The sequence below is a fragment of the Chaetodon auriga genome, chromosome 3 (genome assembly GCF_051107435.1).
Source record: "Chaetodon auriga isolate fChaAug3 chromosome 3, fChaAug3.hap1, whole genome shotgun sequence".
Lineage (NCBI taxonomy): Eukaryota > Metazoa > Chordata > Actinopteri > Chaetodontiformes > Chaetodontidae > Chaetodon > Chaetodon auriga.
In genome coordinates, this window is record NC_135076.1 from 24,025,270 (window position 1) to 24,142,999 (window position 117,730).

The 117,730-nt window shown below is 44.1% G+C and overlaps 10 protein-coding genes across 12 annotated transcripts; 8 read left to right on the forward strand and 2 right to left on the reverse strand.

Moving 5' to 3' along the window:
* Window positions 1-15,814: 15,814 nt before the first annotated feature.
* On the reverse strand, window positions 15,815-21,334 carry prdx6 (peroxiredoxin 6). The gene is made up of 5 exons (XM_076726342.1): window positions 21,151-21,334; window positions 19,091-19,247; window positions 17,296-17,439; window positions 16,864-17,010; window positions 15,815-16,148 (listed from the first exon to the last, which is right to left on the reverse strand). Exons 1-5 carry the CDS (start codon window positions 21,240-21,242, stop codon window positions 16,023-16,025), a joined length of 666 nt encoding a protein of 221 aa, XP_076582457.1. The 5' UTR covers window positions 21,243-21,334; the 3' UTR covers window positions 15,815-16,022.
* Window positions 21,335-22,252: 918 nt separating this feature from the next.
* plpp6 (phospholipid phosphatase 6) lies at window positions 22,253-30,153 on the forward strand. The gene is made up of 2 exons (XM_076726341.1): window positions 22,253-23,098; window positions 25,505-30,153. Exons 1-2 carry the CDS (start codon window positions 22,606-22,608, stop codon window positions 25,870-25,872), a joined length of 861 nt encoding a protein of 286 aa, XP_076582456.1. The 5' UTR covers window positions 22,253-22,605; the 3' UTR covers window positions 25,873-30,153.
* Window positions 30,154-31,931: 1,778 nt separating this feature from the next.
* Window positions 31,932-34,724, forward strand: LOC143318238 (flavin-containing monooxygenase 5-like). Its single transcript, XM_076726340.1, has 10 exons — window positions 31,932-32,063; window positions 32,211-32,399; window positions 32,508-32,673; window positions 32,796-32,938; window positions 33,029-33,228; window positions 33,352-33,487; window positions 33,575-33,794; window positions 33,888-33,960; window positions 34,130-34,382; window positions 34,522-34,724. Exons 1-10 carry the CDS (start codon window positions 31,932-31,934, stop codon window positions 34,669-34,671), a joined length of 1,662 nt encoding a protein of 553 aa, XP_076582455.1. The 3' UTR covers window positions 34,672-34,724.
* Window positions 34,725-36,995: 2,271 nt separating this feature from the next.
* Window positions 36,996-44,260, forward strand: LOC143318079 (flavin-containing monooxygenase 5-like). Its single transcript, XM_076726037.1, has 11 exons — window positions 36,996-37,035; window positions 38,441-38,583; window positions 38,755-38,943; window positions 39,057-39,222; window positions 39,357-39,499; window positions 39,659-39,858; window positions 40,766-40,999; window positions 41,693-41,814; window positions 41,905-41,977; window positions 42,083-42,152; window positions 42,226-44,260. Exons 2-11 carry the CDS (start codon window positions 38,452-38,454, stop codon window positions 42,565-42,567), a joined length of 1,671 nt encoding a protein of 556 aa, XP_076582152.1. The 5' UTR covers window positions 36,996-37,035; window positions 38,441-38,451; the 3' UTR covers window positions 42,568-44,260.
* A 1,189-nt stretch (window positions 44,261-45,449) lies between these two features.
* On the forward strand, window positions 45,450-54,378 carry LOC143318191 (flavin-containing monooxygenase 5-like). Its single transcript, XM_076726258.1, has 10 exons — window positions 45,450-45,494; window positions 49,698-49,870; window positions 50,178-50,366; window positions 51,107-51,272; window positions 51,642-51,784; window positions 51,916-52,112; window positions 52,278-52,413; window positions 53,084-53,303; window positions 53,625-53,697; window positions 53,991-54,378. Exons 2-10 carry the CDS (start codon window positions 49,739-49,741, stop codon window positions 54,376-54,378), a joined length of 1,644 nt encoding a protein of 547 aa, XP_076582373.1. The 5' UTR covers window positions 45,450-45,494; window positions 49,698-49,738.
* Window positions 54,379-60,511: 6,133 nt separating this feature from the next.
* LOC143318200 (flavin-containing monooxygenase 5-like) lies at window positions 60,512-64,695 on the forward strand. Its single transcript, XM_076726267.1, has 9 exons — window positions 60,512-60,649; window positions 61,005-61,193; window positions 61,540-61,705; window positions 61,886-62,028; window positions 62,564-62,760; window positions 63,350-63,485; window positions 63,628-63,847; window positions 64,086-64,158; window positions 64,296-64,695. Exons 1-9 carry the CDS (start codon window positions 60,518-60,520, stop codon window positions 64,693-64,695), a joined length of 1,656 nt encoding a protein of 551 aa, XP_076582382.1. The 5' UTR covers window positions 60,512-60,517.
* A 1,611-nt stretch (window positions 64,696-66,306) lies between these two features.
* Window positions 66,307-75,138, forward strand: LOC143318622 (flavin-containing monooxygenase 5-like). 2 transcript variants are annotated; one of them, XM_076727056.1, is made up of 11 exons: window positions 66,369-66,406; window positions 67,277-67,302; window positions 67,462-67,602; window positions 67,696-67,884; window positions 68,181-68,346; window positions 70,163-70,305; window positions 72,266-72,462; window positions 73,285-73,432; window positions 73,547-73,754; window positions 73,859-73,931; window positions 74,040-75,138. In XM_076727056.1, exons 3-11 carry the CDS (start codon window positions 67,471-67,473, stop codon window positions 74,452-74,454), a joined length of 1,671 nt encoding a protein of 556 aa, XP_076583171.1. In that variant the 5' UTR covers window positions 66,369-66,406; window positions 67,277-67,302; window positions 67,462-67,470; the 3' UTR covers window positions 74,455-75,138. The 2 variants fall into 2 exon arrangements, with proteins under 2 accessions (XP_076583170.1, XP_076583171.1); XM_076727055.1 differs by lacking the exon at window positions 67,277-67,302 and having other exon boundaries at window positions 66,307-66,406.
* A 2,590-nt stretch (window positions 75,139-77,728) lies between these two features.
* LOC143318623 (flavin-containing monooxygenase 5-like) lies at window positions 77,729-81,240 on the forward strand. The gene is made up of 9 exons (XM_076727057.1): window positions 77,729-77,863; window positions 77,957-78,145; window positions 78,301-78,466; window positions 79,129-79,271; window positions 79,377-79,573; window positions 79,711-79,858; window positions 79,973-80,180; window positions 80,285-80,357; window positions 80,451-81,240. Exons 1-9 carry the CDS (start codon window positions 77,732-77,734, stop codon window positions 80,857-80,859), a joined length of 1,665 nt encoding a protein of 554 aa, XP_076583172.1. The 5' UTR covers window positions 77,729-77,731; the 3' UTR covers window positions 80,860-81,240.
* A 1,608-nt stretch (window positions 81,241-82,848) lies between these two features.
* prrc2c (proline-rich coiled-coil 2C) lies at window positions 82,849-105,549 on the forward strand. 2 transcript variants are annotated; one of them, XM_076726297.1, is made up of 34 exons: window positions 82,849-83,217; window positions 88,976-89,145; window positions 89,335-89,509; window positions 89,665-89,774; window positions 90,016-90,141; window positions 90,282-90,580; window positions 90,698-90,777; window positions 91,706-91,842; window positions 91,953-92,040; window positions 92,699-92,882; window positions 92,983-93,628; window positions 93,724-93,896; window positions 94,252-94,507; window positions 94,624-94,834; window positions 94,927-97,374; window positions 97,971-98,134; window positions 98,375-98,529; window positions 98,678-99,110; window positions 99,239-99,324; window positions 99,433-99,627; window positions 99,720-99,977; window positions 100,099-100,191; window positions 100,317-100,418; window positions 100,514-100,685; window positions 100,841-101,059; window positions 101,267-101,388; window positions 101,479-101,633; window positions 101,744-101,975; window positions 102,091-102,201; window positions 102,368-102,562; window positions 102,667-102,821; window positions 102,946-103,072; window positions 103,166-103,408; window positions 103,504-105,549. In XM_076726297.1, exons 2-34 carry the CDS (start codon window positions 89,031-89,033, stop codon window positions 103,780-103,782), a joined length of 8,544 nt encoding a protein of 2,847 aa, XP_076582412.1. In that variant the 5' UTR covers window positions 82,849-83,217; window positions 88,976-89,030; the 3' UTR covers window positions 103,783-105,549. The 2 variants fall into 2 exon arrangements, with proteins under 2 accessions (XP_076582412.1, XP_076582413.1); XM_076726298.1 differs by having other exon boundaries at window positions 102,667-102,767.
* A 718-nt stretch (window positions 105,550-106,267) lies between these two features.
* Window positions 106,268-113,709, reverse strand: myoc (myocilin). The gene is made up of 5 exons (XM_076727314.1): window positions 113,000-113,709; window positions 109,764-109,829; window positions 109,597-109,689; window positions 107,499-107,710; window positions 106,268-107,404 (listed from the first exon to the last, which is right to left on the reverse strand). Exons 1-5 carry the CDS (start codon window positions 113,484-113,486, stop codon window positions 106,823-106,825), a joined length of 1,440 nt encoding a protein of 479 aa, XP_076583429.1. The 5' UTR covers window positions 113,487-113,709; the 3' UTR covers window positions 106,268-106,822.
* Between the last annotated feature and the right edge of the window lie 4,021 nt (window positions 113,710-117,730).

Genomic DNA, 117,730 nt, shown 5'->3' on the forward strand with positions numbered 1-117,730 from the left:
GGTCACAGAGAAGCTAAGGGTTAATTGTAGTCCCTCTTAGAAGTAATCGCCAACATCACCCACGCCCCCCGAGCCCCCGCACTGCCTCCCAGCTCACACACACACAAACACAGTCCAGCTCTCCATCCTCTGCAGTGTCCCTTCATATCCTGGCCTGCAGGCAAATAGTCCCCCTTTTTATGTAGACAGATAGATGTTCAGCTTGTTTCCTGCTGCATATGTAGCATACCACAGAGCGCTAGAAGGTCAGGTCTTGCCCAAGCCTCTTCCCCAAGGGACTGGATGGGGACTGTACCCACGGGTCGCCCAAACACACAACCAGACCATAGTCTCAGACATCTAGACGTCCTCGTGGGACTGAATTCAGCAGGGACCCAGCGCCGTCCACTTTGGCTCAAGACACACATGAATGACGCCTGCTATTGGGAGGGTATCTGTGGGACGAGGAATGTTAATTGGAGAGGAATTCTCTTCTTTTTTTTTTTTTATCAGGCTCGACTTATTTTCCTGAACAGTTGCAGTTTGTCATCCTATTTGAGCTTTTCATTTCAAGGACAGTGTGCGACTGTGTGTGCATGTGTGAGGAGTGACATGTATGTGTGTGTGTGTGCGTGTGTATGTGCATGTGAGTGTGAGTGTGCACTCATGTGAGGCAGAATAGATGCGATTAGAGGACTGGATTGAGCGGAGCAGGGTAAGAGGGTGAGATGGAGAGACAGAGGAAAGCCGGGTTGGAATGGGAGGGTAATTGGCTGAGATGAAAAATGAGAGTCCTTGACCTTTTGTTACCTCCAGGGATGGCTGATAGCATGAGAGCCCATCCAATCGCCCGTCCCTGTGCCACTCCCTCACCCATAAAGATCTTTAACTACAGGGAGGGAGGACATAAGGGATGAAGGTAAAGACAGGCGGTAGAGCTCAGGGGGGAGTCACTTGGTTGCTTTTGGGCGTGGTGGTCTTTTACTGTGTGGGTGGGTGTGTGTGTGTGTGTGTGTGTGTGTCAGGGTCTCAGCTGTCTCAGCCTCCATTAGTCTGTAATAGGGCTGTCACTCAGGGCTTTTAACTCTGCTTGTTAGCATGGCAGACAACCAACAAACCTGCTGCCCCTCGCTTTCTGCGCACCCAGTCCCAATCCCACAGATGTTACCATTAGCATTGTCCCCCACCCACCCAGGTTTCTGCTCTTCGTGTGCAGACACACACAAGCGTGCTGGATGAGACGAATCCTGCCGCAAACCGCAACACCTGTGGGGGAAAGACTGTCGACAGCGCTGTTTTTCTGAAGCAGATCGACAACTACATGCAGGCTCAGTCACCTGATGGACGTACAGGTTTAGAGGGAATTCCCCAGCGTCCCCAGTATGACCTGCTGTGTCTGTGTGCAGCGTGGTGACAGGTGTGTCCGTTAATTAAAGCTCAGAGCTAATGACAGGGCAGCAGACCTGAAGCCCGGCTGAAAAGATAAAGGGGCCCAAGGGATGGAGAACTGCCAGCACGAGTGCACTTGTAGACTGAAATCCTCATTGCTGACAAATGACTAATACGTTAAAGAAAAGGGAGCACTTGATGGTTTTTCTTCATCTTAAATTCAGTTTTATGTTTCCAATTAACTAAAACAAAACAAAGTGAAGTTAATGTTTGATTGTCGTCACCGAAACTGCCGGTCAGGGTATTCCTCAAGTCTGAGTAAGAGAGCGAAGGAGCAGAAAGACACAGCCGCCAGAGGTGAAATGAATAAAAGGAAGGAATTCAAAAAAGGCTTAAATTAGCATGACTTGCTCAATATGGCCCCAATAACCTCAACAAATTCCAACCTTTTTTTAAAAAAGAAAACATCTGAACCTTTTTGGTTTAGACTGTCGCAGGAACGTAGCAGCACATGATAAACTGGAACTCTTTGTCCTGCTGCACAGCGGTCAGGTCTTTACCAGGAGCTCTGCAGAGACAATGCACACAGAGAAAAAATGACTGGTAAAGTAGATTCTGTGGACTCGTCAGGAAAGGGGACAAAGAGCTCAGATACATGGGAAGTGAATTAAAGCCGAAAAAGGCAAAAACGGGGAAGGATTGAACCCGAGAGAGCAGGCAGCTGTGAGGAGGTGCAGTTTGTCCTTGTTAAACTCGCAGCCATATGGCCGGCATCTGAGCTGGTTCTGGAGGTGATTTTTATAGCTGCTTTTATAGCTTGGCAAGCTCGACCTGCTCCAATGAGAGAGTGCCTGCCTACCTGCCAGTGCACGGCCATTCAGCTGATGGAGAGGAATAAACATGAATAATGTCCTGAACTTTATTCTGCATTTGGAATATTAAAAAGCACCAAGACCCTGCGCCTTGGAAAGAGATTAGTTGGGATATACGGTTGGTTCTGCTCCGCTGTCCTTCCCCTTTTGTCTTTTCTTTGCTGCATTCTTTGTCCCCTGCTCTACCCATCATCCATTTCTCCAGGCCCTTTTCAACTATTCGAGGGTCATGGTGAAATATGTCCATTTGAAATGAAAACATTGTTGATTTCACATCCATCCCCACCCTGATGGATAATAGTATATGTTATAATAGGTGCAGTGAAGGCCTGTGCAGTACTCACTGTCAAATGGGAACAAATCACAGTTTAGCTTTCAACAACAAACAAGTAGTAAATAGCTCAGTATACAGTGGCTTTACATCACATGTACCCCATTACTTGGCCATTATAATCAATGATGAATGGCTGCATTTTTAAGATAAGCACATGCTTTACTTGATCGTTGTGCACATTTTCTTCCTCTTTAAGTAGTCATAGACGCACAGTTCCTTCTAAGTAAAACCACACGATGGGAACCTGTCCTCACTCATACTCACACACATACATTATATCTGCCATGCAGCTAATTTCTTTTCATCTTTTCCCACAAAGTTCATTAGGTTTTGCTGCCGCTGTTGCTTGAGTTGCCAAGCCCCTCCACCAAACTGCATTTCTCAGACATTTCTCTCAGTGTTTGAACTGGAAATATGAAGAAGATCAGGTTTCCACTGAGGGGAATTGGTGAGTGTGTGTGTGTGTGTGTGTGTGTGTGTGTGTGTGTGTGTGTGTGTGTGTGTGTGTGTGTGTGTGTGTGTGTCTTTGTGCATGTGTGTGTGGCTAAATGGAGGCTCCTTGTCCTTTGTGAGACTCCTTTGTGGACAGACGGTTGCTCCACACACATATGGCGAGGCCTGGAGTGGACAGGTGGAGAATTTGCTGTCAGAGTTTGACTCCACTTTTTGCTCTTGTTAGTTTTGTTAACTTCATCAGCAAGAAAGAATATAATGAATATTATAACAGTAGACATGAAACAAAATAGGAAATAATGTTGAGGAAAGAGGAAAATCTAACTGAACAACAAAAAATAATGCAAAGGAAGCAATGATTTCATCTGATGTCAGTCAATGTTAAACAATCTGTTGTCGCAAATTCTTACCACTGGACTGAGTGTGCAGTCTGTGTTTATTCTCCCCAAACAGCTGATGGAGAGATGTTAGCTGCAAGCTAGTTAGCAACTTAATTTTCAACACATGTAGATGCATCCTCACCGCAGTTTGTTCTGCTTGATGCAAACTGTTATGGAAACAGACTCAGTGAATAAATCATCACGTACTTAACGTCACTTGTCACTGAAGAGATGAAAAATAGAAGCAGACGAAATCATCAGACCTGTGTGGACCAATGAGGAGACTGTAACATCGCCTGAATTAACACATTTCCACTGCATTTTCTACTTTCTGGCTTTCCATCATTTGAGGTTTGAGTGGCACTCTTTTAATTACCTCACCTCGTTGCAGTCGTTTAACGGAGACTGGAGAATTAACACCAACAACTGTTTGTTAATCACTTTGTATCTATAATTGGCCTCGTGCTCTATCTGAACTCACTTTTAAAACCAGAAGCATTTTGAAAGTGACTCAAGTTTGAAGCTACAATCACAGAAACTAGTGCAGAAAGAGCGCAATCTTAGATAAAGTGATCCGTTCTCAAGGCCGCTCTCTTCAAAGCTACATTCACCCGTTGGCTGGACTGAGACGTGCGTTTGAGTTAAAAGTGAAACACACACTGACGCACATGTTGGCCGCAGACATGACTGAGAAAAGTGATCGTTTATCTCTGTGCCAGGTGACCACATCTGTGGGGCCTGTGTTCATGTTTACATCATGATAATAGAGTCTCAACTCACCACACTGCTTCATTCCAACTCCCCCCCCCCCCCCCCCTTCTCTTTTTCATCGTGACGTTGCGTTGTGGAGGACTCGTGGATCATGGCCAGCTTAAACAGTTCCCCCTCTCTTCCCACCAACCCCCCTCCCACTTGCTGTCACATCAAACCTGACCTTCAGAAACTGACTGCAGGCTCGCTTTAAGTGTGTGTTGTGGTTTTGGCAAACGGCAAACAGGGGATATGTAGGAGGGAGATGGAGAAAGAAAGGCACGAATTCAACGGAGAGAAAAGGTGGTTAAAAACGCTTGATTCGACAGCATTCACGCAGATGTGGGCAGGCAGAGAAAAGGCACAGCGGAGAGGGAAGGAGAGGAGCTGAAAAGAAGGGTGGTACAAAGCTGAAATCTGAACTCCTGCCAAACTATTGTAAGAGTAGCCGCTCCGCCTGCAGCTGTCCTGGTAATCTTTCCCACTGCTCGTTCCCCCTCCACATCTGTCCTCATTCCTCCTGTGATGCCGATCTGATCACCAAAACAGAGAGGCTTTCTTAGCGCTAAGAAATCTGGCCACACACTAACATAAGGGTACCTCTATGGCTGAACACACTGCTGTATGATAGATTGATATGTCGTGAAATCTCAAAGTGTGCATTCCAAAGGAAGAGAGAAGCAAGGTGGAAATAAGTCCGGGCTGATGCACACTAGGGTGAAATGGAGGAGAAAGGAGGGGACGTTAAATGGAAAATGGCCGTTTGCCAAGTGGCAAAGTGCCCTTTCAGCTGTCTGCTTGTTTTATACACACTGCTCCATCACAAACATCTCATCGCTGAGGACAAGCTTCAGTGTGTGTGTGTGTGTGTGTGTGTGTGTGTGTGTGTGTGTGTGTGTGTGTGCCTGCAATAACTTGTTCCTTTGACCATAAAATGTTGAAGGCTTTGTTTTGCAGAGGGACTGTTAAGAAGCAACTATTCTGTTCAGCAGACAGGATTGGGGACACAGAGACGTGTAATTTAGAGCCTTACTTCCTGTCAGAGACTCATAAAGCGAGATGATAACACACTCATGGAGATGTGCCTGTCACAAGCTTCTCGACAAGCCTGCCAATGTGTGTGTGCGTGCCTGTAAGCGTGCTCATCAGTCAAACTCCTCTCCTCCCTGACTGCGTTCAAAGACGCGTATTGTCTGCTCTTATCTGTGCATCTGTGCAGAGGGAGGAGAGGGGGAGCTGCAAGGTTGTAGTTAAACCTCCTGTTGCCCCGTCGCTTTTAAGCAGTGATTTATATTCACCTCTCAACCTTTACAAAACAGACAGACTGCATATTACTGAGTGATGAATGTTGCTATTGATGGGAGAAGCTGGGGTTATCTCAGACTTTTAAGACAACTCCACTTCTCTCAAGTCAGCCATGAGCCACAGACAGGTGACAAATTAAAGGAAAACCTGAATAAATGACTGGAGAAACATGAATCACTGAAAGGTTTGATGAGTGTGAAAATGAGGTGAGTCATTTTCTATGGCCTTCACAGTCACCAGATGTCACTCCGGCTGAACACAGAGGATTTAGAGATCCCCATCATCAACACACCACATGAGGGAATATCTCATCCCTCCAGTATCAAATCAACCTATTCATTTAGAGCGCTTCCCGCCGCACCACCTACCAGTCCTCAGTCCACTGATGCTCTCCAAAGTCACACAAAAATTACCTTTTGAAAATAAGTTTTAAACCAGCAATAACTGATTATATTTTTGTTTTTGGGGACTCCTTTCACCTCCAAGTTGTCGATACACAAACATTGATCATAGCAGCTTTAAATGGATTATCCTCCACTGAAACATGGCAGTTTGGTATGCAGTAGTTCATCAAACATCTACTTGAGTGTAAGTATAATAGAACAGATGTCACAATGTCACAAAGTACAAAACAGGCTGCTCAATCACAGTAATGAGGGTACTTGTGATTAGATTGTTACTTTCTGTCCATGTTAAAATGTTAAGCTGCCAAACATGAGCCTCTCAGCACAGTGTGGTAGCACTGGTATATAACACTATTCAAGTTGTACAGTATAAGTATTGTTTCTTGCTGTATTTAGAGCTCCCAGCTGAGTAGTAACCACAGTGAATGCAATAAAACAAAGACCTCCATTTAAAAAGGGCTCTGTTTGCTGTTAAAATGCTGGAGCAGTGATCTGTAGCTTTTGCCCAGTGTGTTCTGTAAAGGGTATCAAGTAGATTTTAGTTGCTATTTTGGAAAGTAAAAAAAAAAAAAAAAAAAAAAAACATGCTCAAAATTCCCCCGCATCCACTATGCCACACCGTGCCTGATTGTCAGTGCCCCGACATGAGAAAACCTGGCTGGGCTCGGGCCAGCTGGAGCGGCCCTGAGCTCCTCTGAGAACCAGAGTTACAAAGGCTCACTGTGCTGGAGTGGCACTGAGAGCTGCACCCTGGCAGCAGCTCTGAGACTTAACCAACGCTGGGCAACACTTGAAAAGACCTGAGATTTTTCTGTCTGCCATTCACCTCCATCCACCTCGTTCTATTTCCTGCTGGCGTCGCCCTGTCTTAGCTTTGCTGTCTGTCTCTGTCTGTCCTCCAGTGTCCCTATTTGTCTATAAAACACATTTTCGTGGGTGGATTTGGACTGGCTGGATGACTCAACCTGTCTCCCTCTCTCTGTTATCTTTCACCATCTTTCCCTTTTCATTTCTCTCTCCCTCACTCAGAATCAGATCAGATTGTCAGTTTCCAAAATAGCTTGCCCTTTCACACAGTAAACCATTGGCAGCATTGTTTTTCAAAAGCGAGAGTGACAGAGAGAGAGAGTCTTAGAGACTTCCCTGTTTGCACAAGTTTTTGCATCAAATCCCTCGACAACATGGCTCTGATGTCATCAGCGCGAGACGGCTGGGCTAAGATCAGGTGCAGTGAGGTGGAAACATGGTACTAATCCCACTGTAAGAGGCCTAAATGGCACCCACTAACTAGCAGCAGGGCGGAGGGATAAAGCATTGGGTGCAGCTGATAAGAGGGCATACAGAGAGAGTCAGGCAGTGGGGAAATCCCTGCTGAGGTGACACAACTATTCTGAGGCCTGCCCCCCCCCCCCCCCCCCCCCCAAACTGGGCCCAACTAAAGCTGTTCAATAAAAAATCCTCCCAAAAAAATGTCAGAGGGCAAATACCCTGATGCAACCTGCTTCAATAGTGGATGTGAATGAACACAGGAATCATAGCTGCATTATTTGTAATCTGTTTGTTAAATCACGTTTTCTTTTGTGTGAAAAAACATGTGTAACCCTGTGGGATATATGTGACATTAAGCAGGATTTGTGATACTCTATTTCAGTTCAGTAAATCAGGAGCAAAGACAGACAGCCAAAGAATGTCTTGGACTGAGCTTCGGGTCTAATCGCTTTATCCCTGCGTGTGACCACAACACTACTGTCCCAAACACCATTATACAAATACTGTACCGCAACGAGCATTAATATGACTGAGGCCTTTGTGAGAGCTATAAATAACCAGGGTTACTCAAACAAGTCACATTTTTGGACCATTCTTGCACCCGCTGCCACTGAATCAGGTAGGTTTGTCCATAATCCAAGAACAAACAGCAAATATTTGACTTTCCATTTGTTATTCTGTGTCACAGAAAAGCTCAGATGCCACAAGTCAGAGGTGACTCACACCTTTCAAGCTGCAGCCCTGAAGCACTGGTGTTAAAAATGTTTTTGTCCCTGTGCCACCACTTTGAGAGGCAGATGTGGTTCATGAGCTTTTCTGTTATGAGGGTTGTGTGTTTAGATTTTAAAGCGCTACTCAGCATTTGGGGAAACACAGTTGTTTGCTGTCTTACTGCAAGTTAGAGGAGAGGGTCGCTCCCATGCTCTTAGCAGCTTGAATTGCGTAGCTTAGCTTAAAGACTGGAAACAGGGGCGAACAGCTAGCCTTGCTCTTTTTAAAGGTAAACAAAACTCTATTAGAATGAGCAAATAAGTCATGCAGCATCACCTCCGTCACTTCTCGCTCATCACGGTGGGCGGGTCAATGCTCCCGAGCTAGCAAATAGCTTGCTCATTGGCTAACATTGAGGAAATAAGCAACCTGCACTTTCTCCCACAATTTACGTGACATTGTGCCAAGTAGCATTTTGTTTTTGTCTGTATCTGTAATCATGGTGGCGAGGGACATAGAGGAGGGATCCCAGAAAATACAATAATGTACCTCTCCATGGCAGCTAAAGACTAAACTTGCTAATCCACGATTGCATTGCTTTTTTGTTGTAAGTTTCTCTGCAAAATGTATTATTTTCACCATCAGCAAAAACCAAAGTGTAAAAACAATAACTATTAATAGCCATTTCACAAAGGTTACGTGCCAGACCATTTCAAATCTTTATGCTATGCTAAGCTAAGCTAACTGTGTGCTGGCTCCAGCGTCACATTTAGCATACCAACATGAGAGTGGTTCTTCTCATCTAACTCTCAGCAAGCAAGTAAATAAGCGTACTTCTCAAAGTGATGTACTATTAGTTTAAAAGATGAAAACTGTTTTGTGTGGCTTATAGTTTGTCTCAGATCTGATAAAGAAAAGTTAGCAGCCATAGTTTTTGCTATTCTCGTGTAAGAATCGAGTCTTTTAGCCAAATGTGAAGTGAAACAATGAGGATGGTGAACTTTTTGAGTGTTTGCATGTGTGTGTTAGTTTCCAAAGTGTGTTTGCTGACAGCAGTTTGGTCATGTAACATCGCTTGTGCCCAGCTGCACCCTCAGGTGGGATGCACCCTCACCTATGCAGGCACCGGTAAAGGGCAGCTCCTGACCCATGATCCCCTAAAGTTTCGGCTCAGACTGGGGGCGATGAGCATCCGCCCTCAGCAGCTTCGTGTTCAGCATGCGAGCGACGGCGTTGAGCTCAGCATCATGGCCACTGGGTCAGTCCAAGGTGTGAAGCCACTGACCCGACGTCTAAGCTGTTGTCCCTTTGCCTTTTTGTTCCCAGCAGAAAAATGTGGCTGTTTGTTGGAACCCAAACACGAATATCAAAGTCACACCAGCCCATTCTCGCCCCCCTATTTCCTCCCCAAATCCTTTGCCCTACCTATGTATAAATAAACATGTGTACAGGCGGTCGACTCACCTTTCCTCCCCACCGTCCCCTACTTAAATAAACATGCAGGGGGAAGCGAGGGGTTAATAGGGCCAAGTTTAGGGAAAAGGAGGAGAAGGGAGGGAGCAAGTGAGGCACTGGAAGGAGGGGGTGAAGGTGAGGGAGGCCCAGGGGAGCTCATTATACTCAGACAGAGGAGACATTAACTCCCATACACACACTTTGACACACACCTCCAAACTTCTTTAACACACACACAGAGACTTATTACTCTCCATGTGTAACATGTGCTGGCTTAAAGCCCCATTAACACACAAAGTTTTATAAGCGTACTTATTGAAAGCAGTAACCCAGAAAACTCACTGGTTCCTGGTGAGTTGAAGCCCGCGAGCTACATTATAACATGAGACAGGAATATATGTCTACGCTCCAGGACATTAAACTGTGTGTAGCAAAGACTTGGTGTCTTCTGTCTGTCTGTCGTTTTAAGGTTTGGACTTTGTTATGGAAGCTCGTCTTTATGAAGGAACTTTTTTCAGGAACAGACAGGTATATGTGTGTTATTATAATAATATTACAGTGTTCCTTTTGTCTTTCCCGGCCTCTCTTTATGTTAGCCTGGCAGTGTTTATTTACAAGTGCTTGTTTTATGATCATCGCTTTAATTGATAGTTAACCATGGCTCTGCTCTCCCACTGCTGGATGAACATAAACAAGTACTAAAGCAAAACATGTGTTACTCTCTCAGCTTTGTGTGTGTGTGAGTGTTTGTGTGTGTGTGTGTGTGTATGTGTGTGTGTGTGCATGTGCGCACATGACCCGGGGTGTGAGAGCCAGGAAAGCCAGACTGGTTTCATTATGCTCCAAACTAGCCCATTATGGTTAAGGAAAATCATCCAAACCCTAAACAGTTGCTATGGCATCGCCCTGTCACCTCTCTCTCTTTTTCAGCCTCCCTCGCTCTCCTCATTTGCTCTCTCCCAGTTTCTCCTCGTCCCTCACCTCCGCGGCCTCCACCCATTCTTTGCCGCCCTCCTCCTCTCCTCTCTCCACCACATCACACTCAACACACACACACACACACACAAACGTGGCACCTCCCCACAGCGACCGGGCTTCACGGCCACCTTCCCCCTGCCCTCTCACACTGACTGCCCTCTGCTTAAAGGAAAATAAACCAGTGGAAAAGAACACAGAGGATAAAAAGCAGCAACAGGGTTTTGGACTTTCAGGGTCTGTATTGTTCTTAGTTTTTGGCCCATCCATTTCCTTTTCTGAAAAGTCCAACTCAGGTTTCTGTGCGGGGGATAACAGCATGAGGAGTACTTGTATCAAATCCTGTTGTTGGTCATTTTCAACCAGGCCAACATGATTGTTATCAGCCTGCTGGGAGACTGAACACTGGTTCTGTATTCGCCTTGAAATTGGAAATATTTTTCCCTTGATTATAACACAAATGGAACTTTTGAGTCCATAATTTTCAGTCTACCTTTCCTATATTAAATTCTTGCTGTAAGTCCATTACAGTTATTGACCCACTGGTGCTAACTCGTGATCTGTAGCCAAACTTTGCTCCAACCTGCAGAGCATTATTTTAAATCCTAAAGTTTCAAATGATAGAAAGTATGACTGAATTCTGGAAAAATGCATGCAAAATGATGCTCAAGACAACTAGAATATTTCTGTTTGATTGAATAATGCAGCCTAATCACTCAGTGTTAGCATCATGTAGCTTCAGTGGAGAGCTTTACCAAGCAGATACAGTATACATAAATAAAATAAAGTAATAGTAAGACATCTGGAAAATACACTTGTTCACTTTCTTGCTGCAAATTAGTGAGAAAATTGGTACCACAATCTCGTTTGAATGTTAAATATGAAGTTACAGTCAGCAGTTGGTTAGCTTATCTTAGCATAAAGACTGGAAAGAGGAAAACAGCTAGCCTGGGTGCCAACAGCTAACAAGCAGCTAACACCTGCCAGCACCTCTAAAGTTCTCTAATTAACAGGTTGTATCACATTTGTTTAATCTGTACAGTGACTTCCTTTAGTAAAAACAAAGAAGATAAAATGTGTGAGCTCTATCCTTGGAGTTATTTCCTCATTTGCGGTTGTTATGCTAAGCTAAGCTATTGTCCACAGACTGTAGCTAATCTAGCTAGCTGTATAACACATAGGCATAAGAGCGGCATCAGTGCCACTTTTCTTTCAAAGTTACCAAAGAGAAAAAAAATGAGAGAAACTGTAAGTTAAAGGGTTAAAGTATAAATATCCTTGAAGAATACTGAGAGTGTGGCTCGAGGAATCTAAAAGCCTCACGCACACATGTTGAAAACATTATTAATGACTTAAAGTGGTCTAGTGGTGCAGCGCTTTGTGGCAGGTCTGGTGGTCTGTGATCCTTATTGGCTTGTGTTTGATGTCTCCTCTTAATGGCAAAGTCCCCCGCGTTATGATCACACACACACACACACACACACACACATACACACATACACACAGAGACATACAGAAGCACACTTTATTATGAGAGCAGCCATTTGCCTTGTCGCCGTGATAAAGCTCCTGGCGCTCTACTGAGGTTGTTTTAAAGCCCAGACACCCTTAGCCATTACTCAGGTGATATGCCAGCGACTGGTGATCAATGTGTCTCTAATAGAGAGAACGGGGGGAGCAAAAAGCGAGAGAAAGACAGCGATATTGATAGAGAGAGATAAAGATAAGCACAGAGAGTGATTGCACTTTTACCTTCTCATTCATCACCCTGTTGGTGGAGCACTAACTGGCCCTAACCTGCTCTGCAGTAATAGCCTGTCTGGATGCTGTATTTACGAGGTGCCATCAAAACAATGGCATTTATCTAGGCACTCGGATCATACACTATCATCGCTTTTATCATTATGTCTTCGCCTCTGTGTGCAGGTGTGTGTGTGTGAGTCTGTTGAAAGGCCCATTGACCCATGCTTTAGCAGGAGTGGGGAAAGCTCGGGGTGTCGAATGCGAGGCGGTCAATGCTCCTTAAAGTTCAGCCAAATCCTGAGGTCAGCACGCATGTTTCGGTCTGTCTGACCTTCAGTGGGCTCATCTGTCTTACTGTCCATCAGTGCTTCTGTCTTGCTTGCCAAGTTATTACACGGAAATGCCTGCAGGTTTTGCGGGAGTTTCAGATTGCAGCCACCGTTGGAGGAGGATTAATAGCACCATGAGTGGGGAAGAAACAAAGAGGAGAACTTGACTGCGCAGTGTTTGGTCTATGCATGGGAAAGGGAAGCTGAAGAAGCAAAAACTTTGATAAGAGGGGTTGAGTGAGATGGGGGAGGTGCTAGTGTGTGTGTGTGTGTGTGTGTGTGGGAGATGTGGAGAGTAGGGAGGGCGAGAGTGCCAGGCGATGTAGGAGGGAGCGAAAGAGAGGGCGCGTCTGGAAAGCATCAAGCCATAGCTCGGCATATGTGCGAGTACGTGCGCATGTGTGTGTTTTGCTGCTCCTCTGGTCTCTGGCTTGTTAACCTGCAGGTCACGGGCAGCTTCAATGCCTGGCACACAGCATGGGAATAATGACTTCTTCCATTGCAAAGCACATGCTCATGAATAAACACGCATACATAGAAACATACATCCTGAGCGTGTTCATGGCATTTTTATGCCGCTACCTCTGTACGTCAAACGTCTGCTACACCTCTGAAGGAATAGTTTGACATTTTGGGAAATATACTTACTGACTTTCTGGCTGAGAGTTGCATGAGATGATTGATACCGCTCTCAAAATTGTCTGTTCAGCTACAGCCATTAGCCGTTAGCTTTTAGCATGTTTTGTTAATTTTGGGCAGAGCCTGGTAAACTGTCTTAATGCTAAGTTAAGCTATCTGGCTGCTGGCTGTAGCTTTATATTTAACATACAGGTATGAGAAAAGTACCAATCTTTTCATCTAAATCTTGGCAACACAGCGAATAAATGAGTTTCCCGAAATGTCAAACTATTCTTATAAACCCGTAATCTTCAAAGTAAGATTAATGTTAGTGTAGGAGTTACTAGCATAAAGTTACTAGCATAGAGCTACTAGCATAGAGCCACTAGCTTGTTTGGCCGGTCTGGATCCTCTCATTTTTGTCACTTCTCTTGTCTGAGGTTGGTGGGAGGCCATTCCTTTCAGAGCAGCCTTTATGTGTTTGATCAGGAGTGTGTGTGTGTGTGTGTGTGTGTGTGTGTTACATAGAGTGGTAGAAGGAGAGAGAGAGGGAGCAGCAGCTGCTGAGTTGTGCTTTGCCCTGTGAGACCTGGCCCGGCCTGGTGTTGTATTACATGTAGTGTTGCTGAGGCGAGGTAGGGTGCCAGCGTCTGACACCCAAAGCACTTCTCGTGCTCTGGCAGAGGCTATTGTAGTTTGGAATTTGAGAAATGCATTTGATCGGTTCGGTGTGTCTGTGTGGGTGTTATTTTGGACGACTCCTGGGGACAAAACAGCCACCAGAGAAGGGAAAGAGAAGAGGCAGAGGAGGTTAAGGGCAAGGGTTACCTGATGAATACATGTACATTCATCGCACATTTGAGAAGCCAGCACCCAGCGTTTTTGTCTCCACACAGAAGCTCTGCGCTCTAATGAGGAGAAAGAAAATAACAGAAACAATATAGACACACATTATCACTGTTTGTTTAACTTTCATGAGGTGATTCTGTAAAGTGACTAAAAGGGGGGAAAAGAAGAATAACATTCCAGTTCATATTGTGTGGATGACAGGAGTGAAAAGGAGGAGGGCCCACAGATATTTTATCTGGCTCTGCTCACTCCACTTCCCTCCTCACTCCCAGGGAATCCCATCTTTTCTCTTTGACCTCAGCATTCCTCTGACTCACACTCAATGCAAGGCTGCATGTGTGCGTGAGATCGGTGTTCACCTTCAGACGGCTCAAAGTAATTAATACGAGCCTCGGCCGTGCAGGTTTGAGGGCTGAATCACTCAAAGGGGAAACCTACACCTGGCTCTTGGCTTCAGTGTCTCGTCTACAGTTGAGGCTGAACCGCTGAGAAGAGTTTACTGCAGCTGAAAAAGTCTTTCATCTGTGTTTGTATTACGGTGATGTGATGCTGTATGGCTTTATACACACATGATTCTGTGTATTGTGATTAAGGTAATTACTCTGTTTGTCTGAAATTAAATAAAGATGGGTTTCTTATTCTCAAAGAAACATGCATGGCATAATGAAACCTCCGTGAATTAATCCAGCAAGATCACACAGAACTTCAGTAACTTACTGTATCTTCAGTGGTGGAAGAAAATACCAATGAAAAATACTCAACTACAGTAAATCCACTGCATTTAAATTTCAAAACCAGAGGTGTCCAGACTTTTTTACTTAAAGGTGAACCAGGGGCCAAAAGCACACACCTGTTGTACTGTACTGTTAATCCCAGGGTGCCTGAATTGACTTGACTTCCTGCACAAAGCGTCACTCTGCCTGTTCAGAGTAAGAAAAATAATGAATAACTAGGGATCCTATATATTTAAATAGCACTTTTATTTTATTTTATTCGCTAGAAACACCTGGTGGACCAAATCAAACCGTATGACGGGCCAACTTCAACCCACTGGCCCCCCTGAGCAGTCCTGTTCTGGAAGGTATGGAAGCATTATCAGTATAATTGAATTGAATTTATATATTATTAATACTATATCAATGTGTATAATTTTACTATTGTAGCTGGTCAGTATAGAGCTAGTTTTACCTACTTCATATACAGTTAGGTATAGTTTAGTCCAGTGGTTCTCAGTTTAGGGGTCAGGTTGATAAATCTGAGGGGTCATGAGATGATTGATGGGAGAGAAAAGAAGAAAAAAAAAGTTCTGCTAAGCAGATTTGTGTTTTACCTTTCTCTCATTTCCCTCTGAAATGTGGTGCAGTAGACGTATAAAGTAACATAAAATGGATATACTCAAAGTAGTACTTTAAAATTGTACTTAAGCAGCTCAGTAAAAGCACTTTGTTCCTTTCCACCGCTGCATCCTCTCAGGCTGCACAGCTGGTAAGTTCCCTCTGATAATGGCATTTAAAAGGCCTCGAAGCACAGAACAAACAGAACTATCAATTTAAAAGACTAATCAATGGTACATTAAGACATTTAGACCGCTCAGACATTAGCCTGTGATGCTGAGCTGGCAAAATAAGTAAGAATGCAGAGTAAAAGTTTTCTAAGTCTCTCTGTGTACTTGAAAAATGTGCCTGAAGAAGAAGTAGGTATGAACTTCATGTTGCCAGTCCTCTTTTGAATGAATGGAAATGTAAATAAACTAGTTGTTTCAGTCCATGTGGTACCACTCCCTATCGCTGCTATTGTTAAGACTAGTTTGGTGCTCCATAGTGTGTATACTGCCACTCTATGATATAAAGAGAGTACTGCAGCAAAAGCGCCATGGTAGTATTTATATTTCCAGTTGTAGAAGGACACCTAGTGGTACAGAAAGGCATGGCAGAGGAAGCTGTTAAACTTCCTCTGTTGTCCCAGTAGTGCGTGAAGAGACTCAAACATTCAACAGACATGTGTGAAAACTGCGTTTATTGAAGGAAAGTAAACAAGGCACTGTACACTGACACTATATATACTCCTGATTCATTGCTGGACACGCTGGAGGACTGAAAGAAATCAGTCACAAAACCAGAGAAGTGCATCTATGTTTTTTGGTCATCTTTATAATTTTCGTGTGATAGAGCAGGAAAGTAGAGCAGGATGTAGTCTTTAGTGTCTCCTCAGGGCTGGGTGTAGCGCAGGTATTTCTTCCCAGAAGGCAGCTCTTTAGTGGTCACGCCGTTGGGGAAGAGAGTGGCAGCCTCAGCGTCAGAGAGCGAGGGAATGACCATGACTTTGTCACCAGGCTGAAAGAGACGCAAGACCAGACAAATGTGCTTTAGACGCAGGGTCTATGTTCCACTCCGGTCTTAGAGGAAGCCCTCACTGTGGTGGTTTTCTTCAGCGTTCCCATTAAAAGTGAGGTCACATGGACACTTCAATTGTTTGTTTGGAAGGACCACACCTAAAATTTTTGTCTGACATCCAGCTGTTGTTCCTATCAAGATTCAGTGCACCTGTTGTAAGTCATTACACAAAGAAGGAAGGAGATATAAAAAGAAAGGCAGAAACATAAAGGAATAGTTTAAGTACATTTTGGGAAATACGCTTTTTTCGCTTTGTTAAGATGTAGATGAGAGGAAACTAAATTTAGCATGTTAATTAGAGAGTTTTACAGGTGTTCAATGCAAGCCTGTTAGCTCTAAGCTAAGCTAACAGGCTGCAGCTTCAAGAAGACGAATACAACAAAGAAGATGAAGAAGAGGAAGAAGGCAAAGCATAAGATGACTAAGAAGAACACAAAGATGAAAAAGATGAAGAAGACTCAGAGACACAGCATCAAATCGCAGCATGTATCTTCAATCTACAAAGGCTCAACGACACTAAAGGCTCAGATGTGTGCATGTGTGAGTGCGCAGTTAATGTCACTGTGATGACATCATCTATTTGTAAAGATGATTTGCATTCATATTTCCTTTGCTTTGATCAGCCAGACTTTGAACACATAGTTTCACTGTTTACCTTCCAGTCCACGGGGGTGGCAACCTTCTTCTGTGCAGTGAGCTGCAGGGAGTCGATGACTCGGAGCAACTCGTCGAAGTTCCTTCCTGTGGTGGCAGGGTAGAGGATGGACAGCTTCAGCTTCTTGTCGGGGCCAATCACAAACACCTGGAGGGGGTTAAGATGACAGAGGATCAACATGACACACGCAGCACATCCATCGATTTTACTCTAAATAAGAAAACAGGTAATGTGGGAGGGATTCAGTCTGCTGTGTGTGTACATGAAGATTAAGCTGAACTGAGGCTCCTCAATGCTAACACTGAGTGCACTGCCAGCCAATCAACAGTCTCTTCAGCGCAAAGCCATAATTTAGCTCTGAGCTGACTGGTCTTGTTGGCCTTTGGCATCTGTTAACTTTGGATGGTGATCTGTGGAGGACAGGGTTCTTACACAGCGGGCAGTGAGGGGCAGCCCATCCTTGTCTCTCTCATCGGGGTCCAGCATGCCCAGCTGGACGGACAGCTCTCTCTTGTCATCAGCGATGATGGGGAAGGGCAGAGTGCTTTCAGCCCCGCTGTTAAATGCCATCACATCCTACACAGAGGGAAGGGACACACTCAGCTTCAATCACGTATCACAACCCCAGCGAACATAAAAACAGAAAGCAATCATTCACAAGCAAACTGTGTTTACCCATAACAGTGTAAAGTGTTCCTGAGCTCATGTAGGAATATATTTCATAAAATCATGTGTTCACAAAGCTTGTGAACGACTCAGCCTTTCCAGGATGCCCCTTTCATACCCGATCATGATCCTATCACCTGTTACCAATCAACCTGTTTACCTGTGGAATGTTCCAAACAGGTGTTTTTGGAGCGTTCCACATCTTTCCCAGTGTTTAGCTGCTCCTGTCCCAACGTGTTTGAAACATGTTGCTGCATCAGATTCAGAGTAAGCAGATATTTACAAAAATCAATCAAGCTGATGAGCTCAAACTTGGGCTTTGTGCTGTTTTCAGTTGAGTATATGTCAAAAAGGATTGTTCATGTTTCACACAGCGGCTGAACCCTAAACCTGGGTTGTATGTCATTATAAGTAAATAATTCCCTCTGTGCTGACAGACACGTCCAGGTTTGATCAGTGATCAGAGACCTTTAATCTTTAACTCTTATATGAGCAACAACAGCAATTCAACATGTCAGTACATGACCTGAGCGGTGAGGCTTTATGACTGTGTGTCAGTATTGTTTCCTCACAGACGATCTGTGAGGGCGAACAGAGAAAACTGTAGTTTTTACTCTTTTGGCAGGGACTCAGGCCGTGTTACTGTTGTAAAATCAAAACCACACAGTCCACCTAACTGACACTTGTCCAGCAAACAGTCCCTCATGGACCAATCACTGGCCTTTCTGAGGAGGCGTTGTTGTAATGTGGTAACCCAGTTAAAAGCCAATCACAGCGAATCCACGTCTGTGTCGAGGGATTAACCCTTGAATGTCTGACTCCTGAGTTTCCACTACAATCCCACAGGGCACATGTACAAATACACTATTCAGAGCGAGAGGTTTTATCTTGACTGAGAGATAAAGTTTAATCACATAGATCTACAGTCAAAATTCAACAACAAAGTAATTAAAAAAGGAATAAATTAAATAAAAAGTTAAATTAGAATCAAGTAAACTACATTAAATTATATTTTAATATAGATTACACTTAGTAAAATACAAAATACTGATTCATTCTAAATTTTTAACTAAATAAAAATAAATTCAATGTAGTACAATTTCAATAAATAAAGATTCATTAAATAAAAAAATGAATTAAGTTAAAGATGGACAGATGAGCAGGATGGTGAATATTTAACGCAGATATAATGAATTGTCAAAAGCGGATCTGTAGGCTCACAAACGGTCGTCTGCTGTGTCTCTGGATTGGCTGTGATCAGAATGGGACTGAATTCAGATTACAGGACATGATTCAAGGACTCTGTCCACTAGAGATTAAAAGGTGAAGCTGGAAGATAACAGCCATGTGATCTGAGTGACTTATGACACCGCTGACAGTGTGTCCAGATCGGAGGGAGGCTGAAAAGTCCACGTTATGCAAGACAAATATGTTACCCTGATCAAATGTCACTTCGCACCCCGTTGCCTGACCTGTTCAATAAAGTTTTCTTTTCACCTCCTACACGCCGCAGTTAAACCGGGATTGAGCTATGCAGTCAACGTGTGTGCGCGTCCCCAACCTTGCTCCAGCTGCGGTGATCCTCGACGCTGTCGATGGACAGGGCAATCATCTTCACACCTCGTTTGTTGAACTCATTGCTGATCCTAGCAGCGCAGGCCAGCTCGGTGGTGCAGACAGGGGTGAAGTCCCTCGGGTGGGAGAACAGGATCCCCCATCTGCAGAGCAAAACACGCATATAGCAATGAGCTCTTTGTTCTGCACATCCTTTTCTAACACTCGTGCAACTATTTAAAGACTGACCTCGCATAAAGTTTATGGACAGGCCATGTTGCACAAGTAACCGAAGGTCAAACCTGCACGTTAATATGAGATTTTCTTCCAAAAAACAAAGCATGTAACGCAGACTGAATGGCTAATCTAAGGGGTTTTCATTGGTACGTTTATTCTGTTTCTTGTCCTTATGCGCCCATGTTTCCCATCGCTTAAGAAGAGGCCAAGAAGACTGACGCGAGTAAGAGCACAAGCAGTGGGAGTCGAGACAGAGGAGGAAGAAATGGTGATGTGAAAAGGGGAAGAGAGAGAACATCAAGTCCCAGTGGAGGAAATTCCAGCCACAGAGTGAAGCAACAGGTGTCTGTGGATCAGATTCGGGCTGAGGACATTACCCAGCTGTGCTGTGCCGTGCTGGATATTTACAGTGTGTTTGACGAGGAGGAGATGAAGAGTACGATACAGTAGAAACATCACAGGGCAGGCGTGTAAAAGTCTCCGTGGAATCACATGAGTTCTGCCTCCCGTGCTTTGTGTGGATTTATTCTTCTGTGCATAACGGCGAACCATCACATGAGGCGGAGGCAGCGAGAAACAGAGCCTCGCTGCTCGCAGGCATTGTGATCGGCTGATTATGGGACAGTCCCAGTTCGTCCAGGCAGAACAAACCCGGGTCACTGACGCAGTTTCTGGAACGTCCTCAGAGGCTGCTGCTCATTTAAACACTGACAGGAAGTAAAACATTAATTGTTTGATTTTTGGCTGCAGAACCTTCAGCTATTAATTTGGATTACACAACTTAGTTCACGCACAGGCTCTTGGAAGACAGATGAGTCTTCACCAAACATGCACCGAATACATTTTGCATTTGAAGTGAGCACCTTTGGGCTTTTTTTTTTTTTTGTTGCTCTGCTGGGATGGCTAGCTTGCAACTTTTCCACTCGGCTACCACAGGCACAAAAAGAGCTCAGTCACCCATTGCTGAAAAAACAGTGGGCTTTCAAACAAGGACGCAGCTGCAAACAGTTGATGGCCTCTCACAGTCTATTCCCACTCCAAAGAAAGAACGACGTTACTGTGCAACTACTGTGACTGTTTGAATACTTCTGTTGATAAGCACAGTTTCAGCAGGTGGTGTCTGTTTGGGCAGCAGGACCGGTTACACAAACTCCAGGATGAGGAAATAAGGGCAAATTTTAGAAGAAAAAAGAGGACGCACTGTCAAACAAGAACAATTAGATTATTAGATTAAGTGTTGAGGAAAGGCCGTTATTCTGATGTTGTGCAACCCACGAGATCAAAGCAGGTAAATGCATGAAATATTCTGGCTAGGTTCAACCCAGGCTGCGTGCATCAGTAATAAGTTTCCTCTCTCTCTCTCTGCAGATACACAAAAGACAGCCGAGCTTCACAGGGATGGACATGAGTGGACACAGTCCACCCACACACACACACACACACACACACACACACACACACACTCATAAGAGACGGGCTTACACCTCACTGATGAAATGAAAAACACAACTCTGCATTGTGCCACCTTTGTGGTGCACTAACAGAGTCTAATTCCACCGAGTCATGCTTGTGTAACCGTGATCGTGTCTTCCAGCAGGTGTCGCTTGACGCTCAGACGGAGATCAGCGCAGATCTCACGGTGAGCGTAAAAATCACGCGCCTCGGCTTTTCATCCACACGGGAACGGATTCCTGATTAGATCCGGGACGTGCAAGCGCCTGCAGGCCCGCGCACGACCACGGATCAATCAAACGATGCACAGTTACAAGCACGGTGATAAACTCTGGGGAAGACACATGTGGGTACGATGGGGTGCGTGTGCGCACTTACGAGTCGCCCAGGAAGTCGTGGAACTTGATCCGGCCGGTGGTGGTGTCGGCCTCGAAGTTTGGGAACACGTCTCCGAGCAGAAGTCCAGGCATGGTGGGCTCTTCTCTGCAGCTCAGGCACGAAAGGGGTCCAGTCTGCCTGCTCGGCCTCCTGTGATCAGGACTACATGAATGGACCCGGATAGAGGCGGGGTTAACTGCAGCTGTCAGTGCTTTTTTTGTGATCTTTCAAACTTTATTAAACGGACACACAAACACATTGCAAGAAGACAAGATATGCATACACGCACGTATTCACACAGGTGTATGGATGATAAATAATCCTGTCCGGAATGTCTTTAAAGCTTTTTTTTTTTTGTTTGTTTTTGCAGTCAGAATTATGTTAAAGCTGAATATGAAAGATGATTTGAAGACGGTTGATCGAATGTTTTTTCTGTTGTTGTGGGATAATTTTCTTTCCTTCTTAATTGAATTTCCTCGGATGTTTGATTGCTCGTGTAGAATAGAAGGATTCCTGGGGGGGGGGGTCTCACCTCACTGTTTTCAGGAGGTGCAGCTAGGGAGGATTTCTCCAAGGGTACATTCAAACATCTCTCAGTCCACCCTCCTGAGTGTCTGATGTCACACAGTAACAGCTCGAAATCTAAACATTTTAGTGTTCAGGAAAACACACAGACATTGATTCTGAACAGGAGTTAAAGGAAAAACTACAGTGAAGGTGAAAAGCAACAGTTAAGTAATAAGATAAGACTTTATTAATCCCCCACAGGGGTAGTATTGTTTATCCAAAGTCTGACATATCTTATTCCTTTACTCCGGTTTGACTGATGCTTACTAACCGATACAGTGCCCAGCTTTTTAAGAACATTGCAGAGCCTTTAAAAAACATATAAATAAACATTCGTGACCAGTTTTTGATGATTTATGTCTTCAGGAAGATTGATTGGGGCCTAGTGAAAGGTCAGTAAGTACTGAGAGATGGGTGTTGATTAACTGACAGTGAAGGCATGAAATAATACCGCCATTGTTATTTCAAATATCTCTGATATGAAAATTATTACACCATCGATCAAAGAGACCCTACTAAATGTCTACTTCAGTAATAAATCATAAAATCATCAATGAGAAAGCGCCTCCAACTCCTTTATTTTATTTCATTTTATCTTATCTGTATTTTAATGCCAAAGAATTGCGCTGCGATATCGATTTGTCCTCACACGCGCAGTCAGAGGAATCAGTCACGTGTAATTTTTATGTAAAAACACACTTTCCCAGAATGCTTTGCGAACAGGACAACAAAGATGGCGATTGAGCTCAGCGACGCTGGACGTGATATGAATTGGGAAACGTACAACAAATGAGCTAAAGGAGCGACAACCCGCACGGCACTGCAGAAAACTGACTCCTGCGGTGCAGCTACATCCCACCGAACTGTCCGCGTCGGTTCTCAGACAACATGCCCTCTCCCAAAGCTAAAAACCCCGGTCGCAGCGGAGGAAGCCCGGTGCTCGGCAGCTCCAACGGCCGCTACGACTTCATGTCGCTGACGAAGCCGCTGAATCGCTCCTCGCCGCCGCACCTCCTCCAGCGGCAGGGCTCCGACCCGACCACCGCCCGCCTCCGAGCCTCGGAGAGCCCCACTCGGCGCCGGGGCTCCAGCTCCTCCACGGGCTCGGCGAGCGGTCAGGGGCCGTCAGAAGAGGACGGCATACGGCTCAACCCCTCCCTCGTCCGCGTAGCGCTCAGCTCGCTGCTCGCCATCGACCTGTGGCTGTCCAAGCGGCTGGGGGTGTGCGCCTGCGAGGACTCGACCTGGGGCAGCGTGCGCCCGCTGATGAAGCTCATAGAGATATCGGGCCATGGCATCCCTTGGCTGGCTGGCACCGCGTACTGTCTGTACAAGAGCGACAGTGCTGCAGGACAAGAAGTCATGCTCAACCTCCTCACGGGTAAACACCCCCTTTGTCTTCCTCCATGTGTCTCCACCCGCTCCCCTCCTTCACACATAGAAATCTGTGCTTGTGCAAATGGCACACTTGCTTCCAGGCACCACACAGCCTGGATCAGGTGCGGTATTTGTGTCACGCCCCCCCTGGTCCTCCCTTGTTCTCATCTGCCATGCGCAGCTCTTCTGTCAGCTCGCGGGTGGTCCCACCTCCCATCCTCATTCATGTTGTTCTGTTTCTGACCCACTTCTGCTTTCCTCCATGGATGCTGGCAGAGTCTCACCTGTAGAAGCCATCTGTTGTTCATTCTGGCCTTGATCCATCTCAGTCCTCCCTCCTCAGTTATGACCTACATGTTGTCTCTTAGGATGTGAATGAGCTGATTTAGTGAAATATTGCCTGAAGGTGCAGATTGTGCTGCAGCTCAGACAGCTTTCTCAAAATGATCCCAAAGTCTGTCTGACTGGCACTTTGTGGAAGGCGATGGTGAAGGTGGAGGAGAGCGAGGTGCACACAGCTCTTCTCCAGCAGGCCGTGCTTCATTCACTGGAAGTTTTCCTCGATCCTGTCTTCATGAGGACGGTCCCACCCTGATAAAAAAGCACGGTGGGCTCAGGAAGAGATGCAATCAGAGACATTACAAACGCGTGTTGTTTGGCTTTAGATTGATTTTATTCACAGTAATGCAGCTTTTACTTGCACTGCAGCACTTACCATCCAGTAAAACCCCATAAAGAGTCCGAACTATATGTGCTTGCCAACAGGCTTTTAACTTTCTCTGTTGAAACCCATCATAGAAGACCAAGTTAATCCAGTTTGTACATGCAGAATTGCTTCATGTTAGTGGTTTGTGTGTCTCCTCCGTCACAGTATTTGAGAGAGATCAAATTATGTGCCCACACAAATATGCTGGTTGTTCTGTAACACAAGCCCATAATTAGACTTCTCTGTCTGTGCTTCATGTTTGGTTTTGTCTCGTGAACCTTTGATTAGTTTTTTCATTCCTGTGCCTGTGATTGAGTGATTCTCTGGTAGGTAGCTGGTAGGTGCATGTTTTAAAGCAGGTAAAGGCAAGTCTGTCTCTGTACAGTGTGTGCTTGTTTCTCAGGCTAGCTGAGAAGAACAGTCTGTGCTTTGCTGACACTGATGCAATGTGGGGCAGTAACAGCAAGTGCTTAAACTTTCATTCATCAGTTTGTCTATAACAGCAGCTCTGATAGTCGATGAATCTAGTGTTCTTTGTTTAAGAGTCACTGGTTTCAGCTTCTCAAAAGTGAGGATTTGCTGCTTTTCTTTCATTCTTAATTGAATATCCTCGGATGTTGGATTGATGTTTGTACAAAGCAGTTTGAAGAAGCAGCCGTGGGCTCCAGCAAACGGTTCTGAACATATTTCACTGTTTTCTGACGTTTTCTGTTTTGCAGTGGTCAGAAATGTGCAAGCTGTCAGAAATGTGATGTGGGGACAGACATGGTGACAAAGCAGTTTGTTGTTTGTGGTGTCAAATCCTGAGTGTATTGATTGATTGATCTGAGTTGCTTTTCATGAAAGCTGATGAGATGGATGCAACAAAAGCCGTATTTTGAAAGGCATTATGTTTTGATTGCCAGTGTAGAATATGAGGTTTCCTGTTTTCAGGAGGTGCAGCTGCGGTAGGGAGGACAGGGAGGACCCTAACCCTCCCATCAAACATCTCTCAGTGGTCATTTAATATTTACCAGTCCACACATCCTCTGCACAGACTTTCTCCATCTGCATGAAGACTGGCTGTTTCTGAGGGGCATTTGATGGTGTGAGTGTGCATGTAAACCGGATAAGTATAAAGAAGGTCACATTTAAGTGTCTGGAGAAAGAAAAGTCACTGTTTCTTCTCTAACATGGATAAATGCACCTTAAAGCGGAGACATCAGGCTGCGCTTACATGTCCGAGCCAGTTTCTCTCTGTAGTTACAGCAGCAGTTCTTTGACTATTGACATCAATAATGAATAAAATGTACTGTTGCTTATGTTGCTGAAATCCTTTCAGTGAATCCCCAGCAGCGATGGCTCAATGCCACCTGAGTGTTGCATTAACTTTTCAGCACTGCAGCCCCGAAAGCAACTGTTCAAAAAAAGTCTTTGTATATGCTCAATGTAATGATGCAGAAAGTCCACTAGGCCCAAATGAGGTGCAGCAATCGCTGTTCTTAGTCATAAGCTGCAGATATAAACTGCAGTTTTCCTCGAGATGTGATCAGCAACTCTGTACTGTTTGCAGTGGCACACCTAAATGGAATGTAGCCACTATCAGTGTTATGAATGACAAGTGTCTGTCGTCTGTTTGTTATGTTTTTTCGGGTTAATGTGATTATATTGTTCCTTCATGCAGTGTAACACATCTCTTCTCATCTCCCCCTTCAATCCCTCCAGGCCTGCTGTTGGACCTGGTCCTGGTTGGCATTGTCAAGGCAGTGGTGCGTCGGCGTCGGCCAGCGCACAACCGTATGGACATGTTCGCCACCTTTTCCGTGGACCGCTACTCCTTCCCTTCGGGCCACGCCACCCGTGCCGCTTTGTGTGGGCGGTTCCTGCTGGCTCACCTCGTGCTGGCTGCCCCGCTGAGGGTCCTCGTCCTGCTGTGGGCCGCCCTGGTGGGGCTGAGCCGTGTGCTGCTGGGCAGACACAACGTGACTGATGTGCTGTTTGGGTTCTGGATGGGCTACTGCCAGTATAACCTGGTGGAGATGCTGTGGCTCTCCCCTCAAACCCTGCAAGGGCTGCTGGGACAGTTAGTTTAATATTAAGCACTGTGAGAGGAGGAGACGGGGCGGGTTAAATGTTGATTGTAAGAGCGCCTGCACACCTTTTGACTTTTAAAGAGATGTGTAAGAGAAGTTGTCTTTGACTAGAGAAGAGAGTCCTGTCAAATGCAGTTCTGTTCTGCTGTTATGTGACATTTCAGCCTCACTTTAAGCTTGCAAAGAGTAGCATGCCTGTGATACACGGTACAGGATTTTAATGAAAACAGGTTTGTCCAGATTTTGCCTCCTGAAGCCACTTCCTTCCCCTCATGGGCCTGAATCAAGGACAATATTAACTCAACAGTTAGTTCAGTATACTTTTGTTGCTTAGGGAGCGTTAACCTCCCAGTCTGAGCCACTTCCCACTTGAGCATTTGACTTAGATCTAGTCTATTATTTTACAACACAGAGGAGAGGTTAAATAATTAATGCAAATTTCTTTCCTTTGGAAAAAGAATACAGATATCCTCTTCAGCTAAGCTTTAGTTAAGTAATGCAGAAACAAACAGCAATAAGTAACAAAACTGATTAAACACTTTAATATGAAAGTATGTAATAAATCAAGTGTCCTGTAGCGACTGCAGTTAACAAACTGCTCACGGCCTCTAATTTCTAAACCTGGTCATATGTTCCACAGACAGTCTGCCCCTCCTGTTGTTGCTGTAGTTGAGGCCGGGGTTAACCGGGGTGCCCTGCCCACCTGTCTTCACCTGTCCTCTCTCTTTAGGATGACTCTCCTCTTGAGGAGCTGATCTTGATGTCAGCCGTACGTTATCCCCGCTCGGCAGCTCCCGTTCACCTCCAGCGCTCGAAGCTCTCTCCTCTGTCACAGAGCAAACACAGCCTTCATTTCCGCTTCACATGACCTCATCTGATAGGATCAGACATTACACACAGACCCCCATAAACATGGATTTCACCACTTTATTTGACCACGCCATTCTCATTTCGCTTGATAGCGTCGCTGTTTCGTTACTCATCAACCAGCACGTATCGCATATTGCTGATTTTTAATTAACTGTGATGACAGATTGACCGTATTGTTATCAGGTGATACTCATAAAGGCCAATCACTCACAGACTGTTATCATGGAGTGTATAGTTGTGATGTCAGATCTGTGCAATGCACGCTTTAGTAATTCAACACCAAATTACTCTTGTAATCATTAATATGTTTCCTCTTCGACACGGAAAACAGTCTTGACCTGATTTTTGGGTCTAAGGATTGAAATGTCGTGTGGGATCCTCTTCTCTGGACGCTGACAGTTTCAGATGTTGTAATGAGGCTGAAGACTGACATGCAGTGCAATACATTTGTCAGTAAGAGGAAGGAAAGCTGCATATTGAAGAGGCCTAAGGGTTAGCCCTGACCCTGAGATAGTAGAGTGCCACATACTGTATCTTTACATCAGAAAGTAGAAAAGTAAAGGACCATCAGTTCACTATGAATACGCATCTACACTGAAAAACCACAGTTTGGCTCGGTTCATGGTAAAAGAGTCATCGGTTTGCTGTTTGACTGTAAATTTCCAGTGAGGGCAACAGGTGGAGTCATTGTGACAGAGGACAGGGCCTCCTTTATCTGACAAACCGTTTTAGTGTACATATCATAAAAAGCTAAAGGACACGATGAGCTGTGGCTTTACTGACCGCGCAGTGGCCGCAGTCTGGAGTTCAGTACGACAGGACCAAATTTGAAACTAGCTGTGACTCCATTTTCAATCAAGATCTTGCCTCTGATTTCAGAAAACTTGCATTATTCCAGCCTTTTTGATGAGTTTGGAGCTGCGTGCCACGGATGTGTGGAGACGAGATGTGACTGAGGTGAAACTGCACCTCAGGGAAGCAGCGCATGTGTAAATACCCCAAGTGTGTTCAGTTAAACCACAGGCTCATACTGGCACTGGCTGAGGATAATATTAGCTTAATTCATGATCTTAAAATGTGTTATTTCTTTGCAGTAGATTATCATTTATGACTTGATATAACTTGGTCATCTATCACATGAAATCCTGTTCATAAAAATGGCCGCTTGCTAGAATTCTGCACTGTGAAAATATTCCTACAGGCGCTGGCATTGTACTTTTTTTGTGCTCCAAACATACTCGCAAGCTCACAGCCTCACAGACACACAGGTTTATTCATTGGTAGACAGTTAAAATGAGTTGTACCAGAATGTGTAACTACGGACGTCATTTCCCGTCAGCGCCATGGCAGCACTCAGTTGTATATTGACACGGAGGTTGGATGAGGACGTGGGTTGTGGTGGGTTGTGATGGCCTGATGGGCTGCGTGTGTTCATGGATCATTGGTCAGAGTTTGAAGACAAGTCATGTAACTGCATGACGAGAGCAAATGAAGATACAGTAAATACAGTACAGGGTGCCTTATATCAATGTTGAGGCCCTTTGGCATGTGTCAGTGCGAGCTCTGGACAGTTTTGTGAAAGCCGACGTGAATAAATAGAAAATCGTCGCCCTAATTTCCCTCACAGCTCTAATGAGGTATCACATATGTCAAGTAATGGACTTCTCGTGACTTAAATCTTTCGTTTTCATGTTAAATTTCCCACATTTTCAGTTGAAGATTCACAGAGGCAATAATGTGTAAAGGGACTCACGGCCAGGTGTTGAACTGCTGCAGGTCTTCCAGCGGGTCATATTTGATGACACGGTGACACTTTAACCCACTGAACTGGTTCTGAATCGTAATGTTTAGACTGACGTGAGCTTGCATGGTCTGGTGTATGTGTATATATGTCTGGGGGTTTGTTTAGGTGCACATGCTCTTTCTCAGAAGCAGCGTGGTTGATGATTAATCCATATCCATGCACTAACCCACTGATTTAAGGTTGTACGGTGGGCTTAGACCCAGCATTCATATTGAACTTCCAATGGCGCCAGTGGTGTTTATGTTCTAACACAGATGGCTGTTGCCCTTACGAGTGTTGGCTGTCACACATCTGTACCAAATCTGAAGAGCAAATGTGACATTTTCGAGGTGCGTCATGTCATTTAAGCAATAATTCTGCTTATTTTGCAGCTAACAGTGAATCAGAGGATTAGCCTGCATTTTTCAGTTCAAGCCAAGTGAAAACTGAAGAGCATCTTCCCGTCTTCAATCCCACTTTTATTGTTCGATACTTGACAGAAAATGTGACAATTGCTTATATTTTTTTCCAAAAAAAAAGTGATGTTGAGCTGGGACTTGAAGCACTGTGCATGTGTTACTGCACCTGATCCGTTCGCTCACTTGACACACACACACACATTTTGGCACTGCCAGAAAAAAAAAAAAAAACACTTGTTAATTTAAGTGTATCCTTATTTTTACGTCTGTTTTAAGTTGTGTATTGATTAGGAATGGGATCAGGTATGTGGACGTGTGATGTATCAACTCTTGTTGAAGCTTTTTATTTGACAGAGAGAATGTTAAGTTTTTGCGTATTTGTAGTTTTTACAAATATCATGCTTTTTGACTGTGAGTCACCTTATGTGGCTTGTGCCAGTTGGTCCAAAGCAGATCCAGATAGATTCACTGCAGACTGACCTCTGACACGCTGTGCCCTCTCTGCAATAACTTCCCATCGATCTTCCCAGTGTGAGCAATGAGACGAGCAGCAAGTGAGGTGGTGGCTTCCTTCCTTTTTACTCCATCACCTTCTTGTTGCAAATCTAAATATGCTGGACCCGGAACTTTGTGACAGTGACAGGTGAAGAGGCAGAGAGGAGAGGGATAGATATAACATGCAGCGAAGGTCGCCGTTTAGAACCAAGCCAGCGAAGGTTGTGACGTGCTGGAGACCATTCGGCGACCGAGGCGCTCCGACCAAATGATTCTTAAGATTGATTTTTGTGTTCTTTTAAGTGTTGATATTGAGATCGCGCAAAAGCTCAAGACAAATATTTATCATGGTGATGGCAGATTAGATTTTGCACATTCCACTCGTCACCTGTTTACCTCCAGGTCGAGAAGCACCGCCGCGAAGAAAGACGCGACTCGTTTGCTTGCTCTCAAAGACTGTCAGCAAACGTCGCCCCTGTTCTTGCACATTGTCAAACATGAAGTCAGCTTCAATATATTTCACTGCACTAAGTTTTCGCCTGCTAATTACTCTAAATTGTTGTGTGTTTCCTGTATAGACGTTATTCTAAATGTACACATATGCCTGTATGGTCATGTGATTACACTGTTTCATGTAAAGTGGATTTGACTGTGCTGTTCAATGATTTGATTGTAATGATTTTTAATTAAATGGGTGTCATTACCCGATCCACACCGCCTACCTGATTGGTACTGTGTGCACCCCCGAACTTCTCCCCAACTAATTAGGGGCCACATTTTTGCACTCACATACAACAAATGGGTTTCTGGTGGCGATCAGGCAGCGATGACGGAGAATAGATGTGAAACTGTCTCATGTCATCGTAGACAGGCACTCTGAGAGAGTGTAAAGTCACTGTTACTTAAAATCAGCACCAAAGTTCATCCCCTTGACTTAACTGTGGGGACACAAATTGAACTTTAGTCAAAGTCAAACACAATTTAACTTGATGGTCGTCTTTTTGGGCAGGATTAGAGAGGAGAAAAAAAAGAAAAGAATGCAGCTCTTTGGTCACTGCCTCAGTATAAAAGTCAGCATAGGTGATACTCGTCCCACTTGACAGGCACAGGAAAACAATACGCAGGGATCAAGGTAAGGAGAGCTGGCACACCTGAAGTTTCAGAATCAGAATCAGAAATACTTAGGGGAAAATGATTTTGTTACTGGTGCTCCTAATAAGAATAGAAGAGATAATTGGAAGAGAAATATATATTATCAATATGTACATATATATAGAAAAAGTCCAAGGGCCAAGTTTGCCAATTTTACCGCAGTGGTGCACATGCGCTGTGTCACCTTTTCATGTGCATCTGATTAAACATGGCTCAATAAAAGAAGTGAAACATTGTGAAGGGTTATTTGCAGACTGGCTGATTACCTCTGTTTGCAGAAACATCGCATGGATTTGTTTGGCAGACCACTGACGTACATTTTCTCTTTAAAGCCAATCGCCACATTTTGTTTTTTGAGTGACTGTGCATGTACTGCCTAGTGTTGGACTCCTCATGAATGAACTGAATTCTTAAAAATTGTTAAAATGAATTTTAAGGTCAGAGTCCATCCAAAGATGCCCTGCAAAGCTCCTTAATCAAAACACATCTCATTCATGCACTCGTGGTTAAAGATCAACTTGCAGGTTAAATTTTTATGACAGATTACTGAAAAAGATCAGCTGAGAAGTTAATGTAGGTTTGATATATTTTACAAGACACAAGAGCAGAAATTCAGAGTACCTGTTTTCCCCAATGCTCTTTTTCCACACAGTCCTATTAAGTAATATGACAAGTATCTTTTCTAGGATGGTTACAGAAAGTCAGATCTGTTCATCCGATCATATGGATGATCATGGATGATTCCCAGCTATCCTAGAAACATTTAGTTTTCACATTACATTTAAGCATTCCTTAAAGAGTCCACAGCCAGCTTTCATGTCCAGGTGCACGTGTTCCAACCTCTGCCAATGACAGTGGAATCATGTTGATGAAAACGTGAACTGTGCACCGTAAGTCATGGTTTGCCATAGTTGCTACCTCCCAAATTAGTCAGTATAACAGTTTAGATGGCTAGCTTGAAATCCATTTGATAATACTAATGTTAGTACACCCTGAAAATACCACGCTGAAGTCGAGTTGCAAAGCTTGGTGACTTTGTTTGCGCAGCTCATACATTTGTAATGTACTCTCATGTGGTGTCATGGTGTGCATTATGGTTTTGGGAGACACTGCAAAATTAGTCAGTTGAAGATTGATCATAATACTGGTTCTCAACTGTCAGTTAAAACTGAAGAAGCCCCGTGACAGGTGAAACGTTTTCATGTATCTACAACCAAGTCTGGCTGCCCGGTGGCTCGGACTGAAAGTTACACATTTGGAATTCTATATTTAAATCTGATGGCAGCGATGAGTTACAAAATTTATTTATTTTTTTTCCCTTTTGCTCATGCAGCTCCATCATGGTACAAAGAGTAGCAGTGATAGGGTCAGGCCCCTGTGGTCTGGCCAGCGTAAAGGCTTGTCTGGATGAGGGCATGGTGCCGACCTGTTTTGAAAGCAGCGATGACATGGGCGGACTGTGGAAGTTCAAGGCAAGTCACGACTCCAGAAACAACGATGGCGACCATTTTGCATTTGTTCCACAAGCTATTCAAGTGAAATTGGATGAGAATGATTAAGTTGCTACCAATTTTAAACCACCGTTTTCTTTTCTGCTATTTGAAACGTCTTCTTTGCAGGAGGTGTCAGAGCCCAACAGGGCCAGTATCTACCGTTCACTCACCATCAACGTCTCCAAGGAGATGATGTGTTACAGCGACTTCCCCATCCCCGCCGATTTTCCCAACTACATGCATCACTCTAAAATCCTGAAATACTTCAAGATGTATGCAGAACACTTCAAACTGCTGCAACACATTCGCTTCCAGGTACCAAAATCCACATGAGCAGAAAGGAGTACGTAGTTCATTCAATGTATCGCTGAAGTTTAAAACTATATCTACAAACTGATTTACTGTATTTTTTATATATTTCAGACCTTAGTGAAGAGTGTCAGACAGAGGCCAGACTACGCACGCACTGGTAAATGGGAAGTGGTTACTGAGAATAGAGAGGGACGGGAGGAGAAGCATGTCTTTGATGCAGTAATCTGCTGCTCTGGTCACTACACCTACCCCAACCTGCCGCTCAAAGACTTCCCAGGTAAAGACACCTTTACATGCATCTTGCAAAGGCTTACATTCTGCATTGAACAACACTCCACACTGAACAAGGCACAGGAGTAACATGGCATACTATGAAGACCTCATTCTGCTGTGTTACAGGAATTGAGACATTTGAAGGGAAATACTTCCACAGCTGGGACTACAAGGGGCCCGAAGACATGCATGGGAAGAGGGTAGTGGTTATAGGCATCGGTAACTCAGGAGGTGACATTGCTGTGGAGAGCAGCAGAGTGGCTGAGCAGGTTGGGAACTCTCATCTGATTGCCTTCCTTTGACATAAGGCATACATGCAAGATAATTCGTGCGTGTTGAGCCTTGCTCTCGTTCTGCAGGTGTATCTGAGCACTCGCCGTGGTGCCTGGGTCATCCGTCAGGTTTCTGACAACGGCCTTCCAGTGGACATGAAGTACAACACGCGCTTTGTCTCCATCTTGCTCCAGCTGTTACCAATCAACTTCCTCAACTGGCTTACTGAGAAGAAACTCAATGGCATGTATGACCACTCCATGTATGCCCTCAAACCGGCGCACAGGTAGATGCTGCTAGGACCACAGAGAATATGTCTCTGCATAAAGTCAGACCTCCTCATATTGTTGCTGAAGTGAAGAATTGCTATAATTACCATCATCATCTGTACCTTCTGCTGCCTCATCAGATTCCTCAGTCAGATCCCAGTGATCAACGATGATCTGCCTTTAAAGATTCTGTCTGGGTCGGTCATTGTCAAACCAAATGTGAAGGAGATCCGTGGCTCCACCGTGGTGTTTGATGATGGCAGCATGTTGGAGAAGGTTAGAGGACTTTCCAAGGATACCCTCAAGAATATTTCTTTCTTTCTGGCACAAATTAAGCTCTGATTTGTCCTTTCCCGGTTACAGGTGGATACGATTGTGTTCGCCACAGGTTACAACTATGATTTTCCGTACTTGCCGAACAATACTATGTACAAGACTGGGTACCGTGTGGGTCTCTACAAGCATGTTTTTCCTCCCAACCTGGAGCATCCCACGCTGGCCATCGTGGGTTTCATCCACGCCTTTGGAGCCATCATGCCCCAGGGTGAGATGCAGGCCCGCTGGGTCACACGTGTCTTCAAAGGTGAGGCTGCATGTCCACCCCCCATGAGTCCTGATACTTTACAATCACATCACTGTATTTACCTGTGTCTTTCTTCTGTCTTTTGCTCTTCAGGACACAAAAAATTGCCTTCAAACCAGGCCATGATAAAGGCTGTTGAGAAGGACACCAGGGACATAGAGAAAAGGTAAAGCTACCAATATTCCAACACAAAGACACAAAGCAACGTTAGCTTTCATTTGGAGCCGTCAGCTGTGATTTAGTCAAGCTGCTAAATGCTTCACTATGTCCACCAGCCTGTTTAAGCACTCTTTTGAGGGATTCCTACATTCATTGCTGCTTTATCTTTTCCACAGCTTCATCGTGTCAAAGTTGACCCCCCTGCAAGTGGGCTTTGTTAACTACATGGATGACTTAGCAGGAGAGATTGGGGCACGGCCAAGTCTCCTATGGCTCTTCTTCACAGACTACCCACTGTTTAAGAGGCTTCTGTGGGGGCCAGTCACAGCTTACCAGTACCGGTTGGCGGGACCAGGGAAATGGGAGGGAGCCCGCAAAGCAATCTTCACCCAGTTTGACCGCATGTATCAGCCCCTGAAAACCAGACAGGTCTGAAATGAACAGTGTGCTACATTATGTAAGCCTTGCATGAAATGCTAAATGTGTGCTTCAAGGTGAAGAATGAATGTATTAAACATATATCATAAAACATGATTAAACATAACCTTTTCCCTGCTGTCTCCTCCAGGTGAAGGAACAAGAGACCTCCATCGCTGGCCGCCTGATCAAGCTGAGCCTGATCGCCACAGCTGGAGCAGCTTCCGTTTATTACATCCATTTGCGCAACCCAACCACCATCCCCACCCTCCTGTCCAAGCTCCATCCACAAATAATTTAAACAGGCTTCATCAATTAAATTGCGTGAAAAAGAAAAACTGCCATATCTGTTGTTACTAGATGCCTTGACAAATCTGTTTCAGTATACTCCTGTTTGGGTTGTGTTGATTAAAGTCAGAGGTGTTACTGTATCTACTGCTTAAACTAAAATGTTCTTATGCAAGAGTTTCTACAAAATATGTTTTAGAAGAAACATATCTGATATTGAGTGGACTCAAGCACAATTAAACTTGTATTTACATCATATTTAACTTTAAGTCACCATGAATGTGAAGTCCTTTTTCTGTGTGAATAAACCGATATATTAGACGTCTGAATGTCATCTTGTGTCTAATAGAATAGAAGGCTTACAAGTGACCATACATGAAATAAGGAATAGGAATTAATCAAGATGAAGTCTTGTAAAATATTGTACCTGCACATAATTATGTGAAACCTGAGTTAAAAGGCCTGCACACAGATGGCCCATCCACATTGGCATTATAACTTATTTGACTAATTACATCTTCTCAGTGCCATGTGGGCATGTACAGTGTGATTGACAGCCCCCCACTCTGCAGTTCATTTTGTTGCATATGTTTGGGCAATTGCCCCTTTGTTCTATGTGTTAGCACATTACTACTGGCTGAAAACACCTGTGAAGAATGAGTAGGACCTTTAAAGAGACAAACTCACCATAGTGCTTTTTATCCATCTAGTTTTGATGTGAGTTGCCGAGTGCAGGAGATATTAGCTGCAGAGGCGTCTGCCCTCTCTCGAATATAAAGAAATTAGATTGCACTCAGCTGGTGTTTCATAACTTAATCATTTTAATGGCGTCCTTCTGGGCTGAGCTGTCACGTTAGCTAGCAGTGTTGTTAGCAATGAAGTAATCTCCACAAAGTAGCAAAGTCAGACTAGTGTTAGGGGAGTAGATGCATGCTGTTGCTGTTTTCTCATGGTGCTAATGCACTACAGATTGAAAGAATTTGGTTGGTGAGGATAAACTTGCTCCTCACTTTTTAAAGCTTGCTGCATATTTTTTATTTATTTATTTTTTTTTAGTTTTAACTGGTTGGCCCTAAGGTCTGAAAGACTGCTTAAGTAATGAGACAAAGGGGCTGGAGCAGAGCAGACAGGACTGGGTTAGAGAGCAGAAACAGGATTAGTCATGGTGAAGAGGCAAAAAGCAAATACAAAGTGGGAAGGCTGGAAACAGTCGTGATTACAGGATAGGATGCAGCTGAAGAGGCTCAGGTCAGGGCTCTGCCACAGCTGTATCCACTAAGGCAATCACACAACAGACACACACACACACACACAGAGAGAGAGAGAGAGAGAGAGAGGCTCAGAGAGACACAGGAGGTTACTGCAGATCAGATAGAGGCAGATGTAACAAAGTGTTAGATCTGAATTTGTGCAAGTTGTAAAAGTTCCACAAGGCTCAATCCTGGGGTCTGTTCTCTTCAGTGCTTGATATTGTACTGTGATCATTACCACTCTGCTGTTAAGTCACTTTAACACTAATCATAAATTAGGTTTTAATGCAGATAAAACCTGCAGGTCACAGGCACATGCATACATGCACACTTCAGCTGGATCTATGAAGCCCATGGATGCTATTTATGCTGTTTGCACTAAGATTTTCTACTGGCTATGATGATAATACTCATCATTGTGAGCTGTATGCTGAGGATGGGTGGCTCTCTGTAAGACCCCAGGTTTAATTATCAATTAGGTCCTTACCGTTTCTTATCCGCTTACATTACTTTTTATCTGTCTTTTAATGTTGGCCCTTATCAGACACACTCAATGCATACATAGTATGTATGTATAGTGATTACTACGTATGTGATTGACTATAATGACCTGATATAGAAAACCTTAAATTATCAGTGCAATGTTTCCTCCTCGGAACCAGAACATGCTGTATAGTATTTTGTTTTAATCCCAATTCTCACTTTCTCACTGCTTTCTCTTGTCCTGTTGCAGCTCCATTATAATGCACAGAGTAGAAGTGACTGGTGCAGGCAGTCATGTAGAGGTGGAGCGGTGCACACAGCAGTAGCATGACTGAACTAAGGCAGAGAAATAGATTTGTGTTTAAAAAGACAGCAGCGAGATGAAAGGCTAACAGTTAAGGTGTGTTGCTCTGCTATGAGGAGATTTGACAATATGATGTTTTAATTGACAGCCGCAGACAATGACAGCCAATGCCAGCCTCCCTGGCTAACTTTCTCTGGAAACAAGTTCAAACTGGTTCAAAGTCCCTCCCCTAATGTTTAACTGCCAAGGTGATAAGCAAAAGCTCAGTTCATGTGAGCTTAGAGGCTGTTTAACATCTGATCGCAGCTGCAGAGGATTTGCAATCAGCTTACTGGAGAAGGTGAGAGCAGTCTTTCAGACCTCAGCAATAAGAACAACAAAGAGACCTATTTTTGTGATGGTGGTGGTCTGCTGATTGTCCCCCCGGGATACACATTCTGCAAGCTGATTAACTTTTAGAAATATTCTTATGTTACCTGTTCTAAGTTATGAATGCTTAAAACTTGTCTCTGTGCTAGAGTGTAGAAGTGAAGGGACACTGTGTTCACTCCATTCATTGAATTTGTCCATCTAGTCTATTAAAGTAGTCTAACACTTAAATGCTGCAGTATGCTGTAGTGTTGGTCTGAATATACATAAAATGTTCCTACCAACAAGTTGTGCTGCATGAAACGGGGTAGATAATAAAGAGAAATTCTACTTTTGTATTCATTTTACAATTAGAGCTTTGTTTGACAGGCCTTTAAAGTGCCAAGTCATAAAGTATGGAGGCACTGCTGGAGGGACTGTCATAAATTAGTAGTGTTTAGACTATTGTGGTAACATTTACAGAGCTTATAACTTCAGACATTGTAATTTTAAGAATATATAACAAATTTGCTTTTTGAAAATGGAAATAATGCTGCTGTCAGGAAAAGGCCAAAACTGTAGTTCACTTACAGTAACAGCTAGCAGTGTCATTGAAAACAAAGACTTTTCTCATTGTACCTTTGAGGTCCATAGTGGGTATGCTAATGACTTTGGAGATTCTCTGACACTTCTTGTCTTGAAGTGTTGAGTTTGCAATTACAGCGTAATGCAATAAATTTCATAGGGTAAAAGGGAGCTGATCAGAATGAGGCTCACCAAAACATGACCAATTATGCTTCAGATCAAACAGAGATAAATAGAAATAAAGGCCTGCCTCTAATACAAGTGTGCGTCAATAAAGCCCCGTTACCTTAGGAAAACAAAGGCCCCAGTCACTATTAGAGGCAATACAGTATGCAGGAAAATACCTTGACATAAACTGGATGGAGTGGCTCAGAATTTTACACAGCATTCATGGTTCACAGATCATTATCCTAGTAGCTATAGCACCACCATAAGGTTGACGTATTTGGTCATGAGTGAACTATCTGGACAACTAATGGATGGATTGCTGTAGATATCTAAAGATATTCAAGGTCTCTGGAGAACCAATTCTAATTAATTTAGTGATGCGGTTATGTGATGCACCATAATCGTGTGCACTTCGTGTTTCATGCTAATTAGCAAACATTAGCATGCAAACAGGCTAAGGTAATATGGTGACCATTACCTGCTAAACATTACCATGTTAGCATTGTGACTGTCACTGCTAGCATTTAGCTCAACGACTGCTGTCAGCTAAGTACAACCTCACAGAGTCACCAGCAGGTATGCAGACACTCAGCCTTGTTTTCAGACATGACACATTTCTGATTCTTCGTGTTCCTCCCTACCAGAGTGCTCAGCAATGGTTCGACGTGTGGCAGTGGTTGGAGCAGGCAGTTCTGGTCTGGCATGTATCAAGATCTGTGTTGAGGAGGGCCTGGAGCCTGTCTGCTTTGAAAGCGGAGATGATATTGGCGGTCTGTGGAAATTCAAGGTGAGTAGGGCCACTGGTTGAAAGAGTATCCACATACTAATGTTGTTCCTAGTTCAGGATTTGTCTTTTGATGCTGCATGGCCAAAGTGACTTCCTCCTCAACTACAATAAGCTATGATGAATGAACAATGATGTACCAGCCCTGTTTCCTGTTTTCCTTTTCATCCACAGGAGTCACCTGAGCCAGAGCGATCCAGCATCTATCGCTCCTTGGTGGTCAACACGTCCAAAGAGATGATGTGTTTCAGTGATTTTCCCATGCCCGCTGACTATCCAAACTATATGCACAACTCCCAGCTGCTGCAATACTTCAGGCTCTACGCTAAGCACTTTGACCTGCTCCGATACATCAATTTCCAGGTTATTCCAGTTTCATCATGACAGGAGCATCACTGTTTTTTCATAAGTTTCCACAACATGCTAACATAATTTATGAATGTGTGTGTGTTTGTGTGAATGTGGACATGCTTCAGACCACAGTAAGGAGTGTCACGCAAAGGCCAGATTTCTCTCTGTCCGGTCAGTGGGACGTAGTGACCACTAACAGGGATGGAGAAGAAGAGAGACACATCTTTGATGCAGTTCTAGTGTGTTCAGGCCACTACACCCGTCTGGCCTTACCCCTGTCAGACTTCCCAGGTCTGGGAACAATTACACATATTTTTCAGACATTAATTAATGAAGTCAAGTGGGTTGATTTGCTTTACGTCTGTACATTCTTGAGAGAAACTCTTATTTTCCTTTGACCTGTGGTGTCATCTGTTTCTGTGCAGGACATGAGACATTTTCTGGCAAGCTCTCTCACAGCTGGGAATATAAAGATGCAGACGCCTACAGAGGAAAGAGGGTGGTGGTAGTTGGCATTGGCAATTCTGGTGGAGATATTGCAGTAGAGATCAGTAGATCTGCAGAGAAGGTAAGACAGAAGAATGGAAAAAATCACAGGACCTAAGAGAAACCAATTAATTCATGCATGCATCAGTTTGTTATTTGTTAACATATTCGACATTTAATGTGCTTTAAAAAAGTTGTGAGCTTCTTATTTTACTGCTACTGCTTGTACTCTCTCTGACAGACATTTCTCAGCACACGCCAGGGAGCCTGGGTGATCAGCAGGATGTCCACCAATGGTCTTCCTGTGGACATGACAGCTATCACCAGGTTCAACGACGTCCTCACACTGCTTCTACCCAGCACGCTGGTCAACTGGGCAGTAGAGAGAACGCTGAACCAAAGATATGACCACAGATTATATGGCCTGCAGCCCAAACACAGGTGACTCAATATGACCTGGGTGACATATGCTCTTGTCCGAGCGTCACTGTCTTCAGTGTTTACAGTACATTGTGTTTTCTGCATGGGTTTGTCCAGTGCTTCTCTGCCAAAAGACACGTGGGTTACAGCTGAGCAGAGTCTACAGTCATGATAACAGCTCTGTGAAAAAGTGCTGCTTTGAGCTAAATGGTAATGTCAGCATGCTAACATGCTCACAGTGAGAATGCTAACATGCTGAATGTTTAGCATGTATATGTCTGTGAAGATTCTTATTCATCCAGGTCAATGGTTCTTCTGGACTTGTTTGTGGTTCTAGAAGACGTTTAGCCTCTTATCCAAAAGGCTTCTTCTTTGTTGAAAATCCTTGTGAGTTTTTCAGATACTCCTGCCATGTAAGATACTCTTGGTTGTAGTTTATGCAGTGCACAGACAACATTATGCAGTAAATAATGACATTTAGGCTGCAATGTTCATAATTTAGTACTTCATGCGGTTTTGATGGTTGTAAATGTGCTGCACAGCTTCCACCACCAGGTGGTACTTTTGAGCAAGTCTAGCAAGTTTTGAAGCAGAGCTAGTGAGGAAGAATGATTCCTTCTTAGTGGTTATCACCTGCAGCTTGTGACAACCAGTGAGCGAACATATGCTGCTTTGTTTTTGCTAAAATGAAATCACTGCAAGTTAAACCACAACCCAGCTTGAGTGTCCAGCTACAATATACACGTAGTAAATACAATTATCAAATTCAACAGCTTTTGCTCATTTAAGACCTGTATAATTATTATTCCCACTGTCTTATTTTCTATGAATTATCAAGAAACCATAGCATGTTTAGGAAGGTACATTCAACAACAATAATCACACATTATTAAGATAGGTTTGGTTGTTCATTTCCTCTCTTTCCCAGACTTCTGGACAGGAAGCCTTTGCTCAATGATGACCTTCCTCGTCAAATACTTCAGGGAGCGCTAATAATGAAACCCAATCTGAAAGGCTTCGAGGGCTCTGGAGTTGTATTTGAAGATGGCACTGTGGAGGAGAACATTGACGCTGTGGTCTTCTGTACAGGTTACAATAGAAACTTCTCATTTCTGCCTCCAGCTCTCTCTGAGGAGCCTCACGGAGAGCTGACATTGTACAAGTAAGTACAGTATGTGGTGGTTAGAGTTTTCTCATTTAGATATGTGGTACAAAAATAAGAGCATTTGAGACTTTCACTGGCGAGATTCAAGCATTTTAGTTACTGACTTGCCACTTTCACAAGTGCTCAGCCGTTTCAGTCCGATAACACCTTAATAAAGTTTTGTATAACTAGAACTGCTAACTTGTATTACGCAGATTGAAACTCCACATTACACAATGAGCAATTCCGGTTTATTGAGGTTGTAAACTGCATATAGCACAGTATGGTAAATGTGTAGCTAGAGGCCGGAGTATTTCTTGGCCCGGAGAAGTCACTGCTTGAAATCTTGTTTTCACGGTGAGGTTGGCAGACAACCAACGGACACTTCAGGAAGTCACTGGGCCCAGTCAGGAAATCGTCGAGCACATGACCCCCGTGAAACCACAACTTGGTTTTACACATAAACAAATAAGATAGATCATGTTAATTAGTAAGCTTTAAAGGTGCTGCTGGGTGGATTTTTCTCCAACTCCAGACAGAGCCAGGTTAGCTGTTGTTACATTCTTTATGCTAAACTAAGCTAACAGGCTACTGGCTGTATATGTGTTGCCTGTTTTGAGTCATGTCTGCCTGTATCTAATTGTGAATATCATGCGTTATATAATAAAATCTACTTTTAAAGGATCACCTAACGGTTTTTTCAAATTTCAGGAGACTGTTTCCTCCTTCTCTGTTACAACCCACACTGGCCGTCATGGGTCTTTTCCAGGCAAAAGGACCAATCATGCCAGTTGTGGAAATGCAGGCACGGTGGGCTGTTAAGGTTTTTGCTGGTAAGCAATCGTGATGCTTACATGTTCACACACAGACATACTCAGGATTAAGCAGCCAGATATGTTAGTCAGTGTGTTTTTATCCTCAAGGTCTGAGCTGTCTTCCATGTAAGGAGAAAATGCTGGAGGTCATTGAGTCTGACACAAAGGGAAACATGAAAAGGTAGATACTATCTTCACACTCATTAACTTTCCATGGACAAGCAGATCATTCCTGTTGTTCATGTAGAAAGCAGAATACTGGTTCAAATATGTCTTGTTTTCTCAGCTATCCAAACCGGCAAGAGGCTGCTCTCCAAATAAATTACATCCCATACCTGGATTTCATGGCTGGGGAGGTGAGTTTGACTTATTATTATATTTGAAGAGTATGTATAAAACACACACATCATGATAGGATTCCTCTCACAGGTAGGGGTTCGACCAAGCCTCCTGAGACTACTGCTGACTGATCCTGTGCTCTGGGCGAAGGTCTTCTTTGGTCCCTGCACTCCATTTCAGTATCGTCTCACTGGGCCTAGAAAGTGGGCCGGAGCTCGTCAGGCTATCCTCACTCAGTGGGAGCGGGTGGCTCAGCCTTTCAGAACCAGAGTGGTACCAGAACCAGAGAGGAGGCTCTATTCAGGCTGGCTGATCGTATTTGGGGGAACTGTGATAACGGCTGTGCTTCTGTCTAAAAATGAGTTTGCTCCACTGCTGCAGGGTGCGACTCAGATCCTGGACAGGTGCAAGGTTTTCCTCAAGGATCCCTGATTCAATGGTTTACCACAATAACATGGTTAAATCTGGGTCCAAAATCCCATATGTTGCATTATGATGCAACATCTAAGATGTCGCCAAAAGCAAACAGGTCTGAGAAGTCATGTGCTGTAATTTAGCCTCCCTTTTGATGCGACGTACAAATGCAGTGTGTGTAATAATATGGGATTATAAAATTGTGAAAGTAGTTTCCACTCTTCTGACAGGTGTGTCAGTTTCAAAGGTCAGATCAAACTGCACATGACCATACAGCAAGTAGAAAATCCAAAATTGAGTCTTACTGATACAGGAAAAACATTCAAGCACTAAAATCACCGTTTTACACGATGCACACAGTCATAAACTTGGGCCAGGAAAAAACATTATAAACATTCTCATAAGGAAAATAAGTTCAAGGTAATTAATAATAACTGAAGTGTGTAAACCAGAACTCCTGGGGGTGGATGGGACTTATACCAGGGACAAGAGAGATAGGTAGTATTCTGTCAGGAACGAGGTTTTCTTACAAAATAATCTAATTTATTTAGGTCTATGGTAACTTTCTTTCTTGAGGAATTGTTTGTCAAATGGGTTTCAGTTCTTAACATGGGTCTGCTTTTATATATTTAAGTTTATGTCAAAGAAATAGTTTCACATTTTGTGAAATGCACTTATACAACGATTTTCAGAGAATCAGATGAGAGGATTCATACCACTGTCATGTCTATATGAGCAATATGTAGCAGGAGCCCGCAGCTGATTAGCTTAGTTTAACAAAAAGACTGGAAACAGGGGCGAACAGCTAGCCTGGCTCTATACAAAGGCAACAAAACCAACTAAAGCTAACTAATTAACACATTATATGTTGCTTGTTTAATCCATACCAAAACCATCTGTATCTCTACACCCAGGCCTTCAGACTGGTAGGTGATGCAAATCTAGGTGCAATATACAGGTTCATAAAACTACTTTTTATCTCTTTTGTCTCAAAAATGGGATTTCTAACATGCATCAACTGGATACTGACTTTGGCAAAAACATGCATGTGTGTTTATCTCAGACTACCGTGCTCAGTGTGAGGAGGAGACCCGGTTTTACTGCAGTAGGGCGGTGGGAGATGGAGACAGAGAGGAGAGAGGGAGACTCGTGTTTTTAATGCAGAAGTGATAGTTTGTATAGGACACTTCACCCAGCTTCACCCACCACTCAGAGACTTCCCAGGTGCCAACTGTGATTTCCCACGCTCTCTGTTCTCTCACTCTGCTGCGTGAAATGTCCCCTAACTAATAACAAATAAAGTTTGAGACTGTGACACCTGGTGGCCAATAGGTGACTACATTTAAAGAGTTTACTTCTACGCAACTTTTGGCAAAACATGTTGTCATCAATCACAGACACGCACTGTTTAACAAAAGGATTGACGACAGTTTATGAAAGACTTTGAAATCAACCATGTGTTGAAATCATATTTAGAGACTGAATATGCAAGACCTCCGTTTTAGATTGAAGGGATACTTGAAACGCTGAGCAGGAGGCCATAGTTGGAAACTGAGGTGCATTACGTTTTCATTACTATACCGTAACTATCTGCTATTTTTAAATGCTGTTTTTAAAGAGTGAATGTAAAACAGTCTATCAATGATGCACTTAACACGATACCTTTGTATTCACCATTAATGTATCCTCTCCATCATTTTTATGTGTATTTAAAAAAGGATGTATTTTCTTTGTTTCTATAAAATGTATATTTAATGTGGCCGATGGTGACAGCTATCAATGTATACGTGTGTTGACATTGTATCTTTATGGATGTGTGGGTTGGTATCATAATTGTGATAAATACACTCTCAGATCTAAAAAGTACTTTGAGTCTGTTTAAGTCTGTCTTTGTGTCTGTTCTGCTGGCACATGCTGGGAAGTTTATTCTTTTTAGGACACATCAAGAAAGACAATAACCTCAAATGAAAATTAATATACATTTATTAATTAATGAGAATATAATGAAAATAAAAAAGATTTTGTTGCTTTTTGGTCAGTTGCTATGATGTCCCTTAAGCAACATTCATTATAATGCTGGAGGAACAAAAACTACTCAGACACTACAGTTAAAATGTTTGTTTTTCTCTGCCCAGTCATGTACCTTTTTTGTGATTACACACTGGAGTTAGACTTTGGAATTACAAGTTTGAAGTTTAAACATCATTTGTCAGTTTTCCAATAATCTTGTAGGACAGATTAATAATTCATCATATTCATCTAACTTTGATTTCTTTTTTAATTTCTTCAGACACCAGCTGCACTGAAGCCTTAAGGTCAACGTTTTCTTTACAGTTTGAATGAATGGTGGTTGTTAAATGACCACTTAAAATAAAAAAAAAATGTTCTTATACTTCATACTTTATGACTTGTGCAATGATTTAGCACTGTGGTTAGACTACTGCTGTCTGTTTAAAATCAGAAACGAATCTTTTCAGTGGCTTTGGGATATTTTTTTTGTTCACTTGACGAATTAATGAATGTTATTTTCTAAAAATATCAGAAATACTGGTGAGCTGAATGGGTGTAAAATGTCAGCTATACACGTCTCAAAGGTGCTGCGCTGTTAAAAATTAGTATCAATGGAAAAAAGTAAGCCCTGCGCACCAACTCCAAGACACGACACTCATTCAAAAGCACAACATTTGGATTCAAGTCAGTTCTTTGTGTGATCAATACTTACATACAGCAGGCCACTACTACACTAACAGACTGACAGGCTTTATGGTGACAGGCGTGGTCAACCATTCAACCTGCCCAGAACCTGCCCCTCCTCAGGCATTAAATCAGGGGAAGCTAAAGAGGATCACCCAGATAGATGGCATTGTCTGCTTTGTGAGTTTTGTGTTACATGCTTTAACTTTCTTTGAGGAGGATTCTGAAAGGGATACAGCTGCACTAACAAGGTAATGTGACTGATCTCAGAGAATATACTTACAGCTTTTCCTTTTCATCAAATAGACGTCCACCATCATACCAGCTAGATTATTAGTTTGCAGATGAAGAAAGTTAGTTTTGTGATTTTTAATGTTTTATTCTTTTATTTTGATGCTCAGACAGTTCTTGGGTTTTGTTTTTCCTGCATGTGTCTCATTGGATGTAATTCAATATCTGCTAAATTGTGAATAATATCAACAGTAACAGTGGTGATGTTTGATTTATAATTTGTTTGAGATTCAGCATGGCTTTGGTGCGAAATTTAGAAGCACCTTATTAAATATGTTTAATAACATGATAATATATGTTATCATGTTTAAATAAAACTGCTTGCCACTACATTTATTAAGATTATAAAGTATTGCTAGAAGGAAAACTGTCCTGTGGTCATCAGATTATAGATTCAGACCAGTTTCAAGTATTTATTTTTATTCTTTAAGCCAATCTTTCATTTCTCTGTTGTAAACATGCTGTGATCTTACACTCTTTTTTCTCTCACTTCATTTTTAAATCTAATTCAAGAGTTAGCCAAGCAAGATTCAACTTGCAGCTGGATGTTTAAGATAATGTGACGCAGCAGGTTAAAGCGCAGTTAAACCTGTGCTAAACCAAGTTCAAGAGCAGATCATTCTGCGTTGATCCCTTTTATTGTAGGTCCTGTCTTCAATCTAAATAGGTGGAGGTTGTGATAAAAGCAGATTTTGATAAAAGATACTGGCATCTCACAGTTTATTGCTCCATCAATGCTTGAAATATTCTGCCAGTCCAGAAATGTCTGACTCATGTTGTAGGATTCATTAGGTCGCTTGGTCTCGTGATTTTTTTATAGCATTATTTTATGAGAGGCATCATCTAAACACACCTACACACTCACTCCGCATGTGAGCGCTGAGTAATATTTTAACTTTCAGAGAGTAACAAGTGTTGATAACCCTTCATTAATGAGAAACAGTTACATCTGCACAGCATCATTTCCTTTATAGACAGTGTGTGTAAGTTCATCGGGAGTGGTGTAAGAGGACGTATGTGAGTGAGAACTATGCTGTAGTAAGTGTTGTAAAAGTGAAGCAAACAAAACTCCAGGGTACAGGAGATGTCAGTGGTGGATAACAGCCAGACTGAGGCAGTCCAGTGCAGTTCAGTTAAATGTTGTTTGCTCATTCAGTCTGGTTCCTTTAGGACTGTGAGATCACTCTCATTTGAATTCTGGTGAGAACTAAACAAGCTCATTGAGACAGACAAAAAAAGACAAATCCCATCTGGTTCAAGTTAACTTGTTTGTGTTGAAAAGACATAGCAGACCAAACCTACAGACTACAGTTTTATACTTTGTTTTTGTTTGTTTTTTTTTCATCACCATGCTGAAATAAAAAGACCACTGAGTTAATTTCAGTCCCGATTCTCAGGAAATGTTTGGTGAACCAAACCTCGACATTCACTCAATCAGTATTAAATGCAGGATGGGCAGGTGGTACTGGTCGACTGGAAGGCCATGGAGGTGAAATACATGGAGTAAAACCAGTTTAGCAGTCTCTATAGCTGAGGGCAGCTTGATTAGGGGCACGAGGTGAGCCATCTTACTGAAGCGATCCACCACAGTCAAGATGGTTGTGACAGTGGAAGGCTGGTGATAAAGTCCAGGGAGATGTGAGACCATGGGCAATGAGGGACCAAAGGGGATGTAGGAACCCAGCAGGGGCGCGGTGATATGGCTTGTGCTGGTTGCACATGGGACAGGCATTAACGAAACCTCTGACATCTTCGTCGAGCATGGACAACCAGAGGAGCTGATGGACAATGTTTAGGGTTCTCTGGATCCCTGGATGACGAATGAGCTTGGAGGAGTGGGCACACTGGAGGACATCAGACCATAGGGCAGGAGGAACAAACAGACAATCAGGGTGGCAGGCACTGGGACCAGGTTGACCCTCGACGGCAGATTTTACCCTCTCCTCGATCTCCCCTGTGACAGGAGCAATCAGAAAGGAAGCAGGAAGGATGGGTGTGGAGCTTGAAGTCTTCTCTTCTCTCTCCTGAAACTGATGAGACAAGGCATCTGGCTTAATGTTGCGGTATTCAGGTCGGTATGACCTGGGTGAAGAAGAGAGACCAACTGGCTTGACAGGAATTCGGTCACTGGGCTGTGCAGATGTATTCAAGGTTCTTGTGATCAGTCCATACTTGGAGGGGTGTTTTAGTTCCCTCCAGCCAGTGGCACCACTTCTCCAAGCTGGGGACAGTCATCGCAACAAGAATGCACAAGGTTGGAGCTTCTGGTCACTGGCTGAGCGCTAAGACAGGACGGCTCCTACGCTGACGGGGCCCGAGATGCGGCAGACCCTTGCTCCCTCAGACTGAAACTCTTTGGAGCTCCACTGCAAAGGACTAGAAGGACCCGCAGGCTGGCGTGCCCCCAAGTGGGACTCGGCAGTTCCCCACAGGCGAGCCCTCCCCGTCAGGTGGTTACTGGTGATAGATACTTTAGCTTGTGCAGAGGCAAAACTGTGGGGCTGTAGAGTGAATAGGATGGAACAGTTTTTTAGAAAAGAGTTGCACATCTCCAGGTCTCCAACGTAGCATTTAGAAATACCCAGTTGGGGTTCACTGACAGGAGGAGACGGAATGGCGGGTGGTGAATGGACAGGGGGTGACCTCAGAAACCCTGGTTGAGCCACCAAATCCAGGATGGGCAGGGCAACAAATGTAGTCAGGTAGAGAAGGCTGAAGTATTTACCAGAGGGCAGAAGATCAGGCAAAGTCAAAGGCAGGCAGGTCTGGTAACAAGAAATCCATCCAAAAGAGAATGCTGGAGAGTCTTGCATGATGCGAAGAGCAATCTGTTACTGAGTGAGTGTGGTATAGCATCTTAAGTATTGCAGTAATTGCTTTGAGGCTCAGATGTGTGATCAGGTGAGCGGTCAGGTGGGCATAGCAATGTGGAAAATACTGACAGCACAGGTGAGCAGATGAGAAGACACGGAGCAGGTATGGTACTGTGACTCTCTGTCATGGTTTGAAATTTATCAAAAACAAAAGTGGCACCTGAGATTTGGTTCCCACCATATTTGACCATTTTAATGCAAACTGAAGCAGTAAATCAATACAATCATCAGAATTTTCTTCTTTCCATTTTAATTTTCAATTCTATGTCATGGTAATGCTGTTGCTTGAGGCACAAAAACCACATTGTTGGGGTAAGGAAAAAATAATGTTTTGGCTTAAAATACCAAGTTTTGCTGCCACAAACACTGCTCGAACACTGGGAAATTCATCTCATATACATGTACTGGAGATCTGAACTATGTCACTTTGATAGCTATTGATAACTGTGGCTTGCAGAAAAGTATGATGCCAACACTTCATCCTGACCTGGATTTCAGGTTCAGTCATTTTATTATGGGAGCCTTGAAGAAACATTTTCAGAACAGTCAATCATTGGCTACCACACAACATGATTATGTGACTTTTTCTCTGCATTCATTATTCCAGCATAAAATTGGGTGGTTTGATTGTGCTTGCAAATAAACTGGTCCCCCCTTCTCTGCTTCCTCTACAACCTGGTTAATCTTGTTCAGTACTCATTTGTCTGAAACCCAAATTAATACAATTATCCTTGGTTTAATCAAGCAACTTAAAAAGCCTTCATTTATATGCAAATTTATTACTCAAAAACTGGTGCAGCAGTGCAGCAACGACTCAGACCTGTATCAGGAAGTCATAGCTAGTTAAAAGCTGACTACATGTTGTGACTGGCATTCAATCAGGTTCTCCAACAGCATGGGTCATACTTGTTTTGCAGTGATAGTTCAGGGGGTGTGGTGAGTGTTTGTGCCCTCTTATTTAATTTCTTGCTGGGTGTGCCTTTGCGGCAGACGACATCAAGTCCTGTTTGGAGTCTGTGTTCTCAGTCTGGCTTCAGTGTTGTGCCAGTAAGAAACATTATTGGGGAAGGCTATTTTTGAAGCTTCAGCAGCTGATCTAGTGGCTTTAGGACAGATCCAGGGCAGCATGTCAGCCAAATCTGTGCCAGGACAGCTGAAGTGTCTGTTCTGTAGCAGAGCAGGAAGTAGAAAGGTAGTTCCACCTGAAACTGCTTCAAATAACACTACAACTCAACACACTCATTTCCTCCTCCACCTTTCCTCTTACTCCAGTTTTGACCTCTCTATCAGATCAGAGACCTCGCTGCTGTCAGTCATACATCCTCTCCAGTATGGTTCAGAGGGTGGCCGTGATCGGTGCTGGGATTTCTGGTCTCACCAGCATTAAGGCCTGTTTGGATGAAGGTCTGGAGCCCACCTGCTTTGAGAGCAGCCATGACATTGGGGGTCTATGGAGATTTAAGGTGAGTATTAGCTGGACAGCAGAATTTGAGAAAGTGCATTTTAGAGCACATTTAGACTCTTCTGGGCACTTTAACATCTGTTGGAGTCATGTGCATCCAGTAGCAGTGATTTATCACATTAATGCACAGTGGTACATCTCCAGGTCTTATCAAGGGTTGTATTTAAACAACTGGTGTTGAAGTTGGGTTTTTGAGGCTCATCAACTTCCCTTATAGTCGCATATGAGGCCCAAAGTCATTAAGGTTCACTGCTAAGTTCAAAAATCATTGCATGTCCTGTTATCTGTTCATTTTTGTCTGTCTGCAGGACGATCCAGAGCCTGGACGGGCCAACATCTATTTCTCTGTGATCATCAACAGCTCCAAAGAGAGGATGGCCTTCAGTGACTTCCCTCCACCAGCTCATTTCCCCAACAACATGCACCACTCTGAGATGCTGCAATATCTGCGTCTCTATGCTCAGGCCTTCAAACTGCTGCAGCACATATGCTTTCAGGTTAGAGGTCATTATATAGAACATGACAAGGTGTTGATTTGACCTCAACTTCCCTAAATCTCAATCCAATCCAGCATCTGTGGGATGTGCTTGAACTAGTGTTATCTACAGAGGCAACTTACAGGACTTAAAGGATCCATTGCTAACGTCTTGGAGCCAGACACCACAGCACACCTTCAGAGGTCTTGTGTCCATGCCTCAATGACTCAGAGCTGTTTTGGTGGCACAAGATGATGAAACTATGATATACACCTACTACTATTATACTCATGTATAGTAGTAGGTGTGCTCCAGTTCAGAGGCTACATCATCCAATGACACTGCCCACAGAGGGCCAGAGGTTTAGGATGAACAGGCACCTCCTCCAAGAATTAGTCACTAGCCACACAGAGTTGGAGTTGTTTCTACCAGGACGTTGGCATTAATTATTTAAATCCTCCTATGGCTGTCATCATCAGCCTTTCAGTATTTACCAGCCCCTTTCCTCTCATTCACTGCCAAACTGTCTGTTGTGCTTCTGCCTTAGCGTTTTCTTCTCTCCCTCAACCTGACTCCCTTTGGATTTTTGCCTGTTTTTTGCCCATGAGAATCTTTACCTATCCTGCTTAAGTCTACTGAGCCATAATAGTGGCTTTCAGCATTGTTGTAGTTCGGCTGATATATTTACTAGACATGGTTAACAGATATTTCTTGCCAATGTTAATGGAGGATGTTCGACACTGTGTTTGTGTGTGTCTCAGACTACCGTGGTCAGTGTGAGGCAGAGGCCAGATTTTGCTGAGACAGGCCAGTGGGAGGTGGAGACAGAGAAGGCAGAGGGTCAGAGGGAGACTCGTGTTTTCGATGCAGTGCTGGTTTGCACTGGGCACTTCACCCGACCTCACCTGCCACTCGGAGACTTCCCAGGTAGTACAACATCGTCACACATACTACACCTGAAAAAAACCTGTTTTATTGTGAGGTTTATTCAGAGGGCTTGACCTCAATGAGTTCGCCATATTTAAATAACTGGTTTGTCTTGTGTTTAAAGTAATAGCCAACAAGTACCAACACAGAGATGAAACAGCTCCCACCTTTGCATCGTCCTTCTTTGAACTTTTGTTTTGGAAATGGCCATAGCTTAGGAGTTCCATTCGGGACTCTAAATAAACCGCACGTAGGATAGTAATGTTTGTGAGTGTCTCAATCTCACATCTGACAAATAATCAGTATTCATGCTTGATGCAAGCAGTGGAATTATTGACTGATTGACTGGTCTTTGATTCCCTTTTTCAGGTATTGAGAGCTTTGAAGGCAGATATTTCCACAGCTGGGATTACCGCAACTCTGAGGGTATGCAGTGGAAAAGAGTGGTGGTGATTGGGATTGGGAGCTCTGGAGGTGATATTGCTGTGGATATCAGTAGAGTTGCTGAGAAGGTAAAAAATTAAATTACACTTCTGTATTGCTGTGTGCATATTAATGAGGCTTTTAACTGAACAGATGCTGAAAATATAAAGGATAATACAAATGTGGATATTTACAATCTCTGTGATGATCGGATATGTAGGTGTACCTCGCTACCAGGAGCGGAGCCTGGGTTGTGAGCCGTGTAGGACAGGGGGGACTCCCAGTGGACATGCTAGGGACGTCCCGGATGAATATGATGCTACAGAAGCTCTGCCCCTCGTGGAGCGCCAGGATGTTGGAAAAGAAAGTGAACAAAGTATTTGATCATGGACTGTACGGGCTGAAACCAAAACATGGGTAACAAAATCATGTTTTAGTCATAAACATTTATGTTGATAATTAACCTATCTAGATGTAGCTGTATCATACAGGACAATTGGATCAGTCAACCACAACCACAGCTTCAACAGATAAGGGGGAGATTGGGGTGTCACTCATGCAGCTCTGGTGTTTTGCTGGCAGGATTTTTGCACAGAATGCTGTAGTGAGTGACGACCTGCCAGCTCGGATCATCGCAGGTCGGGTTCAGGTGAAGCCAAACGTCAAAGAGTTCTGTGGTTCCAGTGTGGTCTTTGCCGATGGGAGCATCATAGACAAGGTGCGTATGATTAGTACAGTAACATTTCTTAATCTTTGACACGTGATGGACTAGCTCTTTTGTTTCTATGATGGTAATAGAGACATTGTGGCACAGAAGAGATTTGAACCCAGAAGCATGACACAGAGGCAGCCACAGGCAAATAGACGTGTTTAGACGATTTGATGAAAAACAAGGAAAGGGTCAAAACCAGGAGATCAGTGAGAGAAGGCAAACCAGATGAGGGTCAGGTGAGTAATCACCAGACTGGGAAAAAGGCAGGCTTCACACAGACAGGACCAGGCAGTTACAACCTGGTGGAGTAAAAGTGAAAGTGAGCTATAAATTATACTACTGGGCTATTTAGAGGAAATGGGAAGCAGGTGAGTAAGTGGGCGGGGAGGTCAAGTGGTAGGTGGGAAGGGGGTTACTGTAGGACAGGAGGGAGTGCCTCAGTCTGGGATCACGTTACAGAATGAATGTAATAACCTGGCTGGAGTTGTGACGATACTTTTTTTCTTAACAATCAATAATCAATGATCGAATGGTTCAAATATACAAAAATATCAAATCCTTACATTCCTCATTTGAGAGATGTGTGTGTGTGTGTGTGTGTGTGTGTGTGTGTGTGTGTGCGTGTGTGTGTGTGTGTGTGTGTGTGTGTGTGTGTGTGCGCGCACGCGCCATTCAGGTGGATGTGGTGGTGTTTGCCACAGGGTACAACTACAGCTTCCCCTTCCTGCCCCCAGCTCTACAGGCTAAAAGTGGTTACAGGCTGCGTCTCTACATGCATGTGTTCCCTCCTGCGCTGGCCCAGCCTACACTGGCCGTGGTGGGCTTTGTCCACGGCCTTGGATCCATAACCCCACTGGCTGAGATGCAGGCCCGCTGGGCTACGAGAGTGTTTAAAGGTAAACTTAAATCTTAATTTACACCTGAAGTATTTTCTTAATCAGTTGTTCACCCTTATTCACAGAAGTTGATTCATTTTAATGTGGCATGAAATATTTATGTCCCAACGAAACAGCCAAATAATTGTGCTTTTTAACATCTGTTTTTCACTGAATTATGAAATTGAATACATATAAAGGAAATACACATAAAATACATATACATTTCTTGTTAGATATTTTATTTCTGCATTTTTAATCTTCCATAGAACTCAAGTCCGATGATGTGACTTTAATGAGATTTTTATTCATTTTTAACTCATTCAACCAAATTTTCCATAGGTTTAACAGTCTTACCCTCCCAGGAAAAAATGCAAGAGGAAATTGACAAGGACACAGAAATAATGCATGAGAGGTAAGGAATTAAAGTAATCCACCACATTCCAGTAAAACAGTGTCTACATCATATATCGCAGCATACTTAGAAAGGATGCTGCCATGAGAAAAGCATGACAGTATTACATGTAACTGCAGTAAAGCTAATAACTCTAACACTGTAGCTTTCTTCAGAAATGGAATTTTACGTTATGGCTTAGCTTTGACCACGATGGTGACTGTTTGTTTCATGACAAATACTCATGATTTTTTGCCCATGTTGCAACTTTTAAAACTCATCTGTCCGTCTCTTCTTGCTTCTCCATCTCTTAGATATGCCTGCTCTGAACGCACCCCCGTCCAGGTGGACTACGTCCCTTACCTGGACTCCGTGGCAGAGCAGGTGGGGGTTCGACCAAACATACTGTGGCTCTTGATAAAGGACCCCAGACTGGCACTGCAGGTTTTTCTGGGCCCCTGCACGTCATATCAGTACCGTCTGACTGGGCCGGGCCAGTGGGCTGGAGCCCGTGAGGCCATTCTCACTCAGTGGGAGCGGGTGCTTCAGCCTTTCAGGACCAGAGCGTTACCAGAACCTGAGACCAGATCTCCTAAACAGAGCATCGTAGTGATTTTCTCAGGTGCGGTGCTACTGTGCTGCTTTTTCTACAATAAACATTGCCACTCCTTCTCCTTTCCTCTCACATTCAGTAAATCTTAAAATGGTTTAGTGTTCAACCAGCATGGCTGAACAATATCAGTCTTGTCAAAGTCTACATGATGGTCAGTTCTCTTCTGGTGTGGTGTGTGCCGGTGCAGTTAAACATTATGGGATAACTTGACTTTAAATCCAAGAAAGCTTAAGTCCTCCTCATTCTGAATACCCTCAATACCAAGTTCTACCACCACAGTCCAGTGATCTTTACTGGATCACTGTGTTGCAAAATGGCATGCAGTTAATGAAATGCTGCTGGTTTTACCATCAGTGAGTGTGATTCAGTGATATTTAATGACGTGCCCCTATCCTCGGGGTAGGTAGAACTTTTTAGTTGTTACTTATTACCTCCATTGTGCAACAGCTTTTACTATATTTGAACTAGCACACAGCAGGCTGCAGATTTAAATGACCATTTTCTTGTAATGGCCTCTCAAGAGCCATAGCAGGTAGAGCAGGATGTTCAGTAGTTACAGGTTTGGCGGTTTGATCCCCAGCTCCACCTGAGTGGAAAATGCTTTGGATGCAAGCACCCTAAGAATGAAGCCATTTAATGCCGTTCAAGACCATCCAGTCTGCTGCAGGACATGACTGTACTGTACTATTCCTATTTTCAGTCAGTTACCCGTAAGTTTTGTTTTGGTTTGGGTTTTTTTTTGTACAGATCCCAAATTTCCAAAACAGTTTCTCATTTAGTTTGCAACCATACACAAAAGAGAGACGACGTTCAACTGGAAAGCATCTAATTAATGGTGATTCATTGCCAGAGATTCTATTCAGCACACCAGGTCATCTGAACATGCAAAAATGATAAATATAACCAGGTGACAAGAAAATTACAGTTTCTACTGTGCTAAGTGCCAAATGACATTTTTCCAAGAACCTTATGGAAACTTTTAGTAGATTGGTACATTGTTCAGTGTTATGCAGTATACATGTTCACTCACTTAAGTCACTTGATTGAGGTACAACATGACACAACACAAGCGACTGTAACTGGACTGAACTGACACCATGTTCTTGCCTGGCCTAACCTCTGACTCCTCAACGATGTCAAATATGCCTGCGAGCTGCAGGGAATAGTGCCATTACGACATGATCAATAGTACAAAAAAGTATAACAACAGGAACTCTGAAACACAGTAACTTCCACAAAGGTGGCAACAAATCAATGAATAAGCTGTAGCTGAAAAGGTTCAGTTCATTTCTATGTGGGGCAATAATTAACTTATGAAGGACGTCTGTCAATGACTATGTTTCTCTGTTTACCAACATCGATGGAGAACTTCAGGAGGCAGTGAAGACGGGTGTTTTTGAGTTGTTCTCAGTGCAATCAGACTAAACTGATCTTCTCTTTATAAAGAAGAAACGCCTCAGCGCAGGCGGGTTTACTTTGAAGAAAATGGTCCGGAAGTGGTGAATGTGGGAGAGTTCAGACACAGTGTCAATTACCTGGAACACAGCGCCATCTTTTGGCCTTTTGTGTTACTTTAACTCAGAAACCCACCCGCTCATGATCGAAAATCTGATCGAGAAGTTTATGCCAATGAGGCCATCTGAGTCTTTCTATCTGTTTTTCTTTTTCTTCTTCTTCTTCTTCTTCTTCTTCTTCTGTGGTATTCTTCGTATAACACTGAATATATCCATGTTACTAAAAAATATATTTGTTTCATTTTTGCATTTCTGTATTTGTCAGACTTTTAACTTTATTAACCAGAAATAGATTTAAATAAATGTAAAATTCAGTGGTTGCTGTGTTGTGTCTCCATATCCAGCTTTTTTTGTTATGTATAACATCATTGATGCATTCAGAACCGTCTAAATTTTCTAATTAAATTAATCAAATCTGACAGGACTGTGTGAGGTTTACATGATGTTGAAACAAGGACACATAATCTTATTTTCAATCAATGATTAATAAAACATATGAATGATAAACTGGAGAATAAATGTCAGGCCTGCACATACGACAAATTTCTATTCAAAACAGAAGGAAATACATTTTTAGACAGTCTCTTCATAGGTTACATCATACAATATTTATGCATTTTCCTCTTTTGCAAAATTATTTTTCTCAACAAGTGAGACTAACTGTCCAAACAGTCTTCAACAAGAGCAGTAAGATTTGCACAGACCTCTACAAACATTATTTTATTTGAGTTATAATATTTTTAGACAAAATACAGCATTAAAATAAATATTGTAAATTCAAGTCCAGTTTAAGTCTCATATTTTTACACTGACTTAAATCAGATTCTGCCTGAATATCTGCAGAAAAAACACCGAAATACAGCAAAGGCAGCTGTGACTAATGAGCAACACTGAAATAATCAAAACAAGAGGTCATTAATTGGATCATCCAGCTCACAGCATGGTGTTTTCCTCTCACACATGTGCAAGCATTTAAATAAAATCTGGAAAATGAATTGAATAAAACAGTTAAAGAATGGTTCTTTGAATGTTCACTTATTCCTGAAACACACAAACTGCCTGCTGACGTAATAATCTGTATCACATTTCCTCGAAGCTTTTTGAAACTTCCAGCTGTAATCGCTTGTAATTATACATTTTAATTTGACTTGCATCATTTACCATTGCCTTGCAGTATTTTATCAGTTATGTTACCTTTAAAAAATTCAATTAACAGACTAAAACGTGTAATATGCTGTCTGTTTGTGTGGTTCATCCAGTTTATGTTTATTTAAACACTATAAAGTGTATTCAGAATGAATATTACATAAAGACTTTGTAGTTTGTCCTCAGAATAGACTGGAGACACATTTTAATGTATATTGTTTAAAAAAACATTTCTATCACTGCAAAAATGTCATTTAATCTCTGCTTTAATAAAGTGACATCATTGTAAGTGTTGTCCTGCTTTGAAAGGACTTAACTTTCTATCAGTGTAGCTCCTCCTTGCAGATTTGCATTCCATGTAAGTGTATGTATGTGTTGGGAAAATCATTTTGGAAGAGTAGAGCAAAATTTTATAACCCTATAAACAAGACCCTTCTACAAACACTGGATTTACTTTAACTTAACATAAAGAACATAAAGAGCTCGGATAATTATGAATTAGACTGGCATAAAAGTGAGGAAACCAGCTAAATTACTCCAAAGATGGCCTGTGAGCAAGAGGTGGTTCGAGCTCTTTTGAAGCTGCAAGTGGCGCTTAGCAAAACTTCAGAAAGCTCTGGATAAGAAAATAATACTTGCTGAGCTAGGTTTCAAAGCTGCAATGTGCATTTAAAAACAAAATAAATTGGAAACAGGTTTAAAGATGAAAAGTATATAGAAACTGTTATCAAAGCTGCACGGTCCACCAGTACTGTATGTTGACATGATAAGACAGCAGTAAGACTGAAACAGTGCTTCAAAGCTGCAAACGCTGTTAGAACAGAAACATCATGTGACCGCTGGGAGATCATGTGCCTGGGTTGAAAGTCTGCAGAGTGTCTGTTCCTCATTGTATTTTCACCTTGTTTTAAACGTGACAGGAGAAGAGTCTTGCTGAGGCGTTGTATACGTGTAGATAAATCATATAAATTCGGTGACCCTATTTCAGATGAATCTTGTCTAACATTTTGTAAATGAAATGCTGATTATTTCAGAATGAGAGAACATATATTTTCAGTTCGTACTGAGTTTGGAGGTTGCACTTTGTCTTCTGTTTTGCCATGTTTTGCATCATCTTGGTATTTATTAAACAGGGACCACTCACCACCATAATCACCCCAGTGACACTGTGACCCCCTGTGTCAGATCCTGTGTTACTTCTGTATGTATGAACAAAACATTATTAAACATTTATTAAACATCTGATTATATTGCATTTTCTAGTCATGCCGGTATTCTTTGATCACTCCAGAAATCATGATTAGACCAATAATTCACGTCCTTGGAAAGTTTCTGTTCAACTCATTTCCTCATGTCTTCGCTTGGTTTGAGGACCCACAGTGGATCAATCATCAATCTGCCCTGTCTGTATGCTAAACTCTGAGTTTTAGTCCATTCTGCATGTCTCCCTGTGAAGAAGAGGTAAGGCCGATGCATGTTCATGTAGGTGTTGGTATAGTTTGCACTTAGCTTGGCAAGATAAGATCTTCATGCATGTGCTTCTGTGTTAATGAGAGAGGCAGTGGTGGAATGTGATCTACATGTACTGAAATATTGTGCTTCAGAACAAATTATTGTATTTATCATGCAAAAACATTTTATGGATCCAGGTGCTCCAATGGGAAGATTTGCTGCTTTGTTTGTAGAATAATTTTCATTTATTTGTAATGAAAATTAACCTCAACTAACTACAACAGTAAACTCTTGAGTAATGCATGAGTAATGATAATCTAATGATATAATATTGTGTGTGTAGTTACAGGGAACACTTCTCTACATACTTCAAGCACATTTTCCTGAGTATTCTTGCATATTTTTCTAAATAACATATCAGTGTGAACAGCACAAATCACAAATCTGATCTTTTCTGATTTCGGAAACTTTAATATGTGGTCCTAAACCAGGTAAAGGTCTGATTCTTTTGCAATGCAACATCAGTGACCTCCATGTTTACTCCTGTAGGACATCTTTGTTATTGTTGTTGTGCATGGAGTCAGTTCAGGACTGTGACCAGTTATCACAGGAACATGACACTGGCCACAATGATGTGAACAGTCAAACCAAAACATAAAAAAAAAAAAAAAGAAATATGTAAAAAATGGATCTGAGTAATGAATCCGAATGGGCCTTCAGCGTGAATGAAAGCTTGGCAGAAAAGGTACAGATGGAACTGACTAATTGCTGGTATTGTTACAGCTGTGCAGACATGTCAGGCCCATTCAAGCTGGGGGTGCATGTGTCACCCAGATTTTTTATTTCTGCATTATTTTTAATATTTTTTTTTATTATTTTATGACTATTATTTCTATAATTCGCTTTTTTGATCATTTTATATTTTAAGTCAAATATATTATTCTAATTCTGGCATAGGTCAGACCGCAACAAGTCGCAACCCCCCTTTCCCTGTGTTTTGGTTTCTTCCAAAAGTTGCAGGGTGAAGTCGGTGTCCATCAGCACATACGCACTGTGGAAAGTCCACATAGCGGTGTTCTGTTGCGCATCACTTCTGGAGGAAATAAAGGCTCCGTCTTAACGGCGTGTCCCTGAAGTGGTTAGTAGAGCATCCGTGTGTGAACGTGAAGCGCGATTAGCTTTGCACGTTTAATTGCGTTTGAGAAATACGGACATCGTTTTAGTTTTTGCAAGATTGATTAGAGCCAGATGTTAGTGTCCATCACTCAGCTCGGCTGTTCCCCTGCAGTCGTGGCAGAGAGGACACAGGAAGTAAACATGGACAGAGTTGTGGATTCCTTTTGGGGTCGTGAAGACGTTAATGTGGGCCTGAAAATTACAGGTTATTTATACTTGGGACAGTAGTGCTGATGACCAATCCTATGTCCTATTATCTATGTTCTCTACATTCATTTGCATCCCAGATTTAGTCATTTGTATGTGAATTTATGCCCCTCAGACCTTTTGGGTGGAGCAGAAAAAGGTTTAGGAGCAGTGTAGAAGCTGGTGAAACGTTTTCAGTAAACATGAAAGCATGAATAACTGATGTGAAAATGTCTGAATGAATACACAGAATTCACCCTAAAATAAAGGGGAGCAACAAAAACTGATTGAAGTCTTAAAAGAATCACCGAAAAGTCTTTGATTATACATGTCAAATTGCAGGAAGTTGTGTTTTTGTTTGTTTTTTGTTTGTTTTCTCTGAGGAAGGACCCCCACGTCCCCAGCTCTAGTTATGCCTCCGCAGAAAATCGGCTTGCATGACGGCCCTGCAGCTGTGTAAAATTTCTTCTGCATAAACATCAGTTCAACTCAGTTCTGACAAAAGGGTATCGATGGAGCCATTGTTCCTTAAAATGAGATGAAACTTAAATCCAGTTTGGTGTTAATTCGTCTCAACCCTTGATTGACTCAAGCAACTTAAAAGGCCATCAATTATAAACAATTTGATCAGAACACAATGGGTGTGAAACTGCTTCACGTCCCACCACAAAAAAACACTCATTTCTTCTTCCTCCAGTTCTGACCTCTATCAGATCAGAGACCTCGCCGCTGTCACTCGTACGTCCGCTCCGACATGGTTCAGAAGGTGGCCGTGATCGGTGCAGGGACCTCTGGTCTCACCAGCATCAAGACCTGTTTGGATGAAGGTCTGGAGCCCACCTGTTTTGAGAGCGGCCATGACATTGGGGGTCTCTGGAGATTTAAGGTGAGGGACGATGCTTTTATATAAACACTTGTACATGACAAGCTCATATTTTCTCTTTACCATGCAGTCATACTTATTTGCTATGTTAACCCGTGTAGGAATACACATGTAAATCTGTCAGTAAATTAAGTTAAACATCCACAGATCTTATGTTGAAAGATTCCTGAAAACTGCCGGTGGTAGGCACTAAGCGTCACTGAACACCAAAACAACCAGACGCTAATCAGTTTCTTCCCACAAGCGGTCAACCTGATGAACAGTTAGTAAACAGTGTCACTTACCCTCTGACACCCAAACATCCACCGAATAATGAAAAATGTCTGCCGCTATCTGCGCTCCTGTCGTCTTTCTCCAGGAGAAGCCCGAGCTCGGACGTGCCAACATCTATCAGTCAGTGGTCATTAACAGCTCCAAAGAGATGATGGCCTTCAGTGACTTCCCTCCACCGGCTGAGCTCCCAAACAACCTGCACCACTCGGAGGTGCTGCTGTATATGCGCCTCTATGTTCAGGCTTTCAAACTGCTGCAACACATACGCTTCCAGGTTAGTGGCCTAAAGGTGATAATAAGCTCAGGTAGATTTTTTACATTGAGTAAAGCTTATAAACCTGCCCAACAGGTCTTTTTTTTTCAGGTTTTTGCATGATATTTAGACAATTAAGGGCAATGTATTCATGTTTTCAGATGTTCGTGTTTTTGTCATTGGAGGATTGTTTACATGAGAAACACAGCAGTGAAATATGCTTGTTTTTTTTCTGTTATTCTTATTGCTGCACACAAATACATAACAGTATGTTGAAAACCATTTATTAAATGTTTGCATACTGCTTATAAGGGCTAAATAGGGGATTGTGTGTGTGTGTGTGTGTGTGTGTGTGTGTGTGTCTCAGACTACTGTGGTCAGTGTGAGGCAGAGGACAGATTTTGCTGAGACAGGCCAGTGGGAGGTGGAGACAGAGAAGACAGAGGGTCAGAGGGAGACTCATGTTTTTGATGCAGTGCTGGTCTGTACTGGACACTTCACCCAACCTCACCTGCCCCTCGGAGACTTCCCAGGTACCTTAAGACTTCCTTTCATTTTTATTGGCCTCTTAATAAAATGGTCAGTAGTGCTGCACATGAGAAAAATTGTCTTTTCACTTTGACTCAGGTATTTCTTGCAATAGATCTCAATGAAATCTCATAATTGAACACAAGCTACAGATTCTGATTGTTCTTTAACAATTGTTGTTTCAGGTATTGAGAGCTTTGAAGGCAGATATTTCCACAGCTGGGATTACCGCAATGCTGAGGATCTACAGGGCAGAAGAGTGGTGGTGATCGGGATTGGGAACTCAGGCGGTGATATTGCTGTGGATATCAGTAGAGTTGCTGAGAAGGTACAAAACTAAACTGCAGTTCTGTACTTTTGTGTCCTTTTCATATAGAGCAGTGTTGCTTCCAAGCAGCAACCCCGGGGGATGAAAAACGGAAAAGTGCCAAAAACTGCAGTTCCCCAAATGGCCACCTGAGGCTGACTCCAAAAGCGAGTCAATCCCCATAGAACCGCATGTTACAATGCACAACTCTGCAGCAGAAATAAGCACGTTTACAGCCTGGTACAGAAAACAGTTTTGGTCTCTGTAGCTAATTTCTCCATTCATGACGACTATATGAGGGGTGATTTTTAATATAACTCACCCATTAAAATCACATTAAGGCTTAAAGTTATGCACATTTATGGGCATGGCCTCTATGAGTGACAGCTAGCCACTAGGTTCCAGCAACCATGACATGACAGAGACTATGTTCATGTTAAATACAGTCTACGGTTGCTTCCTGTTAAATAACTGCTGCTTTTGACTGTAATCTAATAATCCAAAAATCTGTTAAAGCTGGGATAGTTAACCGTCTATGTGCTGACCTGACCTGCAGGTGTACCTCAGTACCAGGAGCGGAGCGTGGGTGGTCAGCCGTGTAGGAGAGGGCGGGCTCCCAGCTGACCTTGTCGGGACTTCTCGAATGGATATGATGATCCAGAAGCTCTTCCCCTCGTGGATCAACAGAATGTTGGAGAAGAAGCTGAACGCAGCATTTGACCACAAACTCTATGGCCTGAAACCAAAACATGGGTAACAAGATCTTAATTCAGTTGTGTGGTCGACGTTTCAGTGAAGTGATTATTTTTAAGTACACAACTAAAAAGTTGACATCCTGTACTGCAATATGAAAGTGCTGGCAGAACATTCAACATGCTGATGATTTTGCTGTTTGTGAGACTTTTCAGAGCACTCAAAACGTACAGTTTGTCCTGCAGGTGGCAGCAGAGGAAAGCTTAGTGTTCAGAGTTTTTATATTTCTTCTGCACAGTTGCAACTACAATGCCTGAACACAACATGACTAATGCAGAGCATAGGATTTTCCTTTACGCAGAGGTCACTGAGCGCAGACTTTTCAGTCATCTTATATGGATTATCCAGTTTAAAGTTTTAGCTCTCATGCACTGCAGTTAAAAAAGACTGTATTCACATATAGTTTGTGCACCAGTGAAACATTTGGCCTGATGATGGTGCTAGAAGATACTGTAGATCACCTGGGTCCCAACTGTTCATAGTGCAGGTTTAAATGCCACAATAAAAAAAAAATGCATTTGTAATAAAGGAGCGTGAACGAGATAACATAACAACATAACACAACATAGCTCTGCGGCCTTTTTGGCAGTTTTTATGCACAGATCCCTGTTGTGAATGACGACCTGCCGGCTCGGATCATCTCGGGTCGGGTTCAGGTGAAACCAAATGTGAAGGAGTTCTGTGGGTCCAGTGTGGTGTTTGTCGATGGGAGCATTATAGACAAGGTGTGTATGCATCACTTCATGTCGAGAAATGTCTTGTTGTATTCAATACTGTGATATGGCACCATCCAGTTTTGGACTCTCCTTCCTTTTTCTGCACACAGAACTTTATCTTAAGTTTCACTTTTATGTGTGAGTCATTCAGGTGGATGTGGTGGTGTTTGCCACAGGGTACAACTACTGCTTCCCCTTCCTGCCCTCAGCTCTGCAGGATAAATGTGGTTACAGGCTGCGTCTCTACAAGCATGTGTTCCCTCCTGCACTGACCCGGCCCACGCTGGCAGTGGTGGGGTTCATCCACGGCCTCGGGGCTATCAACCCTCTGGCTGAGATGCAGGGCCGCTGGGCTACGAGAGTGTTTAAAGGTAAAGTACAACACCAAACCTAAGTTTTATGCACATGTGTGCCGACATCTTGAGAAAATATCCAGTTCAAAATGTCAAATATTCATGAGCAGTTCTCATAAAATCAGTCAGAGTCATGAAGTGTCAAGCAGAGCTGAGCTGTTGAAGAGAAACAGATCATTAGCGTTAAGGAAAGTGTTAAAAATCTGTTTTTCTGTGTATTTTAAGTCGCAGATTTTTTTTTTTGGTTTTCATGCAGGCTTACTGACCCTCCCCTCAGAAGAGACCATGATGAAGGAAATAGAGAAAGACACAGTAACAATGCATCAGAGGTAGGAAATAAGATGAATTGTAGAGTCAATTATTTTCATTATCGATTAAACTGCCTGTTATTTTCTCGATTAATCCTTTGGTCTATTAAACATCAGTGAGTAGTTGATTTTTTTTTTTTTTTGTTTCTGTCTGTAAGGTTTGCCTGCTCAGAACGTAACCCCATCCAGGTGGACTATGTCCCTTACCTGGACTCTCTGGCAAAGCAGGTGGGGGTCCGTCCAAACATACTGTGGCTCTTGCTGAAAGACCCCAGACTGGCACTGCAGGTTTTTCTGGGTCCCTGCACTCCTTATCAGTACCGCCTGACTGGGCCGGGCCAGTGGGCTGGAGCCCGTCAGGCCATTCTCACTCAGTGGGAGCGGGTGTTCCAGCCTTTCAGGACCAGAGTGGTACCAGAACCAGAGACCAGAACTTCCTCCAAACGGAGCGTCATGATGATTTTCTCAGGTGCAGCGTTACTGTGCTGCGTCTACTACAATAAACACCCTCTCTCCTCTTTCTTCTCTCCTCTGTCATTCTTCTGCTCTCCTCAGTAAGCTGCATGATTGTGAGCATGAATGATAACATGATGATACATGCAGGGAACCGTGAAGCTGCACACTACAGCACATTCTCTTTGTCAAAGTGCATGTTTTTACACTGTACTAATTTGGTCATTTGAATGAGGAATAAAGCTTTTAAAATGGTCTGTGCAGTGTTCTGAACATAGTCAATGCCTTTGCCTCCTGCTCTCTCTCTCTCTCGTAGCCTTCTTGGCAGCCACTGGAAGGTTTGCACAAACCACTTTGTCATGCTTACTGCTCTACATTTGATAAAATTCTGCACAATCAGACCTTGTTGACTAATTGTTGGGCTTCATGCTTGCAGGAGCCAGGCCTGATCTTGGCCTATAGAAGACAAGAGGCTCTATTGCACCATGTGTTTGCATAACAGTTAAGATATGATTGAGAGGTGACCTTCATTTTTCAGTAATGCATTTGGTTTGTCATGCTAAACAAAGAGGTCTTACACAAACCTGTCACAAAATGAACATGTTAATTAACATTTCTCATGCAAAGATAGCACAAGGAATTATCACACTGCACCATTTTAAAGACTTAGGTGTAAATTGTTGGTGTGTGTTTAATGTAAATACAGGGAAATGGCAATTTCATACTACTACTGAGAATTATTTTGTGTTCACAATGATTTACTATGACATCATTACAGAGGATAAGGGATGTCCTCTGCGTAAACATCATCATGGATTCTTGTATTGAATGAATAAATAAGTTGAAACTGTCCACACTGCATTTTGTTTATCAGCCTGTAGTTGTTTGTTCTTTCAGAAATGCCTTTATTGGCAGAGTATGTGTGCACGTACAAGACCTGACCTTGTTAGCTAACAGTAGAGACAAATGAAGAGTAGACGGGACTATTATTTACACACATATGTGAAAAGATAAGTGTATATGAACATATATATATGTGTGTGTGTGTGTGTGTGTGTGTGTGTGTGTGTGTGTAAAGCGCCATTGGCCAAAAGCATCTTTTTGAAGTTTCTTCAAGCTTCAAGCAAGAAATAGTGGATATAAATATGCATGAAGTGGATTATGTACAGTATGGTATTTAATAACTTTTCATGCTGTCTGCAGAACTAAAGGAATCACTGCGCTGGAAGACATCACACATCTTCTCACCTGAAAACCAGCAGATTGAGACACAAGCTTAAATTCAGATCTGGCTCCCTCAGCGTGTTTGGCACAGTTTATCAGAAGTCACCAAACTTTGAACATTTGGAACCATGAACCTCTGAATAAATCATTAATTCAAGAAGTTAAATCAGTTCTCCAGAAACAACCACAGCCTTTACCTTTATCTTGATAGCCAGACCTTTGATTTATCAAAGACTTCAGAGCAGAAAGTGAGAAACTTATGGATTACTGGCTCAAGGAATGAGGAGACTTCATGTATGTGTGTATGCATAATGCCAAATCTGAACATGACCTACAGTGGGCTGTGGCTGCCAGTGGGCTCTCTGACCTGCACACAACACTCATTCTCGCATCGACCCCTGACTGTGAACTGCAGCTCACGTTAAAGCCTTATCTTAGTGCCTTTCCACTGGTTAAGTAACGATGACGCTGCGGTAAATCAAGGGTCAGCTTAGGGGACTCATAAAGGCTCTCAGCCCTGCTGCATGTTACTCCGCCCTCTGCACAGTTGCATGCAGCACGAAAAAGCGTTTCCGGCTTCAGGTCACAGCAGGTAAGTAAATGCAAGATGCACAAAGTTGAATACCTTTGAGTGCGTCTAATGTTTGAGGACGCAACAGTTGCAGTTGAACATGTTAATATCGAGAGTTTGGCGTCAACGCCCGCGAGCCCGTTCTTTGGCTTGGATGGGTTTACTCTGGTAAATGGTACTATGGTTTACCATGCTTAACAGCTTGCTTAACATTTGCAATGTTAATACGCGACTTGGAGTCTCATATTGACTCGTGGTGAACTTTGCTTATGCTACGTGTGCGTGTGTGTGTGTGTGCGACGCAGATCCAAGATGGAGAGACATGTCCACACCAACAACAGCAGTTAAAAGAAAACGAGCGAGCGACGACTGTTCACAACAGAGGAGCCAAATGTGGCTCGTGTTTTAATACAGACATGTTCTTAAGTGGGGATACGGTATTTAGAAATATCCTAATGAACATGCTGAAGTAGGAAAAAACCCCGGAAAAGTCATGGCCAAGTTCCTGTTATGTCCACCTCCATGGATGCATCTGCTTATTTACGCATAATGGAGCTGCAACAGTTAATCAATTAGTTGTAACAAGTTTTAAGGAAAAATTATTTTGTTTTTTTTTTTCACTCCTCTGTGAGAGTTTGTGGACGGAACAAGACATTTGAAGATGTCATTTTTTGACATTTTATAAACCGAACAACCAATCAACTAATCAAGAAAATAATCAATGAAAATAAGGGTTAATTGCAGCCTTACACACAAAGCACTTTCAGATAGAGTCACATGTGACCGTATGAAGGAAATTATTTCATGGGCTCAGGAACACTTTGGAAAACCGTTGTCAGTAAACAGTTAGTTTGTAAATGACTGCATTCTGTTTCTATTCATGTTTTACAGAGTCCCAACTTATTTTTATTTAGTAGGTAAGAACTGCATAATAAGCACTGAAAGTAAGCACCAGTCAGTAACAAAAAAATTGTACCTTGACCAATTTTCTCTTTAATTATATTTGTAGCTCCTTGAATGTGTCTTCTTCTTCTCTTTTAAAGCGTTTTCATACATGTCTTTGTCTTCCCTGGCAGAGCTAAAATATGACTCGTCGTGTGGCTGTGATTGGAGGAGGCAGTTCAGGTCTGGCCTGTATCAAATGCTGTCTGGATGAGGGTCTGGAGCCTGTCTGCTTCGAAAGCAGCAATGACATTGGTGGTCTGTGGAGGTTTAAGGTGGGTCACACTGGGTGCAGGTTGGACTTTCTCTTACTCACACAATAAATTTACAAAGTTCGGATGAGTCTCACTTCCTGGCTGTCATTGCAGGAGAATCCAGAGCCAGACAGGGCCAGCATCTACCACTCTGTCATCATCAACACCTCCAAGGAGATGATGTGTTTCAGTGATTTTCCCATTCCTGCACACTACCCCAACTTCATGCACAACTCCCTGATCATGAACTACTTTCGGATGTATGCTGACAACTTCCAGCTCATCAAGCACATACGCTTCAATGTAAGGGTGCTTCACAAACTTCCCAATGATGCATAAACTTCAGCACAGTCTCAAATGTAAAATGTTACTTATTTTAGGATGATAGTTGAATGTGTAACCAGTAGATACAAATGTATAACACCTAGTTTAAATGTTTCTGCTACATGAAAAGATGCAACATTTTCACCTTAGCTTCATATTAAATGTTGCTTGGTTTAACACAACAGATGGTTGAATGTAGAGGAAATGCTTCAGATCCTGCTCATCTTAGCTTTCGTACTGTTATCAGCAAACTGTTATCTGTTTCTGCTTTTCAGACCAAAGTCTTGCAGGTGAAGCAAAGATCAGATTTCTCTCATTCGGGTCAGTGGGATGTTGAGACAGAGAACCAGGATGGCAAGAAGGAGAAACATGTTTTTGATGCTGTTATGATCTGCATTGGACATCACTGCCACCCCAACATGCCACTCCACGACTTCCCAGGTAGGCTGTAAAGATCCAGAATTCACCTTTGACACTCTACAAACAAGTTTCATAATGCTGTATCAACAGAAACCCAGAGAGAATAATGTTAATTTAATGTCTTCAACCTTAGGTTAGATTCAAATGTGATGGGAAATCTGGGAAAACCAGTCACATGTCGAAATTTTACCTTTTGGAGATTTTAATATCACCTAGAAGCTTATTTCAAGCTCTTTTCAAAGCTGTTTTCATTATTTTCATGTCTGGTTTGCCTCAAGTGTTATGATCACTCAAAGTCAGCTGATCAGCAGGATTTTTTTGGAGCACAATTTTGAGAAAAACAGGTTTAAAGACAAGGATTCTAAATCAGAAGACGACCAGCTCCCTCAAACTCTCTCCGTCTCTGAAGCTTTGACATCTCTCTCTGTGTGTATCTCGTAGCATCTGACTGAGGTGTCAAAATAATGTTTTGATGATTAGGGTGACCAGATGTCCCGCTTTGTGCGGGACAGTCACGCATTTCCATTACTGTTCACGCGTCCCACAAATTATGACGTTGTCGCGAATTGTTGCGGGAACGTCAATAATAATTCGCGACAACATCACAATTCTGGCGCAAAAACTCAAGCAGTTCAGCTATGTTTGATGGCTTGTGACCATCCATCTTCCTTCTGATCACATTCCAGAGGTTTTCAATAGGGTTCAGGTCTGGAGATTGGGCTGGCCATGACAGGGTCTTGATCTGGTGGGCCTTCATCCACACCCTGATTGACCTAGCTGTGTGGTATGGAGTATTGTCCTGCTGGAAAAACCAGTCCTCAGAGTTGGGGAACATTGTCAGAGCAGAAGGAAGCAAGTTTTCTTCCAGGATAACCTTGTACGTGGCTTGATTCATGCGTCCTTCGCAAAGATGAATCTTGCCCATTTTCAGCCTTGTGAATCACCCGCAGATCATCACTGATCCTCCACCAATTTTCACAGTGGGTGCAAGGTCTCCCTCTCCATGAGACGACCAGGTGTTGGGCAAAGCTGAAAGTTGGACTCATCAGAGAAGATGACCTTACTCCAGTCCTCTATGGTCCAATCCTTATGGTCTTTTGCAAACCTCAGTCTGGCTCTTCTTTGCTTCTCATTGATGAAGGGCTTTTTTCTCACTTTACACGACTTGAGCCCTGCCCCTAGAAGCCTGGTTCGAACCGTTCTCACCGTGCACTTCCCCCCTTGCTGCCATTTGCCAGAGTTGTTTTTGCCCTCTGCTGGTCTGTAGCTTAGTTGTCCCCAATGTCTGCTACTTGACATTGTTCTTATGAACCACCATCTTAGATATTTTAAGGATGGAAGCAACCTGACGCTCACTGTATCCCTCTGCCAGTAAAGCCAGAATTGAACCCTTCTATTCCTCACTCAGTTGGCATGGTCAATAGTTATTTTTTGATTCCAATTACTTTTGAGGTACTATTAGCACTGTTTTTGCCATCTAGCTGCTCCGATTGCAAGAGGATAGTGATGACCACAGCAGTGGTTTTTATACTTTTCCTCGTTAAATAAGATTCAGGTGATCACCTAATCAGCACCTCATTAAGTAGAATAAGGTGTGCTTGTATTGGAATTCAACAGACACTGGAATGGAATGGCTGTCATACGTGTAGAGATGCTGATTTCAGAAAAATTTGCAGTGGTCTCTTAATTTTTTCCATAGCTATCTCCCACTTTCCCAATACCAATCTGTCAAAAAAGCCTCCTTGCAGCAGAAGCATAGAAACATTTGTTTGTTTAATGTAAATAGCTTTGGACAAAAAGACAGAAATGTAATTCAGTCATAAATCTCTCCTCTCAGGCATTGACACTTTCACGGGAAAGTACTTCCACAGCCGAGACTACAAGACTCCTGAGGAGTGGAGGAATAAAAAGGCTGTAGTGATTGGAATAGGAAACTCTGGAGGAGACCTCGCAGTGGAACTGAGCAGAGTCACCAAGCAGGTTTGGATGAGATGGTTGCATATGGATAGTGTCTGACAATGTACTCCTTCACAGAGGATCCAGAGGGTTAAATACCTTGAGCAGTCAGACGGTCAAGCAATGTGTAAAACAAACCCACAGTTCAGACAAAACCCAGATCATTTGGAAGTGAAGCAGACGATAAAAAATGTTTCGTAGGAGAAAAAAGAGTTTATTAGGAGGTCACCTGGTCTGGATGCTGTTGGTGGGTTTCCTGAACCATTCCTTCAATCTCCCAGGTGAGCACTGCGACAACCCGATCAACAGGTAGTCACATCAGGCTCAGAATCGGGAGAACTAGCGGGAGAGGGTGTCGGGTTTGGTGGTCTAGGTCTGTAAGTGAGAGTGAAATTGAATCTGCTGAAGAATAGAGCCCATCTGGCTTTTCGGGAGTTGAGTCTCTTAGCTGACTTGATGTACGACAGGTTCTTATGATCAGTACAGACAACGAATGCCTGCTCAGCTCCCTCCAGCCAGTGACTCCACTTCTCTAAAAGCCAGTTTAACAGTCAACAACTCCTGGTTGCCCACATCGTAGTTGCGCTCTGCAGGAGAGACGACAAGAAAAAAAGGCATAAGGGTGCAAGTGGTTCTCTGGACCCGCATGTTGAGACAGGACAGCCCCCACCCCAGTATCTGAAGCATCCACCTCAACAATGAATTGTCTATTCAGATCTTGCTGCACAAGCACCGGAGCTGAGTTGAAAAGCTCCTTCAGCTTGTTGAACACCTTGTCCGCCTCAGCTGACCAGTTAAACTTCACCTTAGAAGTTTAGCTGGTCAGTTAGCTTAGTCAATGGTGTGGCAATCTTACTGTAGTTCCAAACTAACCACTGATAGAAGTTTGTGAACTCCACTGCAACTTCTTTCAGGTCTCCAGGACAAGCCACCGCTCCACTGCCCTCACCTTCTCTTGGGCAGCTTGAAGGCTACATGAACAAAACCAAGGAATGACAGACTTGGCATGGAACTCACATTTCCCAGCCTTTACAAGTAGTTTATTCTCCAGCAATCTGGCAAGCACCTGTCAGACATGGGATTTGTGTTCCTCAGCTGAACTAGAAAAAATTAGTATGTCATCCAGGTAGACAAAAGCAAATCTGTTCAAGAAATCCCTGAGAACATCGTTAATGAGGGCCTGGAAGACGGCTGGGGCATTGGTGAGCCCAAAAGGCATTACCAGGTATTCAAAATGTCCTGAGGGGGTGTTGAATCATTAATCATAAGGTTGGTGAGGTGGGAGAGAGAGAGCATGTTCCTTACTGAACACCTCACAGAGGTCATGATAAGCAGGGGGAACACTGGAGAGGTCTGGAGGTTCAGTAGAGGTGGTTAGTGAGTCGGATGGCGAGGCTGACCAGTACCGACAGTTTGGCAGGCTCATCACGAGGTGGCTAACTCATCCTTGAGCTGTTCATTGAGCCCCCAGATGAACACACCCTGTAGCGCTGTTTCATGCCAGCCACCATCGGCTGCCAGAGTCCAAAAATCCATGGAATACTCAGCCACCAAGCGGGGTCCCTGTTTGAGGCTCAGTAGATGACTGGAAGCATTTTCAGCATGATTAGGGTGGTCGAAAACCATCTTTAACCTCTTTTCAAAGTGAGCCGCCATGTGCTGGCTGGACATAAAGCTTGGAGTAATTGTTCATGTTGTCTGAGGAGAGCACCCTGACCAGAGATGGCCTTCATAACTGGACCAGCTGAGTCCATGGTGACCAGTTCAATCTGTTAGGCTTCGCCTATTCATTTTTATTGGACTCACCAATGAAAAAAAAGAACAGATGACAGACCTGCAGAAATAATGTGAAATAATGTCCAAACTAAATCCAGATAAAACCCCTTATTTGGAGTCCACCTTATAAATGCTACATATTACACTTTTAAATAAAAATATCTGTCATACCAGAATAGTGACTGATGACAATGTCTCCTCTTCCCAGCTTTACCTCAGCACTCGAAGAGGAGCCTGGATTCTGAACCGAGTCGGCGATGCTGGGTTTCCACTTGATTTGGCTTTTAACAGGGTGTTGAATTTTTTCCGGGAACTCCTTCCCTTTAATGTCTTCTGTGGCCTAGCTGAGAGTCGCCTCAACCAAAGATTTGACCATGCCCTGTACAATCTTCAGCCAAAGCACAGGTACAGTATTTGTATGTGTTTTTTAAAGTATTGCATAGGTTGACTAGTTTTTAGACGAGAGGATGTTTTTGCAGACTCTCTAAAACTGTTATGTCAACACTTAAATCCAGACGAAGATGTCTCAACAACTGTGTGCCAGAATAGCTGTGACATTCACTGTAGATATTCATGGTCCACAGACAATGGATCTGAACAGCTGTGCTGCCACCTTTTCCTTTCAAAGGCCAACCAGGCCTTAAATTAGACTTTTTGAAGAGTAAGTACACTTTGTGCTATTTTTGTCACCTTCAAGTATACTTAAGTCTACTCAAGTAGTCCTTGAGTACCACTTGAGTAATACTTGAGTGTCCCTGAAGTGTAAATAGTTTGGTAAATTGGCACAACTTTTTACAAACTGCACTGAAGTACACCAGTGAAAATCACAATCCATGAGCATTGAAAACGTACTTGCTGTTCAATTCTATTATATCACCAGTGTGCTGGAAGTATACTTAAATATGCTTGAAATGAAGTGAGATTGAAGTACACTTGATGTACATGTGTAAAATGTGAACAAATTTAGGCAAAACACTGAAGTTGACGCGTAATGCAGCTCCAAAAAGCAAAACTCAAAGCACAATTATCCCCTCAACAGAAGTAAGACAAAGAATGAAAAGAGGAGTAAAAACCAATGAATGGCTATACAGCTCCACTGTGAGCATGTTCATTCTGTGAACGTCATTCATGCTGCCTTAGACGTTTGGTCTTGTTTTGATTAAAATGTCATTCATCAAATGTATTCATCAACTTGCAGTGAGATAATAGTATGAATGTAAATCCCAGGTTGTTAAGCCAACATCCCACAGTGAACGATGAGCTTCCCAACCGCATCCTGTCTGGAACAGTTCAGGTGAAACCCAACATCCGCAGATTTCAGGGCTCCAGTGTGGAGTTTGATGACGGGAGTGTAGTGGAGGATGTTGACCTGGTGGTACGTTATTTTTGTATTCACACTCACCTTCTCACACTAACAGTCTCTCTGTTCTACACTTTCAGAGACTGTTGGTCGGTCACATGTCACTGAGATGAGTCCTCTGTCTTGCAGGTGTTTGCCACAGGTTACAGGTTTTCCTTTCCTTTCCTGTCCTCAAATGTGGTGTCTGCATCTGAGAACAAAGCATCTCTGTACAAGTATGTGTTTCCTCCTGAGTTGGACCGCCCCACTCTGGCTATCATTGGTTTAGTGCAGCCTCTGGGGGCCATTATGCCCATCTCTGAGATGCAGGCCAGATGGGCCACACGCGTCTTTAAAGGTGATGCAGTTTCTGTAAAAACACAATCCGCCATTTTCTCATCGCTCAGTCCTTTTATTTTGAAGATGGTGAACCACTGTGTCATGATGTCTCCTCTCAAACAGGCTGCATCAAACTTCCCTCAGAGACTGCCATGCTGAAAGATGTCAAATACAAGCAGGAGACAATGGCTAAAAGGTATTGGAGTGGGTGTACTGAATTTTGTGGTTACTTATATATATTTTGAATCTGAAAAGTACCAAATCTTGTTGTCCATGACATGTTAAACTCAGGTTATTTTTTCAGGTATGTCACCAGTCAGAGACACACCATCCAAGTTGACTATGTCAGCTACATGGATGAGATAGCAGATCTGGTCGGGGTTCGACCCAGCATCCCGAGGCTGCTGCTGACCGATCCCAGGGTGGGGCTGAACGTGATGCTCGGCCCCTGCACGCCGTACCAGTATCGTCTCAGAGGGCCAGGAAAGTGGGCTGGAGCCCGTCAGGCCATCCTCACTCAGTGGGAGAGAATAGCTCGGCCCATGCAGACCAGACCCTGTGATGAGCCTCAGCACAAGAGATCGTTTATGTGGCCTCTGATTGTGTCCACTGCCGCTGTGGGCTTGGCTGCATACGTTAACAAGAACAACCTCCCAGCTTTCGTACAAGATCCCAATGCACTGCTGGACAACATAAAGGCATACCTGCCTGCACAGTGATGTGCACTTCATGCTTTTTCCTTTTCAGCTGTCATTGCTCTTTTTACTCTGCAGTTCATGTATGCAGTTTCTACACTGTACTACCCCTATCTCTGAAATGGACATTAAGATGCGTTAGCCAATGATTGTTATACCATGTTAACAAGTTTTTACTCAACATTTCACAAATGTGATTGTTAGGACCCTGATCTTGGATCTCTAATTTCTCACAAAGCTATATTCTCGTACCGGTTGTTGAATAACTGTTAATCTGCAGCTTTAATTCTTCTGTTCATACTTGTTCACTCTCCATATGTGTACTGTCTTTCTTTCTTGCTGTCTTGTGATCATATGACTTCAAGGATCTCTCCAATTCATTTTTCCCACCATAGGCTGTATTTCCAGACAGCGTATATCACAATGACTACATCCCTTGTGTTTATGCTTTTATGTTGTTTGTAATTTGTATTGAATGCGGAATATAAAGGGAAAAAAAATACAATGTGAACAAAAACATATCAGGGAAAATCACTAATGACACTTTTAAAATATTTGTTATGGCTTTGTTTGCAACACTAGAACATGAAGTTAACGATAGCTGAGAGGCCTTCTCTGTTGTAATTGTTTCCTCATTTTATAAATTTATATGTAACTTGCATCATCCTGTTGCTCTCTACAGTACCTAATAAAAATGGATTACTGTGGATCATTTTGCCTGTTACATTGCTGCCTGGAGAGTATCCAAAGACATTTAAAGATCATAAGGAAATTATGTTTACATATCACATTACCCTCGGAGTGTTCAGGTTAAGCACATCTTGCCATGGGAAAACAGAGTCGTGTAACCAGTCAGCCAACGATTTTTGTAAGTGCGTGGCTCTGTTTCATGACCCCCAAGATCACCTTCGAGGAATGACATGCAGTTATCATCCTCAAATGCGCGCATCAGAGTAAGAGGCTGAAAAAAGCCTTTGTACGGGACCTGTGGATGTGCAGTACCTCAGATTACAGCTGAAAGAGCACAGTGCCTATTTCAAACAGGAGCGACATATAAATGAAGTAAAGACAATTGTTTTTTATGACATGATGTGTGATCATAATGTGTTACCTGAAAGTCTTTGGTGCTTAGACTCTGCAGGGAGATTTGGTAACCGACAGACATTGCCCTGTGGTGGTGCCTGATGAGCATGATGAAGCTGAGGATGAGCGAAGACTGGGCGGTGATGGTGGGGTGGAGGGGTTCGCATAGTGGCAGCATGAAAGAACTGAGGCAGAAAAAGATTTATATTTTAAAAGACAGCAGCCAGATGATAAACTAAGGGTTAAGGTGTGTCGCTCTGCTATTGGATAGACGTCAACAGCTGATGAGAGCAGCTGATGTGTTAATTGACAGCCCAAGACTACAGCAAAGAGATGATGAGTGAGGGTGCATGAGAGCGCCAATAAATTAGAGAGCTAGAACTTCATTATTTCTTCAACTGCTGTTTTCACCTGTGCAACAGGTAAGTGGTTTGCAAGATTATGCGGAAAGATACGAAATTGGATTTGGTTGACTTGGGTTTTAATGTTTTCATGTGGGTGAAACAAAAGAATGTTGAGTTTCGTCGGTTTAAAATGATTTTAATGAATGAGCGTTTTCTGGTTTTCTGTCCTGAAGTGGGTACTCCAAAAACAACTAACCCGAAAAACAATTCTGACACATCTTTTCCTGTAATTTTTTTTTTTTTTTTTTAGCTCTTTTTGCTATTTCTCCATTGTGCCAGCTCTCATCCGCAGCGTGCACTCACCTCGCTGGTGCGCGCACATTCAAAGCTTGTAATGCATTTTGTTTTTAAAGTTGAACATCAAAGTCAATTTTAAGAAATCTGCAGGAGTAAAAATGTTGGAAACCAGACCATAATAACCAGGTTCATCAGCGATGACAGATGGACTGCAGCGGGTGAAATCATTTTTCGTCCTCACTGATGTGTGTTGGGACGTTTCGACTGTTGTCCTGGAACGCGCCTCGAAGAGTATGAGATGAGACAACGACGCTCTTGATCCCCGGATTGACTGATCTGACACGCTCAGGTCGTACAGCGGCATCTAGCGGCCACAATCCTTTACAGCAGCTTCAACACTGCATCACTGTGTGACTTTGGTGAATCCGTCCTGTTTGTGACACCCAGAGTCCCTCATCACCCCCGAAACCCACCGGACTACTGCTCATCCTCACCGTCATCAGCATCATGATCACATGATCCACACTTGAAGGGATTATGTGAAGTACTCAGGGTAGTAGCAAACTGTATGGGGATTATTTAAGGAGGGGAATCTGGAATAAGCCAATAATGCTCATCAGTAAATACAAAACTAAATGTCACTGCTTCACAATCAGACATCACAAACACACAAAGGCAACAGTAAAAAACCTTCTCCCCCTTAGAAAATGTGATCATGTGCGATGTGAAGCCGTTAAGTTATCTTATCTTGGTCGGCTGTAGTCTGCGTATTTATATTTCTGGGGTAATAATGCTTAAATGTTTATTGTGCAAGCTACAGGTTAGCTTTCATTTAGATTACTGCTTTGTTAGGATAACTTTTATACCTCCCTCACACACTGAGTCATGGATGTCATCACTGTTATATGGTAATTATATCATGGCTAACATCCAATCAGATTACTTTATTTGAGCTACGTGTTTAATGCTTGACCTCATCAGCTTCATTGACTTTTGTAAATATCTGCTTATTCTGAATTTGATGCACATTTCAAACAAGTTGGGACAGGAGCAACTAAAGACTGGGAAAGATGTGGAGCGCTCCAAAAACACCTGTTTGGATCATTCCACAGGTAAACAGGTTGATTGGTAACAGGTGATAGTATCGTGATTGTGTATGAAAGGGGCCTCCTGGAAAGGCTCAGTCGTTTACGAGGATGGAGCGAGGTTCACCACTTTGTGAACACATGATTGTATAAAGGAGATTATTACATGGGCTCAGGAACACTTTGGAAAACCGTTGTCAGTACACACAGTTGGTTTTTGAATGACTGCATTCTGTTTGTATTCATGTCCTGCGCAGAGTCCCAACTTCTTTTTAACTGTCGTTGTATGATGAGGTATGTGGAATTATAGTAGGTAAGAACTCTATAATAAACACTGAAAGCAGGTAACAGATCCACAGTCAGCAACAGGAGGAAAAATGTAACTTGACCAATTTTCTCTTTAATTATATTTGTAGCTCCTTGAATGTGTCTTCTTCTTCTCTTTTAAAGTGTTTTCATACATGTCTTTGTCTTCCCTGGCAGAGCTAAAATATGACTCGTCGTGTGGCTGTGATTGGAGGAGGCAGTTCAGGTCTGGCCTGTATCAAATGCTGTCTGGATGAGGGTCTGGAGCCTGTCTGCTTCGAAAGCAGCGATGACATTGGTGGTCTGTGGAGGTTTAAGGTGGGTCACACTGGGTGCAGGTTGGACTTTCTCTTACTCACACAATAAATTTACAAAGTTCGGATGAGTCTCACTTCCTGGCTGTTGTTGCAGGAGAATCCAGAGCCAGACAGGGCCAGCATCTACCACTCTGTCATCATCAACACCTCCAAGGAGATGATGTGTTTCAGTGATTTTCCCATTCCTGCACACTACCCCAACTTCATGCACAACTCCCTGATCATGGACTACTTTCGGATGTATGCTGACAACTTCCAGCTCATCAAGCACATACGCTTCAATGTAAGGGTGCTTCACAAACTTCCCGATGATGCATAAACTTCAGCACAGTCTCAAATGTAAAATGTTACTTATTTGAGGATGATAGTTGATTGTGTAACCAGTAGATGCAAATGTATAACACCTAGTTTAAATGTTCCTGCATTTCTGTTGTTCAGACCAAAGTCTTGCAGGTGAAGCAAAGATCAGATTTCTCTCATTCGGGTCAGTGGGATGTTGAGACAGAGAACCAGGATGGCAAGAAGGAGGAACACGTTTTTGATGCTGTCATGATCTGCACTGGACATCACTGCCACCCCCACATGCCACTCCACGACTTCCCAGGTATCACTGACATGTTGTAAATACCCTTCAGCTTATTCAAGGGCATTTTATGCGACAGAGGATGAGAAGAAAATTATGAGTCCACTGTGAAGCTGACATAGTTTCATTATAAATGTGCATGAGAGATCTAAACTACATCACAGACAGAAAGTGAAAACAGGCTGATGCAAAAACTGTCCCAAGAATCAGGTCAGAAGTCCAGATCCCTCAGTTGTGAACCACTATACAGTGTTATCATTTATTTATTACAGGCTGTGCAGAGACATGCCAATGCGGACAGATAAAACTGATCTGGGGTCATTCATTCGTGTCCTCTCTGCTACTATGTGGGCAAATGTGTCTATTGTCAACACTCTGATGTGTTTTATACATAACGTTACTGATGAGTGTCTAAATCAATCAATGCTTGAGATTTTTGTTGTCTTTGAATGTCTTTTGTTTGATTTTGAAAAATGATTTATGACATCTTGTTGAAAGCACAGCACAGGATTAGATGGATTTTTCTTTTTATTTACTTGAATAAATCATCTTTGCAGAAGAAGCTTAGAGACATTTGTTTATTCTAAATGGTTTTGCATTAAAAAAAATGTCTGCCAAAGGAAAATTATTTAATAATAAAATAGAATGCATTTTGTTTCACTTTCATAAATCTGTCCTCTCAGGCATTGACACTTTCAAGGGAAAATACTTCCACAGTCGAGACTACAAGACTCCTGAGGAGTGGAGGAATAAAAAGGCTGTAGTGATTGGATTAGGAAACTCTGGAGGAGACATCGCAGCGGAACTGAGCAGAGTCACCAAGCAGGTTGGACAGTTATGGATCATCAGGCACACACAATAAGACTGTGATTTCTCAACCTTAAACAAGTGTTGTCATGATGATTTGCTTCTTGTATCACATAATTTACAGGTATATCTAAGCACTCGGAGTGGATCCTGGGTCCAAAATCGAGTTTCCACCAAAGGTCTTCCCCACGATGTTCTCTACAACAGGGTATCGGTCTTTCTGCACCAAGTCCTTCCCTTTGGATTTAACTGCAGTCTGTCAGAGCGAAAGGTCAACCAAAGATTTGATCACAGTCTGTACCACTTGAAGCCAAAGCACAGGTATTCCAGCAACAGCACAGCTTAGTTAAAATGTGGTTAACTAAGCTGTGCTTAGTTACAATGGCTTTTGTACTCTAAATGTGTTTTATGACTGACATGCTTGCAATAGTAGTTACTGGTGTGAATGTAAATCCCAGGTTTTTCAGCCAACATCCCACACTGAACGATGAGCTTCCCAACCGCATCCTGTCCGGAACACTTCAGGTGAAACCCAACATCCGCAGATTTCAGGGCTCCAGTGTGGAGTTTGATGACGGGAGTGTAGTGGAGGATGTTGACCTGGTGGTACGTTATTTTTGTATTCACACTCACCCTCTCACACTAGCAGTCTCTCTGTTCTACACTTTCAGAGACTGTTGGTCGGTCACATGTCACTGAGATGAGTCCTCTGTCTTGTAGGTGTTTGCCACAGGTTACACGTTTTCCTTTCCTTTCCTGTCCTCATATGTGGTGTCTGTATCTGAGAACAAAGCATCTCTGTACAAGTATGTGTTTCCTCCTGAGTTGGACCGCCCCACTCTGGCTATCATTGGTTTAGTGCAGCCTCTGGGGGCCATTATGCCCATCTCTGAGATGCAGGCCAGATGGGCCACACGCGTCTTTAAAGGTGATGCAGTTTCTGTAAAAACACAATCCGCCATTTTCTCATCACTCAGTCTTTTTATTTTGAAGATGGTGAACCACTGTGTCATAATGTCTCCTCTCAAACAGGCTGCATCAAACTTCCCTCAGCGACTGCCATGCTGAAAGATGTCAAATACAAGCAGGAGGCAATGGCTAAAACGTACTGGATACTGGTATTTTGTGGTATATTTTGAATCTGAAAAGTACCAAATCTTGTTGTCCATGACATGTTAAACTCAGGTTATTTTTTCAGGTATATCACCAGTCAGAGACACACCATCCAAGTTGTCTATGCCATCTACATGCATGAGATAGCAGACCTGATCGGGGCTCGACCCAGCATCCCGAGGCTGCTGCTGACCGATCCCAGGGTGGGGCTGAATGTGTTGCTCGGCCCCTGCACACCATACCAGTATCGTCTCAGAGGGCCAGGAAAGTGGGCTGGAGCCCGTCAGGCCATCCTCACTCAGTGGGAGAGAATAGCTTGGCCCATGCAGACCAGACCCTGTGATGAGCCTCAGTACAAGAGATCGTTTATGTGGCCTCTGATTGTGTCCACTGCTGCTGTGGGCTTGGCTGCATGCGTCAACAACCTCCCAGCTTTCGTACAAGATCCCACTGCACTGCTGGACAACATAAAGGCATACCTGCCTGCACAGTGATGCACAGTTAATCTTCAGTTCATATCTGATGTGATTATGACCATATAATATATAGCTGAGTTGCTGGTAAGGACATTGTGCTTACAATAATTAACATAAATAGCATTAGTTGCATGTAATCAAAATAGATACATAAATGTTGAAAGTACACAAAAGCCTATTAAGTGGTCCATGTTATTAATTCAGAAACATATTAATTCTTAATAAGTTAATGCACAGGCAAGTAACAACATTTTAATGTTCCTACTGGTCGATGTCCATACTTGTAAAGTGTTTGGTGATTCAAACTAAAGTGATCATATGTCCTAAGTTTACATGTAAAATCTTGTCTCTAATTTCACATTAATGTCAGACAAATAAATAATAAAAGACATACTCAAGTAAAATTGTACTCAAGCACAGTATTTCAGCAAGTATGCATTACTTTGCACCTATAGCTGTTTGTATTACATTGCTCCATTTCCACGCTGGATAATGTGCATTGGTCAATGATGCCACCTAATGGCAGCTTCAGGATCCAGCTGAAGCTTGATCTGAAGAAGAAGAAGAAGAAGAAGAAGAAGAAGAAGAAGAAGAAGAAGAAGAAGAAGAAGAAGAAGAAGAAGAAGAAAAAACCGATACTCTATAGTACTTTGTGTCCCACTGCATCATACTGGGATCATGTGATTAAGGATCCCCCTCTGAAATCTCATTGAATCAGATGTAGTCGGGATAGTTGAGTGTGAGTTTTCTTTTGAAAAGTGATGGCACAATTGTGCAGTAAAATAAAACTGAAGAATCAAGGCATTAAATTAAAAAGATAAAATAAAATAAATCAGCAATGCTAGTGAATATGGAGCAGGGAAAATTCTATCTATTATTTTCTGAATTTTGTTATACTGTATATACCTGAAATTAGAAACGATATGAGCAGAGCAGCAGAGACACTGACACAGCATGTGATATTCAAAGGGACTTTTTATGTTTTTAAAAATCAAGAGTAAAAACTCTTCAGTGGATTCACTTTTAGCTGGACTTTGAATGGACTTCAAACTGACCGCGGCTCGTGAACCACCGGCAGACCCCGGAAGAAGAACCGTCCACGCGTGACTCCTTAACATTTGGGTTGCCAGGTTTGCGGACACTTATGGTAATTTGAGGGATGTAAACGAATTTGACAAATTTGAGAGTATATGTAGTTCATTCGGCTGTATTTTAATGGTTACACACTTCAGCACAGTTGTATCCTGTGAATGTAACGGTCCAATATGTAGACCCATTAAATTAGATTACAGTTACCACTCACAAAAATAGTCAAGACGACTTTAGCAGAAGCATATATTGACTTTAACACGACAACCAGCTTTATGTACTACAGCCTCCTTTTAATTGATTTAGGCATACTCCTAAACCATGAAGCTACCATTAGCTCGTTCATGCTAGAAGATTTGCCAAATATTATTGCAGCCAACATCACAGTATTTTTTCATAGTATAACGCAATATTCATGTCTCAATCGATAATATGTACAGAAATGTCTTCTTATGAAATCACAAAGTGAATGTGACTTTAGTTGCAGCTTAGTTACTGTTTGTCTTAATAGCCTGCTCTTTTACTAGGCTACGGAATATAACTATTATTATTCAGCCTACCACGGATTATGTTTTACTCTAATCCTATGATAAATGTTAGCGATCCACCACAAATGTAACACCATTTAAGCATTACAGAGAAAATATCATTTTGGCTTGATGGAGTCAAATATCTGAACATTTATATACCACTATCAAAGTGCAGATCTAGAGTTTCAATGCCATTAATGTCAACAGGTAAGAACTGTCCTGCTTTTTGTAAAGTAGCCTGAAGTCCAGGTGGCTGACCCTTCTCTGACCGACTGATGTTTAAGGTGACAGATGTGCGATTGAGCACCTGCACATGGGGTTAGAGAGTGGGATATGAGAGCACAAATCTGGCAACTACAGTCTGCCATCTTTGATTGTGCGACAGGCCGCGGCGCGAGCGGGGCCTCACTCAACTAGAAAAACGGTCTGGCACGAGATAACGGGTGGGGAGAGACACGGAACCACGGGACGATTGCGTACCGGTTCCCGCAGTAACGGCCGAACAGACAAGAATAGACGGCGGCTTAAAAACGGCGCAGAACACGTAAAACAGTAGCCGCGCATGTGGAGAGCGGTTTGCTGGCAGCTAACGAGCAAAGTAGCTAACCATCGTTAGCTGAACTGGGTTAGCGGGGTAGCCAGCTTTTGTAATCCGCCGGCCAGACACATATTCGTCCACCGCAAACCAGGTCGAAACCGGATTCCAAGTCAGGCCACACAACAGCCGAGAGGACAGAGAAGGCACCGGCGGTGGCAGGTGGGTCAGCATGTCATGCAAGCGGAAAATTTGAAGTTTTGCCCAGTCGCTGATGTGTTGGTGTTCACACAGCGCTAGCTGTTAGCATGTTTGGCCACTGAAGGGCTGAAAGTGGATGTGATGGCGACTAGTGAGAAACGAAACTATGCTAAACGATGCAAGCTGGCGGCCTGCTCTCTAACAGCACCATGTTTCATATCATACATCAGTGTGTGCGTTGCTGGCTAGATTACCATGTTAGCATTTCAGCGTGTAACTTTTGCCTTATGAAAACGTTTGAGCCCAGTCTGGTTGAGTTCCGGGCGAAAAGGGCCTCTACTCCCTGCCGGTATGAGCCACCCAGCCCACCAGTAGTTTGACTCATGAAGAAGGATGGCCTGCAGACTCATCAATGGCAGTGATTTACAGAAACAGTACGACATTATACATTTGACTGTCATCTCATCTGAACTGGACTGAAATGCTGGCGATGTATTATGATTTATTCGTGTTGGTCTCAGCGTTAAATCCTGTGCACAGATTAGCACATTGGCTTCCTTCTCAGTCATGACATCTTGAAGATTCAACAAATGTGGTTATAAATGAGCACATTATTGTTGTGTGAGTGTGCGCATGTGAGAGTTTGGCGGGGTTTGATGTGGAAAAACTCATAATGATTCATAAACTCAATTGGTACATGTGGAAACCACCTGGGGGATTATTAATAGGCAACATGGTATTGTTTCTCCAGATGCTTCCATGATTAGAAAGGGGTGTGCATCTGATTAGGTTTTGGGAGGCCACTCAGACACATATTGATTGGAGTAGTGCTTATTGATTTACCATTCAGCAATATGGCCAGATCAGAGATCTGAAGATGATGCTGTAGATGGGGGTATCTTTTTGACTGATGTAAAGAAGAAAGAGATGTGAGTGAATTCTCAACTGTGATCTTCTTCTCAAAACTTTAACATTGATGGATATCAAACTTTGCCTTTTAGCTGTGTCGGTTAATCCCCCAAAGTGTTCCCATGTGTGTGCTTCAATCTGCCATTCGCAGTAACAAATGTTTCATTTGGGCGTTGAATTCGAGCACTTTAGTGCCCAATGAGCGAAAGCATAGCCACCCTCCCCATTTCTTGTGTGCTTGATGAAATTGCCCACAGCTCCCAAGGGAGACTGTCTCAGTGGTATTGATGGCCTGGTGTTGGAGAACCACAGTAATCTTAAATGGTTTCCAATCCTCATCTTTTTTCCATGCTTTTTGTTCATTTGGCTAAAAACAGTAAGCCAGTGTAGAAATGTTAGAAGAAGCTCTTTGCACTGAGCAAAGTGAGGAGTAGATCTTTCATGTGCTAATCAGTTCAAGTAGTGAACACAACATTGCATTTAAAATTCTTATGGTTTTCATGTTTGTGTCAGACAAACATGATACCCAAAGATGATTGACATAATATGTCTACCATTGACATTGTAGAGATTTTGCACCAGAGTTTTTCACTGGAGACAACATTACAATACAGTACAATAGGGACAAAGAAGTACAAGCCTGTCCTTCAGTCACCCATCATTTAGGCCATCTACATGACTTCTCGTTCTGTGACTTCACTGTTGCATTAGAAAGGCCGGTTCCCTGACCCGCTTTAGACAAACGAATGGGGTGCACAAGCACTGTACAGGTAAGTCATCTGACCTTACCGGCAGGTTGAACCTGGAAACACGTCTACTGCTGGGGCACTAACTTTTTGTGTTCCCTTTTCATTTGCTGTAAGGCTTGTATTTCCTTGGTGCTGTTAGACTCCCAAGTGAGCATAAGCAACAGCCATTCCTCTATTAAAGTGAACATGACCAAAGTGACAAAAGCTGAATGCTTGATTTCTTACTGCTAAGTATCATCCACAAGACAGGAAAGTACTGGCAAGACAGTTTGATGGATGGAAAATGTCAGTAGAAATTCATTAGACAGCCAAAATCTGAGGACCCTTCTGAACACATGCACACAAATAAACTAGTTCTTGTCTAGTAGAAAGACAGATATTTTGTGAATATAACAAAAAGGAGGCTTACCTTGGTGGATGGACTGCAGGACTTTTCGCAAGGATCTGTTGTAGCCTAGCCAGCTGGTGGTGTTGGGGGAGAAACATTTTGGCTGAAAAAGCCCAAATTTGGTGGCCCCTGCCACATTCTAATGCCACTATTCCCTCCTATGCTCTTATCTTAATTATTTATATTGTGATGAATTTGCCCCCCACAATTTTAAACATGTAGTGAATTATTGTAAGGGAGAATTAGTCTCCCTGTGTGTTTTAGCCCACACCGCCTGCAAATGGCTGTTAATATTTAAAACTACACCTAATCCTGACTGCTCAGACGTTTTGTAAGTAATAATCATTAAACCTTATAAATTGCTTTTTATTCATTGACACCTAAGCCTGTTACTTTGACAATATTGCCTGTTTTAGTGAGTGTTTGTAATGCATCTTTGAGATGGCTATGCTGTAAAAAGCACAGTATAACTAATAATTAATCTCTTAATTCATTAAGCCCATAAATGTCTCTCAGTGCACTTTTTAATGTTTACTGCACAGCCATCAATTAGCTGCCAGCAGTGTTTTCTGAAATGCCCCATCTAATGAGGATGTATCAGCATAGCAGATCACAGCTTGTTAATCAAAACTATTTCATTAGAATCAAAATTAATATACTTAAACGGCTGGATTTAAAAGTGTAGTAGCCTGTTTGGCCTACAGTTGGTGCTTATGAAAAGCTGTGGGACTGTGATGCAGACGTAGCTGCAGGGGTGCAGGGTCATGCTGGAGGTTGGGCAGAGCTGATTGAGGCCAGGGAGCAGGGATGCTATTGTATGCTTGGGGGGCAAATCCGGTGTCTTTTTCTAACAGTCCCTTTGTACAGCCATCTGAAAGAAGTCCTGGGTCCCCTCCGTTCATCCTCACTGAATGTGTGTTGATAGTTCAAGAGATGAGGATTGTACACTTACTTGACACTTATGTGTGGAGGACTCATCTCCAGGTGACTTTGCCCCCCAGGGTTCTCCTGTGGTATCCCTGACATTGAACATAATTTGTCTTCAGTGCTCAGAGGAAGTAGGACTGTTGTTGTTTGGGCTGATTGGCCTCTTATAGGATACACATCCTCATACATCCCTTATCCCTCCGCTCATCCTCTGCTCCACACACTCCTTCAGCTGACCTTTCACAAGCAGAGAATCACAGCCAATTCTCAGAGGATCTTTTCCAGGTGAAACAGCTTTATTTCTCATCTGTGGGGTTTGTCAAGATTCAATCTTGACACCTGTACCTGGTTGAGGACTCTTTAAAACCCTCTGATTTGGATCAGGTGCTTTTGATTAAATCAGTGTGTGTTCTGTAGTGTGTTGGAGTCTCAGACAGACCCTCAATAACCAAGAGAGGGTAAAGCTCTTCTTTGTTAGACCCGCTGCAGTGATGCAATTTACACAGTGCATTAAAATGAAGGGCTTGTGCTCCATTGAAATCGTCTTGCCTTCCCACCACCTGCCAAGCATCTCAGCTGAACATGACCAAATTGTACTCGAAACACTGATTTATAATGATGATAAATACAACAGTTTCACTTGTCAATTCCTCATAAATTGTATCCGTTGATCTGTGAGCTGTCTGCTCTGCCAAATTTAGAAGCCACACTCAGTCTGGTTCTCAACTTCAGCTTCTCCCAGATCATTTATGTGCTTTTATTCTTCCAAAGCACGCACAGCATACAAATCAACAAGCATGTGTTCAAAGGACTCTGAAGTGCACACGTTTGTGACAGTGCTTAGATGAGGACTTGTTGTTGGCCTAAAGGACTGCAACAAGACCAGTGAAAACACTGATCACAGTATGTGGTGTCACCTCTTCGAATGTTAAAATCTCTTGTCTGTGCCAAGCTTTAGTGTTTTGTTTCTGGAGGAACCATTTTCAGACAGCTGGAGAGTGTATCTGCAGATTCTTGGGCCCAGAGCCTCAATTGTAGTAATGCATCAAAGTGTCACCATTCCTCAGCCTTCAGTGATCCACAACCACAGCCAGAGCTAGAAAAATGTAGAAGAAAGCAGTAAGAGAGTGTTGTGTAGATTGCACTGTCCCATTGCATTGTTACTCATTTGAAGAGGCGCACTGAAGCTACGTGTTGCACCCTGTACTTTTAATGGACACTGAGCTTTATTTATAGATCTGTCCATCTCTGATTAATAATGGTTCAGCCATGATCCCTCTCAAAGCCCCATTTACTATGTGATTAAATTGGATGGTACTAATAAAAAGGCACTTCCTGTTTGTATATGTTTCACTGTATTCCGCCTGTTTTTGTGTGTTTATAACAAGTATGGCTTCCATTTGTATTCTTCACAGTTCTGCATTGTATTGTGCACACTGCCAGTGATAGAACGGGATTTGTGATTTGTACTGAATCACGTGTGCTGTGATGAAGGTCTGAAGTGAAAAACTGCACAGATCTAAGTGTGCACAAATGTTTTCTATCAGAATGGACATTGCAGACATCTGCAGCAGAGGCACAGAAACACTTTGACACACAAGTGTGAACATACACTAACACCAGTACTCTCTTAACTGACACCAGTCATGTACCAGTCATGTACCAGTCATGTACCAAGCATCTATTCAGGTGCTGATTGAATTGTGCTTGCAGAGCTTTGTGTTTCTTCACATTTGCAATTACAGTACATAATTCTTCTACATTTTATTTTCCAACCTGTTTCACTGACATGATTTGGGCTGTCATTGCATTTGGCGTTATATTGCAATATAAGCACCAGGTTGTCTTTAAGCTAAAGGACTTTTCCTTTAAGTGGATGTCCCTTTTGCAAACTGTTCCAAGGCCAAGTTGCAGATAGAGACTGAGCTCATCAGAGCTGTCAGCTCCCTCCAACACACACCAGCTCATACACACCTAACCACACACACTCACAGACACTGTTCCACCACTGCTCCGTTAATAATAAATGACCTCTGTGTGACTTAGGAAAGACATTGCAGCCCCAAACATGCTGTCTCTCTGTTCATAGTACTGCTCACTCTAATTTACTTTTGGCCGTGTTTCTTGCCGCCCCTCCAAGTATCCTAAATCCTGCTCTGTTTGCCTTCAGTGCCCCCCACCAGTCAGTATGACTTGCTGCTTTCTTAAATTGGCTCCAGACTGTATATAAAATTAAAATTTGTGTTTTGTCACTGGTAGTTTTTTGTTTGTTTTTTTTGCATGTGCACAACATATCATTAATTGAAACAGCTGGTTACAGCATGCTCTGACATTCGCTAACGCTCCAGTGTTTTAACAAAGCTCTATGGGGCCTTTTTGACAGCTGCTTGGAACAAACAAAGGTCAGAAAAAGTTTGGGCTTTATCTCGTTAATATTTATTCATTAAAAAAGAAAAGCATGGGAACGCCCCTGGTCTTACAGATTGGCTCAATCTAGACTTGACACTAGACTAGACATTGTTAAGTGGATCGAGTATGGGACATATAGAATATTTCACTGTGGTTATTGTCATATTCCAATTCCGTAGACATCCCCCATCCTTTCTTTGTACCTACTCCCATTTCCTACCGCCTGGTGTCCCATAATGGTCCAGTTGTGACCCCCCATACATTTTTGTCTCTAAGTGATTGTCATGTGGTTTGTTGTGATTTTGCATGCATGTGATTATTGTGGTTTCTGGTCTTGTGTCCAGAGCCTCACCTAACTTTTGTGGTGCTTTCATTTTCCCCTCACCCTTGTCTACAGGAGGCTGGTTCTGGGGGCGAGGCCAAAGGACCAGACTCAATGAGTTTCCAGCGAAATGTCCGAGAAGTCAGGGCAGAGCACCAAGGCAAAGGATGGCAAAACAAAGTATGCAACCCTTAGCCTCTTCAATACCTACAAGGGCAAATCTCTGGAAACCCAGAAAACTGCAGGTAAGCCCCCATAATTACTGCCTTTTGCACACTACTGCATGTGATAACTAATGAATGGACTGTATTTACACTAGATGTGAACAACTTGTTTTGTCTTAACTGAGTTCATTAAGAATTATCAAGTTCTTACCCCGACCTTCTTAAAAACCCCAATCTTGCTTTCCTCCTACAAATGCTTCTTCATCCCAGTGGCTGCCAGACATGGGCTCCAAAGTTTGGGCAAAGTTGCTGTCAGCCGGCGCATGCCCCCTCCGGCCAACCTGCCCAGCCTGAAGGCAGAGAACAAGGGAAACGACCCCAACGTCAACATTGTCCCCAAAGACGGTAGCGGCTGGGCATCTCGAACTGAGGCAGGGGAAGAGAGGTGAATATCGTTAGTTTGTGCATGTGTGCATGAATATTAAGTGCATACACAAACTGAAACTAAGCACTGTCCAGTTAGAGGAGGAGGAGGGTTCTGTCATCCACACTTCCAATTCTGAATTTTTTGTAAATGCTGTCCTGTTTTACGTGCCACAGGCAACAGGAGACACCCCCACCCCAGAACAAGGCAGCAGTGCTCCAGCCACAAGAGCTTTCTGTTGGGGGCAGCCGCTCCTGGGCCAACAACAAGCAGGCACAGCTAGACGGTAAATATGCTCCACACTGGCTCCCCAAGTGTTACACCTACTCATAAAACATAGATTACCTATGTTGTAGTCCCATGGTCCTACAGCACTCAACCATTACAGTCTACATTGATGTTGGTTTGGAAGGGGGTGCTGTACTCCATCTGAGGATTAGGCCTTTCACTGCTTCTCTGTGAGTCACTGTATTGTACTCATTCTTGTGATTTTTGTGCATTTACAATGATGTGCATGTATTGTACAGGGGCTCCTCGTGTGAGCAGCCAATTTCACCAGGAGTTTCCCAGCTTGCAGGCTGCTGGCGAGGGGGAGAAGGGGGAGGGTCAAGAGGAGGAGCCTTATGGACCAGGGCCCAGCCTCAGACCTCAAAGTACGGCCATATTCATGCACATAAACATCATTCAGTGTTCACTGATTTGCTTTCTGTTAGCTTGGTGTTCAGGAACCACATGTTTCCTGACTGTAAGTCAAGTCAAACAATAAATCTATCCCTTCCTTCTGTCGCCTTAGATGTTGGCAGTTGGCGTGAGGGTGGAGGCAGGAATTTGAACACTGCACCCAGCCCCCCTGAGATGGATAACAGGGCTCCGGAGGAGGGTAGTACGGGCCTTGGTACCTCTACACCACCAGGGGAAGCTGATGAGCCTGCGCGAAACGTAACCACTGATGGTCAGAGGGAGAAGAGGGATGGCAGGGAAAGGTTGCCCCCCTCTGGTCCTCCTCAGCCTAAACTTAACGGGGGGCAGCAGCCTCCTGCTGGGGTGCCAACTCACTTCGACCCTGCTTTCCGGAGCATGATGCCACCCTACGTAAGTCGCAGTATGAGATTCTGGACAGACCACATTCACATATGAGAGTTACAGTATCTAGTTATAGTGTTTATACCTCCTTGACCCGGTGTGATGATTACTGTGTTTGTTTTTTAGATGTTCCACGCCTATCCTCAAATGTCTTTTGGTCCAGGGCAAGGAAACTTCAGATACCCTGTACAACAAGATGGAGCAAAGTGAGTTCACGTCTTAAAGGCTAGGTCCTAGATCCCTGGGTTTAAGCAAAATGAAAGATACATTATTGATTTTATTTCTTGATTATTCTCTGGATACTTCCGTGATAATGAATAAAACAATTAAAGGTGATTTCAATTTTCCATGTCAGCAGGGTATACACTAGCTTTCCTAAACAAGTGTCCTGAAGAACAAGTATAAGATGTTGTAAGATCACACAGAAGCACATATTCTTCATATCTGTTCAAAAGGAATCTTGTACGTTTTTGGCACGATACTGTATCGTAGTACCTTGCATTAGCAGGGTTGGGGAATCTTTTTCCTGTCAAGGGCCATTTCAGTTTTTAGAACATTGTTCAAGCTGCATACTGAATTATTGAACACATATCACACTAACCTCTGTGATGAACTGCTTCTCTTCGCTGAGGCGTTCAATGTCAGATGGTGTGATGATGATGCTACAGGCAGCTGGTTTCCCAGGGTTGGGTCTGTTAGTCTTGACCAGAAATGAGCCTTTGCAATAGCCAGTTTTGACACCTTGGAATAATATTACTTTGCCCATTCGTAGCAGCTGTGCAGCGGCAACAAGACACTCCTTCACAAATTCTCTTTCTGAACAAGGTTTTAGCTTCATAGCTGTTATCTCGCTCTCCGTCAGAATGCGTTTTTGTGAAAGCTGCTTGTTGGGCTGCCGAAGAGCATTAACTAGTTTGCCTTTTAGGTCAACAAAAAAATGGTGCGTTGACACGATATCAGACACTACCTACATGTTATATTCAGCAACCACTTAGAAAATCAGACGGTACATGGCCTGGAGACCAGAGGTTCCCCCACCCCTGTTGCATAGAGTTCGTCAGAGAAAAAAGTAAAAGTGCTTGACCGGGTCCTGTAATTAACTTCACTCTCCATTTCTCTCTGTTGGGTGTTCAGGGGTCCTCGTGCGGCACGACCCCAGCAGGCTCCCCCTCAGTCCTGGCTCCAGGACCCAGACAGACCCTCTATCGTCAGCGCAACAGAACTGAAAGAGCTAGACAACTTAGATACTGATGCTGATGAGGGCTGGGCAGGTTAGTACCTATATGTTAGCCTTGAACTGTAGTATTTAAGTACTCAGTCGAAAAAGGACATTTCACAGTAGTTCTAGTATCTTATCAGTCCTGTCCTTTCTGCAATCCAGGAGCTCAGATGGAGGTGGACTACACTGAGAAACTAAACTTCAGTGATGATGAGGAGAACCAAGCTGCTAAAGACAAGAGAGAAAACTGGTGAGTATTTTGATTTGAACTTCTCAACACTTCCATTTTCTCACATTCACTCTTTAGCTTATAGCTCGTTAGCTCTGCTTTACTACTGAAGAATCACAGGAGTGCCATAAATGTTTTGATTATTTTCTTTCCTTGCAGAAATCATTAAATCCATTTAAGTCTGTAGAGTCAACTTTGGGAGATTTGTTGTCAAAAGTTTGTTTTATCAAATTGTGCCATGGTGCAGACCTGTCCATACCAGTGCATACTTCAAAAAATAATTTCTACTTGAAACTCTATTACGGTAAAGTTAGACAACAAAAACATTGAATCCTTTGCAAGTTGATTTTCATAGTACACTTATATTTTCATATACACAAATGAACGGAGAGGTGTGGTATGCAACCAAACATCAGTGCAAAAACAAAGAAGAGAAATCCACTTCCCTATGGTATGCCTTGAAACATGGCTGACAGTAATGTGAAATATGTGGTTTGTATTTGTATCAAAGCCAAACTGTGTCCAGTGAGAGCACTTGTAATGAGGTTTTGATGTGCAGTCTGAGGTTACAGTGAGTGCCTTAGGAGAGCTAGCTTACTGAGATGGTTGTCCGCTGAAATAACCTGTGATGTTTAGGGTTTTTTTGACTTTACTTAAACTGTATTAATATTGTTTTCAGGGAGTGGATGGGTAAAGTGGAGCGTATAAGATCTCGGCCGTCAGACAGCCAGGAGGGCTGGAAGGAGGGCTCTGAGGACCGTGGGAGCAGTAAAACTGCATGGGCTGACACTGTGGATCCCAGAGCGCCATCACCTGGCAGTATGGGGCAGTACAATAAGTCAGCTGCTCCACAGGACTATCAGGTAAAGCTGAATATGCATTACACAAGCCTCCCATCATGTGTGCAATCTTTCAACAGCAGCCCACTGACTCTCCATCTGTCCTAATTTCTCTATTCTCCAGGGTGGCAGTCGTTCTGTTGGTGGCGGAGCACCACGTGCGAGCAAGCCACAGGCAGCAGCACCACCTGGTGCTGAGGAGGACTCTGAGGCCTGGCGACAGAAGCGCAAGAAGCCTGCAGAAATTTCAGAAGCTGTGGAACGAGCCAGACGGAGGAGAGAGGAAGAAGAAAGGCGTATGGAAGAACAGCGGCTCGCTGCCTGTGCTGAAAAACTTAAACGTCTCAATGAAAAACACCGGCAGGCAACTGAGGGCAAATCTGCCCCTGCTCAGACCACCAATGATGACACAGGAGTGGCTCATGAGGAAACCTCCTCATCATCTCCTGCCCCTGTATCCAGTCCTGTACCTTCAATCCCAGTTTCACAATCACAGCCCCCAATCATGCAAGCTCCTCTACCTGAGAGGGCAGATCGAGACGGGGAGAGGATGGAGCGTGAACGAGAGCGAGTAGAACCAAGTGTAGAGGAGGAGGTTCACTTGCCTCGTCAGCCTAGCCCCCCTGCCCAGAGACCTGTGACCATAGCTCCTGAGCCTCAGAGCGAGGGAGAAAGCTCCTTGGTTGAGGTCGGCCCCCTGATGGAGGAGAGCCAGGCTGACAGGACAACAGTGCCTATACGAGACTATTTCAACATAGAAGACAACAGAGGTTAGCTATGCCAGAGCAGTTTATCAAAGCTGCGTGTAAATCGTCATTGTACAGTTGCAACTGATGCGAGTACTGTTGGTTTCGTTTTCTTGCAGTGGATGAGCCCCACCTGTCTCTGCCTCACATGGACACCCCCAGTGGTGAGGAGGTCCCTGTGGCACCACCACAACTGGAAGGAGAAGCGGCAGCTGCTATGCGTCCCTCTCTCACCTCAGGCTACTCCAAACAGTTTCAGAAGTCTTTGCCACCTCGTTTCCTCCGACAGCAGGTAAAGATGTCCACATCTTGGCTTCTTGATAATGGCTGGTTAAATCATAATATGTGGGTGTGTCAGGGACTACTGGGCTAGTTTCCAAACTGTCCACCAAAAGGGGATGCACCTAATATAATACATAAGTGTATTGGCGCCAACACTGTGCAAACACCTAGGCTTTGATTGGACCAAATGGTGATCTAAGGTGCCAATTTTGATTGTATTGTGTGTTGTATTGTGTTGTAAGAACTAGCAGATATGATGATATTGAGTCGTCAGCAGTACAATAATAGCTGCTTAATGTACTATATATAAATTATTATCAAAACAAAGATTTACTGATCGCATTGTCTTTGTTTCTGTTCCTCAGGAGCAGATGAAGCAGCAACAATGGCAACAACAGCAACAGCAGAGTGGAGGCTCCGTATCCCCATCAGGTGGTGGTGGAGTTCCAGCTACCCAACAGCAACAGCAACACCGATCAATGTATCAACCTATGGGCCCCCATCACCAGCACCTTGCCTCCATGGGGTTCGACCCCCGCTGGCTCATGATGCAGTCCTACATGGACCCCCGCATGATGTCAGGACGTCCTCCCATGGACATGCCAACTAACATTCACCCTGGTAGGGAGTTATGTGGGATAGCAATGGAGAATGAATGTGTTTGTTTGTGCTTAATGCACTGAAAAGCTGACAGATGTTCCAGACTGTTTGAAGTCGTTCTGTTTTGTCCTCTCCAGGGAGGATGCCTCCTAAACAGATCGTGCGCAGAGAACCTGGTGACAACTCCAGCTCCAGCTCGGACTCCTTTGACCACTTGACTCGACCAATTCGTGACCACGGTCTGCCCTCAGATTCACGGATGGTATGGGGATCGGACCCATACCCACAGTCAGAGCCATTGCCATCTGTTACTCCTCCAAAAGGGCGAGATGATAATAAGGAGCCAAGGTTTGTATGTATGAATGAATAAGTTAATTAAAACATAAGAAAAAGCTTTTATTTCAGCTCATGAAACAATAATAATAATTGTTTTTCTACAGGATCGACTCAGGTTTGGATCTGGACAGGGGTCTCCCAGCTATGTATCCCCAGGAACACAGTGCAGTGGACTCACATAAAAGTAACTTTTTCCAGGACCCTTCAGAGTCCCTGTCAGCATTTACCCAGGGCCCAGAGGATACATCAGGGCCTCTAGACAGAGTCCCCGTAGGCCCAGCGTTTGATACTGAGGAGTCAGGGCTACCCAGTGGGGAAGAGGTTGAAGCTCTTGGTCAAGCTATGCTCCAGAGGAGTGTCTCCCAAGGCTCCAGCCATTCCCTCAAGCTGGATGAGCCCAGGTTTGATGGGCTACCCTTGGGAACAAAATCACTAGAACTACAGGACTCAGGAGAACGGGCTGATGATAAGTCCCAGAATGACCTCTATTCCCAGGCTGCAGTGGCCAGCAACAGGGCTACACCTCCTGCTGATGGATTACACAAACAAGAGAAGCTGCCTCTGCCAGCCCCGAACAAGCAGAAAACTGACCTTCGCTGGGGTGGGAGATCAGGGGCTGGGCGTAGAGAAGGACTTGGGGGAGACAGACCTGTCCGCAGGTCTGGCCCAATAAAGAAGCCTGTCTTAAGGGACATGAAAGAAGAGAGGGAGCAAAGAGAAGAGAGAGAAAAGCGCCACGAGAGAGGGGAAAGAGGAGACCGGTCCAAAAAGGATCAGTTGTCCAAAGCTCCTTCTGCTGCTGCTGCTGTGTCTGAGGGCTCTAGACCTCAGGGTGAGGGGAAGAGAGAAGCTGCTCCGTCTGAGGAAACACCAGCTCTCCATCAGAGAACCAGGGATTCCCTGCCTTCATCTGGGGCTCCAACCTCTTCCTCTCAGGAGGAGAAAGCAGACAAACCGCCCAGCAATGACAAACATCCAGAACCCAAACTGCCCTCCAGGAAAGAGTCCAATCTTCCTCCACGTGCCTACCGACGAGAGGAAAGAGAAAGGGAACGTGAGAGGGAGAAGGAAATGGACAAGGACAGAGAGAGAGAGTGGCCTGCTGACTCAAATTTCAAAGGACGTGGTCGAGGGGAGTATTACTCCAGAGGACGGAGCTACCGGGGGACTTACAGTGGCCGAGGCAGGGGGAGTCGTGGTCGAAGTCGTGCAGAGTACCCTTACAGAGAGCCCCGATCACGCTCTGATTTGCCTTCTGCTGGAGGTGCTGCTGCCTTCCGCAACAGGGAGGAAAGTGAAACACGCAGCGAGAGCTCAGACTTTGAGGTTATACCAAAACGTAGACGGCGCCGTGGTTCGGACACAGATTCTGAAAGTGAAGGTGGGAGGGAGTCTGCTAGTGATACTGGACCCTCTGACCGTGAGCCTAGTACCAAACCTAGCCGTCCACTTAGACGAGAGCTCCCTGGGGAGGCCCGGTCTGGGCCCCACAAGCCAGGCTTCGGACCTCCTCACATGTGGGAAAAGATTGGCTCCAGAGGGGACGATGAAAGCAGGCCCAAGCCAGGATTCCTTCCTAAAGGAGAGCCTTCTCGGCGAGGAAGAGGAGGACTATACAGTAGACGAGGCGGAGCAAGGGAACGCGGTGGCCCTCGCTCAGCGCCTCTTAGACGGCCAGCAGCTAGGGAGTCCTCCTCTCAGTGGCCCTCTAAACCTATGGAGACATTCAGGCCTGAGGACACAGAGTCCACATCAAGATATGACAATCCTCCCTCTGACCGACGGCCCCCTAAGTCTGATGGCAAGAAATTTGGGGATGGGGCTCCTCAGAGTAGTAGAGAAAGGCCTCGTCGATCCAGACCAGCACGGCCCCCCAGGCAAGATAAACCTCCCCGCTTCAGGCGCTTGAAAGAGCGGGAGGCTGCAGTGTTAGCTAGTGGAGAGACAGCCCCAAGTCCCCCTGTCCCTCTACTCCCAGTGCCTGCTGCTGCTGTCCCAAGCTCTAGCTCTGCCCCTGCCCCAATCTCACTCTCCCCAACCCTGTCTAGAGCTCCAGGAACCCCTGTAACTGTGCCTGCGGAAGTGGCAGCCACCATGCCTGCAATGGACTTGCCTTCTCCTGTGGAAGCTCCCTTGCCTGAGACCAGCAGCCCCACCGTCACTGCAGTCGGTACCAAGTCCCCTGACTTATCCAACCAGAACTCTTCAGATCAAGCCAATGAGGAATGGGAAACTGCCTCTGAGAGCAGCGACTTCAACGAAAGGAGAGAGCGAGAGGAAAGGAAAGGAGCATTGGAGGCCGCTAATGAAGCAGCCACTGCGTCTGCCCCAGCACCTGTGCCCCCCCAGGGCTCTCTGACCCCCAGTAAAAGCCCTCCTGATGGAGGGGTGACTCCAAAACGTGACGGGGCTCCTGCAGCCAAGAGGAGTTTCTCAAGTCAAAGGCCTACAGAGAGACAGAATCGTAGAGGCAACAGTGGAGCCAAACCAGGCCGGAGTTACACAGGGGGCAAGGGGGAGCGGAGGGGAGGGGCCAAAGCCGGCCGTAAAGGGTGAGTTTGAACAATCAGGCTTTGTTTGTTGTTAAGCATTTATTTTGTCTGCTTACATTAACACTTGCACAATGAAGTTGACTCAGTGAACAGTGGGCGGTAGAATAACACCGCAGGTTTATTCACACACAATGAACCTTTTGTGTGCTATTCTTCCGGATTAATAGTTGCACTGCAGAACACTAATGCATGATCTACATACTTCAGTAAATTGTTGGTATTGCCTGTCTTAATTTGGTGTAAAGATAACAATGAAGTATGGGATGACTGTGGTGGTGTTTCTGTATTCTTGCTGGACATCGGTTGTAGCATTTGATGGAGAACATAGTACAGTGTACAGCTGCATTCATCTAGTACATCAACAGTCTTGCTGTCTAGTGGCTTTCTTTTTGGTCAACTTCTGCTTCAGTGAAAGAAGGGTGATAAACAATATATGCAGTTTTTTTTTGCTTGCAAATTAGAGATTTATTTGCACAAATCTCATTATTAATTTACATGTGAACATTCTTAGTGTCCCAGGTTTTCACCACCACACTGGTGCTGTCAGGAGCTACATTTTTCTTACTGTCTTCAACACGTGTCTTTAAATCAAACAGCCCTGCAGCCCAGCAGAACTCAGAGGCGACGGCACCAGCAGCTGGTGGAGCAGCCCAGAGGTCCACAAAAGAGCAGTCTGCCCGTCGCAAAGATGAGGCCAAACAGGCCGCCAAGAAGCCCAAGGAGAATGCCCTTTCTCAGTTTGATCTTAACAATTATGCCAGTAAGTAAACACATTGATACTCTGACACTTAAGATGAATGTTAAATGTTCATTGGGACCAAAAACAAAGAGATGCTGCTGGGTGCTACTTTATGCACCAGCGATGGTTATTTACTTTCTGATTTATTCATGTAGGTATACAAATTTTTGTTCTCTCTCAGAAATAAGGACTCTCTGCTGATAAATGCTGTTGTGCATTAAAAATCTTGTTTTTTTTTGTTTTTTTTTCCCGTCACTGTAGGTGTTGTGATCATTGATGACCACCCAGAGGTCACCACCACAGAGGACCCACAGTCCAGCACCAATGATGACGGCTTCACGGAGGTGGTCTCCCGTAAGCAGCAAAAACGGCTACAGGACGAAGAGAAACGGAAAAAGGAAGAGCAGACTACTCAAGTAAGAGCCATAGCTCGTGTTACATTGTTTAAAATATGTTTCCTAAAACAGCAGGGCTTTACTTTGGTGATAATGAGCTGTACCTCTTTGATACGGTATTACCTCTGTTGATACAGTGCACTGTAATAATACTTCTTATACTCCACAGAACTGGAGTAAAAAAGGCTCTGGTGAGAAGGGCAGAGGAGGTGGAGGAAAGCTGCCGCCAAGATTTGCTAAAAAACAGTCATCGCAGCAACAACAACAACAACAACAGCAGCAACAACAACAACAACAACAACAACAACAACAGCAGCAACAGGCCTCACAGCCTCAGCCTCCTGTAGCCTCCACACCTCAAGCCCAACAGCAGCCTCCTATTCCTGCTCCCCAGCATCCTCACCTCGCCCCATCCCAGCCCGCCGCATCCCCTCAGACTCTGGAAGGAACCGTGGCTCCTCTGCCCAACATCCCCCCTGCCACTGTGGACTTTACCTCAAAGAGCCTCCCCCCGGCACCTGCGCAGACACACAGCACTCTAGGTACAGAACTGTGGGAGAACAAGGTAGCGGGCTCCACGGTCCTTCCTGACGTCAAGAAGCGTGAGTGGCTACATCAGTTCATCACTTTTTTAAAATGTCCTGAATTTGTCTTGATTCTTAAATCTTGAGATGCAGAAGTGAATTTATCAGCAAGCTCTTGTCTAAGATATGTAATATGTATATTCCAGTTGGTCCAATCAGCCCTCCCCAGCCACCTTCTGTGAGTGCCTGGAACAAACCTCTTACCTCCTTTACTGGCACCGTCTCCTCTGAGGTATGTTAAAAATACCCATCTTACCTTTTGTCCGTGTTTTGTTGAATGCTCCTTCTGATGCCTTTGACTGGAAAAAACATGAAAAACAAAATCGTGTTTTCGTTTCAGGGTGTGAAGCCTGGATCAGAGGGCAGTGTTGAATTGGCAATAGACAGTATTCAGTTTGGAGCACCATCGTCTGCAGGCAGCACTGACAGTGATGGAGTTCCAGCGTTGCTAGAAACTGGCTCTGAAAACAAACTACCTGCTCCCAAAGAACAGAGACAGAAACAACCTCGAGCTGGACCAATCAAAACACAGAAGGTAACTTTGTGGTGGTAGAAACTCAAACGGCACTGAGTCCTATTAATTCTGTAAAAACTCCACTCTGATGTAAATGTTTAATCCCTTCCCAGCTTCCCGAAATGGAACCAGTGGAAACCAAGGAGTACAAGCCAGGTCCCATCGGTAAAGAGCGCTCTCTAAAGAACCGCAAGGCCAAAGACGCACGTGGAGGTGAAGGCGAGGGGCTGGAGGGAGGAGTCCCTGGAGGAGTCGTCAGTAGAGCCACAGACTCCAGTCCTCCGACCAGTGACACCACAGTACCAGAGCTGGGAGGAGACATCGAGGGCATGATCACAGTCCCCTCGGCAGAGTACAACAGTAACTCGAAGGTATATTGCTGTCACATAACCTCACAGCTTGGCCTTCTTTTTTTGAAAGAGTGAGTCATGTGAACCAAATCATAGATGTTTTTCTAACTCCGCTTAATGATTTTATGTCTTCCCCTCTCAGGAGTCCGTCACAGACTACACCACCCCCTCCTCCTCGCTGGCTGACAGTGTCCCCACAGGAGGGAACAAAATGGAAGAGAGTTTGGTGGCAAATGTGAGTGCACATCCTTCCACTGGCTAACAATTTTCAATCTGAAGAGATCACACATTTGGGCTTGACGGTTGTAATGAGATGGCATTATTCAAACACTGGATTTGGGGCTTTTTGGTGTGTTTCAGGTGGCACTACCTCACTCGTTGCCCCTCCCTCGACGAGAGACCCTGCAGCAGAGCTCCAGCCTCAGCACCGTCTCTCCTGCTACTGTCGATCTAACGCTGAAGGTATGCAGTTCAGGAAACTCCAACAAGAAATGCCTCCGTATGGAGTGTCGGTGAAACATTACCTGAGCGCTCATTTATTTACGTGTCCTCCTCAGATGGAATCGGCTCGTAAAGCGTGGGAGAACTCCCCCAGCCTGGAGAAGAATTCTCCGGTCACCTCCTCTTCCTCCCCAATCACCTCCTGCGCATCCTCGTACTCCACCTTCTCCTCAGCCTCCATGCCGCAGATCCCCGTGGCCTCTGTTACCCCCAGCACCTCGCTGTCAGGTAGCATCTACTGCATACCTCCAACAGTATTGTTCGTCTGACTTTGTACAGCAGACTGACTCGCCTGTGTGTTTGTTTTGGGATTCTGTGCATCAGTATCATCCAGGCATCCTTTACAATATCTTATTCACCATGTCTGTATCTCCACCGTGCAGGTTCTGGTACCTACACAACGTCATCCCTCAGCACCAAGACCACCACAGCCTCTGACCCCCCTAACATCTGTAAGGTGAAGCCCCAGCAGCTGCAGGGTGGAAGTCTGTCCTCCAGCAGTAGCAGTAGTAGCAGCAGCTTCTCCCAGTTGGGCTGCGTGCCCCCCCTCCTGCCCCAGCAGCAGCAGACCCCACAGGTGTACGTCTCTCAGTCTGCAGCAGGTGAGTGAGTTCCACCAAACATTGGCTGCTTTGAAACGAGGGTTATTAAGTGCAGATTGTTTGTTCTTGAACATATTCATCCATCTATGTTTTTGATATCAAATTACAATGCAAACTGTTTTTTCATCCATAGCAGTTCGTTTTCATTCCTGAAGAGCTGTTCATGTCTGCTAATAGTCACTAATATTTAATCTCTTGTATTCTCAGGTTCTGCAGCTCAGATTCCAGCCTTCTACATGGACACTAGCCACCTCTTCAGTACCCCCCACCCTCGCTTGGCACCTCCCTCCCTGGCGCAGCAGCAAGGCTTCCAGCCCGGCCTCTCGCAGGTAGGCTTTTCTGTGGGTCAGTAACGCGCTTCAGGAATGTTTTTGAATGCCGAAGGTATAACCGCCCGTCTGTGTTTCTCCGCCTTATAGCCGACAGCAGTGCAGCAGATTCCCATCCCTATTTACGCTCCACTGCAAGGTCAGCCACAACACCAACACACACACCAGGCTCAGCTAGGACTCAGCACTGGTCCTCCCGTCTCGCAGCCACAGGACCTGTTCAGCTCCTCTCTGCAGCCTTACAGGTAAGACACAGCACCGCAGGTATTCTTTTCACTGCTCTAAAACATTACAGAAACATGCAGTACTGTGCGAGTTCCGTCATCTGATCCTGTGTCCTGATCTGTCCTGTCAGGTCTCAGCAGGCGTTCATGCAGAGCAGCCTCTCACAGCCCTCCATGATGCTGTCAGGACCGTCCCTGCATAGCTATCCCGGCGTGCAGGCACCTGAGCTGGGCAAGCCTCAGTCTAATCTGGCCTATCAGCAGCCCTCCTCCACCCAGCACATTCCCATTCTGTTTGAGCCGCAGCTCAACCAGCCCTCGGGCATGGGAGGCTCCCAGCTCATTGACACACACCTGCTGCAGGTAACCAATCTGTTCACCTGAAATATATCATTCTGCCTTACAATATAAAAATTTTGCCACTGTCTGGATTTTTTATGCATATATTCCATCTGACATATTTGCATCTTTGGTTCAGGCTCGACAAGGCATGAATCAGCATTCAAACATGTACTCGGGGCAGGTGCAGCAGCATGGCCAGAGCAGCTACTATAGCAACACTCAGTCGCCCAGTTCTGCAATGCAACAGGTAGCGTACATACAAACATGATAACGGACCCTTAATGTTTATAAACCTCTTAGCTTTTCTGTCTTAACCAATTATCAAAATCCCAAATTGGGGGCAGTTTTCCATCCATTAACTGATTTTTTTTTTCTCAGGATGTAACATTGGTGCCTCTTTAATCTCTCTCCAGGTGACGGTCCCTCTGCCCAATTCCCAGCTGTCCCTGCCAAACTTTGGCTCAGGTGGAGGCCAGCCCCTCCTGGCACTGCCGCCGACTCCTCCCCAAGCCCAGCCCCCCAACATCAACCGACAGCCCCCTGTTTCCCAGCCATACCGAGGCATCATGGGCCCCAACCACAGCATGATGCAGCCTCCCACTAGCAAGGTGCTGTAGTGAGTGTGTGTGTGGCTCTCAGACACACACACAGAGGCTGGGTTTGATTCTTAGAAGTGGAGGCTTGACAGTTTTTTTGTGTTGACTCTTTGCAGATGGACATGGATCTGAAACTATTTGGCAGCGGGATGGACGTGAAGCCTGGAACCCCTCCCGTCAGTGCCAGGAGCACTACGCCCACCTCCAGCCCTTACAGGTACCACCACCAAATCGACACACACAGGAACCAAAAAGCCACAACAAGCAAAAGGTATTAAAAAAAAACCAAAATATGTGTGTGCACTAAGACTAAAGTCAACAATGCATTTAAGCCATCACATGTCATTTTGTCATGCACGTTATTCACATGATGTTATTGTTTGCCTCATCTGCAGGGCCAGCTCCACCTCTCCTAGCAGCCAGTCCAGTAAGATGAACAGTATGCTGTACCAGAAGCAGTTTCAGCCCAGCTCTGCTGGCATGAGAATGACACAGCACTTCCCCGGCCAGTTCAACCCACAGGTAGAGGAACAGTCACACAGCCTGTGTGTTGGTTGTGTTTATATAATTCACTGGTTATTAGCATGAAAGGCAACTGTCACGTCTTCATTTCAGATTCTGTCTCAGCCCAACATCGTCTCTCCTCTGGTTCGACCTCCTCATGCGAACTCGTTTGCTGGAGGCGTCCAACGCTCACCCATGGGCCCCCCTATGTCACCCAATGTGGGCGGTGGTCTCATGCCCCATCCCCGACCTCAGCACCCACAACACAGCCAGCACCCTCCCCGAGGACCTCCTGGACCCTCCCTTGCACCCAGAGGCACACAGGCGGCTCTGAAAGCTGAGCAGGACCTAAAGGTGTGGTTCTATGTTTGATCTGCTGGGTCCGTGCACCTGTTTCATTAACTGGGCCACCAGAGGGTGACTTACATGTTTTCTCTCTCGCTCTGTAGGCAAAGCAGCGGGCTGAGGTGCTCCAGTCCACTCACAAGTTCTTCTCAGAGCAGCAGCAGCAGCAGCAGCAACAGCAACAGCAGCAACTCAAGGCGCCGCAAGTCAGCAAAGTGTCTCGGCTCGACCAGGGAGGAAAACCCCCTCTCGACACCTCGGCCCCAAACCACCAGACAGGAGGCGACCGCCCGGATTCTGACAAACCCCCCATCTCCACGGCCAAGCCCATACGGACTGGCCCCATAAAACCGCAGGCCATCAAACCAGAAGAGGGCAAGTAAAGAGCGGCCGACCCTCTTCAGACGACGATATGCATGGATGGAAGAGAGAGAGAATCTAGCCCCATTCACTCAGTCACCGCCTCATATCAGCCCTGGGGGACAGTGTGGGGGAGGAGGATGAGCCGAGATCCAGATGGTAGTGGTTACAGAGAGTAGGCACCGTCCTGCGTATACATAATCCTCTTCTTTCTTCCCCTGTCTTGTCCCACTGTAGGTGACGGCGTTTGAGTTGGATTCTTCCATCATATTTAGATGCCGATAAAATGGCCGCACAAGTTGTTCCATAGAAATCTACCGTGACGGTAGCTAAGAGGCGAGTCAGAGGAAGAGAATTGAGATGAAATTTGCTGCTGAGTTTGCCATTTTTATAGCTCCTGATTTCTGCTCCTTTATTTTATTTCTTTTCCCCAGTAGGATCACGCGTATTATAGGAGAAACGTGTTTTGTTAACGAAAGAATGAATCAGTTTTGTTTTTGTAGTCGAAACAATCTTGTTAAGGAGATGTCATTTAGTGAAGCACACTTTCTGTTGCCCACTCTCCCATCATAACTAATCCAGAGTTTTGTGCACGTGGAGATGCACCACATTACCACACACACACAAACACACACACTCACTCAACGGTTTCATCCACGGTTACCGCACAGAGACATGAAATCAGAAACTCTGTTGTCATTTTTGTTCTTGGGTTGTTTTTGTTTTGTTTTGTTTTGTTTTTTCGTTTTGTTTTGTTTTACCAGAATGGAAATGTGAAAATTGCAGCAGTTAATTGAATTTAATGATTGATTTATTGATTAGTCTGCCTGTGAGCCTGTGCTCATGCCTTCTGCTCTCATCTCCTTGCCTGAGAATTATTGATGTGTTGGGGTGTGTGTGTCGGGTGTGTGTTTGTGGTATAAACGGGGGGAAAGCTTTAGCTGGACTCTCCTGTATATTTAGCCAAAGGTTAAAGCAGCGCAGCGATGATGTCACCGCCTTTTAGGATTGCTGTGGCCGTGGCAGCACAGTTTTGAGTGGGACTTCAAGGATTACATGGATGATGTATGGTCACTGCTCGCAGTTTAGGGGCTACTGTCACACACCCTTCCACTGCTTTCACACCCATCTTTGCTGTCACACAAACACACACCTATACACACTTCACTGTAAAGCACCCAGACCTGCTGCTATTGACTGATTTCAGTGCCCTTAGCTAGAGTATAGCAGGATAGGGCGATTTAGAGGAATAGTAAACGGTGAGGAGTTGATTGTTGAAAACAGTAGAAAACTTTTAAGTGTGTCTTGTTCTTGTTCCCCCTCGTCGCGAGGGTCGACATACACAGAACGAGGAAGAAGAGATGACAGGAGAAGCCTCGTGTTCCGAAGGGTTTGGGCAGAAGGACACTTGTTGTTTTGTTGTCTTAACTGATGAGAGCAATCAGTGCTGTTTTCTGTCTCTGCCTCACCTCCGCTGGCTGTCCCACCCACAATGCTTTCATCTCGGGGTTGTGGCGACAAGGGTCCTTCAGATATGTACAGTAGTATGCACCCTGAGGTGGGGAGGGGTGTCCTCCTCACCTCAACCCTAGCCAGGGGAACAGTCCTTGCTTTGGAGGATGGAAGAGGGGAGGGAGGGTAATGTTTTGTTTTCTTTTTTTGTTTTGTTTTTTTTTTTTCTTTTTTTGTTGAACTTGTACAGGGGTTTCATCGCTGTATTAAAATATGTACGGTCTTATTTACATTCTCTCGGTTTGGTTACAGAAACTAATAAAAATAATATACTGTAAAGATGTTTTTCTGCGATGCCTGGTTTTTACTTGAAGACATTTGTTTTTGCTTACGTCTGACCACCAGGTGTCACTGTGACACTTAAAGGAGCATTTCGGGATGCTTTGGAAAGAAATGGAGTAATGTAGTGCATAAGTACCACATCCAGATGAGGTGCTATTGGCTTAATGAGGTGTAAGAAATGGCTTTATCAGTGGCTCTTAAAGGAGTTAATAGTGCTTTATTGATCAGTATTCAGCTATTAGAGCAGTGTTTGGGTTGCCAGGTTTTGCCTGGTGTTTATCTTCCTGCAGCACATGAGACTTTTGTTCAATAATAATCCGTTAACATTTATATGGAAACTACAGATGAAGGTGTTGACTCAACAGCCAGAGAATTTTCACAAGCCAAAAATTAAGAATGGCCTTTAAACTGATTTGTAAAGCGTGACTGCAATACGGTAAAACAATGCATCTCCAAAAACTGAGAAGGAGCTGTGTTTCTAGCCTTGTGACAATGCTTTTTTCTTATTATTTTAACATAATTCAAGGAGTGTTTAATTATTTTAAAACAATTTTTAATTATCAAGGTTTCCCTGAAGGATCTGAAACCACTAAATCTGGAGATACTGATTTTCAACCAGTTTGTTAACCATTAATGAAATGATTACAGCTGACACTTCACCAAGTGGTAAAACGTACTTGTCCAAGGTTTATAACATAATAACCACAAACTCTTGTAGTTTAGGAAGTTTATTTCATGGCAATTTTGAACATTACGTCATTGAATAAAATGTACAAGTACATGCAATATTCAATAAATGCTGAGTGAGAGCTTAATTTCATAAAAGATGTTCGCTGGTGAAAAACTGTCGGGGGTGTAGCTAACACAGGAGTTGCCATTGTAAATTGTATGCATTAATCATCCCACTTGTGAAATTGAGCTACTCTTCATCAGTCAGACCTCAAATATATATATAGCTTAAGAAAACAAAATCATACATCTGAATAAAAGGCGGTACAAAAATAATTCCTCTAAAAACATGTTTGTGGGCCGTGCCACAGCGGAAGCCCTCCCACTGAAGAAAGGAAAAAGCAGACCTGCAGGGGACACTGTTCCTCAAACTTCTTCATTTCACTTTGGAGTTCGGTGGTTGGGCTCTTCTACACATTGACTCTGAGGGTGTTGGCTTTATAATTACTACCACCACACACATATTGCTCTAAAGCTGTGAGTCTTTGAAGCTGGAACAGGTGAGCAAATGTCACTTTTCAACAGTCAGTACTGATGGCCTTAGTTGGCCTGCGGGCGACCCAGCTTGATGTCATAGGACACCATGTGGAAGTTGTCCCAGGCAAACAGCTTCCTCTGAGCCAGGTTGTAGTCGATCATGCTGTTGTAGCGGTGCTTGTTCCTGAAGGGGATGTTCACGGCCTTCCCCTGGCTGGTTTCTGTGTCGTACATGTAGTTGATGATGGTGTCGGGCGCCGTGTAGCTGGCCACGGTGTACAGCTTGCCGCAGATGATGAAGGAGTTGGCCACGGAGTTCTTCCTGATGTTGGTCTCCCAGCTCCTCTTCACCTCCAGGCTGTTGGGGTCCAGCTGCGAGATCACGATGGCTCCTTTGGCTTTGCTGGTGGAGTAGACGGCCCATAGCCCCTGCTCGTCCACGGCCAGGTCGATGTCCGTGTAGCCTCCCCAAGAGTAGGGGTACTGGCCGTGGAAGCCAGCGTGGGGGAGGTCACGACGGGCCGCGACACTCTCGGAGGCCAGGTCGTAGCGAATGAGGGTGCGGCTACGACGTCTCTGATAATACAGAGAACCTCGGTACACAGTGGCACCAGTGCTCTCCACCTGCTCCGGCAGCAACAGGACCTGTCACGGGAAACCATAAGACAATGACTGAGAATGACTCCAGATTTTTCGCTCATCCCTGTGAACGAACGTACATCATCTGTGTGACACCTACCTTGGATGGAAAGCCTTTAGAGAGTTGTTCCATGTCCTCATACCCAAAGATTTTCCTGACGTCAGAGCCAATGGTGTCGATGCGCCAGACCATGTTGGATCCGTAAGGGGAGACACCCTCAGGATCCTGCATCCAAACGCCATATTTACCTTCTATGTTGTCAGCCTTCCTGTGAGTGACCGGCTCGCTAACTGAAATCAGCTCCCCACAACCTGCGAGCAGGAAGGAGAGGAGACATAAGAAAAGGAAGGATAAAAAGATTTGTACGACTTTTACTATCCGATGCTGGGAGTCAGATTCAAAAGATCAAATGTTCAATAGAATCAAGACCTTTCAAAGTTGGGTAAGAGCTTTGAATCCTGCACCCTACAAGAAGGCCTTTGCTGACTTGCTGGGGGTTTTCCCAATTTTCTACTAGCAGATCTTGCTTTTAACTCTGTTTTCCATTTGAATAATGTTTCCTGTACCTCTGTCTTCTTTGGTCAAGACTAGGGTTTGGGTCATGGTCAGGTGTTACTGGGTTGACTGGTTGGGTTTAGGTTGGGGAAACATGAAAAAGGCTGCAACGCAACAATTTCCTTTTAACCGTCCGGTGGTTTTCCGACAGCGTCAGCGCGATCCACCAAGTCGCACAGTCAGCTGTAGATCAACATGTACAGACTGCGGGTGAGGGACGATGAAGGTAATCTGAGCGCTGATCAGGGGTGTGATGAGGTCATCGTTTCTCATCATGGAAGCAGACAGCGGGTCTAGAGATGCTGCCTGACATCTCTGTTAGCCGCAAGTGTGTCTCAGTCACCACCATCGGAGCAGCAAGTGGGCTACAACTCATCCGGGGCAGGGACTCTGCTGCTGCTTGTCTTACCAGGAAAACGATAAGGCAGGCTGTATATTTACCACTGCCTAAAATACACCCCTGCTCTCGGGTCCAGGATGTAGCACCGGATTAAGGTCTAAATAGGAATATGTCTTATAAATACACCTATTGCCATGTAGCTTCCCTGTGGCGTGGCCTCACTGGCGATTATATGACTTCACGTGGCGGCTGCACGTGTTATTTTCATGATCTCCCAAACAATCGAACCTTCTGAGAGGCATTCAGCAGAGCGAGCTGTGACGCAGTTTTGGGAAATCCCATCAGAGGAAGGTGTAAGAGTGTCTGTGGCACCCTCGTTAAGGGTGCTTTCCCTTTACATTTACGAGGCAAACATGAAATTCAGGAGGGCCCTCATACCTATGGATTGCCATGACTCTGGTATTCTCGGCCCAAATGCTGTAGTATTAATAGCAGTATTTGCTTTGAGGTTGTCAGCGGGAGGGGTGAGTCTCATGTTTGCCAGGTCAGAGGGGGAGGAGGAGGAGGAGGAAGGAGGGTATTAACTGCCAGGACAGGATTTCAAAGGACTACACTGGACTATACTTTAACTACAAAGCATGAGTTCTTTACATTTTTCACTGACTGTTGTTTTCTTAGTGTTCCAGACAGCCTTTGCGCCGCAGCCTTTGTGCCTCCTCTTTGAAGCATGTAGTACACAAAGATTTGCTCTGAAAAGGTTTTTTTTTTTTTGTAAACAAGCTAAAATTCTGTTTACGCGATGGTTTCATATTTGTTGCTCGTAACCATAAAGGCCTGACAAATGAGTTGAATGTATTTCTTTACTCATATAAACATCAGCAAAGCAGATTTTTTTTTTTTTTTAATAGTTTAGATTTGACAGCCATGTAAGCTAGCTCGCAGTCTTCGTCTTCCCTGCCTTTGTGGGTGCGCTACTTTGCGTCTTTGTGCCTGAAACTGGTCGCAGGAATGTGAATCACAGCATGCTTGTGCACGTGCATCATTGTGAGCATGCATGATACAAACAATACAGGGACTCAACTTTGCTCCACAGTGCTACTAGTGGTCAAGAACTCAACAGGGAACCTTTAACTTGTGTGAACAAGCAAAATAGTTAGATGATGGTTGTTAAAGTACAGATTGATTATACGTCTGCTGTAAGATATTCTCCTCTTACAGAAATGAATACAAACTAGGGCTGTCTGGCGTGTTAGAAAACCACTCGTATGGTCCTGCTGGGGAGAAATAAAGAAGAATACAGACCTGTGTTGTCCTCGGAGCCGTCAGGGGCGGGCACCTCCGTCACCTCGGCCTTCAGCTCCTGGAAGCCTGGAGATCCATACTGCCACGCTGAGTCTGTCAGGGAGAGATGGATTCAGCTGAAGAAGAAACAGCAAGCTGGAGGCGTCTCTGCACAAAATGTACCCCACCTCTCAAACTGCTGCTGTCTCCCTGCCTGTTGGGTCTGGTCATCAGGTGAGACATCGGACTGGAGCCTAAACGCACACATATGCAGAGTTTAGTGATGTCTGTTGCATATTTCACATGTAGTGTACAGTAGTTAAGAGGACGTTCGTGTACCCCAACGTGGATACGGCCCTACTGACAGCAGGGAATGTGACAGCAGGAAACAAACACCCCTGAATGGATTCCCAGCTGCTCCGGAGTCAGACAGTCGGTAGATTGGCCGACCATAACACACATACTTGACGCACTGGACGCCCCATCCCGCCCCAGCACTGCCAACATCACGTCCTCAAAACCTCAAACCAGTCGTTTCTGCCCTGTATCACTGTCAGGTATCAGCCTCCTTCTCTTCTCTTCTCTTCTCTTCTCTTCTCTTCTCTTCTCTTCTCTTCTCTTCTCTTCTCTTCTCTTCTCTTCTCTCCCCATTGACCCCCAACCCTGTCCTCCTCTCAGGGCTCCTTCATGAAACCATTACTGTGGAAAGTAAACAGCCTCAGTGTCATTGTCAAACAATGACTGTGAACTGCATACTCCACAGCGGCTTCAAAATACAAAGAAGCTGATGTTTACTGAAGTGCTTTTCAAATATGGTTTCATGAAAATGGATGAAAGGATGGAAGGGTGTGTTTGTGTGCATGGGTCAGTGTGTGTGTGTGTGTGTGTGTGTGTGTGCAAGCACGTGCCTGCTGGGCTCTTGCACGTGCAGCTTCCAGCGATTTTCAGGCGCATAATGAGCCCTAATGATGCGGAGAGCATTAAACGCTAGCATCTGGAGGCTGATGTTGATTCTCGACATTGATGAAGAGGAGCGGGAGGCTTTTAATGGGGCAGATGACGAACACCAGTGACACGGGAAAGTTACTGTGTGTTATAAACAGAAAAGCATGTGAGAGCGCTGAAGGTAAGATGTGAGCCTGTTTAAAAGCTTGTAAAACTGAAAGGTCAGCCGTCTTTTGAGGGTTAAGGGGGTTTGCTATGAGGTTGTTCCCACGGGACACAGCCATTCATCATCATCACAGGTAAAAGGGCACATTCTCCTACTGTCTTCTCCCTTGTGTGTGTGTTTGTGTGTGTGTGTACACGTGCGCCATATGTGCCCTGACATCCTGCCTCTTTGTTTGGGATGTCACTGAGCAGAATACCATAAACCTCATGGACCACACGGGTGCTAATTTCCCAGAGGAGGCTCAGTCTGAGGAGGCAGCGCCTTCATCAAACCCAGCTTACAGAGCTCAGCAGAGCTGTTGGATCTTTTTAATCCTCCACAAAGTTCAACCCAGCATTCCCACAGTACCGTTATCCTGCAACATTTTCCATCTGGGCATTTACATTTCCTTCATAATTCAGGATACAGTGTATAATTAGACAGAAGAAAGACATTTAGGTTTTATGAGTCCATTTCCTGCTGGCCTCAGACTCTGAAAATTGAAAGAAAACATGTGAAAGTCATGGTGAAATTGATGGTGTTTTGGTAATTGGCTTGGCTCCATCTTCACTGTAGACTCAAGTAAAGTCAGGCACATGCTCCTCCTGAAAATAAACTTTATTTAGACACAGTAACTTTTTTTTTTATTATTTAAGTGTATGTAAATGTGGCCTTTTAAGCTGCTATAGTCTGCTGTTGCACTCCTCAAGCTTAGCAAATTTTCACCTTAAAGTGTGATTTCAATTGTTCTGTGTGCTGCTGCGTGCCGTCAGTCCACACCCCTTGATTTTGTATTAGGTCCGCTTTGAGCGCAAGCCATGTCTCCATTTGTAAAGAACGTTGCCACTTTTAGCACGCAAGCTCGCTGGCTTGTGTCGTCACTACTGCCGCAAATTTTATGAGAGGGTCTACTTTCACAGTCCTAAAATAACATTACAGAATATCAGCTCATATATTTTGAGAGGCAAGTGTGACTGAAGCGCATAACCACTGCTTGAGTTGTAAATGCTAAAATTTTCCTGTCAAAGTGACGAACTTCCTGAAATGCTTTGACAGTCATCTCCTCTCTCCTCGGGTTCTGCCTGTCTTCCTCTCACTATGATCTATTCTGCATCTATCTCTCACCCTGAGCGGCCCTCTCTGTGTATCTCGGTCTGCACGCGTAAACATGAGCATATAACCTGGAATATGCAGGAGATAGAGAATCTACTCTCCTGATGCAGAGTGAGTAGGGATGTAATTTGCTCTGAAAGCAAAGAGAATAAACAGAGAGGTGGCTTAACAGAGAAAAGAAAGGGGGATGGTGGGTGAAAAGATGAGCGTGGAGGCTAATTAGACAGATGTTTGGCCACTGCAAACACACAGAATACCAGAGCTTAACCTTACTGGCTCCAAGATAACTCCCGAGCTCTGTGCACCCCTCTAACCCCTGGAAGTATAATGTTCTTGGCCCAAAGACCTCTGCGGCCCCCTCCATCCCCACCAGCCCTGACCCACCAGGCGTCATCAAAAGCCCTGAGATGAGACCTTGGCACGGAACCGCCACTTCCACCGTGCATCACATTTCAGCCCCCCCTTCCCCTCCCCAGCCAGGCTATTCGCACCCTGCTCGTCATGCAGAGGGAAACACCAGTCATAAAGACAGCAGGGTCTGCTCATAAATACTGAGCTGACCCTCTCTGGGCTGCCACCATCACCCCTAAATGCAGGCAGGAAGCAGGGAGCTGAAACCCGAGCTGAGTGTCTGCAGACTAATGCGGCTACCAAAACATTAAACACACAAACACGTATCACAAGAGGATGCACACACACAATTGTTTTTATTATTATTATCATTTTTTTAAGGGGATTTGTGCAAGCAGATGTGGTGTCAGGAGGAACCTGAGCTTTACCTCAGTACATGAGTGAGTGGACAGAAACATGCATGCAAATACACATACACAGGATTCCTGTGCCTGTGCAATGCAATCTATATGTGCATGGTATTCCATGCATAGATGGCATTTATGTGTCATCACTTCTAGGCTCCAGTTAACCCATTATCCCTCAGCCAGAGTTACCAACTACATATTTCAACAGAAAGACAACCTGTCTGCAGGCAATTAGGGGATCTAGTTGTGTCTCAAATGCAGGATGGATAGAATTTAAATACAAAATACAAAATGCACAATTATCTAAAAGCTGGAAATTCAGTAAGATAGTAAATTTTATAAATGTCATCACACATTTTTCAAATAGCTCTGGAGTGTGTGGTGCTTTGCGTGTATCTCTTACCCCCAGCAGGTCTCATCAGGCCACTGCCCTGCAGAGAGGGGCTTGGTGGCACCATGGGGGTCTGCGGAGGACAGGGTCTGTTCCTCAGCCTCTCTGTCTCCCTCCTCATCTCTTCCATCCTGCGCTGAAGCTCCCCCACCTCCCGTTCCAGACGCTCCTTCTCCCCCTGCAGCAGGTTCTTCTCCCCCACGGCCCGGTTCAGCGCCTCCTGAAGCCCAGGCTGAGGTCTGGCTCCGGCTCTCTCGGGGCCCCCGCTGCCCCCTGCGGTCAGCTGGGACACGAGCACCTCCAGCATGCTGAGTCTGGCCTTCAGGCCCTCCACCTCGGGGCCTCCGGTCTGCGGGCAGCTGGTCTCGACGGGGCTGGGTACGGTGAAGGTGTACTGGCATCGTCCACTGCGGTCGTTTCCCCTCCACAGAGCAGCTCGGTCCTGTGCGTCACCTCGCAGCAGGAGGCCACTCATACACAGAGAAAGAAGGAGGAACATGCTGGAGACGGTCCTTTCACACAGACAGGTGACAAGTTTACTTAATTCTCCCTCTGAAGAATTATTTTCTTCTGTTCAGTCTTTTTACTCTTCAGCTCTCAACTGGAATTCTCCTTTATCTCCCAATTTCCTTTCTTACTGCGTCTCTCTTTTCTCAGGTGTCGCTTCTTTTCGCTCGCTCTGCTCTCCTCTGTCTCTCCCCGGCGGACAGGTCTGTAACACTGAGCTCTCCCCAACAGCTCACAGATATTTATACAATCTGGAGGGGAAGGAAGGAGGGAAAGAGTGGAGAGGTGAGAAGGAGGGAGGGGAGGCAGGGCAGATGATGGTGAAGGGGGGGTGGAGGGTCAGAGGCAAAGAGGGAGGGAGGAGGAAAAGAGAAAGTTATGGGATGCTGGTTGTTTTGGGGACAGAAACGACGCATTTTCACACAAGTTTGAGCATCCCTCTGCAAAAGCTGTTTTAAGGCTCCAATGTGACAGCGCTGTCTTTTGAATTTGTGTAATTCGGCCCCTCCAGTGTCATTTCTTCAAGTCTCATCTGTGAAAACGTCCACTGATATGTGATGCAGCCCCCTGTGTCTAAGGGGATTTGGCCCCAGCATGGCGGAGAAAGCTCGGCCTCATTGGATACAGTTACCTGCTGAGGAGCCGGTGTCCCCTTTCATATTGGTAGGGGGCCAGAACATGACACAAGCAGCCGATAATGGCTGTCATTGGGAAGGGTCGAGGGTACAAGTCAATTGATGGCCAGATACCTGACGCTGACCCCGACCCCGACATAAGCCGTGTCCCCTCAGCTGAGCCTGGCTCTGTTGTAGTATGTGTGTTTGTATTCCTGTTGCAGGCTCCACTCACTGCACTTTTGTTTCACATTTCTTTTTAATACAACATGAATGAGCTGCCGGGAGCCATTCCTCCCCAAGCCCACTTCCTGTCACTTGCTGCCCAGCTGGATTTGTTGCGGTCTGCCTCTTGTCCCTCCTCTCTCGTCCAGTCACTAACACAGCATGAGGGACACGCTGATCTGCCTGCGAGGCCCACTTCTGCAGTCATGCGATACGGAGGATGATCTGTTGTTTATTTTCAGAGAGGCTGGATGAAAGATTTGAAAGTGAGACACTTGCTCAGAGATGCACGCAATGCAGCAGGTGTGCACACACACACTTACACACCTTCCAAACTCAACAATCCCGGCTTTTCCAGGTCTCAGCTTTCCCTCATATCCTGCCTCTTTGTTTGGGAAATCTGTTCTCGTTCCTCTCCTGTAGATCATCTCCTTACTTGCTCAGACTTCTTGTGCATCCATCTCCACTGACCTGCCAGGTCACCCCGAACCGTAGGACATCACCTGACCCAGATGCTTCACTTCAGGGAGGCCAGAGGGCAGCGGGTGCAGAGGGGAACGGGGCACGAGGGGAAGTGTTCGCGCTCTTAAAAACACACACCTCCCCACGCAGGTTAATGCCAGCCTCACCCGCTTCCGTCAGTGCTTGTTTACAGGCAGCTGGTGCTACCTGAGACACGTCTTGATTGATGGGGTGAGTCTGTGATTGGTCAGACAGATGGATGAATAAGGTAAGGCATGTGTTTGATTTTGAAAACACTGAGTTGCGATGTTCACGGTCAGGGTACGTCCTCTTACAGGAAATATCTTAAGAATGAGAAACTGAAGGGAGGGAGGAAGGTGGGACACACGAAATAAAGGACTGAATAAATCATCGCAGGAGGAAAAGCTGGGAGTAAAACCACATGCAACCAAAAATGGAGACAACAAAGGAAAGAACAATGAGGAATGAAGCTCCTGGGAAAGAACGAGGAGTGAGAGGTCAACTGCAAAGATGGAAATTAAATAAAACATCTGAATAATGTTTTATTCACTAGAATCCCAATGAGTATCAAATGTGGATGGATTTCTTCTTCTGGGGATTCATTTTCCACTTCCTCTGCAAAGTGACACATGCATGTCTCCTCGTGCAGGGACAGAGTCTCCACTGGACAGGGTGTGTGTGTGGCTGACTAATGCTGGTTGGCACATTGTCCACTCTTCTCTCTTGTGAGTTTATTTCACTTTTATAAGACTCACATAACCGCTGCTATGCCCGGAATCTGAAGTCATCCAGTATCAGCCCCTAACGGAGGACCAAAACATCCTGTGCTGCCAGCGTGGGTGTGTCTCTGCAGGCGGAGAGGATTAAAATGTCCTCTCATGCACAAATATTTTGTATAGTTTTAACACCAAATTCTTTTTTTTCTTCCTTTGACAGTCCAGACAGCCAGTTTGCAGTAAGAGCAAATGGCTTGTGTCTGCCTGCAGCACGTCTGTGAGAGTTGTCACATTTTACAGCCACTTGTCCAACCGGGACTTTACTACCTTTGATTTCACTGCAATTGAGCAGGAACTCAGGGACCGTCCAGTGATACGCAGGCTTTTCATCGCAGCTACATCAACATACAAACAAGCGTGTGAGATGAAATGACCTGTCTCCTTTTCATCTTCAAAGCTGAAGTAAAGCCACCACCCCCCCGCCGTGCGCACCAGCGACGGAGTGTGAGCCGAAAGGCCATCTGCCATAGATCAATGAAGTAAAAGACCCCTGGGGGCCAATTTAATTTCTGCTCCCTCAGAAGAGATGGGCAGCGCTGGCCGGGCAAAGAGCAGAGCTGTCAGAGTGTGTTTGTGTCGACTGTCCTGAGAGGATGAGAGCAGCGGGTCTGCCAGAACAATGAGGCTTCAGCGACTGCAGCACATCCAACTTTAGTGCCATCTTGGGACTCCACGCTGCCAGTAAAGTCACGGACCAATAAAAAAGTCGAGTAATGAGAGGAGATAAAAGACAGCGCAGGACTTCAGTGGCTGAATGGTCAAGAGTGGAGGGATGGCATGACCATTAGTTTTTCCCTCTTCACCCCCACTCGTCTGTCTTTCCATCAAGCCTTTCAACCTTGGCTGTTTCCCTCCAATTACTCTCCATCTTTACTCTTTTGATTTCATTTTGGCTTAGTTTTCGTTAGGTTTCAGGGTGCATTTGCTAGTTTTTAGTTTAGCTTTTATATGTTTAGTTTTACTTTTACATTAGATTTTGTTTGTTTTTGTTAGGGCCTTGTATAATGTGTCAGAAGGATGCAGCTACATATACGTGCACAATACATTTACAAAATGAATGAAAACTAAATGCTTCTAATTCAAGTATTTGTATTCATTTATTCATTCAAATATTTGTATAAATACAGTACTGTGCAAAAGTTCTAGGCAGGTGTGAAAAAATGCTGTAAACTAAGAATGCTTTCAAAAATATAAATAATAATTGTTCATTTTCATTAATTTTATCATTTGGTGCCTTCAAACCAGCATCAATTCTTATAGGTACACTTGCACAAAGTCAGGGATTTTGTAGGATTATAGTCGGGTGTATGGTCAACCAATTATACCAAACAGGTGCTAATGATCACCAATTTCACATGTAGGTTGAAACACAGTCATTAACTGAAACAGAAACAGCTGTGCGGAAGGCTTAAAACTGGGTGAGGAACAGTCAAACGCTGCTATCAAGGTGAGGCTGTGGAAGACAGTTTCATATCACAGGTCGTACATCATGGTGAGACTGAGCACAGCAACAAGACAGTTATACTGCATCAGCAAGGTCTCTCCCAGACAAAGATTTCAAAGCAGACTGGGGTTTGAAGATGTGCTCTTCAAGCTTTTTGAAGAAGCACAAAGAAACGGGCAACGTTGAGGATCATGGTGGTCAGCCAAGAAAACTTAGTGCAGCAGATGAAAAACACATCAAGCTCATTTCCCGTTGAAATCAGAGGATGTCCAGCAGTGCCATCAGTTCAGAACTGGCAGAAACCAGTGGAACCCAGGTGCACCCATCTACTGTCTGTAGAAGTCTGGCCAGAAGTGGTCTTCACGGAAGAGCTGCAGCCAAAAAGCCAGACCTCCGACATGGAAGCAAGACCAAGTGGCTCAACTCTGAATGAAAACACAGGAACCGGGGTGCAGAACAATGACAGCAGGTGCTCCAGACTGATGAGTCAACATTTGAAAAATTTGGCCGCAGCAAGAAAATGTGCAAGTGTATCTCTAGAAGAATTGATGCTGTTTTGAAAGCAAAGTGTGTTCCCACCAAACATTGATGTCTTCTGTTCATTCACTGCATTTTAATTCATGAAAATAAACTATTAATTATTTTTGAAAGCATTTAGTTTACAGCATTTTTTCCCACACCCGCCTACAACTTT

Bases quoted from the DNA above. Each gene is read 5' to 3' on its own strand.
- LOC143318623 (XM_076727057.1), top strand. From the start codon at position 77,732: ATGACTCGTCGTGTGGCTGTGATTGGAGGAGGCAGTTCAGGTCTGGCC. The intron at 80,181-80,284 runs GTGATGCAGTTT...CCTCTCAAACAG, and splicing joins GGCCACACGCGTCTTTAAAG to GCTGCATCAAACTTCCCTCA. The intron at 80,358-80,450 runs GTACTGGATACT...TTATTTTTTCAG, and splicing joins CAGGAGGCAATGGCTAAAAC to GTATATCACCAGTCAGAGAC.
- prrc2c (XM_076726297.1), top strand. From the start codon at position 89,031: ATGTCCGAGAAGTCAGGGCAGAGCACCAAGGCAAAGGATGGCAAAACA. The intron at 89,146-89,334 runs GTAAGCCCCCAT...TCTTCATCCCAG, and splicing joins GGAAACCCAGAAAACTGCAG to TGGCTGCCAGACATGGGCTC. The intron at 93,897-94,251 runs GTAAAGATGTCC...TCTGTTCCTCAG, and splicing joins CTCGTTTCCTCCGACAGCAG to GAGCAGATGAAGCAGCAACA.
- LOC143318200 (XM_076726267.1), top strand. From the start codon at position 60,518: ATGGTTCAGAAGGTGGCCGTGATCGGTGCAGGGACCTCTGGTCTCACC. The intron at 61,706-61,885 runs GTACCTTAAGAC...TTGTTGTTTCAG, and splicing joins GCCCCTCGGAGACTTCCCAG to GTATTGAGAGCTTTGAAGGC. The intron at 63,848-64,085 runs GTAAAGTACAAC...GTTTTCATGCAG, and splicing joins GGCTACGAGAGTGTTTAAAG to GCTTACTGACCCTCCCCTCA.
- LOC143318191 (XM_076726258.1), top strand. From the start codon at position 49,739: ATGGTTCAGAGGGTGGCCGTGATCGGTGCTGGGATTTCTGGTCTCACC. The intron at 51,785-51,915 runs GTAAAAAATTAA...TCGGATATGTAG, and splicing joins TCAGTAGAGTTGCTGAGAAG to GTGTACCTCGCTACCAGGAG. The intron at 52,113-52,277 runs GTAACAAAATCA...TTTTGCTGGCAG, and splicing joins GGGCTGAAACCAAAACATGG to GATTTTTGCACAGAATGCTG.
- myoc (XM_076727314.1), bottom strand. From the start codon at position 113,486: ATGTTCCTCCTTCTTTCTCTGTGTATGAGTGGCCTCCTGCTGCGAGGT. The intron at 109,690-109,763 runs GTGGGGTACATT...TCTCCCTGACAG, and splicing joins AGACAGCAGCAGTTTGAGAG to ACTCAGCGTGGCAGTATGGA. The intron at 107,711-109,596 runs GTCTGTATTCTT...TCCTGCTCGCAG, and splicing joins CGGCTCCGAGGACAACACAG to GTTGTGGGGAGCTGATTTCA.
- LOC143318238 (XM_076726340.1), top strand. From the start codon at position 31,932: ATGGTACAAAGAGTAGCAGTGATAGGGTCAGGCCCCTGTGGTCTGGCC. The intron at 33,229-33,351 runs GTAGATGCTGCT...CTGCCTCATCAG, and splicing joins GCCCTCAAACCGGCGCACAG to ATTCCTCAGTCAGATCCCAG. The intron at 33,488-33,574 runs GTTAGAGGACTT...TCCCGGTTACAG, and splicing joins ATGGCAGCATGTTGGAGAAG to GTGGATACGATTGTGTTCGC.
- plpp6 (XM_076726341.1), top strand. From the start codon at position 22,606: ATGCCCTCTCCCAAAGCTAAAAACCCCGGTCGCAGCGGAGGAAGCCCG. The intron at 23,099-25,504 runs GTAAACACCCCC...CAATCCCTCCAG, and splicing joins CATGCTCAACCTCCTCACGG to GCCTGCTGTTGGACCTGGTC.
- LOC143318622 (XM_076727055.1), top strand. From the start codon at position 67,471: ATGACTCGTCGTGTGGCTGTGATTGGAGGAGGCAGTTCAGGTCTGGCC. The intron at 67,603-67,695 runs GTGGGTCACACT...CTGTCATTGCAG, and splicing joins GTGGTCTGTGGAGGTTTAAG to GAGAATCCAGAGCCAGACAG. The intron at 73,433-73,546 runs GTACGTTATTTT...TCTGTCTTGCAG, and splicing joins TGGAGGATGTTGACCTGGTG to GTGTTTGCCACAGGTTACAG.
- prdx6 (XM_076726342.1), bottom strand. From the start codon at position 21,242: ATGCCTGGACTTCTGCTCGGAGACGTGTTCCCAAACTTCGAGGCCGAC. The intron at 17,011-17,295 runs GTAAGAACCCTG...AACCCCCTCCAG, and splicing joins TGCCCCTCACTGCCCGCTGT to GTGTTTGTGATTGGCCCCGA. The intron at 16,149-16,863 runs GTAAACAGTGAA...CGTCTCTTTCAG, and splicing joins CCACCCCCGTGGACTGGAAG to CCTGGTGACAAAGTCATGGT.
- LOC143318079 (XM_076726037.1), top strand. From the start codon at position 38,452: ATGGTTCGACGTGTGGCAGTGGTTGGAGCAGGCAGTTCTGGTCTGGCA. The intron at 41,978-42,082 runs GTAGATACTATC...TTGTTTTCTCAG, and splicing joins ACAAAGGGAAACATGAAAAG to CTATCCAAACCGGCAAGAGG. The intron at 42,153-42,225 runs GTGAGTTTGACT...TTCCTCTCACAG, and splicing joins TGGATTTCATGGCTGGGGAG to GTAGGGGTTCGACCAAGCCT.